Here is a 144,179-nt window from a genome sequence, read left to right on the forward strand (position 1 = left end):
TGTATTTTTAGTAGAGACGGGGTTTCACCATCTTGGCCAGGATGGTCTCGATTTCCTGACCTCGTGATCCACCTGCTTCGGCCTCTCAAAGTGCTGGGATTACAGACATGAGCCACCGCGCCCGGCCGACATACTGGCTTTCTTTGCCTTGATTTCTTTATCTATAACATGAAGAGTATGAACTAGAAGATATCTTAGACCCCTTCTAGGCATAAAATCCTGTGATTGACTCTATGTTTCTCCTGGAAGGTTTCTTATATTTTCACCAATTTTAAGTTATAAAAATACCATGTCTTCTTTTCTACCCTGGTGACAAAAAAAACATAAAAGCAACAACAATAACAACAAAACCCCAAATCCATGTCCTAAGAAAATTCTGCTCGAGTGGAATTATTAATAATTTACTTTGCATAACAGCTAATAAATCACCTTATTTACAGATACACATTTGACCCTGCCAGTCAGTAGAGCACAGGTATTCCTGCCTTTTATGGATGAGGGAACTGAGGCTCAGGGAGGTCAATTTAGCTTTCTAGGCCTTGTAGTTAATAACAAGGAAAGATAGAAAGTTGTGTATGAATTTTTTTTCTCTAAGACAGCTGTACACAGGTCTTAAAAATAACTTGACATAAAGATTAGTCTTCTGAGAGGACTGGATTCTTTTCTAAACATTTTGAAGTTTTTATTCCCTCTCATCAGGTCATGCCAAAACCATAAAGCACTGAACTAAGCTAGCTGGTATTGGAGATTAGAGGGAATGGTACACAAAAGAGGACCAGAAACCTTCCAGACAGGTGGTTGGGAAACCACTTTTCCATATAGGAGGAGCCATTAGATTTCATGATTTCTTTCACAAGGAATCAGTCCAACCCAAGCATCAGTAACGCAACACAAAATATCATGTTCTGTTTCAAAAGAATTATTATTATAGCTGGTATTCAATTTATGCAAACCAATATTAAAGAAAAAATTCAGCTACTGTCTTGATCACTTCAGCAAATCAAGCCTTTTATTTTCCTGTGATCTCTGCTAGTTCTTGTCTTTATAACACATGACTTTACTGGTTGTATTCATAATGTAGATATATATTTTTAAGTATCAGAAATCCAAATTTTCATAGGAGGAAATTTCAATTTTAATAACTATTTTTGGATTATTTTCTTCATCCTGAGTTTATTTCATCTGCTTATTTTCTCCTGAATTTACACCTTTTCATCAGAACAAAAATACAATCGGTTTTTCAGAAGTTTAAAAAATTTTTCACATACACAGCAGAGACGTCATCATTTTTATATACTCTACCACGACTCCTGGAACCAAACACTTAAGAAAAGTTATGTCTGGAGACTTTTTCAAAATCTATATGCATTTCAGTGGTGGAGAAATAGTTCTGTCTGGAAGCAGGAGGTTGAAATTATGACCCTGAAGATTTCTTCCAGCTTTTGAACTTCTTATTCTGTGACAACTCCTGGCAGATACAGGTTTCCTGGTAGGGATTGAGCAAGAAGCATGCACAATTACTTTATGAGTCTTGATAAAGCTGGAGTTTCAGGTTGACGGTAAGAAGGAGTTCGGCTGGGTTGTGAGAATGCTTGTTTTCCTGGTTACTGGATATGACATGGGCGTATATCTTGTGTTGTCCTCTAGTAACTGAAGCCACTGTTGCGCGGAAAATGATGGCAGTTTGAATGAGATAATTTGGAGTGACCTATGGAAATCTGAGGCTGTCTCCTTAATGTACAAGACCTTGTATGTGTGGCACTGGTGTATCTGAATGGCACACATCTCTTTAGCTCCCTTCAACTGAAATGACAAATAGGTGAGAAACTAAATCGTAATGTGACGGATTAATAGTAAAAAAATTAATCTGGCAAAAATGCTACATAGGGAACAATTCAGAAGAACTGCTGATCATTTCAAAAATATTATTTGAATAGCATTTATATGTAGCTAACGAAAGCACTGCGATCCCCAGAACTTTCCATCCAATTTCCAAAAACCAAACCTTGTATCTAATGTAAAATGACACCAAAAATTCTAAATCCAGTCTAATTCAGTAGTATATAGCTTATACCCAGTGATTTCTCACATTCGCAAGCCCCGTTACACGTTGGTTTTACCTGTCACCAAAACCTTTGTATCACTCTTATAAAACCACATCACTTTCTATAAAAAGTGACTGGAAGAATCTAATATTGTAAAACTGCACGTGCCTCGCGTGACCTAAGCAGAAAATTCCTGGTTTGGGATTTTCTCACAGGCGTGCCTAAACTGACCTCTGCTTCTAGCAGGTAAATTGCTAGAAGGAGAAGCAAGTGTCAGTCCAAAGAAAACCCCTGTTGTGTGATTTTTTTATTCTCTTTAATCGCTTTTTAGGTGGAGTTCCCGCTGCATTCTCTAAAGTCTTTGCCACCACCAGATTACCATCATTTTCACCAATTTGCCACCTCCCTACCCCTCTCCTTTCCAAAAGCCCTCATTGGAAAGAACTTTCTCTCGTGACCCCCCTATTCCATCCAGTTCCAATCACTCCCAGCGACCCCATCTCCATTGGCTTCCCCTCTCCCGCCCAGAATCCAGGTTCCCAAACCACTTAAGAGAAAATTCACACCCCTCGCCCCCTTCCCGGGCGTCCGGAGGAGGCGCTGGGGTGGGGGGGTGTGGGGGGGCACGGTTTCCTGGGGTCTCCTGGGTCTTCCTCGCGCAGCCCCAGGAGGTGTTGCAGGGGGAGGGGAGCGAGGGTGGGTGGGACCGGGCCGGGTGGGGGAGGGGTGAGGGCGAGGAGGAGGAGGAGGAGGTGGAGGCGGCGGCGGCGGCGGAGGAGTGGTGTGTGTGCGAGCGTGTGTGGCTGGGGGAAGCCATTGCCTGTTTAATAGTTGCTGTTGCTGCACTTCCGCTTCTCTCCCAGCCAGAGAGAGACACGAGTGGCCAGGCCCAGCCGCAGCCGCAGCAGCAGCCGCCGCGGCGGCACGGAGGAGCCAGACACAAAGAGAGGTACGGGGATCCCCCCAGCGGCCCGCCGCCCCCCGGCCGCGCCGCCGGGCCTCGGGGACACCCCTCGCCGCCTCCCCCGACTCGCGCCGCCGGGGCCGCCGGGCCGCCGGGCACGGGGCCGGAGGGGGGAGCGGAGAGGGACTGGGGAGCCTCAGGGGTCCGGGGCCCGCCCGCGGGGGATGGGCAGGGACCCCGGGCCGCTTGGGGTGCGGGGGCCGCCCGCATCGGGGGCGGGGGTCATTGTGGCTCGAACTGTCAGCGCTGCCCCAAGAGCCCCCCACTGGCCACCGAGGGGGCCGGGAGCGGGGGTGGGGGGGAGTTGGGGGAGCCCCGTTTTCCCCAGGGGCGGGGGCTCACGGGGATTAACCCCTCCGGGACGGAAGGGCTCATTGTTATTTCTTCGCTGCGGAGGCCGACCCCCCCCACTCCCCGCCGCAGCCCCTATCCCCCTCCAGGAGTGGCGATCGGGCGTGTGCTCCGGACCCCCTCCCGGCCGCGCAGCCGTGAGCGGGGCGGCCCAGAGGCAGGCAGGCCCGGAGGGGCGTCGGGGCGCGGCGCGGGGGGGCCTCGGGCCTCGTCGCCCCTGCCCCCCGCCGGCCTCTCCCTTCCCCCACCCGGGCACCCGCTCCCCGCCTCCGTCCCCCTGTTTCGGCTTCCTCTCTTACTCCTTCCCGCCCCTCCTCTCTTCCCGACCTCGCCAAACTCCTCTCGTGGCCCCACAGTCTCTCACCCGGGCCACCGGCCCCCCACCCCACGACCCCCGCAAAGCGGACAAAAACAGCCCCGAGGCCGGCCGGCTGCCGGGACCTTCCCTCCCTGCCCCGCCGTGGCGCCCCGCGCCCCCGCCCTGCCCTCCTTCGCCTCTCGGGCTACTCCCTCCCTGCCCAGCGGAGAGCCCCGGGGGGCGAGGGAGGGGCCGCTCTCCTAGCTTCAGACCGTTTTCCCACAGCGTTCCCCACTTGGGGCCAAAAATAAACAAGCCGCGTCCGATTTGCAAAAGCCTTAATGGGCCTGCAGACTTTGAAAAGCGAGTGGAGGGCGGTGGGCGGCCGCGTGCGCCCCTGGTCAATGCCCTCCTGACAGCACCCGAGTTCCTTATTTACACTGGCTGCATGGTTTGTGTGTTTCTGTTTTGTTTCCCTCCCCCTGCAGGGGCTGTTTGCGGGGTGGGGTGGGGGGTTCGCTATGTCGGATGACGATTCGAGGGCCAGCACCAGCTCCTCCTCATCTTCGTCTTCCAACCAGCAAACCGAGAAAGAAACAAACACCCCCAAGAAGAAGGAGAGTAAAGTCAGCATGAGCAAAAACTCCAAACTCCTCTCCACCAGCGCCAAGAGGTACCGTACTCTTTTTTTTTTTTTCCATAGGCTTCCTATTTTCCGAACTGCCTCTTGCTGCATTTGGTCTGCCTCCCAATGAGGATAGCTTAAACGCTCCTCATGGTTTATGTGTTCTTAAAAATGAAAGAAGGGCCTTGGAAGCCCTAATTATTTTCTCTATTGCTGCTTCTGTTTTTTTTTTTTTTAATCATTGCTCACATGCAGCTGTTGTGGCTTGCCTCTCGCATTTCTTGCTGAAGTTTGTAAGAATCTTCATTACTTTTATTAGTGACCCCCAAATCTGATTTCAGATTTCTTGTCCTACTAATGGTCGATCTGTGACCTTCCCCAAGGCCATCATCCCATTTCTTAATTACTAATACCAGCCCAGACAACTGCATCAAAATGAATTCTGTGACCATTTTACCTTCTCCTCACCTGTTGCATGGATGATCTTTTCCAAATAGAGCTTTCTTCACAAATTGCATAAGGAATAAGAAACTCGTATTAGCAGGTACAAAATTGAGTAGGTGAAGACATGTTTTATGGTGGAATTTAAAGAGATTTTTCTGAGAGTTGAGGCAAATGAATGAATCAGTAAGTGATTATAAAATAGTTATTCTAGGTTATTTTTGTGGTTCTCTTTTGTTCTCTTTAAAAACTTCAGTTTACCAAATTTCAGGGAAACTTGTCTTTTTTTCATGCTATTTGCTGTCCTCATGCTGTGAAAATGTTACGTTGCTTTATTTTTTCAATTTAAGCAGTCTCTCTTTTTCTTTATTCTTTTCCTCTTAAGGCTCTGGAGGTAGCTACTTGTTATTCCTGCCATCCTTCAGTAATATCCTCTGATCACCATGACCCTTAAAATAATCTTTAGTGGATTCCTAGGAGCCCTGAGACACCCTTTCATAAATCCTTCTGCTATCAGAGTTGGGCAGTTGTTAAAAAGGTGGCAAACCAGGAAGATAGTAAGAAGTCCAAATGATGGGTTAGATGGGGATACCCTTCTTAACAATGTTTAAAATAAAGTGGAACATGAGACTTTAGATCTCTCTACTGAGTAGTGAGCCTGAAAGTCAGGGTTTGAGTGTTCTGTCATTCTGCCTGACTTGTAATTTGAAAACTTGGCAGTGTTTTGGTGACCTAACCATGAGCTGATGAATGAGTGACTTTTTAAAAATAGTGTGGAGGTCTTAAGTGGCAAGGTGCCTCTGCAAGATTGTTCTCATTTTTATAGGTTTGGTTTGATTGTACAGCTTCTCAGGAGGCCTAACTGACCCTCACTGATTAGCCCTGTGCGGTTTTCCTGGAACCTGGCATCTACTCTGCCCACTTGGGACAGGCCCTTCCTTAACACTGCCCCCCACCTCAATCCTCTAGGCTCTTTGATCCTCATTCACTTTTTGGCCTCACGTGCTCAAGCCAGGATACTTGCTTTTGGTAATTTGCATTTTTATATTTTGCTAGATATCCCTGGTGTACATGAATATATTTGGGGGTAAAGACCCAGTTATCAACTAGAAAATACTCTGCTTTTATTGTGAGTGAATTACAGAGAGGGGGATTTTTTTCACTAGACGTACTTTGTCCTTTTATTTTAAACAAGTTAAAAATTTATCTGGAAGTTCTGGAAAAGAGATGGTAGGTGTAGAAAAATGAAAGGTGGGAAGCTACAAATAGTAATTTTACCTATAAATTAACATCAGTGCTTTTGTTTTGTTTTTGCAATGAATTTAGCTCCTTGATAATCTTGCTGAAAGAGTAGCTATTAGTGTTAAAGCAGACCTAAGGTTAATAGCAAAAGGTAAAGAAAAAAAAAAAAGGAGAGGGACAGTGTATCCAGCAAAGAGAATGGGGAAAATTGATGTTAGTGGGACCCTATAGAGGCTGTTCTGTGAAGTATATTGATTTGGAAGGTAGGTGTTGCCCATAGAATTGGAAGGGGCACATTCACCAGGAGAAGGAGTGAAAAAGAAGCCTGAATTGGCAGACTAACAGGCTGCTAACTGCATGTTGGAAAGTGGTTTCTAAACCGTGCGTAGAGGAAATCCCCCATTGCAAGTGGTCTGAACAAGAATGACTCTCTGGAAATAGGTATGAGTTAGTCCTGCAAATCTCTTGCCAGTTTTTTTGGAATTGCAAATGCTGTCTGTCAAGATGACGTTGATAAAGCTTTTTGGTATTAACACTTCTTAGGTATTAAAGAAACAACTACCTTTTTCGTGACTATTTTATAGTGGGAGTTGGGTTGGCAAGGAAGACAAGTCAATATGTATTTTTATATGCGTTGTGCTCCGGGGAGGAAATTTTTGCCTACGTGTGAAGGTCTTAAAATACAGTTATTCGAAAAGATGCAGGTAAAGAATCAGGAAACCAATGTTCCAAACTTTGTCTAATGTACAGTCATGAGTCAAACAGCAGGAGTATGAATGTCTGAGAAATGAAACGCTTTTTGGCAGCAGTAGAATTTAGCAGGACACAAATACGTGTCAATTGAGATTGTAAACAAACCCCTTTCTAAAGTTGACAGATTTGTAGGGACAGGAAATGTCCTCCAGTAGGAAGGTTTATAGAACCTCCCCCAGTCGTCGTCCTTAAAACCTATTCCTCATTACATATAGCTAGCCCGTCCTCCTACCCGCAGAAAACCTTTGGAAAGGGAAACGCATGATTTGTGAATTAGATTGCTCTGTTGTATGTGTGTGTGTTTAAAATTTTTTTAACTACAGTGCTGCCTCGGTGAGATTTTTAAGTTGTAACATAGCCCCACTGAGCTTTATATGATAGGAGGAGGAAAGGTTATAAAATTAGGCACCGTTTAGAAGGTGAAGAAGCTTAGAGGCCCCAGACTTTGTCGTATTAATTGATGCTCTAAGTGCCTAGGTAAGCAAAAGACAAAGGCCAGGGCTTGGTGTGAACTGCCTGCTGGCTTCGGCCTACGAGTGGGGGATGGGGCCCTTTGTGAAGTCGAGGGTTGGTGCGGAGGGAGAAAACTGCAGGTCCCCGGTCTGTGCCCAGTGTGAGCTAGAGAGCGGACCATGGAAAAGGAAGTGGGCAGACCCCGGGAAGTTAGAGGACGCCCTGGGAAAAGCAGGTCCGGGGAGGTGGGCCGAGAGTCCGGGCGAGCGTGCGGGGCGGAGGCAGGGTCCGGTGCACCTGTGCGGCCGCGGGCCGGCCACTGGGGGTCGGTGGTGCCCGAGGGGCAGGCGGGGGTGTTCGCGCCCTGCTTTCGCGCGCGGCCTCGGGCCGAGGTTCTGGGCGCCGGGAGAGGTGAGCTGGGGCGGCGTGGAACAGCCCCCGTGCGGGCACCCTGTTCCCCTCCCCCGCCCGCAACTTCACCGGCGAGGCGCGAGCCGTCGGGGGCGCGCGCGGGGTGGGGGTGGGGTGGCCGGGCGGTGGCAGCCCACCGCTAGGGAGCGACCTGCAGTCTGGGCCTCCCGGGCACCCCGCGACGGCTGGCAGGTCACTCGGGCCCGAGGGGCCTCGTGGGGAGCGGCCATGTTGGCGTCGTCACTGAGGACTCCGGGCGGGTCTGGTGTCGGGCGAGGCTTCGAACCTTTGACCTGTGGGGGGCGCCCTGCCGGGGTGGGCATGGGGGCATCTGAGGGGTGAAAGGGCCCCAAGGGGCAAGGAAGGCTGGAGGCTGGCGTCCTTCCCACGGACCGATGACTGTGATCTCTCCGGCCTGGGGAGAGGAGGTGCAGGGGAGGGACTGAGGAAACCGGTCCGCAAGTGAGAAACTTTAAAATTAGGTCCTAAATGGAAAACACCGAGGAATAGAACTGCCCTGGTTTGCGAGGCAAGGTTGGAAGTCAAACTTCGTAGAGGAGTCCAGGCCGCCTCACTGCCTCTGTGAAAAGTTTTTTCCTAAACTAGGGACCTGAAGCTCTTGATGTGTGTAGTTTCCTCTTTGCCCAGTAGAATCCAGTGATCGCGCTTAGGTTTCTTTGCAGACCTGCACGTTACAGGTGGGAGGCTTCCACGCCTTAATGTTTCTTGTGTTTGTCTTTCTCATTTCCCCTACTCCAGAATTCAGAAGGAGCTGGCGGACATCACTTTAGATCCTCCACCTAACTGCAGGTGAGTTGCTTTTCAGATTTTTTTCATTTTTAAATTCGTATAACCATTGTCTTGGGTTTTTCTTTTTATTATATACTTTTTCTTTTATTCTTTGGCTAATGCTTGTTATGGCACTAACATCACGTAACAGCTGAAATTTATTAATCTGAGTATAATGTTTTGATGAGCCTCTGACAAGCTCACTACTGTTGAGGAGAAGTAATGGATTTATTTGGAATGGAGTTTTACATATATGAAACAAAACTAAAGTAAATTTAAAGGTGTATCCTTGCCTAATCATGGGTCTTTGGTATGCCATTAAGGATGATGCAAAACCTTTTAGATGCGAAGGACATTTTGGTTTGGAAAACTGCTTTGCTATAGTAATCTCTTATTCAATCTCTGCTAAGCTAAGAGAACGTAGAGTTAAACACTGGATCTTCAAACACTCCGTAGCATATAGATTTTTTATTAGACTTTTGACAGAGCAATTCAGGAAACAATTTCTAGCTTTGGTAAAGGTTTTCTTTTACATTGTGAGTTTAAACTCTTTCATGGGGGTGTTTTTTTCACTTGCTTTATTCAGACTATGTACATATGTGTGTTTCAGTTTCAAAACAAATTGAAACCAGCTTTCTAAGGGTTTGTTGATCGCAACTTTATTTAGAGAAGCCATTTTGCTACTGTTGAGTCAAGCTGGAAGACTTGATGACTTTACTAGATCAACAGTGAAGTGAGGGGTGACTTACAACTATGTATTAGAATAGCGCCATTCATTTAATGGAGGTCCTGTAACTCCAATACTTTAAAAATTAAGTATAACATTTAACCTAGTTCTCAGGATCGGCGTTGGAAAGGAATGTGAGATTTCAGAAATATTCTAAACTTATTGGTAGGAGTAGAAGTTACTGACAACAAAGTATTAGTGGCTGTACACAATTTTTAAGATGAGTGTGTGGGAATAGGTTGAAAAGCTAAATGAAATATTTTGTTTATTAACAGTGAACTTTGTAAACTAATTAGTGGATTAAATACAAAACTATTGCCATTTTGGTTATATTCATTCTTAATGGTGATGAGGTGTGGGATGCTTTTCGGTGAAACTTTGTCCTGTTTTGTAAGGAAAGTCGTTTTGAGTTTGATATGGTCTTAAACTATAGTTTATAATTGAAGCACTTAATTATTCTGGGGAATTCTTTCATGGCCAATAATCTCTCAAGATGGTTGAGAAGTGGAGAAACAATAAGACTTAGACCTAACTCATTGTTTTGATTGTGGTGGTTCAAATGGAAGCCTGTAGCTTCCTTTGGTTGTTTGTGTGGAATCCGTGTACGTTCCCCAAGGTGGATCTGTGCTGTCTAGTTATTGCTCCTGCGGTATTGTGGTCTCCTATATGTGTGTTATTGATAACATTGATTAAAACATATAATGGCTTTCTTGTGAATAAGCACAATCAAATCTAAAATTATAAACCATTTGAAGATTTTCATGGGATTAATCATTTTAAAAAACAGGATAAGTACACTTAAGTTTCACATCATTTTAACTGAGTTTATGTGTGAGAGATTTATGCTCCTGAGGCATGTGGAACTTTTTTACCTTTGGGAAACCCTCCCAATTAGCCCTTTACGTGAAATGTTTGGGCATTACCTGTGGTCAGGGGATGCTCCAAACTGGGTGCCCGTTGGGTGATTGGTGTTAGGGAGACAAAGCTCAAAATACTAAATTTTTAGAAAAATCTCTGATTTCAGAGAAAATACGAGGCATCTTCATTTTGCAAGAGAATGTCTATGATATTGTCTTTTAACAATAAAGATGACTTTATTTTCCAGTGGGGCTGTTTGAGTAATGTGAATTAAAATTTTTACTTTTGGTTGGCTTACTAATGGTGCTGTCTTAATGTTATATAGTAGTCCCAGTATTTAGCTCTCTTAAATGAGTTTGGTTTTACGTTTTGTGCTGTTACCTTTTGGGATTTAATTATTTAATATTTTAATGTACTTTATTGGAGATAAAGATAGATTTTTTATTTATTTATTTATTTTCTTTTTGAGACGGAGTCTTGCTCTGTAGCCCAGGCTGGAGTGCAGTGGCGTGATCTCAGCTCACTGCAACCTCCTCCTCCCGGGTCCCGGTTCAAGCAATTCTCCTGCCTCAGCCTCCTGAGTAGCTAGGATTACAGGCACGTGCCACCATGTCCAGCCAGTTTTTGTATTTTGGGTAGAGACGCGGTTTCACCATGTTGGCCAGGCTGGTCTTGAACTCCCGACCTTGTCATCCACCTGCCTCTGCCTCCCAAAGTGCTGGAATTACAGGCGTGAGCCACCACGCCCGGCCTTGGTGATACTTTTTGAAGTCAGCATCCAATGAAAATCTATGTATTAAGCGATATATTAAGTGCATACATGTTTAAAATTACCCTCAGCATGAAAGCATGAGATTTGAATGAGTTAAATAATTGGTTTTCATTAGTCTGTCTTATATTTCTACCCTTTGCTATATTTCTTTCTTCAGTTAGCATTCAGTGTGTAGTTTTAAACATGTTATTAAAATATGGCACTTGGCACATAGTAACTTCTCAGTAAACAGTTGATTATTGCAAATCAGAAGAATTGCTCCTCTTGAAGGAAGGTGCACTGCTTGTGTCCACTAATTTTAGCACTTGGCAAAAATATTTGAAGTTACTGAGAATCAAAACTTATGTGAAATGCAGTTGCTCAATATATTATAATGTGTGAAAACATAAAATTAAATTCTTAATGTTGTATATTATGTTGGGTGGATATTTTTTAGAACACAGTACAGATTGTGTTCAATGACCCGGTCAAAAGTAATTTTAAGTAAGTATTTTCAAACTGCTTTATGTTGCCGTAGAAATCAAATTCTTAATTTTAGTATCTCTGAACTTAATTTAGTATCTCTGAACTATTTGTGTGTCTGTGTGTGCGCGCACACAAAATAGTTTCCCAACTCACTCTTCATTTTAGTTAGGCTTTTATTCCCCTATCATTTGGCTCTATTCTTTTAGGGGAAAAAATATGTTAACTTTGTAATGATTCCCTAAAGTGTGCCAGATCTTAGATTGTAAAATTATGCCTTTTAGATAGCTGATGAAGTCTGGGCCACTAGAGTCAGTTTTGCAGCCATTATTTATAACCCAGGGCTCAAACTTTGCTAAATTCACTAGTTATAACTAGCCTGTAGACATGAATGTCTGTAAACAGTATGTCTGTACAACTAAATGGCATAGTTTGCCTAAGTCCTTTAAACTTCAGATTTTATTTAATGAATACATTTGTATCATGAGTAAATGTCTCAGTGGTGACTTAACCTAAAAATTCAGATGGGGTGCTATTTTAGGATAAAATGCCTGAAAAGTCATTAAACACTTCAAGCACGGGCTCAAGCTATCCTCCTGCCTCAGGCCCCCAAGTAGCAGAAACTACAGGCGCTCGACACTACGCTTGGTTAATTCATTGTATTTTTTGTAGAGACTGGGTTTCACCTGTTGGCCAGGCTGATCTTAAACTCCTGGCCTCAAGCGGTCCACCCACTTTGCCCTTCCAAAGTGCTGGGATTACAGGCATGAGCCATGGTGCCTGGTCCTGATACTAGTTTTTCTGTATGTGACAGAATTTCCATTTAGCCTTCTTTTGATAGCTTTTTTTTTTTTTCTAACACTGCCTATATTTTAAATAGTTTTAAGCCATCATATTATGCAAGAATACGTGTTTTTGAAAAATTCAAATACAGAGGTTTGTGGAGTAAAAAGCAAAAGATAGTCCTGATGACCTCTTCTGATCCTGCTCATTGCACCCAGATGCTCCAAGTTAGCACTTTGTATACTTCCACCTAGTTTCTGTGAATTTATATTGTATTTTTCTGACATTCCACTACCTCCTCGAATTGGTGGTAATGGTAATGAGATGTCAGTTCAGAAGTCCCAAGGCTGCTCATCATGGTTCAGAATGAAAAGAGATCCTTTTCTTGCCACGGTGGAGTGTTACATACCTCGTCCAGGTTCAGCATGTTTTAAATGGTTGTTTGGGTATAAGAAATAGGTTCAGCAGAAGTCATCCTTGACAAAACCCTGTATCTTATGTGCTGAAAAGTATTCTTACTTTTAGTATCTTTCATTTATCTGATGTTACTAAATGCGTTAAGGATAGACGTGTGACTTAAACATCTGAATGATGTTTAGTTTCATCATTGCACTGTATACCTTTATGCATGTAGAGGCAGTGTTGAAAAATTGTGACAACCAGGAGGCTGGGGTTTCAGCACAATCAAAATAGCACCCATACTAGGGTCAGGCTGTTGGGAATTAGATCAACACCGGGGTCCTTTCCTATTAGAGAGGAAAGAAACCTATCTGGAAATGAATTGCCTTTCAAATGAGTAGGAAGTCTTGTGGTGGTTGTGTTTACCAAAAGACTGTATCTGGATTGTAAAACTATACTATTGTTATTCCTCAGAAAGCTAAACAGAATTACCGTATGACCCAATAATTTTACGCCTAGCTATGTACCCTGAATAATTAAAAACAGAGGCTCAAACTTGTATGTCAGTATTCATAGCATTATTCATAGTAGGCAAAAAGTGGAAAAAACCCAAGTGTCTGTCAATAGATGAGTGGGTAAACAAAATGTGGTTAATACATAAAATGGAATATTCGTTTATGAAAAGGAATGAAGTTCTGATGCATGGATACAACATGGCTGAACCTTAAAAATGTTATACTAAGTGGGCCGGGTGTGGTGACTCACGCCTGTAAGCCACCTCAGGTGGCCCGCCTGAGGCGGGCAGATCACAAGGTCAGGAGATCCAGACCATCCTGGCGAACACGGTGAAACCCCGTCTCTTAAAGAAACTCTGTATTCGTTAAGAAATAACTCCCCTGGCGGCGCGGTGGCTCACGCCTGTAATCCCAGCACTTTCCGAGGCGGGCGGATCACAAGGTCAGGAGATGGAGACCACGGTGAAACCCCGTCTCTACTAAAAATACAAAAAATTAGCCGGGCGCGGTGGCGGGCGCCTCTAGTCCCAGCTACTCAGGAGGCTGAGGCGGGAGAATGGCGTGATCCCGGGAGGCGGAGCTTGCAGTGAGCCGAGATGGCGCCACTGTACTCCAGCCTGAGCGACAGAGAGAGACTCCATCTCAAAAAAAAAAAAAAAGAAAGAAATAACTCCCCATTCTCCCCTCCCTTCAGTCCCTGAAAACCTCTAATCTACTGTCTGTCCTTACGAGTTTGCCTATTCTAGGTATTTCATATAAGTGGAATCATACACTATTTGTCTTTTTGGGTCTAGTTTATTTCACTTAGTATAACCTTTTTTTTTTTTTTTTTTTTTTAAGACGGGGTCTCACTCTCGCCCAGGCTGGAGTGCAGTGGCACGACCTCTGCTCACTGCAAGCTCCGCCTCCCGGGTTCACGCCATTCTTCCGCCTCAGCCTCCGGAGTAGCTGGGACTACAGGCGCCCGCCACCGCGCCCGGCTAATTTTTTGTAGTTTTAGTAGAGACGGGGTTTCACCGTGGTTTCAATTTCCTGACCTTGTGATCCGCCCGCCTCGGCCTCCCAAAGTGCTAGGATTACAGGTGTGAGCCACCGCGCCCGGCCAGGGGAGTTATTTCTTAATGAATACAGAGTTTCTTTCTGAGGTAGTAAAAATTTTGGAAATAATGGTGATGGTTGCACAATATTGTGAATGTAATTAATGACACTAAATTGTACACTTAAAATGGTTAAATGGTAAATTTCATGTTATATATATTTTATCACAATAAACAGCTATACCACTGTTAAAATATTAATCAGTATTTTGAGAAAAATGCTTACAGCTTAGAAGGCAGCACTCACAGTTTTTGGGGATTCTTGTTAAGAACACTGATGTTAAATTTCTGTCACAAACTTTGAGGGCCTGTTATAAATGAAAAGGCAGAAGCTGGGCATGGTGGCTCACGCCTGTAATCCCAGCACTTTGGGAGGCCGAGGTGGGTGGATCACCTGAGGTCAGGAGTTTGAGACCAGCCTGGCCAACATGGTGAAACCTCGTCTCTCCCAAAAATACAAAAATTAGCCGGGCGTGGTGATGCACACCTGTAATCCCAGCTACTCTCGAGGCTGAGGCGGGAGAATCACTTGAGCCCCGGAGGCAGAGGTTGCAGTGAGCCGAGATCACACCACTGCACTCCGGCCTGGGCGACGGAGTGAGACCCTGTCTCAAAAAATAAAAGAAAAAAGAAAAGGCACTACCTTCAAGGAGTTCATAATCTAGTCAGGATGATAAGACATGCACACTCAGATTTTGAGTGGTACTTGGAAATATAAATATTATTTGGCAAATAATAAAATGCAGATATCATGTTATAAAGTTTCAGAGGAGTGAGAGATTACTTTGACTTGAGTTTGAGGGATTGTGGCTGGAGAACTTAGTGATCTGGGAAAGCTTCATGGAGGAGGTGAGAAATGGGGTGGGGAAGAATAAGGGATATTCCTGATGGAGGAAACAATGTAAGCCAGGACAGCAGAAGGAAGACAGAAAAAGGACACTATTGGGCAGAACTGAGTAAAAGCTGTGTCTGGAGAGTAAGAAACTTAATGGGAGAATAAATAGTAGTAGATAAAGCTTGTGTTCTTCAGTGTCAGGCTAAGGCTTTAAATTTTATTTTGTAAATGCTGGAGAATCATTAAAACCCTTTTGAGTAGGGGCTGTCATTCAGATAGAGTTGGCTATCTGGGTAGAGACAGAGCAAGGATTGAGTGGAGCTCAGTAGGAACCAAGAGACTTGGAGATTGCTGTAGTAGTTCAGGTGGAAGGTCAAGATGGTCTGGGGTATAAGTGGTGGCTATCAAAGTGGAGAGGAAGGAGAGGTAGAAGACAATAGAATCCATAGGACTTAGCCACTGATTTCGATATGGAGGACTTGAAAAGGAGTCAGGTTCTTCTGGGTGTTGGGGAAGTTGGTGGTGCATTAACAGAAATAAATAAGGCAGGCGGATGAACTGGCTTGAGGGAGGCAGAGATGTATGGACCCTGTCCGCAGGGTTAAAAAAAGTTTTTATTATTTGCTTTGTTGATCACATGCAATGCTTAGCATGTTGCTGCCACTTAGTAGGTCTTCAGTAAATATTTGCAATTTGATTATATATTTGAGTTTATTATTAAATCAGTCATTGAACTCCCAGATCTACATGGCTTACTTTTAGATTAGATTAGACAAATTAAATAGATTATAAACTTCCTAAAAGGCAAGGACAATGATTTCTGTCTTTGATTCTGACCCTACATGTTTTTCCCAGCGCTTTAGTTTGACCATTTTCACAGCTACAGGAAAAGTTAAAAGAATGATACAGCAAGCACTCACCCTTCACCCTGATTCCTCAGCAAAATTTCACCATGTTTGCTCTGTCTGTCTCTTATCTCTATATGTTAATTTTGTGGAACCATTTGAAAGTGAGCTGTGGGCATTATGATTCTTCCGTGTGTTTAGCTTTGCGCACATGGAATCTGAGGTGGCCTGACAGTGGAACTGAGGCTGGAACTGATTTTAGTAGTCCACATTAGATTTGAAAGTTTGAGTGATGGTAAAGTGCACAAGATTGCCGAGATTGGAGGAGGAAAGAATTGTGCTCTGAGGGATGTCTACAGATGGAGGATGGGAAATGAAGAGGACTTGGAGAAAGGAATAGGAGGAAAGCCACAAGGTTGCAAAAGTCCCTAGAGGGAGATCAAGGAAATTTTCTCTTGGGGCTCTAAAGTATAAGAACTTAGGTGTATGTTTTGTAGGCTGAGAGGAAGAAGCAAGTATAGAAACGAAGAGAGTAAAAATTGCTAGAGAGGCCGGGCGCGGTGGCTCACGCCTGTAATCCCAGCACTTTGGGAGGAAGAGGTGGGCAGGATCACGAGGTTGGGAGACTGAGACCATCCTGGCTAACATGGTGAAACCCCATCTTTATTAAAAATACAAAAAATCAGCCAGGCGCAGTGGCATGGGCCTGTAGTCCCAGCTACTCAGGAGGCTGAGGCAGAAGAATCGCTTGAACCTGGGAGGCAGGGGTTGCCGTGAGCCAAGATCGTGCCACTGCGCTCCAGCCTGGGCGACAGAGCGAGACTCGGTCTCAAAAAATAAAATAAAATAAAATACATAAATAAATAAATAAATAAATAAAGTAAAATAAATTGCTAGAGAGGCAGATGTAATGTTTTATAACTAATTATAGAGAAAGTGATGGCCCTAGAGAATTTAGGCCATAAGTGAGAGAATGTATAGTTAGAAAGGCTGGTAGCTTGGAATTTTCTAGAGGACTGGAAGCATTTTTGGTGTTTGAATAGCACTCTAGGTACTTGTATAGAACTGAAAAGAAGCAGCATCTTTCTGGTGTTATTTGGTTTGTGTTCTTTCCCAGCAGATTTGAAGTTCCTTGAAAGCAGGGATTATTATGTCTTTATATCCCTACAGTGTCCAAGAAAGGGTAGATAAACAATACATATTTGTTAAAACACAAAACACAAAAACATAATTTGGTCTGATGGTTTAATAGAACATCTTCATTACCCTCTTCAGAAAATAATGGAAATTGCTGGGGAAATTGCTGTCACATTTTACAGCTGTCCATTGCTGGCAGTCTTTGTGAGTTGGCTCCCAAGCAGTTTTAGCAATTTTGACCTTCCTGCAATCACAGATAAGCTCTGGACGTCAGTGTGGCAAAAAAAAGACGTGATCTCTGCTGCAGGCTCGATTGAGAAAAGATGTATTGGAGAAAATGTAACACCTTTGAATTGCTTGTTTTGACTTTATGTAAGGTTTATCATTTATGTAATGTGACGTGGACTCTTAGTCTACAGAGGTACAAATGGTAACCTTATTGTAAAGTTACCATTTGCTAACAAGTGAGCAAGAGTCTAGGGCTGCTAAATACATTGGGTTCCTAGAGATGGTCCCCCAAGTCCTACAGTTATTCCAGATAGTTGGTTATGTTAGAGATGTTGGCACCCGCCTGAGACATCTGACACATTCCCTGTCACCAGTGAAGTGAAACTGAGTTTCATAATAAGCCCATTCTTATTCAGCCTCTTTTATGCAGCCATGCTCTAAAGTGAAACAAAAGACCTAGTAACTGGTGTCAGAATATGCTTCTAATCCTCTGGGAAACCTCCTCCTTTATAGGCTAAAAGCTCATCAAAGCCCCTGCTTGAGAACCGTAATCCAGGAACTCTGCTGTATGCTAGTGGCTCTTTTCTTGAAATATATATGCACTGATTATGGATTACTTTGTAGAGTCCATGCCACATTACATAGATGATCAGCCTTTGGAAGGCCAAGTTGATGTCCCATCCCACTCAGGAAATCTTACAAAGCCAAAGGTTTTCACATACAGAACATACTTAAGTTGTCACTGGGTTTTTGCTACAGTGACAGCAAACTGTTGGGGCAGTGTATTGTTCACTAATACTTTTAACAGAGTAGTTAAAAACTGAATTCTGTCTGCTTTCCAAAGTACTTGCTGACCCGAATATGACAAAGTGAATGCATAGCCCTCTTATATAGCATTCAAAGGCAGATTTGCCACAGGTGTCATGTCTGACTTGTCTGTAGTGATCTGAGTCATTATTAAATTTTAAATAGTAATACGACGGAGAAGTCTTAGTAGGGTCTACTAGCATTGAAATGATGATCATTATCCCTACTGCCAGTACATTGGCCATTTGTATTTATTTAAATTGATTGATGGAAAATTGATGTGGGATGGGCCTCTAGTAAACTCTACAGAAAAAGGCATTGAGGCACATTTTCAAACAGATGAGAGTAAATAGAGTAACTTGGGATGATCTTACTTGGAGAAAAGTTTCAGATGTGATGCAGCTCAAAAAGTCAGCATTATTATGAAGCTCTGTTATACATGTGATAGCAGCATGAGTAGATCAGATTGTAATCATTTAAAACATTAGCGTGTCTGCTGTGTGCTAGGCATTGTTCTGTAGGTGACTAAAACAGACCTGGCCTCTGGCTTGTGAAACCTGAATTTTAGTGGACAATATAAACAGCAACTAAGCAAAAGGATTAGTACAATTTGTAATGACTAGTAGGAAAGAAATTGACGGAGTGCAGTGATGGAGAATAATTGGGGAAGGTATGAGGGTTACCTAGAGAAGGCTTACAAAGACATGTAGTCAAAGACCTAAAAGATAGGAAAGGAAATGGCCTTGTGAAAAGTACCACAAGACATCTGGGACAGAGGGAAGGTAAAAACAGGCCCTGAGGCGGGGACAAGTCAGGTGATGCTGATTATGTAAACCATGGTAAGTAGAGAGTTTGGGTTTTTCTCAGTAATGCTTTAAAAGGCTTTTCCCACCCTCCCTGCTGCGTGGAAAATAGCTGGAAGGAAGACACTAGCGGAGGAGGGGAAACCAGAAAAGAGGGTATTGCTCTGTTTCAAGCTAGCTGGTGCACGTGGCTAGGATTAAGGTGGTGGCAGTGGAGATATGGTAGAACACAGGGACCTATTGCACGTGACAGATGAGGGACAGGAACAAGAATGACTCCAAGCTTCTGTGTTTTTTTGCAGTTGGCTAGATGATGGTGATGTTTTACTGAGAGGTAGACTCCTAGGCCTAGAGTAGGGCCGTAGGGTGCACATGTGGTGGGTGGCGGGGGAGATAAGGGCAGGGTGGAAATGACTCCTTTTTGGACTTGATAGATTTGAAATTATTCCCATGAGGCATCCAAATGAAGGTGTCAAAAATAAGTGAGACATAGGTAATTGGAGCTCTGAGGAATATTGTGAGCTTGAGATACATACACATTTGCAAAGGAGACCTTACCAAATAGAGGCTCTTGAGTGTCTTGGGAATGCCTTTATCTCTCCTAGAAAGGAAAGGCATCGTGAGAAGAGTGCCCAGGATGGAGACTCAGGCATCTGGCATTTACAAGTGTACAGTAGGAAAAGCCAGCAAAGAAGACAGAAGGAAACTTAAGAGAGCGTAGTACTAGAAAGCAGTGAGCAGAAAGTTTTGAGGTAGAGTGATCAAGTGGGAAATGGTGCAGTGCAGTAGAAAAAGATGAAGACCAGCAAGTGACCACTGGATTTTACCTCAGGTTTGTTGGTGACCTTCACATGTCAAACCTGGTTTAGAGGAGAGACAATGGAAAAGGAGGAACGATTTTCAAGAATGAGAATCTGTTTGTATTACTCTTCCTAGTTAAAATATTTCATTGTATTTATCCAGAAAAGTGATGTGGTATTATCTACTTTCTACACTTTTGGGCAGAATTGCTTAACACGGTATATATAATTTTGGGGGAAGGATGGGGAAAGGGCCTACTACCATTTTCAGTGGATTCTCAAAGGATTTTTTTTTCTGATCTCCCCTCTTTCCTCACCAAAAAAAGTTAATTTCTACTTTACGAGATTCGAGTCCTTTGTAATCTTTAGGTTAATGTTGTACCATGGATGTTACAAGTAAATAGTGTCAGGTTCATGTAGTACATCTTGATGAATCTCGTTTACAAGACTTGGTTTGAAACTACTGGATAAATTGGAAAATCAGTAAATTGCTGCTGCCGTCCTTAAAAATGTTTTACATGCTTTGATTTGCATTGACCTTTTGTATTCTGTTCAAGCTGGAGAATGCACTAGAATGAGTTGGGTGTATGTATATATTTTTAACACAGCATAAGTTATTCATCATATTTAATGTTTTTCATCCCGCCCCTGCCGTCACTGCCTCCCTTCCACAGACGAAGCCTTGCTCTGTCGCCCAGGCTGGAGTGCAGTAGTGCCTTGGCTCACTGTAACCTCTGCCTCCTGGGTTCTAGCGATTCTCCCGTCTCAGCCTCCTGAGTAACTGGGGTTACAGGCATGTGCCACCATGCCTGCTTAATTTTTGTATTTTTAGTGGAGATGAGGTTTCACCATGTTGGCCAGGCTGGTCTCAAACTCCTGACCTTGTGATCCACCTGCCTTGGCCTCCCAAAGTGCTGGGATTACAGGCATGAGCCTCTGCGCCCAGCCTGTTTCTCATCCTTTTAATATGGGCTGTTACGTTAATGCTTTACATTGGATAACCTAGAACTCTTAAAGCATCATATAAGCATTATCTTTTTAATTGTCCACTGACTGTGTCTTAATAATTTGTTTCAGATTATGCCAAATACTCTTGGTCCTGCTTAACTTGATAATTGAGGGTAGAATTAAGAAAGTTTTAGGATTAGGAATCATTCTTCTAATTCAGAGGGTAATTAGTTGGAATCACAAAAGCATTAGGTACTGTACTGCCAGAGAAAAGCAACAAATAATATGTGGAACCACAAATGTTTTGGCTACATAGGAATTTTGCTGCACAAGTAATTTAAATTGTTCCTACTACCACTTACAGCCTTTCCTCCTCTGTGGGAGTACATCTCAATTTTTAAGGTAATTTATTAGAATTGGTGTTATAAAAATTTATTTCTTAGCAGACTTTGCTACAACACATTTATCCTAAATAAAAGGAGATTGTTGACTTAGCAGAGAAAAAGACCCTAAAAGAAAACATTTGTTTTATTACAAGCACTCAGGAGGATTTTTTATAAACATGAAAGATACCTTTCCTCTAACCTAAGTAAATATTTCAGAACAAATGTATGTTAAGTGGTTATAGTAATGTGTGTGCAGAGACTGGCAGTAAAGTTAGCAGCATCATATACTACTTGCTAGTATATCACACTGCTTTGGCCTTTTTCTGAGTAACCCTCTCTCTCAAAGTCCTCAGAATGCCTAACTTCATCCTTCAGGGAGATTGGTAACCCCCGAAAAGACATTTATTTTTTGTAGCTTGGTGTTCTGAGATGTTCTCACATCCAAAGTAAACATTGTCAAGTGATTTGGACCATTCCTAAAGTAAATCATATATTGAGGACACAGTTCTTATTAAAACTGAAATTTGAAGTTGTTGCCATTCTCTGCATCCACACTACTGGATTCTATGTAGATGTGGGGATTTCTCCATCTACATTTTACTGTAACTATTCACATTTACCTGTATTGGGAGGAAATTATATGTTGTAGCAAGTTAAGACACATGATTTTGGTAAAAAGGTAAAAACTTGTTAAGATCTTGGAGCGCAAACTTATTTGTTATGGAGATTTGGACCTAGGAAGGACCGGATGCTCCCTTCTCTGTCCCTGTGTCCTGTTTATTGTGAGGTGTATATTGATAACGAATTTGTGAAGAAAGGCATTCTTTGATGACTTAGCAGAGAAAAAAGTGATAGTAATTTTATGCATCCTGTGTCCAGATGACTGGTACTATGTTTTACTTTCTCCTCTTTTCATTTCTCCAGAGCCACTCTTAAAATCTTTCTAGTTAATGGTTTGTTATAGTCCAATTTTTATTGCTTTCCAAGATTTGAACTTTCTATCTGAATGTAAGCCCCCCTCCAAAAGCAGTCATCTTTCAGTTCTGAAGCTTCTCTCATACCCTTCAAGCCCCTCAAGGAGCACTAGGTTTGAGGATGATAGCATTTGCTCATTGTCCTTTGACCTGAATATGCCTAGAAAGAAATGCTATGTTGGATCTCAGTATACCTAATAACAATCCTGCAGGCTGAATTTGCATTTTCCTTTCTGGTTGAAATCTTGTCAGTTTACTTGTGCATTTCTGACTTTGTCCCATTGAACCCTTCCTGCTCCCTTAAGAAAAAGAAAAAAACGGTTAGTCAGTTCGGGGAAGTTTTCTCAGAAATTTCTGTGGACAGTGCTAACTTAAGCCAGAAAACAGTTTGTGACACTTGACTTTTCAAGGAGGAGATAAGATTTTGTGTACCCAGACTGTATGTATCAGTTATTATGGGGCTGAACTTTGAAAGTATGACTAATTCCCCAACAAGTATATGCCGAACCTCGTAGGATGAGTGCTTATATTTCTTGAATTAATTTTAAAAATGTGTAACATACTACACACACATCATTTGCATCATGAGGATTGTCCATACTAATAAGAGATTTTTATTTGTTCCAGTTAAATCTTACTCCTAGTTTTGCAAGTGTATTCAGACCTGGCATGGTTGTCAGTGACTCAGCTGGGGTGGGCAGGGCAGCCTCCAACCTGCCCCACCTGTGTTTCTCTGCCTGTTTACTTGTGACCTAGGCTGAGCAGTGCAAATCGTTGACAACACTGGCAGTGCTTTGGTCTGTGCCTGCCCTGGCTTATTCCACTTTTTGGCCCTTTGATTTAAGATGCAGTTACAACCAGTGGCTCCTCACTATGTTCAGTCATTCGTTCTAATATTTATTGGGCGTTTACTGTTGTGCCAGGTACTGAAGATACAGCAGCAGAAAAGACAGTGTCTCTGCACTCATGGAAGTTTTATTCATATAGAGGGAGGTACAGTAAAAGAAACAAATGTGCAAAAGTAATTTCAGAAAACAATACCAAGAAATTAAAATAGAGTAAAATGGTTTAGTGAGTGACTGGGCAGGTTGGGACATTGGTTGATGCCACACTGGGGAAATGACCCTGAATGATGGCAAGGACCCAACCATGAGAAGGGCATTTTAGGCTGAAGGACAGCAGATAGAAAGGTGCTGAGTGGGATAGACCAGTGTGGCTGGACATAGTGAATGAGGATGAGAGTGGTAGGCAATGAGGTATGCAGGGGTCAGATTTTATTCAAATTTCAGTAGAAAGCCATGGGAGAGCTTTAAATGGAGGAATGAAATACCAGGTATTTGGAGAATACCTCACATAAAATTTCCTACTCATGAAAAGAGAGAAGGCGGGTGCAGTCGGGCATGCCTATGTTCCCAGCTGTTAGGAGACTGAGGCTGGAGATCACTCAAGGCTGGGAGTTTGAAGCTGTGGTGTGTACTGTGATTGCACCTGTGAGTAGCCACTGCACTCCAACCTGGGCAACATAGTGAGATCCTCATTTAAAAAAAAAATTAGGATTCTGTTCAGTGTTTTGAAAAAATTATATTAAAAAATAGAGGTTGGCCGAGCGCGGTGGCTCACGCCTGTAATCCCAGCACTTTGGGAGGCCGAGGCGGGCGGATCACGAGGTCAGGAGATCGAGACCATCCTGGCTAACACGGTGAAACCCTGTGTCTACTAAAAATACAAAAAAATTAGCCAGGCGTGGTGGCGGGCGCCTGTAGTCCCAGCTACTCGGGAGGCTGAGGCAGGAGAATGGCGTGAACCCAGGAGGCGGAGCTTGCAGTGAGCCGAGATCACACCACTGCACTCCAACCTGGGCGACAGAGCAAGACCCCGCCTCAAAAAAAAAAATAGAGGTTATGCAGATACTCTATAAAACTTTTTTTGGCATTATATGCAGTTTCACTGACCTTTATGTAACAGTTCTATTATATCTAGATATCTGTGTATTTAACAAATCTAGACATTTTGCAAAACCTGAAGACATGTTACCAAAAATTGGTGTCTCAACCAGTGAAAGGAAGTACAGCATTACTCAGCTGGTCTTGCCATAAAGGTTGGATGAAGTGTGAATGTGTGTAATGTATACGTAGTAGTTAAAGCTAACAGAAACAACTTAGTTGTCTTTGTAGCATACTTGCCTTGGTTCCTGGCTGTTCACCTGAAGTGAAGACGGCCTGAGTCTGGCAATAGGGAAGCATCGAGAGTTTGGCTTCCTCCTTCTTCAGACCAACAACAGCAAATGACACAGCAGGGAAGCTAGGAGAGTTGGGCACCTTGGAAACAGGGAACCTCAGCAGTCTGGGAGGCAGCTTGCCAGAACTCCTCCCAGCCCTCACTTGGTTATCTGTGATATCGAAAAGATTTATCTCTATGGTGTGAAGCCCCAAACCTGTGATATGACTATGGAGGGAGAATGCTTTCCAATTGTCTTGATTTGGCAGATACTTTTGTGGAGTTGTAATTTTTTCGTAGTTTTTGTTATGATAGCTGAAATATTTGTTCTGAAGGGGAGGTCTAAACACAGGTAATAAAGCTAGTGAAGAGACTGGAGTAGCAGTGTAATCATTCTTAGACATGTATTTTAAACTTTAGGTACTAAATCCCTTTTTGATATATATGCTATAAAAATGACTTATAAAATGAAATGTAATTCTAGCATATCTTAAACTGTTGCCAGGAGGTTTTTGGGTTGCACTGATAAGAAATTACATGATTTCTTGCAGAAGGGTCATTTGTCTTGCTAAAGGACCAGTTTCTCATGACTCCCCCCTCCCCGCTAATAAACAGCTAAGAAAAGGGCCCTTAGGAATTTTTTTTTCACTTATCCATTATAAAAAGTTATTCACAATTCTTAAAGGGACACAATTTCAGTGCAGACAAAACATGGCTATTTGCCCAAAGGGAAAAACCACCAAATAATAAAAAACAAACAAAACACACGCACACACACACAAATCGTGTATTTTGTATTTGGCTTTGGGGTGAATTTTGGTAATTCTAAAATGATATGAATGCATGAATATATCCAGTATTCTGGGTGTTCATTCACTTTATACAAAATCATGAAGGAACAGTAGAAAGCCTGATTTATGATATTCTGAATAGCTCTTCAGATTTACTATACAAATTTTAGCTTGGTTTCTTTTTGCTTCACACTGTGCTGTGGAGATTTTAAAAATAGGATAAAAGCTTTAATAATAACAGCTAACTTTATTAAGTATGTCAATATGATTGTTATTCTCATTTTATAAATGAGGAAAGAGCCTTAAAATACTTAAGTACCTTGCCCAAGGTCACTAGGCTCTTAAGTGGAGAAGCTGGTGTTTAGGCCCTAGCCTTCAAAGCCTAACTATTATGCTCTACTGCCTCTTACAGTGGCTTTATGAATTACAGACCTTCCTTTGAGTTGTTGATGTTAAATTTTACTTATATGCAGAGCTGTATTTAAATTTACAAAGAGGCTTATTTTATAACATTGCTGCTGATATTTTTCATTGGAATTGCCATCTACCTCTACTTGTTCTCCAGTGTAGATTTAATTATTATATTCTTTTGTTTAAAAATCTAAGGTCCCAACTGCCCTTAGACTTAAGTGCCCAAAATCTTTATGTAGTATTCAGATCCCTTACAACCTGATCCCAGCTTTTATATTCTCATCTTATTTCCTCTCTCTGTGACTTGCTGTTTTCAGTATGCCCCCTAGGAAGTTCTCTCTCCCGACTTCTTTCCTTTTTATTTTTCAAAGCTCAGATAAAAATGACTCACTCCACACAGCTCCTGTCTGTGTCTCAGGGCACTGTAAATACATACCTCTTTAAAAAAACATGTATCACATTCAGTTACGGTCATTTGTGTTTATCACTCAAGACCGAGGTTTTTAAAAATATGATTATTTTTGTTTCTTGTACCTAATGCCAGAATATGCCTAAAAAGTATGAATGCTTACTGAAGTAAAGTACAGCATTTAGTAGTAGTTGTATAAATGTTACCAGTTAATTCATGTAGATGTTACCATCAATCACAGAAATATGTAGGCTGAAGCAATGAAATCATGAATACAGTGTGTTTTAATCTTTCATTGTGTAAAAAGATGAATTTCTATATTGTATGTAAATGTAATATTCTTAAGATTTTAAATATAGGCTTAATATTTGAGAAGATACGCAGTATACACAGTGATTAAAAAGTAAGATATTTAAATCTATGAGAAAATGGGATCATTGTTTGAATATTTACCAGTGCTAGTTGAAGCAATTGCTGGTAAAGGCATTAGAGTTGATGCATATAGATAGAAGTTACTTTTGCAATAAAACCTTAGAGTCACCATCAAAATAGAAGACTTGAAACATTTTATTTGACTCAGTCTGGGCGTGGTGGCTCGTACCAGTAATCCCAGCACTTTGGGAGGCCAAGACGGGTGTATCACAAGGTCAAGAGATCGAGACCATCCTGGCCAACATGGTGAAACTCTGTCTCTATATACTATAAATACAAAAATTAGCTGGGCATGGTGGTGCGTGCCTGTAATCTCAGCTACTCAGGAGGCTGAGGCAGGAGAATCGCTTGAACCCGGGAGGTGGAGGTTGCGGTGAGCCAGGATTACACCACTGCACTTCAGCCTGGCAACAGAGTGAGATTTTGTTTTGAGTCAAATAAAATTTTTCAAGTCTTCTATTCTGGTGGTGACTCCAATATTTTATTGCAAAAGTAACTTCTGTCTGTATGTATTAACTCCAGTGCCTTTACCAGCAACTGCTTCAACTAGCACTGGTAAATATTCCAAAAATAAAGGAAGAATTTTATTTGACTCAGATTATAAGCTGAGCATTTATGTGTGTCTGTGGGTGCATAACACTGAATCAGATCATCTGGAGATACAAAAGTGTGATAGATGATGTCAACATAAACATTACATAGCTACTGAACAAGACATATGAAAGTTCGTTAATGACCTAAGATGTAAATTTGTTTATAATTTTTATCATAATTCCATTTCATCTAAACCTTATGTGATTTCAGTGTTTTCCTTAGATTTGTCTCACATTCTAGTCTGGTGATTTCCAGGCTTGTCCCTGTCCCAGCACACCTAAGGAAGAGGGAAAATGCCCATCAATAAGTAACAGGGGTTTACTTTCAGTAGACAGGGTGGATGGAAGGAGAGATTAGCAAATTTGGGGTGAAAAATAAAAGCCCTCCAGTGGTTCCGACAAGCTGTAGCTAGAGGGTGGCAGTTGCAGAAGGGGCAGTTTCTCTGTCTTACATGTTTTATTTTTTCTTTGATTCTTGAAAATAAGTTCTCTTATTTTTGATAAGGTGGAGGTGTTTTTTTTTTTTTTTCTTTCTTTCTTTCTTTTTTTTTTTTTTTTTTTTTTTAGACAGGGCCTCAAATAAAAAAGACAGGGCCTCGCTTTGTTGGCTAGACTGGAATGCAATGGCATGATCATAGCTCACTGCAGCCTTGAACTCCTAGGGTCAAGCAATCCTCCCACCTCAGCCTCCTAAGTAGCTGGAACAACAGGTACACTCCACAAAGTCCAGCTTTTTAAATTTCTTTAGAGACAGGATCTCACTATGTTGCCCAGACTGGTCAGGAACTCCTAAGCTCAAATGATCCTCCTGCCTCAGCCTTCCAAAGTGCTGGGATTACAGGTGTGAATCACCACACTCAGCCCCAGCTGTATTTCTCAATTTTTTGGAGAGGTGGGATCTTGCTGTGTTGCCTGGGCTGGTCTCAAACTCCTGGTCTCAAGCAGTCCTTCTTCCAAAGCACTGGGTTTACCAGTAGCCTGAGTCCCCATACCTACCCCTCTCCCAGAAAAGTGCTGAAGTGGGAAAGTTTACAGATTTAGGGAGTCCAAGGAAAAGGTTGAGGTCGAGCTACTAAGAGAAGGAGAAGGGAAAGAGGAACTGAGAAAGGAAAGGGGTCTAGAAGAGAGGTTAGACATGGGGGCTTTGGTTTTCCCCTCAGGCTTAGCTCGCTGTTTTCTATAAATAAGAGATGTCTGAAAGAGAAGCAGATAAAAGGAGAAAGCCTTCAGCACATTTGTGAGCTGATGAGCATGGATTGATTGACTCTGTTTGGCCTGGGTTCTTCAGGAGTTTGCTGCTATTTCAGAATTTCTATAGAGAAGCCCTGGCATTGTCAGGATATGGGTATGCCACATATTTCCCTTCCTCCCCCTTCCCTCCACTCCTTATTACCTAGCTAGCTACACCTGGAATTTTGGCTCTAGAATAATTTAAAAGATACTTTGTCAAGAAAATATCTTTGGAAAAATCATGCATATATTATTTTTCCTTTTTTTTTTTTTTTTTTTTTAACTACTTCCTGGTTCTTTAAGATCCTCTAATTCTTACCTGCATGTGTTTCATCTCTGGGCCATGCTTGCTTCTAGTTAAGTAGCCTTTCAGGATGGTGGTTAATTTATTCTGGCCCTTTATAATATCCCCCGACAAGACCATGGGGTAGATAGATGGAGTCTCAGTCATTATTATAAATAGATTCAGGGCTCACAAAGGTTAGCAGCCTTCATCTTTTGCCCTACCCCCATCACACACAAAAATAAAAATTACAAATAATAAAGGATTTGAAGAGTTATACCAGTCAGGAGTGGGTTTTTGGTTTTTTTTTTTTTTTTTTTTTTTTTTGAGAAGCTGAAGTCATCTGTTGGATCTAAAAATGCATAAAAATCCTTAGGCTTATAAAACCAACAGCATCAAAAGAAGAGCAGTGTGACTCAATATTGGGGTGGGGGAAGGTTTGGGGTTTTGGTTGTGTAGAAGCTCCTTACGAGAGAACAGTGTGATGCTTGGAGCTGTGGAGAATCCAGCACTACTTTTTGTCTCTCTCCCTTATTACTCTTTTTGATTCACCTGGATGTGGAACCTGTCCCTGTTTAAGAGTGGCCTTGTCGATGCTCTCTATGCAGTAGGGAATGTGTCAAGCCAGATGAGTGGTCTCTTTGAAACATCAGCAAATCAGTATATGGTAGAATATAGATCCCCCTTGGAGGTGGTGGTGATAGCTAACTTCTGTTGCGCTCTTAACTATGGGTCAGGCTTTGTTCTGAGGACTTTGAACATTAGAGACTCATTTAAAACTTAAACCATTCCTGTTGGTGGTCACGTATTCCCATTTCACAGATTATGAAATCAACGTTAAGGTTATATGCAGCTTAGTAATTGGAGAAGCCAGAAGAACCCACGTGGTCTGGTTTCAGGGCCTGTACTCAACCACTGTACTTTGGAAAGAATTAGTCATTCTGGTACCACTGTTTGTTATTAGCTAAGACTCTTTATGTTGCAGGTAATAGCAGTCTAATTAATTCATTTAAATAAAAAGATAATATTGTAGGGATATTTGAGTGTGTGTCTGATAATCCAAGAACTGAAATGTTCTGGATATTGGAAACAACAGAAACCAGGAATTCTTTCCAACTCACATCTCTGCTTCTCTCTGCAAGTTTGCTTTATTTTTTCTCACATTGCAGATTGCTGCTGGCTGCCCACAGCCTGCCTGAAGAGCATGACCACAGGCACCCAGAGAGAAACTTAACTTTTGGCCAGTTGTAAAACTCTTGGGTGAGGGACCGGTTAGTCAGACTTGATTGAGTTCTGGATCAGTCAGCTATTTTGTTAATCAAAGTGAAAGGTTCCAGATGACACTAATTGGGAGCTAGTTTAACAAAATATTTAACAAAATGAATACTTTTTTTTCTTTTCTTTTTTTCTTTTCTTTTTTTTTTTTTGAGACAGGGTCTCACTCTGTTGCCCAGGTTGCAGTGCAGTGGTGTGATCATGGCTCACTGCAGCCTTGATGTCCCAGACTCAGGTGATCCCCTCCCACCTTAGTCTCCTAAGTGGATAGGACTACAGGCGCATGCTACCACACCCAGCTAGGTTTTGTATTTCTATTTTTTCTTTTCTTTTTTATTTTTTTTCGTGAGACAGAGTCTTACTCTGTTGCCCAGGCTGGAATGCAGTGGTGCGATCTCAGCTCACTGCAACCTCTGCCTGCCAGGTTGAAGCCATTCTCTTGCCTCAGCCTCCCAAATGCTGAAATTACAGGCGCCCGCCACTATGCCTGGATAATTTTTGTATTTTTTTTGTAGAGACAGGGTTTCACTATGTTGGCCAGACTGGTCTCGAATGCCTGAGCTCAGGTGATCCACCTGCCTCAGCCTCCCAAAGTGCTGAGGTTATAGGCATGAGCCACCATGCCCAGCCAAATACTTTTTTCTAAAGGAAGAAAACTTAGTCATTTATTTAGCTTTAATAATTGGTTTTTTGAGTTTGTTCAATACTCTAAGCTCTGTGAGCATACGGATCGTGTCAGCCATCTAGCACAGGGCTTAGAAAACAGTAACTGCGCAAATGTTTTTTGCTGTGAATGAATGAAGGAGCAAATGAATAATTTTCCCAAAAGAGAAATAAAAATAGAATTCAGCTTCTGATCATTGTTCAGGGAATGGCTTGGATACAAATAGTTGACCTGTTGGAAGAGAATATACTTTTTTTTTTTTTTGAGATGGAATCTTGCTATGTCGCTCAGGTTGGAGTGCAGTGGCGCGATCTCAGCTCACTGCAAGCTCCACCTCCTGGGTTCACGCCATTCTCTTGCCTCAGCCTCCTGAGTAGCTGGGACTACAGGCGCCCGCCACCATGCCTGGCTACTTTTTTGTTTTTTTTTTTTTAGTAGAGACAGGGTTTCACCGTGCTAGCCAGGATGGTCTTGATCTCCTGACCTCGTGATCCGCCCACTTCGACCTCCCAAAGTGGTGGGATTACAGGCATGAGCCACCGCTCCCAGCCGATAAAATATGCATTTTTAATAAAGGAGAAGGGACTGTGTTTTTCCCAGAGGGAAGAGACCTGTAAAGAAAAATATAGAGGTGTTGGGGGCTGGGCACAGTGGCTCATGCCTGTAATCCCAGCACTTTGGGAGGCCGAGGTGGACAGATCACCTGAGCTCAGGAGTTCAAGACCAGCCTGGTCACCATGGCAAAACCCCATCTCCATCTTTACTAAAAGTACAAAAATTAGCCAAGCGTGGTGGTGGGCACCTGTAATCCTAGCTACTCAGGAGGCTGAGGCAGGAGAATCGCTTGAACCTGGGAGGCAGAGGTTGCAGTCGACCGAGAGTCAAACTCAGCGGGTGGAGGTTGTAGTAAGCCGAGAGAGAATCACTTGAACCCACGAGACGAAGGTTGCAGTGAGCCAAGATCTTGCCACTGTGCTCCAGCCTGGATAACAGAGTGAGACTTTGTCTCAAAAAAAGAAAAATACAGGGATGTGGTGACTCACACCTGTAATCTCAGCACTTTGGTAGGCTAAGGCGGGTGGATTGCTTGAGTCCAGGAGTTCGAGACCAACCTGAGCAACATGGTGAAACCCCATCTCCACAAAACAAATTTTAAAAAATAATCCAGGTGTGGTGGTGTGCCTATAATCCCACATACTTGGGAGGCTGAGGCAGGAAGATTGCTTGAGCCCAGGAGACTGAGGCTGCAGTGAGCTGTGTTTGTGCCATTGTACTCCAGCCTGGGCGACAGAGTGAGACCCTGTCTCAAAAAGAGGGAGAAAAAGAAAAACATAAAGTGTTCAAGTTAATTTTAACTATATAACACCACACCTTTTGGTCAATTTTTCAATTTTTGTCCCTTTTCTCCCATTTTTCCTCAGTCTCTTTATAGTTGTCTCTTAGCACTTCCTTTTATTTTCCATTAACTTACCTCTCAATAGAGTATAAAATGGAGATATTTTTTATTTTGCATTTTAAAAATACGAGTTTTGTGTTGCTTGTTCCTAACCTTAGAAAATGATTGGTATGTGGTATGTGCCTTTCTTGACAGTGAACTATTTGATAGTCATATATTTGAAAGTAAGAATTTAATAGACTTTCCCACTAGGGAAGCATTTGTTTCCTAGGCACCTTTGGAAGCCGCTACATTAATGAATTTGATTTGTTTTATTATTTTAGATAAATTGTTTTTCCCCATTTTTAGAATATTAATAGAGTCAGGTTGGAAGATACAAATAAACACTGATTCAGAAAGCCACATGAGGGTCTGAAAGCCATGTCATAGCAGTAGTTAAACAGAGTATTAAATGCAGATGAACAGGATGTTGGAAAGCAGTGGTAATGTTAGCAAAGCTAGAGAGAAGATCATTTCTTGTATTTTACAGCAAATTTTCTTGTCTATGTAAAGAAAATTATAAGCACGACTGTGAAGAAATGAGATTTATTTAAAACGCCAAAAGTGGCTGGACGTGATGGCTTATGCCTGTAATCCCAGCGCTTTGGGAGCCCAAGGCAGGAGGATTTCTTGGGGCTAGAAGTTCAGGATACACCTGAGCAACATAGCGAGACCCTGTCTCTACAGAAAATTTAGGAAATTAGCTGCGCATGGTGGCATGTGCCTGTAGTCCCAGCTACTCAAGAGGCTGAGGTGAGAGGATCACTTGAGCCCGACAAGTTGACACTGCAGTGAGCCATGTTTGCATCACTGCACTCCAGCCCTGTCTCAAAAATACAAATAAAAAGATGCCAGAAGTTTTGTATCAGAAAATTTCAACAGTGCAAAAAAGCCTTGTGGTAAAAAATAAATAAAATAAAATAAAACTTCAACAGGTTAACTCTTGGTCCATTATTTAAAACATTTTTTGAAGTGTCTTTGGAAAAGGCCTTTTACAGCTCATTTGTGATAGACACACAGTTTTCTTTGCTGTAATAAAAGCTTGGTTTTTAGTCTCACCAGTGTGAGTTCAAATCTTAACTCTGCCTCTTGATGGCACTATAATCTTGGGCAGATCACTTAACCTCTAGCAGCTTTATTTTCTCATCCATAAATCAGAGCTAATAAACCGCATCAAATTCTCCTTCAGAGGACAAATGTTTGTCACCATTTAGGATGATTTTTCTAAAATATGTCTAATTGTTCTACTTGCCCACTTAAAACTCCCCCATCTTCCTCACATACCTTTGTAGCATGTCTCATTACTCTATAGCTTTTCTGTGTTTGCCTCTAACCTCCCTTCCTCCTGTGCTTTTTCCAAGTTCTATTCCCTGAACAGCACCGTTAGATGCTCCTGGCAGCTTTTCATTTAAAAAATGAAAAAAAGGCCAGGTGCCATGGTTCAAGCCTGTAATCTTAGTGCTTTGGGGAGCTGAGATGGGAGCATTGCTTGACCCCAGGAGTTTGAGACTGCAGTGAGCTATGATTGCATCATTGCACTCCATCCTGGATGACAGAGCGAGACCCCATCTCTAAAAATAAAAAAGGAAAACAAAAAACTTATACTGCTCTCTTTAATAATAGGAAAGCTCTTTGAGATGAGAAATTGGCTAATGGTTTTTCTTACAGTTTTGTTCTATAAATTTTTTAACTTAAAATATTAAGGTAATGAGAGAAACTACTTTGGAGGAAATTTAAAACTAAAATGAATTCATTCTAAATTTTGTTTTAAGACTTGTAGTATTCCCTGCAATGCATAAAAAGCAATGTGAGGAACCACTGCTCAAATTGATAATGTTTAAAATAGAGAATTAAGAGCATAGAAAAAAAATACAGGACTAATTGTATAATATTTTAACATTTTAAGGTTTTACATATTGAGTTAACCTGAGCACCTACTTGAGGCAATCTAGCATTAACTGTTAAATGTTTAATGAAGTAGTTCTCAACCTTGGCTGCTCTCTTGAGTTACATGTAATACTAAAAAAAATGCAGGCCAGGTTGGGTAGGTCATGTTTGTAATCCCAGCACTTTGGGAGGTTGAGGCAGGAGGAATGCTTGAGCCCAGGAGCTTAAGGGCAGCCTGGGCAATATAGCAAGATCCTGTCTACAAAAAATTGGAAAATTAGCTAGATGTGCTGGTGCACACCTGTGGTCCTAGCTACTCAGGAGGCTGAGGTGGGAAGATCACTTGAGCCCAGGAGGTCGAGGCTGAGTGAGCTAGGATCATGCCAGTACACTCTAGCCTGAGCCACAGAGCAAGACCTGCCTCAAAATAAAAACCAAAACAAAAACCAGTCACACCAGGGCCCCATCCCATTGGAATCATCTCTAGGGGAGGTTCCCACACCTGCATTAAAACGAAACTCAGAAGTCAGAGGTAAGAACCAAGGAAGTAATGTATACTTTTAAATGTATACTTTTAAAGTAATGTATGCATTTTAAAATTTACATACAGTGTACCTCTGGTAATAATTTCTAAGCTTTTATGACATAAAATCATCAATTATTCAAAATAAAAAGTGGATCAATTTTAGAAACTCCCTTCCTCCCCCTTTTTTTAGACATTAGAAGTTAAACCTCAGGGGTTTACCTGTATCAATTTGTACATTATTGTTGGAAAAACTCTGGTGAATTGAGACTGCATTAGATTTCTCTGGATCTTCTTAATAAATAATCCTCAAAATGTTCATTTCAACGTGTAGTAGCTTTATATTTAAAGGCATTAGGAAAGGGGGAGGCAGGGAGGGAAAGTTAGCGTCTGTTTCCTGTGAGTTTTAAGCTATTTCTAATAACTTCTTCTCAGCTGCTGCTTTTATGATCTCGTTTATGGCACAGATAAGATATATGTTTCAGAAAAAATTTTTTGAGCTTTTGCTGTTGACGTTAAGATTACGATTTTTCTGTTAAATAGGACATTTGGAACAAGAACTGTTTAGGCTATAGATGAAATACATTGAAACAGCAAGAAGTTAAAGCATTTTAAAAAGCCTTGTGAATAAATCTTGATGAGAGTTTTTATAACTGAAGTTAATAGGAATATCTAAAATGAACATTCTGCTAGTAAAATTAGCTGTCCATTCATGAGTTTAGGAAATAACTGCTTTAGAATGCTGTATAAAAAAAGAGTTTCTCTTTTCACGTAGTGCTCACAAGTTTTCACCTATAATGTATTTACTCATTAAACGTCAGCTGTCTTCCACGTGCCATGTGCTGTATTGGGGAAGACGTAAACAGGAGAGACTAGGTTCAGACTCTGTTGGAGCCCTTAGTCTCCCTTAGAGTAAGGGATTTTAAGTAAGCAGTAGAAGAGGTGTGCATGTTCCTCTGAAAACTGCAAGGTATTTCAGTGAGGCAGCCCTTTTGTTCTTTTTCCAAAAGAGTGACATTGGCTTTCTTGGAAATTTTAGAGCTGAAAGGGAACTTAGATCTAGTTCAGTTCCTCATTTTACAAATGAACACACTCAGATCTAGGGAAGTGAGGTGACTTTCCTAAAATGGCTCAGCCGAGGACTGGTATGGTTGGTATAGAACATCGCTCTTCTGATTCTTAACCATTGTACGCTCTCTACTCTGTCCCTTAGGGGCATGTGAAAGTAAACGACATATGACAGAATCATGCCTAGGAATCTGTTCATTCAGCAGACTATGATTGATGTTTATGCTCTCTTTGCGCTAGATGGTGGGATCACTCATGATGAAGATAAAGCTCTTGTTAAGTAGTTTATGGTCTATCATGAAAAGATGGGCAATTTGGGAAATCTGTGGCTTGTTACTTGTTTGGCCTGTTGAGTAAGATGGCAGCTTCTGGAACCAGACTGAGTTAAAATCATAGCTCTCACATAATAGCTGTGTGATTTGGGGGAAGGAACATAAATCTCTACTCTGTTTCCTTATCTGTAAGATAGGGATAATAATGCCTACCTCATAGAGTTTTTAGGATTTAAAAATGTATATAAAGCACTTGGAACAGTGCCTGGCTCACAGTAAGCATTAATACTAACAAAAAAGTTATACTGTTATTTTTCCCTCAGTTATACAGGTGAGGAAGTTGAAACATAAAGAAGTTAAGTAACTTGCCTGTGATCATACAGCTAGAAAGTTTGAGAGCCAGAATTAAAACACAGGAGTTTGAGTGCTCTGTTTCGATTTAGGACCTAAGCCAGGGAGTGTGTTCCAAACCCACCACTAATACTTGAGAAGCTCTCAAAATTCTAGGTATCCCCAGGATAGTGGTGTCTCACAAAGATAGTAATGTGTTAACTGTAAGCTATTTAGTGATACATTTGGTTTCTTCTGCAGAGAGGAGGGACTGAATTTTGGAACTGTTGCCCGCACCATCCCAGTCCAACTTGCTGTGTGTTTTTATTTTTAGTCATTGGCTGATTCCAATTTGAAATTCAGAGGATTTGTGATGTATTATGTGACATGTTTTAAAAATTACTAGCTTCTTGCTGCATTTTATAAAGCGTTGGAGATAGGTTTTCTTTGGTTGGCTGATTGGTTTTGGTGTTTTGTTTTTTAGAGGACCAGCCTACATCTGGTTTGAGTAACAAAGTTTTGTTTGAGAAGCAGCATTTTTACCACCTTCAATCTTTTGAGGAACTTTTGGCATGTGGAAAATTAAATACTACAAACTTTTAATAGAAGGTAGACAGGTAATATGGAGAACTGAGAATGAGAAATCTTTACCATGCTGTTGGGAATTTCCCTTTCTTTCTGCTTGTCCACTAATCTGCGTTGCTTATTAAAACAAGTTGATACTTTTAAGGCTCTGCAAAGAAGTTCTTTTCATTGGTTAGTATCTAATAAGTGATAGCTGGTACAGGACTTTAAAAATATATAATAGGGGTTTCTTTTCTTCATTTTTATTATTTTTTCAAGACAAGGTCTTGTTCTGTTGCCCAGGCTAGAGTGCAGTGGCACAATTACAGCTCACTGCAGCCTCAACCTCCTGGGCTCAAGTAATCCTCCTACCTCAGCCTCCTAAGTAGCTGGGACTGTAAATGTGAGCCACCACACCTGGTTAATTTTTGAACTTTTTGTAGAGAATGTTTCGCCATGTTGCCCAAGCTAGTCTTGAACTCCTGGGCTCAAGTGATCCTCCCTCCTTGGCCTTCCAAAGTGCTGGGATTACAGGCATGAACCACCATGCCTGGACTGGCGGTTTCTTTTAAACAGCATATGATTGAGACTTGCTTGTTTTTCCAATCTGACAGTCTTTGCTTTTAAATTGGAATGGTTAGACCATTTACATTTAATGTTGTTGTTGATGACTGGATTTATTTATTTGTTTTTATTTTTTGAGATGGAGTTTTGCCCTGTCACCCAGGCTGGAGTGCAGTGGCCTGATCTCAGCTCACTGCAACCTCTGCCCTCCAGAGTTCAGGAGATTCTCCTGCCTCAGCCTCCCAAGTAGCTGGGATTACAGGCATGCACCAGCACTCCTGGCTACATTTTGTGTTTTTAGTAGAGACGGATTTTCGCCATGTTGGCCAGGCTGTTCTTAAACTCCTGAGCTCAAGGGATCTGCCCGCCTCGGCCTCCCAGCGTGCTGGGGTTACATGTGTGAGCCATCACCAGGCCAGGCCTGATATAATTAGATTTAAATTAATTTTCAATTTGTCCTATTTGTATTTCCTTTTTTCATGCTTGCTTTTGGGTTGAGTTTTTTTTTAATGATCTTATATTAATTAATTTCTCTGTTGGATTACTAGCTATAACTCTGTTTTTTTTGTTTTTTTGTTTTTTTTTTTTTAGTGGTTGCTTTAGTATACATCTATATAGAATACATCTTTAGCTTATCACAGACTGCCCTCACATGATAATCACACCCCTTCACCCACAGTGACCCCTCAACAATCCTTCTTCCAGCATTAGTGCTGTTACTGTGATATGTTTTATTCTGCATGTTATAAACCCCAAAATATATTGTTACTATTTTTGCTTTAAACATTATCTTTTAAAGAGATATAAAAAATAATGTAGCCGGGCGTGGTGGCTCATGCCTGTAATCCCAGCACTTTGGGAGGCCGAGGCGGGTGGATCACGAGGTCAGGAAATCGAGACCATCCTGGCTAACACAGTGAAACCCCGTGTCTACTAAAAATACAAAAAAATTAGCCGGGCATGGTGGCACACACCTGTAGTCTCAGCTACTTGGGAGACTGAGGCAGGAGAATCACTTGAACCCAGGAGGCAGAGGTTGCAGTGAGCCAAGATCGCGCCACTGTACTCCAGCCTTGGTGACAGAGCGAGAGTCTGTCTCAAAAAAATAAATAAATAATAATAGTAATAATAATTTAAAATTGTGTATTTCCCACATATTTATTACCATTTGTGGTATTCTTTTTTTCTTTGTATGGTTTCAGGTATTCACTCACTGTTATCTCCTCCTGCCTGAGACTTCCTTTAAAATTTCTTGCAGTCAGGTCTGCTAGTGACAAATCCTTTGTTTTATTATGTCTGAAAAAAATCTTTGTCTTTTTTTTTGGAAATGTTCTTGTTGGATACAGGATTTTAGGCTGACAGTTTTGTTTTTTACTTAAAGATGCTATGTAACTGTCTTCTGACTTGCATTGTTTCCAGTGAGAACTCTGTAATCCTTAGTTTGTTTCGCCATATAATGTGTCATCTTTTTGTCTGGCTACTTTTTTTTTTTTTTTTTGATGGAGTCTCGCTCTGTCGCCCGGGCTGGAGTGCAGTGGCATGATCTCGGCTCACTGCAACCTTTGCCTCCTGGGTTCAAGCAATACTCCAGCCTCAGCCTCCTGAGTAGCTGGGATTACAGGTGCCCACCACTGCGCCCAGCTAGTTTTTGTATTTTTTAGTAGAGACGGGGTTTCAGCAGGTTGGTCAGGCTGGTCTCGAACCCCTGACCTCATGATCCACCCACCTCGGACTCCCAAAGTGCTGGGATTACAGGCGTGAGCCACCGTGCCCAGCCCTTGTCTGGCTACTTTTAAGAATTACTCCTATTAGTGATTTTACACAGTTAGATTATGATACACCTTTTGATGTAGTTTTTTTATTTTTCATATTTCTTGTGCTTGGTGTTCGTTCAGCTCCTTGGATCTATGAGCTTATAGTTTCATCATATTTGGAAAGAAAGTTTGTTTTCTGTGTTTCATTTTGAGTAATTTTTATGGCCGACTTCAAGTTTATTATTTTTCCTTTGCATAGTCTAATATGCTGTTAATTTCAGTGTGTGTTTAATCTCAGATGTTGTGTTTCTTCATATCTAGAAGTTGGATTTGGATCTTTTTATAATTGCCGTGAGTCCACTTACCATGGTCAGGTATTTATCATTTTTAATTTATGGATATGGTTATAACAAGGGTTTACTGTCTTTTTGTCCACTAATTTCATTATCTGGGTCATTTCTGGATCAATTTCTATTGATTGGTTTTTCACCTTGTATTTTCAAGCTCATGTACATGCCTGATAATTTTTTGTTGGATACCAGACATGGTGAATTTTGCCTTTTTGAGTGCTGGATATTTTTGTATTCTTAAAAATATTCTTGAGCTTTGTCCTAAGGTGCAGTTAAGTGGGAACTTAGTCTGATCCTTTTGAGACCTGCTTTTAAGCTTTTAAGGCCTCCTTTTGAAGCCTGCTTTTGAGAATGACCAGAACAGCTATTAAGGCTAATTTTTACCATCCACTGAGGCAGCACCATTCTGGAGTATTCTGCTGGATGCCCCGTAAGTTACCAGGTTTTTTTCTTTCTGACTAGTTGGCAGTGCAGACCATTCTCAGCCCTGTGTGAGCTCTGGGGAGTGTTCTCCCTGTTCCTCTGGGTTATTCTTTCCCTGGCATTGCGTAGTGGCCTCTCGTGCATGTGCTAATTCGTACTTAGATAAATACTTGACGGGGACCCTCTGCAGATCTCCGGAGTTCTCTCTCTGTGCAGCTCTGGTACTTGTGCACTCTGACCACTTAGGTTATTCCTTTCTGCACCACAGGCAATTGTAGGTCTCAGTGTTTATTTTTCCTTTCTCAGAGATCACTGCCTTGCACTACCTGATGTCCAGTGTATGGAAACTGTTGTTTTACGTATTTTGTCAGTTTTTTTGTTGTTTAAGTGGTAGAGCAAATTTAGTACCTGTTACACCATCTTGGTTAGAAGCCGAAGTGACTTTATGGCCCATGATACTTTTTGTAAATAAAGATTAGTCGTTAGAAAACAATACTTTCATGCTGTTTCAGCTTTTATACATCTATAATGATACTATTTACTTCTAGAGATGCGGGTGAACTATTTGAAAAGATTGAAAAGATATAAAGAGTTATTGGATTCTTTCCATAATGAGTGAGGAAAAAAAATTAAGCTCATCTTAAATGGCTGTGTTTCAATTTTATCTGCTATAAATGGGTAAGAGTTAGATTTTATTTAAAATTCATCTTGGCATTTAGAGACTGATACTGTTTCTGGCCGTATCAGCTGAACTGTGTTATTAGAATTTTTAATTGTTTTAGACTTTTTTTTTTTTTTTAAAGAATAGATGATTGATTTTTTTTCTCTCTCTCTACTCTTATTCACTTAGGATTAGATGTGCTTTGAGCACATATTAATTCTAATACGATTACAGGTCAAGCCATACCACAAGAATATTTATATTGTATGTGTTGATTACAGTTGGACTTAGAATGGCCACATTGTTAGAGATTACATTTCTACTTTCCATGAATTCTGTTGGATTTGCAGGTAAAATGTCTTCCATCTAATAGGGAGAAAATGTAAATATCATACATTCATCTCTCACACTTTTTCATGTATCATGCCATTCACAGTTCTAGGATTCTGGAGCCATGTTTGTAGCCACCATTAACTAAAACAAAAACAATCCCACATGACTGTTACCTTTGAATTCAGTATTGTTCTGTATTATTCTGATGCAGAAATTTGAAATCCTATGGGTTGCTGAGTGAAAAAGTCACTGCAGCTGAGAGTCACAGTTTTTATATGACTGTCCTAGATCTTTTTGTTTTGTGGACGTATGTTTGGGAGTAGATGGTTTAGAGTTCTATTAGGAGAGAGGTGAAGGTATTCTAGGTGGCTGTTGAGTGGCTAACTGCTGTTAGAGGACAAAACGGAATAATCTTTTACAAAAAACTTGAGGTATATGATTTAGTACTTTGATTATTCTAGTGATTGTTACACTGGATCAGAAAATGCATTTACCTTAAAACCTTTCTTGTAACTAGGTGAAAGTAAATGTGGTGTAACTTTTGGTTTGACTGTAATGGGCAGTGGAATCTCAGATGTTAGGATTAGGTAAGAAGAAAGATTGAACTATTTCATGACCCACTAAGTGAGGGTATGTGTGTGTGTGTGGTGGTGTGGTTGGCTACAGGGTCTCAATTCGTCGCCTAGGCTGGCATGCAGTGGTGCAGTCACGACTCACTGCAGCCTCAGTGGGCTCAGGCAGTCCTCCCACCTTGCCTCCTGAGTAGCTGGGACAACAGGCATGTGCCACCATGCCCAGCTAATTTTTGTACTTTTTGTGGAGACGGAGTTGCGCCATATTGCCCAGCCTGTTGTTGTTCGTTTTTCTGTGAAGAATATACCTTTTTATTTTATTATCATTTGCTATAAATATCACTAAACTTTGTCATCCTAAGTGAGATAATAAGGCAAGATATTTCAGGGCCTCCTTTTGTTATGTAAGCTGAATTCATAGCTTGAGGAAATAAGTTGGAGTCTCATACACTTCTGTGTCAACACTGAACATGTTTTTTGTGACATAAAATCTCATTATCACAAATTACAAGTGCACTATTAGGTTTTTTAAAATTTTAATTTTGGTTCTTGGCATCACACATAAGATTTTATACTTTTTGGGGGAATAAAGATTTCTCATTATACAACAGTAAATGGAATAAACAATTATAACTTTGAGTCTTCTGGAATAGATGTTCAAAAGATCAAATTTTCCATATCTCTGTAATCTAACTGTAACCTCTGAGGGCAAGGGCTTATTTTATTTAAATAAAGAACCCTATAGTAGCATGATTATGGTAGTTATGGTATAACTTTATACCATAAAATATCCCATGTACTATTATATAGTAGCATATATACTATATAGTATACATACTATATTCTATTATACATAGCATATATACTATATATAATATATATTATGTATACATGCTATATATAATAGCATATATACTATGTATGTTATAGTTACATATAAAATATATATTATAGTAGTATATAGTATGATTATTTGGTTTAAAGCTGTTTTTTTTAGCAGGAGCATAGTTCAAGGGCAATTTTTTTCAGATTAAAATGGACTTTCTTTGGGAAGCCATCTGTCCTCCCAGACTAAGTTTTGTTGAGAGTAGTGAGAGGGACAGAGGCAAGGCCATTAGGTTACCATAATACCTGGACTTAGTTTGTATAATTATGAGGTTAATGCCAGTCTTGTTGACTGCAGGACACACAGTTCCTAGCATATTGCTTAGCATATAATATGTGTTAAATATTTGTTGACATTATGCACAATGTTTTATGAGTCAGGACCATTGAGTTGCACAACTGTGGCAGACCATTCACATAATGATAATATAGATTTTCTCAGTTCTGAGTTTGCTGCATAAATGTCTTAAGTCTTTGGTGCCTACTGCTATTAGAATATAATGGTATTTGAACACAAAATTATGTATTTAGCTTATATTACACATCATCAACTTTCAATAAATGAGATCTATAATAATTTACCTACTCCACTCTCACCTTCCACAGTCATTTCTCCCCTGCTTCCTATTGGTTATTTTTTTTTGAACCAGCACCCTTCCAGCTCCCCCAGAGCATCCCACATCATTAGCTTCACAAGCATCTTTCATACCGGCGTCATCTTTAATAACTGTATGGCAATTTGGACAATTGACAATCCAAATGACCTTCAGAGGTATTCTAGCTATTCTTGACTGCCTTCTGGAGTCAGTATTTTCAGCCAGACAGTGGAACTTAACAACAAACTGTGTCCAAAACTTAAAACTTAATTATTCTTTCACCCAAATGCTGTTCCTGTGTTTTTATATTTTTATCTCTTTAATGTATTTTTTTCTGGTTGCCCAAGTTATAGATATTGCCATCTTTATCCTGCAATTGTACTGACTTAAGGTATCTTCTTGATATTTCTTTCACCATATGTAATTTTTTATGCTCTTAGGGCCCCTTTAATGAAGGCAACTTATATGTAACATTGGAGTACGTAAAAATAATTTGTGGCAGAGCCATGTGGGTGGGGTTTGTGAGTAGTCTCTAAGGCACAGGCTACAGCTAGCTAGCCTGGTGTTAGTGAGCCCTCCCCTTTCCCCCAGTAAAGGTTGATTCCTTTTTCTCCTCTTTCCTACTTGTTTATTTTATTCCATTTTATCCTTATTTTCTACTTCTGCCCCAAAAGCACCCATTCTGATGCCTTTCACTACATTATTTGTGTTGTTGTAAAATGTATTTAGTGTGCTTGCATCTTTAACTTACATAAATGATGCCTAATTCTCTTTCTTATGTTTTTCTAAGCACAATGTTTTAAGCTTTCTCCCTGTTGCTATGCAAGCATCTAATGCATTGCTTTGAACAGCCACATAGTATTCCAAGGGGTATACTCGTTTTATCTTGCAGAAGCCCAGATTGCTTCCAGCTCTCCATCCCCACTAACAGTGAGCATTCTGGTCTATAATCTTTTTTGGACCTCTGTAAGAATTAAGCAGAACTGCAAGGGGATCATAAAGCTTACTTAAATTTGATTTGACTTAAGTTGTGCCAGATTGTTCCCCAGAATGGCTGTACTCATCTCCATGCCCACCAGTAGCAGAGCATGAGGATTCCTGTGTCCTCTTAGGTGCGTTCTGATTTTCTAATTTTTGCCAATTATAATCTACACTTATATATGGAGAATATATTCATGAACATCTAGGTCAGTTTTAGGTGTGATGTGTGGGTTGTTGCTCTACCAGATATGAAGACATGCTCCAATAATACTACACTGTATTTATTACCGTAGCCTTGTGGTAAGATAAACAGACCAATGAAGCTGACTTGGAGCACCCAGAGATGAACATGTGTATATGTAGGATTTTAATATATAATATATAATTTATGGTGACACCAAACACTGAGGACACGATGGGATTGTTCACAGATGGTATAGGGAAATTGACTCACCACAAGGAGGCAAATAAAACTGGATTCCTACTTAATACCATATATAAAGGTAGACTAGGTGGATTAAAGGCTTACATGTGAAATTTTAAAACTATGCAATGAAAAAAGAAAATGTGACCCAGAGGCCAGGAAGGATTTCCTAAGTGTAGCTTCAAAATTACAAATCTTGACAATAAACTAAAGCAAAATTTATATGAAATTAAAATTTTCTTCTTAATGGACAGGATATTTTCTTCTTTTTACCTCAAGATCTGAGTGTCTGGAGAAATGCATTGCCCACTTCAGGAGTGAGGAGCCTGAGTTGGCTATGCACATATATACTGTCTTGATAGAAGAAAGCAAGCCTCTGTTTACCAAGTTGCCCTCATTTTATTTAGCAATGAAATTTGTAAGCCACATGACAATTCCCTTTTTCTAAGCGTATAGAGGAGTAGAGTGTAGATCCGTGTTTTCTGAATATATTATCTATATCAGAATTACTTGAGGCAGTTGTTAAAAATGGAAATTCCTCTTTTTTCCATCTCCCCACTGTTTTGGTTCTCTCTCTGTCTCTCTCTCTGTCTCTCTCTGTCTCTCTCTCTCTCTGTGTGTGTGTGTGTGTGTAATTTTTTTTAAACAAAACCTCTCTAGAATGGAGGTTGGCAAAGTTATTTAGCAGAAGTCCAAGTGGTAAGTATTCTAGGCGTCATAGGCCATTTGATCTCTGTTAGAACCATTCAACTCTACCCATAGTAAAAAAGCAACCATATACAATTCATAAATGAAAAAAACGTGGTTGTGTTCCAATACAACTTTATTATGGACATGGATTTCAATTTAATAATTCAATATAAAATGTATTCTTAATAGTTTTCACGTGTCATAAAATACTAGTTTTCTTTAGATTTTTTAAATCACTTAAAAATGTAAAAACCATTCCTAGCTAGTAGACCAAATAGAAACAGGTTAAGGGCCTGATTTGGCCCAAGTGAGTCATAGTTTGTCAACTCTTGCTCCTTAGGCAACTAAGGTTTTCAAACCAGTGCCCTAGTTTAACTGATAGTTAACTGTCATTCTCTGTATTATTTGGGGAAAATTCTTATGTCAGTAACATGAATTTTCAGTACCTGTGAGAGAAAGAAACCGTAGTTCTTAATGGTCAGGAAGGGATAATTAAATGTCTAAGGTAAATCTAATGTTGAAACATTTGGTTTTTTAAATTGCTTTTAAGCCTATTCAAGAGTGGGTAATGGAGCTGGGTGCGGTGGCCCATTCCTGTAGTCCTAGCTACTTGGGAGGCTTGAGGTGAGAGGATCGCTTGAGGCTAGGAGTTTGAGTTCAGCCCGGGCAATATAGCAAGGCCACAGTCTCTTAAAAAAAAAAAAAAAGAATGGGGCCTGGTGCGGTGGCTTGCACCTGTAATCCCAGCACTTTGGGAGGCCGAGGCGGGCAGATCACCTGAGGTCAGGAGTCAGCTGGTCAACATGGTGAAACCCCGTCTCTACTAAAAATACAAAATTTATCTGGGCATGGTGGCGCATGCCTATGGTCCCAGCTACTTGGGAGGCTGAGGCCCAACAATCACTTGAACCCAGGGGGCAGAGGCTGCAGTGAGCTGAGATCGTGCCACTGCACTCCAGCCTGGGCGACAGAGCGAGACTCCATCTCATCAAAAAAAAAAAAAAAAAAAAAAAAAAGGGTAATAGAGATGGAAAATGGAATGTTTAAGCTGTATTTAATAAGTCTTGGAGTATACCATTTGAGATGGAATTGTTAAAGATGGGACCTAGAGAAACAGTCTTTTTTTAAACTGCTTGTAGTAGCAATAGCTAGGTGTTTAGCTACTTTTTTTTTCCTTTTTAAATCGATTTATCAAGATGAATAAATAGCTGCTATCTTGAAATATGTTAATCATGTTATTACACGTTTTAAGAAGATAATAAGCTAATTCTTGAAACTCACAAAAGAAGAATTCATTGTACAAAAGAATATACTTTATCCCTAAATTTGATGGAATGGTCTTTGATTGATTTTACAAGAATAGACTTCTTTTCCCTTTGGTTCATCAGTAGGGCAACTATATAATTACTAATATAATTAGTATAATATAATTACATCAGGGCAGTAGGCATAAACCAAGATTGTCTTGGGCTAACCAGGACTTGTAGTGGTCTTATAACCAGTCACATGTAGTACTTTTAATATAAAGGGTAGATCAGTCTTTTAACTTCCTAGATGAAAAGAAGACACCCACTAATGTCATGACATCAGTAGAACGTAGTGAAATGAGCATTTTCAAAGAAAAAAGGTGATAAGCATTAGTATGAAAACTATGACTGAAATGAAGCTTATTTTTACACCCTTAAAGGTAGAAATACCCTTTGATATTAATATTTTTAAAAATATATTTCATATCTGTGTGTGTACATGTACTTTTTAAATTTTATTTTTATTTTTTTTGAGATGGAGTCTCAGTCTGTCACCCAGGCTGGAGTACAGTGGTGAGATCTCGGCTCACTGCAAGCTCCGCCTCCCGGGTTCACATCATTCTCCTGCCTCAACCTCCCGAATAGCTGGGACTTCAGGCACCTGCCACCATACCTGGCTAATTTTTTCTATTTTGTAGTAGAGACAGGGTTTCACCGTGTTAGCCAGGATGGTCTTGATCTCCTGACCTCGTGGTCCGCCCGCCTCAGACTCCCAAAGTGCTGGGATTACAGGCGTGAACCACCGCGTCCGGCCTTAAAATTGTTGTTTGGAAATAATGCACATGATAGACAACTCAAACAGTAGAAAAGGGTATGTAGAAAAAGTAAACTTTCCCATTTCCAGCCCCAAAGGCAATAGCTGTTACCAGTTTCTTGTGCATCCTGTGTGAGTTACTTTAGGTATACTTAATCTATAATAGTACACGCATGCATCCATGCGCATGTGTGCACACACACACCCCTTTCCCCTACCTCCTTTTTTAAATAAACACAAGTGGTAGCTTGCTATAAACACTGTTCTGTACCTTGGTTTTTTAACTCTAGGTATCTTGGACTTTCCCCGCTGTTTTCACAATAAACCTGTGCAGTAATTTCCTTATTTACAAATGAAGAAAGTCAGACTGAGAGTTTAAAGTAACTTGCTTTAAGGAAAAACATACATTAAATATCTAGGCTGGGGGTGGTAGCTGATGCCTGTAATCCCAGCAGTTTGGGAGGCCAAGGTGGATGGATCACTTGAGGTCAGGAGTATGAGACCAGCCTGGTCACCATGATGAAACCTTGTCTCTACTAAAAATACAAAAATTAGCCCGGTGTGGTGGCCACGTGCCTGTAATCCCACCTTCTTGGGAGGCTGAGGCAAGAGAATCACCTGAACTCGGAAGATGGAGGTTGCAGTGAGCTGAGATCGTGCTCCTGCACTCCAGCCTGGGTAGCAGAGTGAGACTCTGTCTCAAAAAAAAAAAAAAAAAACAACTTTAAGCAGGAAGCAGGTACTTAGTAAATGTTAGTTTCCATAACGTTCTCTTGCCCAAATACACCTTATGCTTAATCAGCTTGAAGGAAGATAATCACAACTTTAGAAAAAAATGAGACAATATATTTAAATGCCCACATAATGTGATACAATCAGTAAGTACCTTGACAGTTCAGATATGGGAGAAATCAAGTGGTTTGGTTGGGGAAAACTTCATAGAAGAATATGAGAGATTAGGAAACAATTTAAACAGGAGGCCAAAAGGGAGGACATCTAAGAAAGGAAGAGGGGATAGCATTAGCAAGAAAGTCCTAACTGGAACCGAAGAGGGAGAGGTGTTGGTAAGCCAAGGGGGCCTAATAAGCAGTGAAGACCATGAGTTCGTGTGGTCTTTAGTGAGTGGCTTCTTTCACTTAGTACAGTGTTATCAAGGTTCATCTATATTGTGTCATGTATTGGTACTTAATTTCTTTTTATGGCTGAATAATATGTATTTAATTGTAGGGATGTACCACATTTTGTTTATCCAAATGGTGGACATTTGGTTGTTTCCACCTTTGGCTGTTAAAATAATGTTGTCATGAACATTCATGTGCAAGTTTTTTCATGGCTATATTTTATTTTATTTTTTTAGGAACCTGAAAGTGGTTTTGCTGGGTCAAATGATGATGATTGTGTTTAACATTTTGAGGAGCTGCAAACCTGTTTTCCTAAGTGCATTATTTTGCATTCCCATCTAGCCAGTTCCCATCTTGCTATTATCCATGTTTCTTATTGTAGTTAGCCTAGTGAGTATGAAGTGTTGTTTCATTGTGTCTTTGATTTTTCTTTCATTTTTAAAGTTTTTTTTTTATTTTTAAAAAATTTTTACTTTAAGTTCTGGGATACATGTGCAGAACGTGCAGGTTTGTTGCATAGGTATACATGTGCCATGGTGGTTTGCTCGCACCTATGAACCTGTCAACTAGGTTTTAAGCCCCACATACATTAGGTATTTGTCGTAATGCTCTCCCTCCCCTTACCCCTCACCCCCTGACAGGCCCTGGTGTGTGATGTTCCCCTCCCTGTGTCTGTGTGTTCTCATTGCTCATCTCCCACTTATTAGTGAGAACATGTGGTGTTTGGTTTTCTGTTCCTGTGTTAGTTTGCAGAGGATGATGGTTTCCAGCTTCATACATGTTCCTGCAAAGAACATGAACTGATTCTTTTTATGGCTGCATAGTATTCCATGGAGTATATGTGCTACGTTTTCCTTATCCAGTCTATCATTGATGGGAATTTGGGTTGGTTCCAAGCCTTTGGTATTGTAAATAGTGCTGCAGTAAACATGTGTGCAGTGTCTTTATAGTAGAATTATTTATAATCCTTTGAGTATATACCCAGTAATGGGATTGCTGGGTCAAATGGTATTTCTGGCTCTAGAACCTTGAGGAATTGTCACACTGTCTTCCACAATGGTGTGTCTTTGATTTTCATTTTAAAAAAATGACATTTGTATTTTTCTGATAGCAAATGATGTTGAGCATCTTTTTCATGTGATTATTGGGTATCTTCATTGGATCAAAATTGGCATATTCTCATTGGAAAAATGTCTATTTTAGATCCTTTGCCTGTTTTATTAATAACATTCAGGCTGTCTTTTGATGGCTGAACTTCAAAAGTCCTTATTTATCTATCTAATCAATCAATCTCTTAAGACAAGATTTCACTATATTGCGCAGGCTGGTATTGAACTCCTGGCCTCAAGTGATTCACCTGCCTCAGCCTCCCGAAGTGCTGGGATTACACATGTGAGCCACTGTGCCTGGCCGTTAAAAATTATTTTTATTCCAGATAAAAGTCTTTTATTAGATATATGATTTACAAGTGTTTTCTACCCAGTCTGTGGGTTGCCTTTTTATTTTCTTGATGGTATTGCTTGCAGTATAAAAGTTTGTGGTTTCAGTGAAGTCCAGTTTACCTATTTTTTCTTCTGTTGCATGTGTTTTTGGAATTGTATTTAAGAAACCATTATCTACTCCTCTTTTTTGTTTTTTGTTTTTTGAGCCAGGGTCTTGTTCAGTCACCGGAGCAGTGGTAAAATCCTAGCTCATTGCAGCCTCGACCAAGTAGCTGGGACTACAGGCATGCCCCACCACATCCAGCATACCTGATTGTTTTTTGGTTTGGGGTTTTTTGTTTTTGTTTTTGTTTTTGTTTTTTTTTGAGATAGAGTCTCTTTCTGTCACCCAGGTGGGAGCTGTGGCATGATCATGGGTCACTGCAGCCTCAGGCTCAAGCAATCCTCCCACCTCAACCTCTCCAGTAGCGGGGACTACAGATGTGTGCCACCACACCCAGTGAATTTTTTTTTTTTTTTTTTTTTTTTTGAGACAGGATTTTGCCATGTTGCCCAGATTGGTCTTGAATTCCTGGACCCAAGCAGTTTACCTGCCTCAGCCTGCCAAAGTGCTGGGATTACAGGCATGAGCCACCATGCCCAGCCTATTCCTATATTTTCTTCTAAGAGTTTTATACTTTTAGTTTTTCCATTTGGATCAGTAATCAATTTTGAGTTAATTTTTGTATGTGGTGTGAGGAAGGGTTCAGTTTCATTTTTTTGCTTGTGGCTATTCTTTTGTTCCCAACACCATTTGGTAAAAAGACTATTCTGTCTCCATTGAGCTGATTTGGCACTCTTATCAAAAATCAATTGACCTGTAAATGTAAGAGTTTATTTCTGGGCTCTTAATTAGTTTCCATTGATCTTTGTATCTATCCTTTAGCTGGTACTACAGTGTCTTAATTTCTGTGGCTTCATAGTAAGTTTTGAAATTGAGAAGGAAGTCCTCTAGCTTCATTCTTTTTAAAGATTGTTTGACTATTCTATGTTTCTTGCATTTCTGTATGAATTTTAGGATCTGCTTGTCAATTTCTTTCTTTCTTTCTTTTTTTTTTTTAAACAAACTGTCCAGCTGGGGTTTTTACAGGGTTTATGTTGAACCTGTATACCAGTTTGAGAAATATTCCCGTATTAATTTTAGGCTGGGTACAGTGGCTCATGCCTATTTTATTCCCAGCACTTTGAGAGGCCACGGTGGAAAGATCAGTTGAGGCCAGGAGTTTGAGACGAGCTTGATTAACAAAATGAGACCCTCTTCTCTATAAAAAATAAAATAAGCCAGCCATGGTGGTACACATCTGTACTGCCAGCCAGTCAAGAGGCTGAGATGGGAAGATGAGTTGATCCCAGGAGTTCGAGGCTGCAGTGATTGCACCACTGCACTTCAGCCTGGGTTACAGAGACCCTGTCTCTAAAAAATAAAAATAATTAAAATTCAGATCTGTACAGTTTGGATGTTGGTCCCTCCAAATCCTGTGTTGAAATGTGATCCCCAGCTTTTGGAGGTGCGGCCTGGTGGGAGGTGTTTGGGTCAAAGGGACAGACCCTTCATATATGGCTTGGTGCTGCTCTAACAGTAATGAGTGAGTTTTCACTTGCTTTGTTTGTGCAAGATCTCATTGTTTAAACAATGTCTGGGACCTCCCTGCTCTCTCATGCTCCCTCTCCTGTCATGTCACGTGCTTGCTCTCCCTTCATCTTCTGCCATGAGTGGAAGCTTCCTGAGGCCTCACCAAAAGCAGATGCTGAGAGTATGCTTCTTGTACAACCTGGAGAACTATGAGCTAAATAAACCTTTTTTCTTTACAAATTACCTAGCCTCAGATACTCCTTTATAGCAACACAAAATGGACTAACACATGATTCATGAACATTAAATGTCTTTTCAGTTATTTATGTTTCCCTTAATTTATTTCGATGGTTTTTAGTTTGCAGTGTACATATTTTACACTTCTTTTGTTACATTTATTCCTATGTATTTTACTCAGATACTATTGTAAACTGAATTTTTAAAAATTACATTTTCTGATTACTCACTGGTAGTATATAGAGATGGTTGGTTTTGTATATTAATTTTATATCCTACAGGTTTGTTCAGCTTGTTTATTGGTCCTAAGGGCTTTTTAGTGGATTTGAGTTTTCTCTCTACTAGATTATGTCATCTGCAAATACAGATCATGTTACTTCTTTTCCAGTCTGAATACTTTTTATTTCTCTTTTTTCTTTCTTGGAGACACGGTCTCACTTTGTCATCCAGGCTGGAGTGCAGTGGTGCAGTCTTGGCTCAGTGCAGCCATGACCTTCTGGGCTCAAGCGGTCCTCCCACTTCAGCCTCCCCAGTAGCTGGGACTTATAGGCACATGCCACTGCACCCAGCACACCCAGCTGGTTTTTTGTATTTTTGTAGAGCAGGGGTCTCGCTATGTTGCCCTGGCTGGTCAGGAACTCCTGGGTTCAAGTGATCCTTCCACCTTGGCCTCCCAGAGTGCTAGGATTATTAGGCATGAGCCACCATGCCCAACCTTATTTCATTTGTTTTGTTTTGTTGAGATGGAGTTTCGCTCTTGTTACCAGTGCAATGGCATGATCTCGGCTCACCACAGCCTCCGCCTCCTGAGTTCAAGTGATTCTCCTGCCTCAGCCTCCCAAGTAGCTGGGATTACAGGCATGCGGAACCACTCTGGCTAATTTTGTTTTTTTGTTTTTTTTTTAGTAGAAATGGGGTTTCTCCATGTTGGTCAGGCTGGTCTCGAACTCCCAACCTCAGGTGATCCGCCCACCTTGGCCTCCCAAAGTGGTGGGATTACAGGCGTGAGCCACCGCGCCCGGCTGCCTTATTTCTTTTTCTTGCTGTAATTCACCTGGCTACAACTTCCAGTAAAATATTGAATAGAAGTAGTAAGGATATCAAGTTCTTTTGCTCTGAAAAAATAAAATAAAATAAGTAGTAGTGAGGGTGGACATGTTTGTCTTGTTCCTCATCTTAGTCGTCGGAAAGCATTTTGTCATCACCATTAAGTATGGTGTTGGCTGTGCGTTTATCATTAGTGTCTGTTTAAGAGCCAACCATTTTAATTTTGATGAAGCCCAGTTATCAATTTTTTCTTGTGTGATTCATGCTTTTGTCTCCTCAGAAATCTCCCTACCCAAAGATTACAAAGATTTTTCTTCTGTGGTTTTTAAAATTTTTTTTAGAAGTTTTATGGTTTTAGCTGTTAAATTTAGGTCTCTTCATTTCTGTTCACAATTTAGTCTTTAAATGCATGTAGGAGAGTTGGAGGGGAGAGGAGGCACTTGTCCCTCTTAACCTGTTTCTTGGTAGTGAGTGAATTGGTGAAAATAACTCCATGTACACCTATAGTCTTGCTTTATACAGGTTTTGCATTTGGTAGTCTGCCAGTACTCAAAAATTCATCGTGGTGGTTTTTCAGGGATACCACCCAGCGACCATCTGTGGTGGTCATATGTTATTTGTTCACCTAACATCCCCCTGGGGTACTAACACTTCTCATTTTATAATAATTCATTTCATCCACGTGGTTCAAGTGGGTCTTCTTCTACCCTCCAGTTGTGATACATGACCCAAGCCCAGCCCATCAGAATGCTTTATCTTGGCCAGGCATGGTGACTCATGCCTGTAATCCCAGCACTTTGGGAGGCCAAGGTGGGTGGATCACCTGAGGTCATGAGTTTGAGACCAGTCTGGCCAACATGGTGAAACCCCGTGTCTACTAAAAATAGAAAAATTAGCCAGGTGTGGTAGCACATGCCTATAAGTCCTAGCTACTCGGGAGGTGGAGGCAAGAGAATCACTTGAACTGGAGAGGCAGAGGTTGCAGTGAGCCAAAATCACACCTGGGCAACAGAGAGAGACTCAATCTCAACAACAACAACAAAAATGCTTGTCCTTCTACCCACAGTGATTGGTTCAGAGAGGGTATTTGACCTAATCTGAACTGATAAGAGATATACCAAAGTATTCAGGAGGGATGTTTTTAAAGCTTACCTCTTTTCCTGAGGTGTATTATCTTTTCCAGGCTATCCTATGTGGATAGCCAGTCTCAAAATGAAGTCAACCCAAAATTGAGGGGTTAGTGAGAAACTGTTAATGACGCTGTCTATCCCTTTGGGTCCATCCTTGGCCTGAAGCTCTCTCATGGCCTTTTTGATTATGTGGGCCAATCAGTTTATCTTTTGGCCCAGGCTCTTTTGAGTTAGGTATCTACACTTATAACAGAAAAAGCCCTAACTAGTAAGCTATTAGTCTTCTTGAATAAATTTTTAGTATGTAGGAGTTACAGATACATTAGGCTCTGTCTTATTAATAGACAGTAAGAGGACAATAACTTTTGTTTGTGCTATTGGAAGTAGCAGCTCCTTGTGGCTTTTACAAAAGCTACAAAATTCTGTTAAGTACCTAGGATTATGATACTGCTTTGTGGAAGACTGAATTTAAGTCCTACGGTTACATGAGAATTCACTGAGAAGCATATCTTTAAATGTCTGCTTTTAATGAATATATAGATTAATTATTCACTTGACCAACTTGTTGATATTTTGTGGGAGAATTCAGTGCATATAGAGGCTTCAAAAGTTAGATTGTGAACGCAGATTGTCCACTGATAGGTTAGGATTTTCAAGTGTAATTTTTTATTACTTTAGAACTGTAATTATTTTGTGAGAGGCAGTATCTTTGAATTAAAATGAGAAATAATTTTCAACTTACAGATTCAACTCGTTTTAGGGATGTGTTTAATCCAAAAATGTAGAGTTCATTATGTAGTGGTGAAATTAAAACATATTAAAAGCCATCTTTGGGTTTAAATAGGTAGATCTCAAAAGTGTCTTCTTCTTATTTGGTTAACTAAGGGACACAAATATGCAACCTTCTCTAGTAAACACTTCCACTATTCTTACTAATTTATGTTTTAATTTTTCAATTTTATTAAATTAGTACATCTTGCTATGTTAATTTTCATATTGTTTCATTTCATTATAATACCTTCATTAGTTATATGGGATTTTACTATGTTAATTTTAACCTTTAAAGTGAAAAGACTGTTGATTATTGGAAAGCAAAAATATAGCTTTAGATTTTTGTGACAGCCGTTATTAATATGTAGTTAAGCAGTCATTATTTCTTTGGAAGAGTTAGTACTTGTTCCTTAAAATAATTATATGCATAGAAATAGTGCTTTAGACTGGGTGCGCTGGCTCACGCCTGTAATCCCAGCACTTTGGGAGGCTGAGGCAGGCGGATCACGAGGTCAGGAGATCAAGACCATCCTGGCTAACATGGTGAAACCCCGTCTCTACTAAAAATACAAAAAAATTAGCCGGGCGTGGTGGTTGGGTGCCTGTAGTACCAGCTACTCTGGAGGCTGAGGCAGGAGAATGGCGTGAACCTGGGAGGCAGAGCTTGCAGTGAGCCAAGATGGCACCACTGCACTCCAGCCTGGGGTGACAGAGCAAGACTCAGTCTTAAAAAAATAAAAATAAAAAATAAAAATAAAGAAATAGTGCTTTAGGGCTTAAAGGCACTTACATAGCTTACTTCCTTCAAGGTTCAGTTCAGTGAGGTGTGGTATGTAGGATAGCATTAGCTATATTTTCCAGATGAGGAAACTGAAGACTGAACTGGAATTTGCATGCTGTTCAGATTTTTTAAGTTCCCTTTGTGATTTTTCTTTTCTTTTTTTTTGAGACAGAGTCTCACTCTGTAGCCCAGGCTGGAGTGCAGTGGCGCGATCTAGGCTTACTGCAACCTCCACCTCCTGGGTTCAAGCAATTCTCCTGCCTCAGCCTCCCAAGTAGCTGGGATTACAGGCGGGTACCCCCAGGCTAATTTTTTTTGTATTTTTAGTAGAGATGGAGTTTCACCATATTGGCCAGACTGGTCTCAAACTCCTGACCTTGTGATCCACCCACCTCGGCCTCCCAGAGTGCTAGGATTACAGGCGTGAGCCCAGCCGTGGTTTCTTACGTCATAATGTTAAGTGTACTTTTAAAGCTTTAAAAAGCAGTGTTAACCCTTTCTCAAAACAGATTTCAGGGAAGACAGACATTTAAAACATTATGATTCTCTCCCCATCTGGAGTATGGTTTGGAAGTCATTGCTTTGTAGTAAGGCATTATTTTCCTAGTACATTGCCAAGGACCAACAACTGTTAAATCAACAAGCTAAGATTTTCTTCTAAATTCGCATCGGGTTGTGACTTTGCTTTCTCCCTTTCATCACCCATTGATGAAATAGTCCTTAGTAAAGCCATTCTGGACCTCACATATCTAAACCCTTCCCTGAAATGCATCTCTCTTTTCATACCACTCCAATGGGAACTGCTGTTGGATTTGTTTCTGGGCCCTGACAGATTAGCAGGAAAAGAAAGGGCTTTAGAAAAATGAGAGGGGAGTTCGGGGGTCAGAGGGGAATCAGAAAATTAATGTCGCGATTATCAAGAATGTTTCCAGAAGGCCGGGCTCATCAGTCCTTGACAAAAAGGCTGATGAAAAAAATGGAGTTGAGTGCAGCCGCTCACCTCTATAATCCTAGCACTTTGGCAGGCTGAGGCAGGAGGATCAGTTAAGTCCTGGATTTTGAGGTTGCAGTGCGCTATGATCACAACACTGCACTCCGGCCTGGGTAACAGAGCTAGACTCTCTCTTAAAAAAAAAAAAAAAAAAAAGAGGGAGAATGAGAAATGCCATTTATTTGAGCCTGGCAGGTCTTTGGTGACCTTTGAGACTAGTTTACTGTGGAATGTTGAGGTAAAGTAGGACTGAATCGCATGTAGAGGGGTTTGTGTCTATTTGGAAGCATCAGGAAATTGGCACTGAAGGGCAGGGGAAAGCTGGCCCAGCAGCCTGGAGGGGTAGAGGTGTTTAGGAGTATGTTTTAGAGTCTGGTGGGGTTTTTTTTTTCTTTCTTTCTGCTTGGGAAAGTTTGAACTTTTTGTAGCCAAGTGTTCTATTCACTGATAAAGTAAAAGAGGAATTAGGTAAAGACCACATGTTAATCTTAGAAAGAAGCACACATTTTTGTGAAATGAAAGGAGAAGAGAGGAGTGAAAATAGAAATTTTCATGTGGGGAGAACAGAAGTTGAGGGAGCAAGGAATATCAAGACAACTGAAAAGTCCTTATAAAGAACACATTCAGTACTTTAAGATGTTATTTTCCAAAACGTACACTTTTGGATTGCCTGTCAGACTGGAGATGTATGCCTGTCAAGTCATGTTACACTGAATTTATTTAGGAAATAGTTTGACACACAGAAGTTTCACTTCTCCTGCCACTTGTGAAGGATTTGTCTCACTGGTGTGGTGTCAGCCTGGTGAGATAGGACTCGCTTGTGGTTTGGAAGCTGTCTGTGGGCAGCTTCAAGAGCTGCACTCTTTGTGAACCCTTTGTGCTTATGGAAATGGTTCCCAGCGTGTGCTCCTCAGGAATGAGTCTGAGTGACAGAGGTGCCAGTAGGCTATAAAATGGTAGCAATGACCGTAGTTAGTCTTTTTTGTTTTGTTTTGTTTTTGTTTTGAGACAGAGTCTCGCTCTTGCCCAGGCTGGAGTACAGTGGCGCGATCTCGGCCCACTGCAGGCTCCGCCTCCCGGGTTCACGCCATTCTCCTGCCTCAGCCTCCCGAGTAGCTGGGACTACAGGCGCGCGCCGCTGCACCTGGCTCATGTTTGTATTTTTATTAGAGACGGGGTTTCACCATATTGGCCTGGCTGACCTTAGCTAGTCTTTCTAGCTAGGTACTAGAGGTACTGGGCTAGTTAAACCTCAGGCCCTTTCCCTGCGAAGGCTCTGTGGCAGATACCACTTGGGGCTATAGAAGCTGTTACCTACAGTGTAAATTCTGGATTTCAATGCAGAGGGCAAACATACGGCTACTAATTTTGTTTTGCAAGGACATTGAAAAAAAGTCATTGTTTACTGTCAGCATTTTATAAAAGGGAGGATACTTTTTAATCACAAAATATGAGGAAGTTTATTTTTATTATTATTATTTTTTGAGATGGAATCTCCCTGTCATCCAGGCTGGAGTGCAATGGCACGATCTCGGCCCACTGCAACCTCTGCCTCCTGAGTTCAAGCAGTTCTCCTGCCTCAGTCTCCCGAGTAGCTGGGATTACAGGCGTGCACCACCACGCCCAACTAATTTTTGTATTTTTTGTAGAGGTGGGATTTCACCATGTTGGTCAGTCTGGTCTTCAACTCCTGACCTCAGATGATCCGCCCACCTTGGCCTCCTAAAGTGCTAGGATTACAGGAATGACCCACTGCACCCGGCCAGGAATTTTATGAGAATGAAAGACAAACCTTTATATTGAATAAATTACAAGTTATGAAAAAAGTGTAATGCTTTCCCCTTATTCTTACCACTTGTGTGTAAGAACAACTGACCTGCAGCACTGAAGCTGTTCGTTTTTGAGAAACTTGTCCTAAATACTTGTCCTCTCTCCTCCCCACTTTCTCACAAGTAAAAGGGAGCTTGGAAGCTGGTGTGCTATCTGCATACATGTGAGGGGGAGGAAGGTTGCCCATAGGAAATTTTTATATTGGGCCCATTTCTAAGCCACCCTCACTTGAGCTCATCTGTAACAGTTTACCTCATATTAAATACCTCATATTTTAATCATTTATTGTTGGATACTCCCCCACCACCAATTTGGATGGTAGTTTTGTGAGAGAAGGCATTAATTTTTTTTTTAATTATCATTTTTGTGTATCTTAGTAGAATTTTGCCATATTCATTAAATGGAACTGATTGCTAGTCTAAACTTACTACCAGTTACCTCACTAAACACTCCTGGCCAAACAATATCTGGTGCCGGCTCTAGTTCAGCCTGCCTTTGCCTGAGGCCAGATCCTTCTGCTCTGCCCATGGAAGCTGGTTGAGAGGAAGTGATGTTTAATCCTTGACCTACTTTTCATCTTCCCAGAGAGTAATGTGCCTGCAGCTGTTCTTTCACTCTCGTTAAATTCTTGCTTTCTTTTACTCCTTAAGGGAGCTATGAGGCATGGAAATTTTCCTCCATCTCCAATGCTACTACTCCTCACTCTCCACCTGAACACATGCCTCGTGACTGTCCATATTATCTGCTCCCACCCTTGTGACTTTGATATCCTTGTGGATGACCCATATCTATCTCTTAACAGTGTCCACTTACCAGGTTCTTCATCCAGAAACATTAGCCCAAATGCAGCTTCACTCACCCGAACAGCATTTGGCCATGCCATAGCAAATGGAATGGCCTTTGTAATACAGAGATTTGAGTCCAGTCTTTGCCAGTTAGTAGCTGAATGACCTTAGGTTAAGGTTAATTACTTAAAGTCTCTGGGCCTTGGTTTCCTCTAATGCAAAACGGGAATGTTCTCTCCAAAATGGTATTGAGGAACCTGCTGTGACTTTGCCTTACCCAGTTCATCAAGGGTAAACTGTCTTTCCTGGTTTTTAAAGCCCTTAACGATTTGGCCTCAACCTGCCCATCCAGCAGGCAAAATTCTTTGGTACCTAGCCTAATGTTGAACAAATACTAAGTCTGAAGAGGTATTTTTATTGGTTTATTATATTATTATGAAGCACATTAGGATTAATTTTATTTCATACTCTCATTGTTTCATGCCTGACAGCCCCAGCTGCTGGGGCTACTGACATTTTCATCTACTTCGCTTTGAAGAAGCAGTTCAGAACCAGGGCCTGTGTGCAGGTTTTGCACACAGCAGATGTGTAAGGATGTCTTGAAGTAAGGGATGGTTCTTCTGACATTGCTGAAGGAGAAAACCATTTTGCTCTACCAGACTGAAATTCAGAGCTCGGCCCTTTGCTGCCAGCTTGCTGTCATAGCTGTCTGCCTTTGGCTTCTGGATGCTTTCACCTTGGCTAGATGAAGATGGACGTTCTGACCCACTCAGGCTTCTGTAGGGTTGAGACCCTGCTGCCACTACTGTTCCTTTGATGCTGGTGACTGCACCTCACTGAGTTAGCTGTTTGGCAAGACAGATCTGTAGCGCTCTGGTTTTACCTTCCAGCAATGTTTTTGCCGGTGTGCTTCCTTGTGGCTTTGTGTGGGACTCATTGTTAATGGAAGCACACATTAACAAAACACTGAAATGGCCAGACATTAACCATGACTTTAGTTAACAAAATTCTGGGAGAGGTACAATTAGTAGCCGGAAATGGACTGTATTCAAGTGGCCCTCCTATGAGTTTATCTTGATACTCATCTTACCTCATGCTTATGTGGTGTTAAATGTGCCTTGTGTCTAAAGCTGTGGGTCCTGGCTCTTACAAGAAGCACAACCCACGCAAGCTATCAAGTGAATTAAAAGTATTCATTTTGCTTAAATGTGTTTCTTTCCCATATACTTACCCCTTTATTTGCTATAAGCCATAAACATTGAAATGGTGTTGTTTAAAGAATGTGAAGCCTTATTTTTTAACTCCTTGAAATAAAACTAGGTAGTATCTAAAATAGCATGTACACTATATTTAAACTATTGCATAGAATAGTAAATGAATCCATTAAGCATGTAACTAATGGTGAACATTCTTTAAACTAAAATGAAGGTACATGATTTGATTGTTTTTTGAAATGTTAATATATAAACAGATGGGGATATATAGAGAGATATATGTAAAGTCACATTTTATTTATTTACTAAATGATGACTTCACCAAATGCTGCGCAGCCATGCTTGGAATAATGCTTGGGATGTCTGTTTAACAATACCGCGGGGAGTCTGCACAGGCCAGAAAGAGACAGTTTACATTCCCTTCTGCTCCTTAGAGTGCAGACATCTTATTTGTGTATGTGTTGATGCCTTCAGAGGATCTGTGGTTTATTGATAACTCTTTAGGATTGTTACTGTGAAGTAGTTATGATTTCCCCAGAGACAATTTTGTTTCCATTGCCAGTGCTCTTGTCCAGGTTGTTAGACCTCTATAGCCTCTTTAATTAGGCTCTCTGCTTCACTTACTGAAGGTTCTAAGTAGTTTCCTGTTTCTGAATTGTTTGATGATTTCAGTGTTTGGGGTTACCTATTTCTGAAGACAGTGACTGGTTTTCTGTTACCTCACTCCTGATATGGAAGGGAGACAGGGAAGTGCTTGGAGGAGAAGGGTTGGTCCCTGGCGAGGGCTCCATCCCCGGGCCTGTACCCACAGACCTAGGTGAAGACAAGAACTCCTGCCTTTCATGCCCAAATGTTGCATTTCCCAAGACCACCCTGGCCCGCTGTGCCCCCATTCTGTGCCTGTAAAAACCCCAAGACCCTAGCAGACAGACACACAAGCTGGACGCCAAGAGAAACACATGGGCGAAGGAACACACAGGTGGCTGGACGTCTAGAGGAATGTACTGGTGTGGGAGCACCCCGGGAGACGCCAGCAGGCCAGCGACCGGCAGAATGACGCAGAGTTTGGCTGGGGCAGTTGGAGAAGAGTTGGGCCACCAAGCAGCCAGACTCCAGGGGAAAACCATTTCCCTTCTGGCTGCCCCATCTGCTGAGAGCTACTTCCACTCGACAGAACCTTGCACTCATTCTCCAAGCCCACATGTGATCCTATTCTTCCGGTATGCCAAGGCGAGAACCCCAGGATACGGAAAGCCCTCTGTCCTTGCGATCAGGCAGGGGTCTAATTGAGCTGGTCAACAGAAGCCGCCGATAGACGGCTAAACTAAAAGAACATCCTGTAACACATGCCCATTGGGCTTCAGCTGTAAACATTCACCCCTAGACACTGCCGTGGGGTTGGAGCCTCACAGCCTGCCTGTCTATATGCTCCCCTAGAGGTTTGAGCAGCAGGACACTGAAGAAGTGAGCCACACCCCCATCGCACACCCTGCGAGGGGGACAAGGGAACCTTTCCCATTTCACTCCTATAGACGGTGCAAAGCTATTAAAATCTGAGTCACTTAGTAGGCACGTAAGGTCCTGTCTGATCTGGTCTCATTTAGTCTTTCGGGTTCCATCTTCACCTTCATTTCTGCAGGAGAAACACATCTCTGTACCAAAAGTTCTTTGGTTTGGTCACCGTTTCCCCTGAAAAATACTTGTTAAACTCTGTAAGCGTAACTCAGATACCATTACACTATGAAACCTTCTCAGTTTTCCATAGAATACATTTCTGTGTTCTGTCTGTTCCTTTGAAAAACATTTTTTAGTTTGTATTGTACTATATATGGTACAGTGTGCAGTGAACTATATGTCCCTGGTATATAGTTATCCCTGAACTATATGTGGTGCACCTATAATATTAAGCTAATAAGTTATGCTTGATTTCTGGAAACCAAGTAGATGATCATTTGGAAAAATATACCACCATTGTGCATGGCAGAGGAACTTGAATTGGTAAAGAGTTGTGTCCCATGGTTATAGGTTGTAAGATATTATCTTTTTCCTTTCCGTCTTATCTTTCTTATTTACTTATCATTTATTTTTTGAGACAGAGTCTTGCTCTGTCACCCAGGCTGGCATGCAGTGGTGCCATCACAGCTTACTGCAGCCTCAAACTCCTGGGCTCAGGCATTTCTCCCACCTCAGCCTTCCAAGTAGCTGGGGCTACAGGCATGCACCATCACACTCAGCTAATTTTTTAATTTTTTGTAGAGACAGCATCTCCCTATGTTGCCTAGGATGGTCTTGAACTTGTGACCTCAAGCGATCCTCCCACCTTGGCCTCCCAATAGTTTTCATTTTTATTGAAATTATACACGAACATAGTTTAAATACTTTAATATTTCTTTGTTAAAAAAAACTATTCCCAGTATTTTGCTCTCTAGTGGCAACTACTTGTACCTCGTTGAGCCAATTACTTTGTTTATATCCTGTTTTTGGATATATACTCATTACTTTATATTTCAATTTTTATCAATAACTATTGATTCATGACAATGGATGATGACAACTTAGTTCTTTCCTCCCCAGTCACACTCTTCTTTTATCCTGGTTTGCTTGGATCAATGTTGATAAAATGTTCACTGTTTATATTATGTGAGCATTATTCACATGTAGCAGACGGGTTATTTTTCCTTCCCTGCTTAACTACTCCCCTCCCCAAGTTAATTATTCTCTCACCTTTTCTCCTCTCCCTTTCTCAACCTTCTGCCACCTTCCCTACCCACTTCATATATATACTTGTCACAAATTCAACCCCAAATGCCTTCACAATTATCTGAATGTCCTCAAAAGACATTCAGATGCATTGAGTTTTATATAAATTTTATCTTTTTTTTTTTTTTTTTTTTTTTTTTTTGAGAGGGAGTTTTGCTCTTATTGCCCAGGCTGGAGTGCAGTGGCGCGATCTCAACTCACCGCAACCTCCACCTCCTGGGTTCAAGCGATTCTTCTGCCTCAGCCTCCCGAGTAGCTGAGATTACAGGCATGAGCCACCACGCCTGGCTAATTTTGTATTTTTAGTAGAGATGGGTTTTCTCCATGTTGGCTAGGCTGGTCTCAAACTCCCAACCTCAGGTCATCCGCTCACCTAGCCTCCCAAAGTGCTGGGATTACAGGCGTGAACCCCTGCACTCAGCCTGAATTTTATCTTTTTTGAAGAAATCTCTCCCCAGAGCCATCTGACCTGTTCTGGTTTTAACAGGCTACCTGCTAATTCTGTTTATAGCTGTCATACCGGATTCTCTTGTTACTGTCTTTAGGGGAATTCTCTTTACTATTCTATATAGAAGTTTTTTTTCCTTTATCTTTCTTTTTCTTGTTTATGCCCTTGTTTTGCAGAGTACATCCCTCAGTAACTTCCTGAAAAAGATTTCTTGGGAGATAATTTTTTAGAGACCTCAAGTATCTGAAAAGATCCCTATTCTTCCCTAGCACTTGACTGAGAGTTTGTCTGGTGTGGAATTTGTATTGGAAATCATTTTGAAGACATTGTTTCAGTGCCAGCTTACTCCCAGTATTGCTTTTGAAATCTGAAGCCAGCTGATTTGGGGTTTCTTACACATTACTTCTTTTTTTCTCCCTGGAACCTGGATGTGCCATCTTGTATAGGTCAGTTTTCCTCCAATGTACTGTGCTTTTTCAATGTGGAAACTCATGGCCTGGTGAGTTTTAAGGTATTTTGGACCTCCTCTCTGTTTACCTTTTCTGGATCACTCTCACTATTCAAATCTTTGACTTTCCTATGATCCTCTAATTGTTGTATCTTTTCTCTCCTATTTGCAGCCTATCTTCTACTTTCTTGGGAGATTTCAACTTTTATCTTTTATTGAGTTTTTGAAATCTTTTGTTTGCTTGCTTTTATTTTTAATTTCCAAAAGCTACTTTTTCTCCTCGGAAGGTGACTTTGTTTTGGCTTTATTCTTTTTTCATAAGTGCAATGCATTCGGTCTCCCTGGATATTAATAAGTTTATTTTGAAATTCTCCCATAATTTCTGTTTTCTATAGTTGGCTATCTTCTAGTTTGTTTTGATTTTTGATTTTTGTGTCAGATAAGAACCATGTTCCTCAGTTATCTGTTCCTCAGTTAGGAAAGTCTTTCCTCTGAGTTGCTCATATTCCCCAGAAGAGATTGCCTGGAAGGTGAAGGCCGGCCTGTGTTTTGGGAGCTGAGTGGAGGAAGAAAACTGGGGTCTTACTGTCCGGCATGCATGAGCTCATTTTCAGTACAGCACCTCTGCCCTCATCTGTGTTAATGACCTCTAGTGCAGAGACCCTCTGTTGTAACTTCTTCTGAAAATAAACTTCAGACTGTCAGGATTTCTCTTTCTTTGTAACAAATGACTGCAAATTTAGCAGCCCAAAACAATACACACATTTAGTATCTCACAGTTACTGTGGGTCAGGAATCCAGGCATACCTTAGCTGAGCCCTCTGCTCAGGGTCTCCCTTGGCTGTAGTCAAGGATTCAGCTGGCCTGTGTCCTCATCTGTAGCTCTTACAAGGTCATACAGTTGTTGATAAAATTCAGTTCCTTGCAGCTGTAGGACTGAGGCCCAGGCAACTTCTAGAGGCCACTCATAGTTCTCTAGCCCTCTTCTTAGGTATTTTATATCAGAGGAGCTTGCTTCTTCAAGGCTAGCAGGAGACTCTTCAGTCAGTTAAGACTTAGTCCTTTTTTTGAGATGGGGTCTCACTCTTGTCACTCACCCAGGCCGGAGTGCAGTGGTTCAGTCTTGGCTCACTGCAGCCTCAACTTCCCTGGGCTCAGGTGATCCTCCCGCCTCAGCCTCCCAAGTAACTGGTATGACAGGTGCGTGCCACCATGCCCGGCTGTGTTTTGTATTTTTTTTAGAGATGAGGTTTCACCATGTTGCCCATGCTGGTCCCTAACTCCTGGGCTCAAGCAGTCTGCCTGCCTTGGACTTCCAAAGTGCTGGGATTACAGGTGTGAGCCACTGCACTTGGGTGGAATGTTTGTTAGTCAGCACCCTTCTCTGTTTGGGGATAATGCTTTGCACTCCTTTGTATTAAATGACTATTCGAATCATTTTAGAAAGCAACTGATACCAACATAAGGTAGCATATGACTCTGCCATCTGTTAACTTACAAGCCAGTTTCGTGCCTGACTAGTGGCCACCAGTATTTGCTTACCAGTCATTCTAGGCTTGTTACATTTAGATAGCTGTGAAATGTCCCTCATCAGCCCTCCATCTGTGGGCCTCTTTAGCTGCTGCTGCTGCATCTAGCTTTTTGAAAGCTATTGTCTACTGCTCAGCTAGAAGGGGGTGTGTAGATAGCAGGACCAAGGATTCGCTTGGGTGAAAGAGTTGGCAGTGAGAAAGCAACCAGACCCTCCCCTCCAAGCCCAGCCCTGTATTTGACATGCAGGGCATAACCTCACTCATTCAGTCTCTCAGCCCTATGCAAATATAAACAGCCTTCCTCTTGTCTCTCCAGGCCAGCTGGGGCCAAGAAAGAAGCCAGTGATTCCCCCAAGTGCAGTAAATAGCTCTCCTCACCTCCTGACCCTGTTATTTCCTGGTAGTTCTGAGTTGTGGATCCTGCAGTGGAGAGGGAGGGAACAAAGAAGTTGCAGAGGCCTCAGCTTCACAGAGCATTGAGCAGTGGGTGATATTGTATCCTCAGGCAGGGGTTGACCTCACATTTCAGTGCAGGTCATTCTAATGACTGCTGGACCTCCCAGTGCCACTGTGAACTAGAATGGAATAGAGTGAAGTGGATCTGAATTCCTGGACTATGCCTGGGACCAACCTAACTTCTGAGCTGGAGAAAGGAGGTCTCATGTTCTATACCTGCTTTTTTTAGCTCTAGGGGGAAAGAAAGAATTGTGAATCTTTCTTGTTCTCTTTGCAGCTTAGGGGCGAAACATTTGGACTGTAATTGAACTGATGCTCGTTTCCCCAAAATGTCTTTGGTTTTCATTCAGGTGGGGGATTCTCTGCATTTTTGGAGTTGTCACATTATTATAGAAATCCCTGTCCTCCACACTAAGTACTCTGTGTGGTATGTGTTTATTTTCACCTAATTCATTTCTGCAAATAAAGTGATTTAATTTTTGGTATTAAGAAATTTTAATAACACCTTTTGGCAGATCACGAGATTTTCTTGTTCTTATTTAATCCCAGCTTCCATCCAAATGTGAAAGAGAAATGAAATAATAAGGTAGGAAAAGCAGACCAGTAAATGTGATTAAACAACTTTTGTGTTGAGTCCAAAGACATGTAACTTTATTTTAAGCTTCATGGGTGTAGTAAAAAAAATATCACCTTCAGAAAACCTGGATTGCCATTAGCCAGGACTGACTTCCAGGCTTACTGACTTTGTACAAACAAACCACTTAATCCTGAATCCTTCTCCTCATCTTTTTTTTTTTTTTTCCTCTTTTTTTAAATATATTTATTTTGTATTATTTTCTTACTGTCTTTTTAATATTTTATTTACTTTATTTTCCTCATCTTTAAAATGGATAAATGTTACCTTTCCTGCTCAAAGATTCTGGGCAAAGATCAAAAGAAGTCAAAGTTTACGAAGGAACTTTGAAAATTATATATTCCTCTGCAAGTGTTAGGGTACTTTTCTGTCTTTGATTTGTGTTGGTTCTTGGAGTGATATTTTAGATGTACAAATAGGAGGTCAGAACAAACCTGTATGTAATAAATTGTGGAGAATTGAGTTCAAACTTTATTTTGCTTATATTTGGATAAATTATCAACTTTGTTGAGATGTAATTTACACACAATTAAATTCACCCATTTCAAGTCTTCCATGTGTTTTGACTGTTCAGATAAATTGACAAACAGTTATCTTAGCTAACAGTTGGTATTTCTACATTAAAGAAGGGAGAAAGAGCACCCTCTTTTGGTAGAAGTTTCTCCTGTGTGGGCTCTCTGGTCCCCCTGTCTCATTTCGAAAGCCGATTTGCATCCTGCTGGTGGAGTAAACTTGAGCCCTTTCACTTATACTGGTGCAGGTTTTACTGTAGTCTCTTGGAGACTCAGTATCTCAGTCCCATGTCTGAGAGCATAGGAGAAGGAAGAGGGTAGGAAAGAGCACCTGAATTGAATAGAGGAGGGAGCAGAGAAGGCACAACAGTGAGATAGTGTCCAGTTAGTCTGAGTATTTCCAAATTTTCCAATAAAGTGTCAGTGGAAGCTTTTATCATAGGGCCAAAAATCTGTCCTTCAGTGTGACCACAGAGCCACAGGAGACCGGAACCCCTTGTAGTCCCTGATGATTTTCACTGGGCTATGGATGGGAATGGCAGCAGTCATAAATATTCCCTATGAATGAGTGTTCTAGGTATTTTTTACCCAAAGATGTGGCATATCAGTGGGTCACTATTGAAAACATGTTTGGAATGAAGCAGGAATGAGTCAAAAGATCTCCCCTCAGTTCCTGAGCCACTTTGTTGTAAAAATAACTGTGAAAACCGGGCTTCAATGAAACACAGGTTCCAATGGCTGGAGTCAGAATAGTGGTAGCCCAGACTCAGTATCCCCCCACCTCTCCAAGTCCGTAAAGCATTGGCCTTCTACTCAGAAACACTACTTACCCTAGGGTGCCCATAGTTACTTTTATTTTTTATTTTTATTTATTTAGTTTTTTGAGATGGAGTCTCCCTCTGTCACCCAGGCTGGAGTGCAGTGACACGATCTCGCTCACTGCAACCCCCGCCTCCCGGGTTCAAGCTATTCTCCTGCCTCAGCCTCCTGAGTAGCTGGAACTACAGGCGGCCGCTATCACACCCGGCTAATTTTTGTATTTTTATTAGAGACAGGGTTTCACCATATTGGCCAGGCCGGACTCAATCTCCTGACCTTGTGATCCGCCTGCCTCAGTCTACCAAAGTGCTGGGATTACAGCTGTGAGTCACCGCACCCGGCCACTTTTACTTTCTCTTACTACTTTCTATATTAATAGGCAGATTAGATTCCATCTCTTCTGCCTTTATTTTGTCCTTCAGAATAGAAATTGGGAAGTAAACACAGTGGTTTTTTTTGTTTTTTGTTTTTTATCTCAATAATTGGAATCTGTTTGAAGGAGAAAATCGCCTGCATCTCATCCTGCAGGTACAGCCACTATTAAGTTTGGGTATATTTATATCTTACAAAAATGTTTGTTTTGCATACTGTTGTGGAACTTGTTTCTTTCAATCCTTCTGGATTTCTTTCCTTGTTCAGTATGTATACCTCATCTTATTTAAGAGCTGCACAGTATACCATCGTATGGTTGTACTCCAGTGAACCTATCTCCTGTCAGTAAGTTAGCTCATTCCAAATTTTTTTCATCATATGTAAGTAAGAGTCTCCAAAATATTCTTATACTATAGTCACATGCACATGTCCAGTTATTTCCTTAGGGTAAGTTCCAAGAAGCAGAATTTCTATATCAAAGTGTTTACTGGAAATTTTTGCCATTCTGATAGGTAAAAGTATCAGAGTGTTTAACTTGTATTTCTTTGAGTCTAAGTAAGATTGTGAATCTGTTTATTTGCCATATGTTTATTTTCCACTTTTGAGAACTGCCTGTGTACTTTATCCATTGTTATTATTTAAATTAGTCAAGATATTAACCCTTAGTCATGAACTAAAAATGCCCCCCCACCTTTTTATAAATTTTATGGTATCTTTTTTTTTTTGAAAGGATTTTCAATTTTTATGTAGTCAGATCTGTTGGTCTTTTCCTTTGTGTGTGTGTGTTTTAACTTCAATGATGTCTCGGTTTTGGTCATTCCCACACTCCTGCCTGCCCCCTCACCCTTGTGTGACTCTTGAGATGAGAGTTCAAATACAAGTAGTTTATTTTCAGGTACAAAGAACAAAGGGAAGCTAAGGAAGAAAAGATAGTCAATAAAAGATGTCTCATCTGGGCTCAGTGGCTCATGCCTATAATCCCAGTACTTTGGGAGGCTGAGGCAGGCAGGGATCGCTTGAGCTCAGGAGTTCGAGACCTGCCCAGGCAATATAGTGAGACTGTCTCAAAACAAAACAAAACAAAACAAAACAAAAGATGTCTTATTAAGCTAGCCCCCACAGGGAAAATTGCCTCTGTGGAAACTGGGAAATTGGGCAGAACACTTGCCTGAGAATGATCCCACCCAAATTATCAGTTATTCGTTGAAGTCTGCTCTTGGGGGGAGTGTTCCAGTTATTTATTGCTACATAACGAAATAATCTAAACAACAACCACCGTTTATTATTATTATAATCTTTCATAGATACAGAGTTTGGGGCTGGTTCCTACTGAAGCTTTCTAATGCAGTTACAGGGGCTAGGACTGGAGTCATCTGAAGGCTTTCTCCCTCACATGTCTAGTCTTCCACCTGGGCTGGGAAGGCTCACATAGCTGAGGGCTGGAACACCTCGGGTTTCTTGGCTAATTCTCATTCTTGATGTGGTCTCTCCACATGGTCTCTGCAGTACTAGGCTGCTTATGTGATGTTTAGAGTTTCCAAGGCACATAGAAAGGGAGAGACAGACAGCTGCAGGATGAGTTGGGGAGCAGAAGGGACCATAGCTCTTTTTTTTAAAAAAAGGAGCCAGTTGTGAAGTCACACTTATATCACTTTAGACCTAAATATCACCAGCCCATATTCAGAGGGAGGGGAATTAGACTCTACCTCTTTGAGCAGTTTCAAACAATCTGTGGACAGTGTTGTAAAACTGCCACAGGGAGTTCATTTACCTGTCCTCCTGCCTATTGCTACGGGCAGAGCAGCTTTAAGCACAGAGGTGCAGATAGATAGGGGTAGCTAGAACTTGACCATAGCATACCAGAATCCTAAGGGATGTGTTGGTGACGCACTGACAGCTTCTGCTGTAGTTTTTGTCAGTGAGCTCAGGAGTTCAAGTGGCTTCTCTCATTTCCAAAACTATAAAACTGTTCACTATTTAAAATTCTTAGTTCCTATTTAAAATTATTAGTTTAAATTTTGTTTTTTAATGTCTGGGAGTAAGAATCAAGCACTTATTTTTATGGTTAGCCAGTTGCACCAAAATAATTTAAAAATAATCTGCCCAGTGGTTCTCAAACTCTTTGGTTTCAGGACCCCATTACACTCTTAAAATTTATTTCAGACCCCAGCAGCTTTTGATTATATGGTTAACAGTTAAGGATTTTTACCATATTCAAAATTAAAACAGAATTATGTAGAACATCTATGATTGATTTTAAAATAACAAAAATATTAATATAAATAACATTTTAAATGAAAACTGTTTTTCAAAATTAAACAGCCTAGTCTGGGCGCAGTGGCTCATGCCTGTAATCCCACCACTTTGGGAGGCCAAGGCAGGCGATCACGAGGTCAGGAGATCGAGACCATCCTGGCTAACACGGTGACACCCTGTCTCTACTAAAAATGCAAAAATTAGCCGGGTGTGGTGGTGCATGCCTATAGTCCCAGCTACTCAGGAGGCTGAGGCAGGAGAATCGCTTGAACCCGGGAGGCGGAGGTTGCAGTGAGCCGAGATCACACCACTGCACTCCAGCCTGGGCAGAGTGAGACTCTATCTCAAAAAACAAACAAACAAAAATTAACTAGAAGAGTGGTACTAGTTCACGTATTTGCAAATAACTTTAATGTGTGACTTATTAGCAGACAGGTAGATTTTCATATCTGCTTCTGCATTCAGTCTGTGGCCCTCTCACACCTGGTGTAGATTCAGGAAAATCTCACAGTACAAATGTGAGAAAATGGGAGTACAAATGGTAAGTCATGTTTTAGATTTATGAAAATAGTTTTGACTTCATGGGGCTTCCTTGAAAGGGTCTTGGGAGAACTGCCTAATTTTTCCCTGATGGTGTAAATGCTACCTTCAGCTGAAGGCATTTTTATCCTCCAAAGTCACATGAGCTCTGTACTGAGGGAAGGTACAGGGAGCTGGACCTAGGATGAGAAACCCATAGTCCTGGGAGGGTGCAGGTGGAGGCTGAAGCAGCAGCAAAATTGTCAGAATTAGGCAGTCGTGCGGTGGCTCACGCCTGTAATCCCAGCACTTTGGGGAGGGCTGAGGTGGGCAGATCATGAGGTCAGGAGTTCGAGACCCGCCTGACCAACATGGTGACACCCCATCTCTACTAAAAATACAAAAATTAGCCAAGCATGGTGGCGTGCGCCTGTAATCCCAGCTTCTCGGGAAGCTGAGGCAGGAGAATCGTTTGAACCTGGGAGGCGGAGGTTGCAGTGAGCTGACATGGCGCCACTGCACTCCAGCCTGGGCAACAGAGCGAGACTCTGTCTCAAAAAAAAAAGAGGCAGGAGAGTTTCAGGCTGATTGACCAGTGCAGGGAGGTGTTCTGATTCCTTCCTAAATAGGGTAACCATATAATATGCAAGTTAGAACACTTTTGAAAGCAAAAGTGGGCAATAAAAAACTGAAAATGATTATTACCAGATAAAGACTTATCCTGACAGGCCAGAAGGGAAAGTGCAGTTCCTTAGCTCACTGTACTAATAACTCCTCATCCAGCCATCCCTAGTTAAGACTGACCCCCTAATGTCCACATTGTTTTAGGTCTGCTCTTCTTTTGTCATCCCTACCGGAGTATCTTAACCCTTTACTTACAGGTTACTTGGAAGTAGTTTTCTTTTAAAACTAGTGTCCTTACTCTATGTGCATCTAATTTTTTTTCAATATTGGAATGTAAATTTCCAGATGTGCTAGACTGTCACTAGAGCAGCAACATGTACAGTAAAACCTATGACTGAATACCTGACTGGGCGAGATTGAGCTTTTGTGATGTTTTACTTATTTTACCTCATTTGGAAACACTGTTGTGTAATCCCAAACAGTAGTACATATTTGATCATCTAATTAAATATTGGTGACTGTCAGTGTGCCAAGCCCTGTAGTGTGTGGGAAATTACTACTCTCTAGAGACTTAAATTCTGATGTACAAAAGATTGTATCCAAATGACTGTAGCATTCTGTGTAAATAACCAGACAAATCTGTTCTGTTCCTGGTTTGGAACAGATTTTAAAAATGAACTCTATAGCTTCCATAGGCCACAAATCATCCTTGTGCGCCACAAAAAGTTACGTCAAAACTTCCTTTGAAAGTTTACCTACTTTATGCTGGAGGAAGACAGTAGGCACCATTTCCTCAGTGTTGGTGTGATAAGATTTTTGGAGGGCTTTGTTAGAACTAGGCCATTAAATGGCCACACTGTTTCAGATCTTAAGTGTCTGGGATAGTCTCCTTCTCATAGTTAGGAAGATACACCCCCTATTTAGCCCCACCGTGCCCCAGTATAACTTCCTAGATATAGTGGATACCACTAATGTGAATTCTTTTTTTTTTTTTTTTTTTTTTTTTTGAGATGGAGTCTCACTCTGTCGCCCAGGCCGGAGTGCAGTGGTATGATCTCATCTCACTGCAACCTCCGCCTCCTGGGTTCAAGCGATTCTCCTGCCTCAGCCTTCCGAGTAGCTGGGATTACAGGCGCCCGCCACCACGCCCGGCTAATTTTTGTATTTTTAGTAGAGATGGGGTTTCACTATGTTGGCCAGGATGGTCTCGACCTCTTGACCTCGTGATCTGCCCGCCTTGGCCTCCCAAAGTGCTGGGATTACAGGCGTGAGCCACTGTGCCCAGCCAAATTTGTGTATTCTTGTGTGTGGGTACTAGTTTTTTTCTGGGGAGCCCTTTAGGTTGGCTCTAGGTCTGCAAGTTCTTTCCAAGGGCTAGTTACCTGAATGGTACACTCCTCATAGTACCAGAGCCTCTTCCTTTCCTCTTCCCCTCACCTTATGTGAGGAGGCCTTCTAACTTCATTGTTGGGACTATGGCAGTGGTTGTCCTGCTTTTTAATAGCACTTACAAAATCGTGTCACTACTCTGTTACCCTTAGTAAGGTTTTCTCATTTTTCAAGTTCCTTCTGCCACTCACTTCTGGGTTACAAATGGTTAGTTTTATGAAGGGATGCTGAGGGTAAGCTTGTACCAGGTAGATCTCATGGAGAAGGCAGCTTTCACCCAGTATCTCTGGTAGAATCCTACCTTCATAGCGTATCTTCTTCTGTATGAATTTCTTAGCAATAGAAGATTAAATCGGGAATGGATTTTTAGTAGTGTGTTTGTCATAGGGAATATAGACGTAATTGGATGTTTTTTCATATAAGCATTTTGTAAATTCAGTTTTGGGTTTTTGGTTTTTGTTTTTTGTCTTAATAGAGCTAGGCATTACCAGGGTTGATGCATATTTGTTACTGCAAAGAGTTGTAGACAAGAAATAATATCAATGGTCATTTACATCTAGAAAATCAGAACTGTGGCTCACTACTGTAATGTCAGTGCTTTCAGAGGCCAAGCAGAAGCATTGCTTGAGCCCAGGAGTGCAAGACCAGTCTGGGTAACCTAGCAAGACCCTGTCTCTACAAAAAATTTAAAAATTAGCCAGGTTTGGTGATGCACGCCTGTAGTCCCAGCAACTCAGGAGGCTGAGATGGAAGGATCACTTGAGCCAGCTGTGATTGAGCCACTGCACTCCAGCTTGGGCAACAGCTGAAAAAAAAAAAAAGGAAACAGTTGGTATTCGTTGCTCTTAATAATCCTCTATATCTGGCTTCTCAAACTTTAATGTGCATAAGAATCATGTGTTAACATGCACATCGATTGGGTCTGAGGTAGAGTCTGATGTCTGCATTTCTAACAAACTCCCCGGGCATGGATGCCGATGTTGCTTGTCCAGAGGCAGCACTCTGAGTATCAGTCTATAGAACATTCAGGGTATATGCAAATCTAACTTTTAGTAATAATAACAACCATGTATATTGATCTTTTTTTTGGCGTACCAGGCACAAGAAAAATAAAATAAGTCTGGGCATTGGAGTCTAACAACTGGGATTCAGATTGATCTCTTCCCTTTACCAGCTTAACCTTGAGCAAATTTTCTCTAAGGCAGGGTTGCTCAACCTTGGCACTATTGACATTTTAGGCTGAGATCATTCTTTGTGGGGGCTGTCTGGTGCATTGTAGGATGTTTAGCAGCATCCCTAGTCTCTACCCACCAGATGCCATTAGCACCCTCCCTCCCATTTGTGACATTCAGAATGACTGCAGGCATTGCCAAATGTCAGGGGGTAGGGTAGGAGGCAAAATTACTTCCAGTCGAGAACCACTGCTCTAAGGCTGCTGTTGAAATATGGGTGTTTGGAGGGGTTTGTGATATGAATGATGTACTTTATATAAGTGACATAGAAGCTTATCATGAAGCTTCCACAGACAAAAGGAGAATAGGCGTGCAGTAGCTAATAAGCAGTCTGTGCCACATCTGGTTTTCTGAGGAGGATGATAAAGCTTACTCCAAGTGCCAGTTCTTTATTTTTACGAAACATTAGTCATTGTACTATGAGATAATATCAGGAGTTACTTGAGATTTTTAAATAGGTAGAACTGAGTTTCTAATTCAGTTGATCCGAAGCCTCTGCCCTTTTTTGAAATATGCTGGCACTGTTGCTACCCTGCGCCTGCCCCTTTCTTCATTCTTACTTCCTGCTGCTGTCCGCATGTCTCTTTTTTCCCCCCTACTCTTTAAAGTTTTATCTCACTGACTTCAGGTCAAATGTCACAACTGTGTTCTGGTCAATTTCCTATCCTTGCTTGGCTTCCCCAAATGCTAGTACCAAAAGATTTGTGGGATAGGGAGAAGAGACCACTTTAAGAAGCACTGCATTTACTCATCTTCCACAAGGCAACAGAGTTGGGCATCTGATTATTCAACAAAGCAAGGCTTCAGTAGCACGCAGGAGGGCAGACAGGCAAAGCAGGCTGTAGACACTCTGCATTTGTCAAAATCAGACCAGAGAAAACCTACCCCCCACAGATTAAGAGGTAGCGATAGTCACCATTTCTTTACTGTTGCCACAACATTTTTCTTCTTTTAATTATTACCATGTAGTTGTCTCAAGTCCTTCCTTTAGTCCAGGGTTCCCCAGCGCCTGGGCCACAGACACCGTACTGGTCCCTGGCCCATTAGGAACCATGCGCATAACAGATGAGCAGTGGGTGGGCAGGCCAGCCAGCTGATCAAAGCTCCATCTGTATTTACAGCCACTGCCCATTGCTTACATTACAGCCTGAGCTCCGCCTCCTGTCAGATCGGATCAGCAGCGGCATTAGATTCTCATAGGAGCGCAAACCCTATTGTGAACTGCTCATGTGAGGGATCTAGGCTGCGTGCTCCTTATGAGAATCTAATGCCTGATGATCTGTCACTGTCTCCCATCACCCCCACATGGGACTGTCTAGTTGCAGGAAAACAAGCTCAGGGGCTCTCCACTGATTCTACATTATGTGGTGAGTTGTATAATTATTTCATTCTATATCACAATGTAATAGCAACAGAAATAGAGTGCACAATAAATGCAATGCACTTGAATCATCCCAAACCGTCCCAGCCCCCATCCCCCATCTGTGGAAAAATTGTCTTCCACAAAAGCAGCCCCTGGTGCCAAAAAAAGTTGTGGACTGCTGCTTTCGTCCGTCTCCTGTGATTGCACAGGTCGGCTGCAGATGCCAAGGCCTTGATGAGCTCAGTTCACTCCTTGCCAACAATGAATCAATTCCTGAGAGAATGAGTTCCTGAAGTCTTGGTGTTAGCAACTGTAAGGACAGGGACTGCTTGATTTTCTACATCTTCGTTATTTTATGAAGTTTTAGTTTCTTCCATCCTTCCACATCTGCAGAGTCCACAACAAATACGATGCCATCTGTGCATCTGGCATAGAACTCCCACAGTGGCCTTCGTTTCTCCTGAACACCTACATCCCAGAAGTGAAAAGGGACTGTTTTAGAATTTCCCAAGGTTACCTTAATTTTCTCAGTGCTAAATCGTTTGGTAGGTACAGTATTTACAAATTCATCAACTGCCGCCTGTATAAGACAGTTGTCTTTCTAGCACAGTCCAAACCCAGAATAACAGTGTGGAAGGACTGAAATGAAGGCCGACTGGACAGGATAGAAGTCTGGTCTGATAGTCCTTTTCCCAATTTCCCACTGCAAATAAGTGTCCCAAATTGAAATGCTTTCTTCTTGCTTTAGAACTTCTCTTCATAGGTAATCCAGCTATAAGACTAATCATCCTTCCGTTCTCTTTACTCAGCGTCTCTCCTAGCATCTGGGGAGGTGCGCTGATACCTGTCTGTGGGCACCAGGGAGGCCTGGGCAGCAGCAGAGGACAGGGCACCAGGTGGGCACTGTGTGCCTGGCTGCTCTAACAGTGCTCGCCCAGCAGCCCACAATTCTGTTTCTAGCATGCTTATCTTCCTATCTTCCCAGCTTCTCATCCTCTCACTTCTTTCTAGGGTATGACTGCAGATAACTAAGTCTTCTGAAATTATGCCTAGAATAATATCCGAATTATGGTTTATGTGTTTGTAGGCAAGGGTCCTCTCTCCCAATAAGAAATGTAAAAATTCATTTGATAGAAAGATACCTTTAAAAAATTGATTCTGGCCAGGCACAGTGGCTCACGCCTGTGAATCTCAGCACTTTGGGAGGCCCAGGTGGGAGGATCACTTGAGCCCAAGAATTTGAGAACAGCCTGTGCAACCTGGTGAGAGCCTGTCTCTACAAAAAATTTACAAATTAGGCTGGGTGCGGTGGCTCACACCTGTAATCCCAGCACTTTGGGACACTGAGGCGGGCAGATCACCTGAGGTCAGGATTTCGAGACCAGCCTGGCCAACATGGTGAAACCCCATCTCTACTAAAAATACAAAAATTAGCCGGGTGTGGTGGCGGATGCTTGTAATCCCAGCTACTCAGGAGGCTGAGGCAGGAGAATTGCTTGAACCTGGGAGGCAGAGGTTGCAGTGAGCCAAGATGGCACCACTGCACTCCAGCCTGAGTGACACGAGTGAAACTCAGCGTCTCTCCTAGCATCTGGGGAGGTGCGCTGATACCTGTCTGTGGGCACCAGGGAGGCCTGGGCAGCGGCGGAGGACAGGGCACCAGGTGGGCGCCCTATTATTATTATCTTAAAATTATTATTATCTTAAAAATAATAATAATAAATAAAATTTTTTAAAAATTAGCTGGGCATGGTGGCATGTGCCTTTAGTCCCAGCTACCAGGGAGGCTGAGGTGGGAGGATCACTTGAGCCCAGGAAGTCAAGGCTACTGTGAGCCGAGATCACACACAGTGCTCCAGCCTGGGTGACACAGTGAGACTGTGACTCAAAAAATATTCTAAATTTCACTTTGCTTCAGGATGTTCTTTAAAAGAAATCAGTAATGTCATTTGACAATTGAAACGCAGATTTGGTTTCTGACCATTGAAATGGAAGAGCAGCAGAGTAGTCTGTAGTAAGTCTGTGCTGAGAATGGGAATGGGGAAAGACTCACAAAAACATGATTTTAAAACAAAAAGGAAACATAAATGTTACTTCGTGGAGTTATCCTGGAAGATTTTAAGTCAATCCAGGGAACACAACAGATTCTAGTAAGACTGTGCTAATGACAGGCTTTGACAGTTGGTTTAATACCTCCAATGATTTGTAGTATATTTTATACTGTGCAAATACTGTTTAAGACTGTATATGTGTAAAGCAAAAGTTACTAGCAGTTGATAGTTTTTTACTTTGTATACTTATCAATATAATATTGAGGCATAAGCTGTGTAGCCACGCTGTCCAGTGGTCATTAGAAAATGTCTCCAGGATTGTAGGAAAAGCTGTCAGAAGTGAGTCCTTGTTAATTGTGTTTATTCAATGGAGAGTTTCCTATCAGTTAACAGACACAGCTTCCTGTATGACAGAAGCGTTGTGGCTCATGGCCATCCCTGCTCCTAATGTTTGCATACCTGTATGAAGTCAGAGGCCTTTATAGAAAGAAGAAAATATGGTGTTAAAGTAGAAATGACTCATTTTTCTTAAAATCTGTATCAGAGTAATATTTATTTTGATTAGAAGAAAAAACTATATTTTTTCTTTTTGCCTTGTATGTATTCTACTTACATTTTGAAAAGTGTTTTTAGTTACAAATAAACCTTAAACCTCTGTGTAGGAACATGTGAAAAGTATAGGCATAGTCTCTTCACTTTCTCAGTTACATCCTCTCATGCAAAGGTTCTGATCACAGTTAAATTTCAATGTCTTCAAACAGGGATAAGCGGGTTTTTTAAAGGAGGCAAAGTCTTATAGTTATTTCTATAACCCCAGTGATAGTTTGGTTGGCTGGTTTTAAAAAATCTTATTACACAAAACTGAGATGACCCAGTTTCGAGAATCTCAATTAAAATAAGTGCCCAGGTGAAGACAGACGGGTAGACTTCATGCAAAATTACAAAATGTGCTTTTCTGCTCCTATCTTTAATATCTTTTCAACCCCTCTTTTCCCAATTCAGGATTTTCCCTACTCTCTAATCATTTGGATTAATAATTTAAATTATATACCATTCTAAGGTACACTTGAACCAGTGTTTAAAATGAAACTTGTATTTCTTGTTGTGGAACCAAAAGTATCTTCTGGAGGAGACAGGAGATTAGTAAAGGGCATACTTAGGTGACCTGAGGGCAAACCTGCTCAGTCATTTTATTGAGAAATAGGTGAGATGCTTGAACAGCCTCAAGTAAAGCTTCTCTTATTCCCTGTTCTCCTGACACTGGCCTTCTGAGAGTTGTTAACATTGTCCTCCACCCCTGGGGATGGGACTGCCTGCCCACTTTGTAGGCCAGCAGATCCTGACTTTCCCAATGAGAACTTAGTAAAAAAATAAAATTGTAGGCCCTCATATCAGAATTTTTCTGTTTTATTCTCTGATAAAGAAAGTACACATGACAAAAAGCTACCTGAATTCATCCAATAGCAGCTTTAAGTGACTATCTAAAGCTTGATATTCAGGGCCGAGCATGGTGGCTCACACCTGTAATCCCAGCACTTGTGGGAGGCTGAGGCGGGTGGGATCACAAGGTCAGGAGTTTGAGACCAGTCTAGCCAATATGGTGAAACTCCAGCTCTACTGAAATTACAGAAATTAACTGGGCACGGTGGCACACGCCTGTAGTCCCAGCTGCTTGGGAGCCTGAGGCAGGAGAATCGCTTGAACCCGCGAGGCGGAGGTTGCAGTGAGCCAAGATCACACCACTGTACTCCAACCTGGGTGACACAGCAAGACTCCATCTCAAAAAAAAAAAAGTTTGATATTCAGTAACAATGCTTGGTCTTTTCCAGTGGATTCTCAGACCATTCACAGTAATTCCTGAGGGCCCACAGGTTAGGGATCCCTCACTATTGAGTTTTCTTCAGGGTCAACTACATTTGATATTATTTCACTTAGCATTTAATTACTTTTCATATTGCACCTTTATTCTCCAGTTTTGAAGTTTAACACAAGTGTAATACGATTTTTGTCGTTATGTAATTGTTGTGTAGTTGATTCCTTAACTTTTCTCTGTTTTCTCTACTTTTTTCTGAACTTTCAAAAAAAAATTAACACCTAAACTGCAAGCAGATGAGAGAGAGATAACAATATTAATTGGATTTCTGGTCATATCACAGGTGATAAGCCGGCACAGGTGACAGACTGTGAAATGTTACAGCTTATGCTCCTGACTGGTTGTCCACTTGTAACCTGTAGCAGCAGCTCCCAAATGCAGACTCCTTGCTTCGAGGCCGTGCTTGTGGGTGGGGCACTGAAATATATAGATTCTTCGGTCCCCTCTAGATATTCTAGACTCACTGGGCCTGGGGTGGGGTCTAGAAACCTTGAAAGTTCCATCGGTTATTTTGATGCACAGTGAAATTTGGGAACCACCAACTTTCTGTACAACCCGTATGTCCGCATGTAGTTACATATTGATAAACCTTTATCTTTTTTGTACACTAAAGGACCAGCAGCATTGGGCCCATGCCAGCATGTCACCTCTAGGGTTAGACTGCCCTCATGTTCGTTTTTTTCTAGGTTGGTTTCTTAGCACTACCAAGTTGAACATGAATGGTGTGACTCCTGAGCTCTAGTGTCTTTTTAGGAGGCAGCTTGGAATATTATCAGTACTGGATTTTAGAGAGCCTGGCTCCTCTGAATGAACTCTTGGTCTTGGTTCCTCATCTGTAAAAAGATTTTAGAGTAGCCTTTTGCCTGTAAGTGTTTACCATAAACTAAATAAAAGAGCATTCCTCTTTATTTGCAACCCCTGTATTAGTGTTATTTCCATACATAGTCCACTTTTCATTAACTGCACTCCAGGTGTCATAGCTGTATCAGCCAGCGTCTCTAGACTTTCTTCCTTCAGTTTGCTATAACAAAGTACCATAAATTGGATGGCTTATAAACAACAGAAGTTTATGTCTCACAGTTCTGGAGGCTAGAAATATGAGATCAAGGTACTGGCAGCTTCACGTCTGGTGAGGATGCATTTCTTGGCTTCCAGACAACTGTCTTCTTGCTGTATCCTCACATGGTAGAGAAGAGAGCTTTTGAGGTTCTCTTTAAGGACACTAATCCTTTTCCTGAGGATTTCTACCCCCTAACCCAATACCTTCAAAGACTCCACCTCCTAATACCATCACACTGAGGGTTAGGATTTCAACATAAAAGTTTTGAGGGGATGCAAACATGTAGGCAGGTAGGCAAACTTATGATGACCAAGAACCGGTTCTAACCTCAGGAAATGAAGCAGTAACGGTAATATCATTTCACTGGAGAAGTTACTGCCTGTTTCTAGAGGGAGAGGGCTGATTAAGAGCTCTCCCTACATTCCACCTTGGGAAAATTGCCATCAGATATCATGTAGAAGTATGAAGTCATCTTTTTTAAACACAAAGTATGACTTCATGATGTAGACAATGTTAAAAAACCTCTGGCCAGGCGCGGTGGCTCATGCCTGTAATCCCAGCACTTTGGGAGGCTGACGCCGATGGATCACCTGAGATAGGGAGTTCAAGACCAGCCTGACAAACATGGTGAAACCCTGTGTCTACCAAAACACAAAATTAGCCAGGCATAATGGCGCATGCCTGTAATCCCAGTTACTCAGGAGGCTGAGGCAGGAGAATCGCTTGAACCCAGGAGGCGGAGGTTGCAGTGAGCCGAGATCGTGCCATTGCACTCTAGCCTGGGCAACAAGAGCAAAACTCCGCCTTTTAAAAAAAAAAAAAAGAAAATCTCTCTCTGTATCTAATCTAAAACAAATTTTTTGGTGGCTTACACTTATAATCCCAGCACTCTGGGAGGCTGAGGTAGGAGGATTGCTTGAGCCTAGGAGTTCAAGACCAGCCTGGGCAACATAGTGAGACCTCAGTCTATACAAATGAAACAGAAAACATTAGCCGGGTGTGGTGCTGTATGCCTGTAGTCCCAGCTACTCAGGTGGCTCAGGTGGGAGGATCACTGGAGCCTAGAAGTCAAGGCTACAGTGACCCGAGATCATGCCACTCACTGCATTCCAGCCTGGGTAGTGGATCAAGACTGTTTCAAAAATAAAAAGTAAAGCAAGTTTTTAATAGTTTTTGGTAATACCCATCACAAAGAGATATTAAAGGATTAATAATGGTGATCTCACTGCTGTTTAATGAGAGAATACCCGTGGGTGTGTGTTGCTCTATAGTTTCCTTCTTTCTCTCACTTAATTCTGAAAACATTCCTGTGAGGTAGACAGTGTCCGAGCTCTTTCTGCCTCTTGGCCAGTCTGGGCCCTGTTCTTCCCATTACCTGCTATTCGGTTGCCCATACTTTCTCCCACCTTTTTTGCCATGTCATGTTTTCTTCCTCAGCTTGTATTCTCCTCTGCTTTTCCTTTGTAATAGCTCATTCCCCTAACCTGTTGCATCTCTCACACCAAATTTCAGACCAAGAGAAAAACGTGATGGGTTTGGGGCAAGTACAGGCCCATGGGTAGGCTTTTTATTCCCTCCCTCTTCATCTCTTCTCTTAAATGGAGGCATCAAACTTCGTAACCAGTTAGCAGAGGGCATCTTGAAGGAGTTTGTCTTGTTCAGTATCAAAACTCCTGACATTTAACCCTCTGCCTAGTACATGGGCATTCAGTAAATGAGTGAATAAATCCAATTCACATCGTATATTTAGTTAAAAGAGTAGTTTTGCTGGGCGCGGTGGCACTCCAGAAGCCAACACAATGCTTTAGAATGGTGGCCAAATTATGGTGTACCCATGTAACAGTGATTTATAGTAACAGCTAACAGGGTTGGAGGAATGTCTTTAAGTATTAATATTTAGAGAACCCAATTATAGAATACATATTGAAATGAAAATTGAATAACCTGTAACTGGATACTTACCATTCTTCTCCCTCTCCCACCTAACATGGTTTATAATGTAAAAAGTATGGCCATCTATTAGATTCTTTTTAAGGTGAGATTATGGAGAAACAAGAGCAAGGAAGAACCAGTTAGTGGGTCAGAAAATGAAAGTTCTGTGCTTAAAATGGTCATAAATGATGTAGCTCTGAGCAGAAACTGCTGTCATTTGTCACTAATTTAGCTTCTAGGTGCTGAGATGTGTTTCTCATTTAAGTATTATTTACACTTTCCTGCGTGTCAAGGAGAGGTTTGAGAATTGAGGCAAGTTTCCTGCTTCTTCGTAGCTAGGTAGGCTTAGAATGGTTTTAACATTCTTTTATCATCCACTTTACTTACTTGACCAATGGCTATGGGTTTGTGGCAGTTCTGCATCCATTTCTATACTTGCTTTGTAAAGAGAATCCACACAGTAAACAAAAGAGAGGAGAGAGGTAATCTTTCCATCTTTTTTAGTACACTGTAAAAACGGGGATAGTGCCACCATCTGCTTATGTGTTCATGTGTTATTCACAGTGCTGGTCCCAAAGGTGATAACATCTATGAATGGAGATCAACCATTCTAGGGCCTCCAGGATCCGTGTATGAGGGTGGTGTATTCTTTCTCGATATCACTTTTACACCAGAATATCCCTTCAAGCCTCCAAAGGTAAGAAATCTCCCTGTATGCTCAAATTTACTAATTCCCACAAGAGAGCAACTGTTGAGGTTTTTCTAAATTTAATTTTTAATCACAAAACCTAGATTTATCTTATGTCCTAATAGAGCGGAGTATTTTAACATATACAAAACACTTCTTTAGGTTGATTTTGCCTTATCTGGCAGAGACCATTCTAGGAGTAAGTGCTTTGTTTTGATGGTGCCTAAAATTGTGCTATTTATATATTGTCATCAACCTAGAATTAATCCCCCATTTTCCAGCCCATAGAGAAGGGTTTTAAACAGTTAAAAATGGTGTCAAGCCAGGTGCAGTGGTGTGCACCTGTAGTCCGGCTACTTGGGAGGACTGTTTGAGCTCAAGAGTTTGAGTCCAGTCTGGGCAACAAAGCGAGACCCCAAAAAAAGGAGGCAGGACAGGTCAGGGGGTCAAACTACTAGAGAATCATAAACAGCTAGAGAATCAGAATCTCTTACCAAAGTTTTGGATTCTGTTCTGCTCCCTGTCATGTTTTGGTCTTGCTCAATTCCTTACCTCCAGGCCTCAGTTTTCTTTCTAGGACAGGTGGGGATTGCCTCAGTCACCCATCTCTTGTACTCAATCTATGAATCTCATTCAGTCAGAAATAAAACGCAGTCTTTGGGGATTAGGTAGACTGCCAGATAAAAGTACAGTTGCAGCAACAAGAAGTAATCGAAAGTCACTTTTTAAAAAAACTGGTAAAATTACAGGTAATTTTTACTTTGTGTTTTGGTATATTTCACAAATAAAAATGAAGAGACCCAAATAACACCTGCTCCTGTGGCTTGTGTTCTGCTGTGGTCCTTGCCCATTCCTGGCTCTGCATCCGTGGACACTCGATTACAAAGATAGTAAATTCTGTGATTTAGGTAGACAGGATGTCTGTGGGACCTGATGTAAAGGTCAGAAAAAAGCAGAAGTAGACTTCTCTTCAAATTTTGTTCAGCTTTTTGGGTGTAGTCATTGTTTGCTAAGTATGTTGTTTAATTATCTTTAGGTACCTATTATGTTGCACTTCAGTTTTTAAGAGATATTTATGAATCTCAGTATTTTAAAGCTTACTTTGAGGCAGTGTAGTACTACCAGCTAGCACAAGAGGTCAGCAAACAATTAGCTATTCAGACTTGGAAATGTTAATATTTAGAAGATTTAAAATTGCTAAAGATAAAATTAGGAAGTACTGAACTTACCATCAGTGGACGTAACATTTTAAATGAAATTGACACAGTCCCTGAGATGGTCAGTGAACACTTTCTAATCAAATTTATTAAACAAGTCTATCTTCTTGACAGCTTTAATTAAAACTGCTTTTATTCACCTTTTTAAAAACTATCTGGGAGGGTTTTTTTTTGTTTTTTGGGGTTTTTTTTCTAATTAGGGTCATTCGGTTGAGTATTTAGTAAAAAGTTTGTTTGCTGTTTAATTATTGTTTGACACTTCCTTGTTTTCCTTAGGTTACATTTCGGACAAGAATCTATCATTGTAATATTAACAGTCAAGGTGTTATTTGCTTGGACATATTGAAAGATAATTGGAGTCCAGCACTAACCATTTCTAAAGTCCTCCTTTCTATCTGCTCACTTCTTACAGACTGTAATCCTGGTAAGGTTAATCATTCTTTACCTTGTTTTATTCTTCCTCACCTGAAAAGTACTTGTTTCCAAAAGCTTTCAAAGGACAAAACTAATTTTTCTGCAAAACTTTATGAATATAAAAACTAATCTGCCTTTGCAAAGAAAGTTTTAATCGAGAAATTCAGTCTACTAGTTGAGACATACAACTTCATTAATCAGTATATTCTAGCAACAAGGTGTTTTAAACTGAAGACTAAGTTTGCCTTGGGCTTTTACAGTTCGTTATTCTTCCTCCTCTATTTTTTTTTTCCTGTTGCTTAATTTCCCATATAGTTCTTATAAAACAAATCACACACTTCTAAATGTCAAGTCAGCTGCCTGGCAAGCCTCACCTTGCCTGTGGGGTTCAGTGGGCACGTGCCCCATAGCTGGTCACTGAGATGGCACTCAATTTTGAAAATGGTATTTGTTAAATACTTAGTGACTATTGAATTGTGACTTTTTTGGGACTTCATTTCATTTAAGAAGTATTTTTCTGTAGTCCCAGCTACTAGGGTGGCTGAGGTGGCAGGATTGTTTGAACCCAGAAGGTCAAGGCTACAGTGAGCCATGAGCATGCCACTGCACAGAACTCCAGCCTGGGTGGCAAAGCGAGACCCTGTCTCAAAAAAATAATTATTATTTTTATATATATATATATAAATATGTGTGTGTGTGTGTGTGTGTGTGTGTCAATACTTAATTGGAGGTCTAGGTTTTGCCTGGCAACCTGGCTCTTTAACCAGTGTAAAGGTAAATAGTGTTGCATTGCAACAGCCCCGAAGACTTCACAGTATTCACAATGCTGTAACTGGTGACATTGAGGTAAGGGTCACATGAACACAATTGGATGTTCATTGTAGTCTGGACCCTTGACCGTTCCAGTCTCTATTGAACTCAGCCTAACACGTAAGAGTAAAGAAACTCCAATTGGGTGTTGTTTATTGGGAGAAAAATGGAATGAACTAAGATACAGACAGACCAGTACACTAAAGCCTGAGCATTCCCTCTTCCTCCCACGTTACGATTTTTAAATTTTTGATGGAAAAATATCCGGCATGGTGGAGTGGTGTTTGGAAGATGGGTTTGATCACACATACTTGGTTGTACATGTCTGCCCAAGCTGTCACTAATGTATTTGCTAAAGTGTAAAATGTTCTTTTCCTTTCTCCAAAGTAATCTCCATTCTTTTCTTCCAGCCGACCCCTTGGTGGGAAGTATTGCCACTCAGTATATGACCAACAGAGCAGAACATGACAGAATGGCCAGACAGTGGACCAAGAGATACGCTACATAAACTGGGTTTTCACAATTCTTACATTATTTGTCACAGAAGAGAGCTGCTTATGATTCTGAAGGGGTTAGGGAGGGTGGGAGTTGGTAAAGAGTAGGGTATTTCTATAACAGATATTATTCAGTCTTATTTCCTAAGATTTTGTTGTAACTTAAGGTATCTTGCTACAGTAGACAGAATTGGTAATAGCAACTTTTAAAATTGTCATTAGTTCTGCAATATTAGCTGAAATGTAGTACAGAAAAGAATGTACATTTAGACATTTGGGTTCAGTTGCTTGTAGTCTGTAAATTTAAAACAGCTTAATTTTGTACAGGTTACACATATGGCCATTTATGTAAAGTCCCTCTAAGACTACATACTTTTTGTTTAAAACAAAATTGGAATTTGTTTTCCCTTCTTGGAAGGGAACACTGATATTTAACAGAGTTTTGAGAGACTGTCATCTCATATATATAAAATGGACACGTGGCTGTAAAACACCATATAGGAGATGAGTAATGTGTTTTATTTTATATGCCAATCTACTTTGTTTAAAAAAGGTTTAAATCAGGACTTGTGAAAACCTGTAGTGAAATACCTTAAGCTGTTAACTGTAAGGCGTGGAATAGGAGTTGCTCAGTGGATTGGTTATATGTTGTGGACTACTTAAGTCTGCATTTGTTACTGTGCTAATAAACAATATTAAAAACCGCCTAATGCTGCTGTGTTCATTTACTTTTATTTTTGCCTTTTGGTTGCTGTTTGCAGATTCTTCTGAAATCGATAGGTATCTGCTTCTAAAACAAGCTAAAAATAATGCATATTTAGTAGGTATTATTTACCCATATTAGGATCTGTACTTTACACAGCTGTAGATGTTGAGGTATCCTAGATAAGGTTAAATAATCTACCCCATTTAGGCTTCAAAGACGAACCCTACTGCATTTTTTAAAGCGTTTTCTGACTTGCAGATGCTGTAGTAGCAAGTACAAGAGAGAGGGGTTCTGTCAGGGATAAACTGGTACACTGCCGTAGGGGGCATTTTGGCAGTACCTAAGTATACACAGGGCATGACCCAGCAGTGCTGTTGCGGTGTGTCTCTTTCAGAGAAACTTACATTCATTACAGAATTTAAAAAGAATTGGTAACTCTGTCTGTACTAATATAGACTAAGTTGCATTAGCAGGAAACAAAACAAACTGGAAGGTACTTATTTAAAAATCATTATGAAAGCATTTGTCCATCTACGTAACATGCATGGGGGGAAAAGCTAGATTAATATTCAATAACTGGAGGGAAAGGTAAGGGGTGAGTTAGTGTCTGAGTGGTAATTTTTTGACCAAAAAATGAATTTATGATGAGAAATTTTGAAGAATTCTACTATAGCAGCAATAGCTGATTTATAAGTATTGTCTTTTATATGTAGTAGTTCTTCACTTGAGCTCATGAAAAAAAGTATTCCATTTAAGATGTTACAAATTACTTGATGTTTTAATATGTTCTTTGCTGAATAGCTTATTTTACATTTCAATTAAAATAGTTATTTCACAGATGAAATCACTAGCTTACTTCCTTTTAAATTAATAAAGTTACAGTCAGCCACATCGCTCAAGTCTTGCCAAAATCTTTAGAGAAACAACACAAATTCAGACATCTAACTTAGACCATCTAGAGCCCAGTATTTTTCATACTTTTATTGTATATAACTAGTTTTCTAGAAAACTGTTCCAGAAGATACAGTCTTCCTTCCAGAAAATACAGCTTTACTGTCCTTAAGTGCCTAATCATTTTCAAGAGGAGCAAACAGTTTGCCCTCAAGTATCTGGTCTATCAACAGGGATCTGGCTGAAGAAAAAACGGCCTTAGAGTGTGATGAACCTACTTACACTACCTGGTACCTCAAATCATGCTAAACATTCTAATTTGACCCTAAATCATGGGTCTTAGTCTGTTTAGCAAAATCTCCACAAGATGAAATTTAGCTTACTACCCCCCAAACTATTGAATGTTTTGGGTCCAATTTAGACATAAAAAGTGTTGTTTTATAATCCTAGACATTAGATTAATAACCTTTTTAAAAACGAAGTCATGTTTGAGCTTAGAAGTTTGCATAATGTAACAATGATTTATGGTATCTTCTGAAACAGCTTGGGGATGGGGGGAAGTTACACATAGGTGCATTTGCATAACTGTCCAAACTTTATTTTACTGTTTTCACAAGTACAACATAAATAACAAAGGTGCTAATTTCAAAGACAGGTTTCAAACAATGAGAATAAGAATATATTATTTCATAACAGGCAATAATAACCTTAGCCCAAATACTTTTAACATCTAAAGTGCATTAAATGACTTCCTTGGGAATTTTCCTAAGGACCAAAGGTAGATACAAATGGCCTATTTTAAATAGTGATATTACTCCATGTTCACAGACACTTAAAGGCAGTCACTATTCAACATACAATTGTGAAATTACAGATTTTTAGTTCTCAGAACTAGAGTTCCCTTTGTTTTTCCTCCCAGGCAAAGGAAAGCTTGATTTGCTCTGGGGTTGAGAAAGTTTACTGGCTAATAAAGTGAATGGTTCAATCAGAGTTTTCCGATCTGTAACAGTCACCTCCCACAGTCTCACTTTCTCACTTTTTGCCCACTGCTGTGCCACTTCAGCGTCCACTTGTCTCTGCTCAGAAAGGTCGATTTTGTTTCCTAATACAACAATTGCTACCTGAAAGAAAACGGATTGAAAAGATCATACTAGTACTTTGCCAACATCAGTTCCTGGGCAAAACGGAGACACAGAGAAAACTGTTCCACTTAACAAACCTGCTTCATTAAACTCATTCTCAAGTGTGACTGGATATTAGGGTATCACCTTACTCCTTAATGCGTTTTTGTTAAAAATGCAGATGCTCGGCTGGGTGCAGTGACTCATGCCTGTATTCCCAGCATTTTGGGAGGCCGAGGCTCATGGATCTCTTGAGGTCAGGAGTTCGAGACCACCCTGACCAATAGGGTGAAACCCCATCTCTACTGAAAATAAGAAAATTAGCCGGGCATGGTGGCATGTGCCTGTAGTCCCCTCTACTTGGGAGGCTGACGCAGGAGAATCACTTGAACCTGGGAGGCAGAGGTTGCAGTAAGCCGAGATGGCACCACTGCACTCCAGCCTGGGCGACTGCACAAAACTCCCATCTCCAAAAAAAAAAAAGCAGATGCTCTGTAGTTTGCTAACTGTAAAAAGAAAAAAAAAAAAAAAATTTAGCTCAGGTATGAATGCAAGATAGACTTGGGCAATAGGCATCTAGGTATTACAGACTGGTTTCAATGAGTCTGCATTTCAGTTTGGCTATACTTGATATATGAGAGATTTGCAACATAGTACTTCAAAATAAGACAACTGAAGCTGTGGGAGTTCTGTATCCATGAGAACAGGAATTGTTATGTTCACATTATTCCCAATACTAAAAAGGTGACTGCTAAGGGTCTGTTAAATGTATGGGCCAAAAAAACAAGTATGTGCCAATAGGAACATTTTACACGAATGCTTACTATCCACCAGGCACTAAAGGTGACCAGAATACAGCAGTCAAAGCTTGGGGGGAGGAGAAGAGACCCCAAACCAGATTTTCAGATAGTACCCATAAAGATTACACAGGATGCTGTGATAGTAGAGGAGGGGCAGCAAGAACTGTCATAAGAAGGCCCCTCTGAGGAGCAGCAGTGAACTCATCAGACCTTGGAACCACTACCGTCTTCCTTCCTGTCTGTACGTTGAGCTTGAGCTCCCTGTGCTCCAGGTAGCTGGCAGGATGAAAGTGGGCCCAGAGCTCCGGTTTTCCAGGGGAATCGCATACTCTATCTCACCCTTCAAGCCCTCCTGTCATTCTTCATCACCCAGATTTTCATCTTTGTGTACATCCCCTACTGTGACTTCCATCTCCCTCTCCTCCCAACTGCAGAAACTCGTTCCCTTTACCCCTTAGAATTCAGCAAGACTCACCCCCACTGCATCCTCCACCTCTGCTTTGAATGTTCTCTTCACCTTCTTTCCTAGTGGCCTTGCAGTCCTGCTTCTCCTATCATTCCCCTCTTACCACTACCACGAGGTTCAGGTAAGATGTCCTCCTTGCCCCTCAATGCTACCTCCAATGGTGTCCTCTAAAACCCCTGCAGAAGGCTGATGCTATCAGTCTGTTGTACCTACTAACCCCGGGCTGGCCACCCAACTGCTCCTCATCACAGAGCTGGCTCATGGTCAACCCGCCCTCGCCGTTACTCTGGTCATAATTCTTAGTGATTTCACTAGCCATGCAGATGCTGCTTCCAGTAACCTGGTCTCTCATTCTTTGACTTCTCCAGTGGTCTCATCATCCTTACGTCAGCCATCCACCACTCCCGCAGTCATATCCTAGACCTTGTTCGTTTTTTTGTTTTAAAGAGACAGGGTCTCTCTCTCTCTCTCTCTGTCACAGATGGAGTGCAATGGCTTGATCATAGCTGGTTGCAGCCTTGGGCTTCTGGGCTCAAGCGATCCTGATCCTCCTCCTCAGCCTACCAAGCAGCTGTGACCACAGGCATGCGCCATCATGCCCAGCTATTTTTTTAATTTTTAGAGATAGGGTCTTACTTTGTTGCTGGAGCTGGTCTCAAACTCCTTGCTTCAAGCAATCCTCCTGCCTCAGCTCCACAAAGTGCTGGGATTACAGGCGTGAACCACCACCCCCAGCCTAGACCTTGACATTGTAACTGCTCTCTCTGATCTCAGCTCCAGGCATCCCACTCTGACTCCTGCCCTCCCCGTCGTGCCTAATGCCCCAGTGCAAGAATTCCAACCACCACAAGGACATACAACCTACTGGCTCTACTACCTTTATCACTGTCCTTCCACCCTACTCATGTCCTTAATTCCTCCCTACCCAGCTTAGATTATTTTTATTCACTCCCTCGCCCCCATTGTCCCACCATATTCACCTGGCAAAACCCCTCCCTTGTTAAATTTAACTGTTAACCAGACTGCCTACACCATTTAGCTGAATATGGCCGGAGAAAAACATACAACCCTGGTGGCCCAGATCACACCACAGACCTCAAACGAACTGGCGTTCTCCGGCAAATGTATTACATTTTCTCCATTTACTCTGTAATGAGACATCGCATACCTTGGTGCCCTTCTACAAGTTCCAGTATCTACTCTTCCCCACTTTCCTTTCACCGGATGACCATATTGTTTTACTCAGTAAGATACACAATTAGAAGAGAATTTCAGCCGGGCGTGGTGGCTCACGCCTGTAATCCCAGCACTTTGGGAGGCAGAGGCGGATGGATCATGAGGTCAGGAGATCGAGACCATCCTGGCTAACATGGTGAAACCCCATCTCTACTAAAAATACAAAAAAATTGGCCGGACGTGGTGGCGGGCGCCTGTAGTCCCAGCTACCCGGGAGGCTGAGGCTGGAGAACGGCGTGAACCCACAAGACGGAGCTTGCAGTGAGCTGAGATCGCGCCACTGCACTCCAGCCTGGGCCACAGAGTGAGACTCCATCTCAAAAAAAAAAAAAAAAAAGGAGTATTTCCACATCCTTCCGCCACCACATCTAACAACCTACCATCTTCCAAGCTCATTCGCTCTGCCCTAAAACCCATCCGCCTTTACCTGGACAAGGATGTCACTCCAGCACTTAGTCCCCTCACCATCAATTTTCTCCCATTAGCATACAAACACAATGTTATCTAAACAAAACAAATGGCCAGGCACAGTGGCTCATGCCTGTAATCCCAACACTTTGGGAGGCTGAGGTGGGTGGATCACCTGAGGTCAGTAGTTCAAGACCAGCCTGTCCAATATGGTGAAACCCCATTTCTACTAAAAATACAAAAATTAGCCAGCCGTGGTGGTGAAAACGCCTGTAATCCCAGCTACTCGGGAGGCTGAGACAGGAAAATCGCTTGAACCTGGGAGGCAGAGGTTGCGGTGGGCCAAGTTGATGCCACCGCACTCTAGCCTGGGCAACAGCGAGATTCCATCTCAAAAAAACAAAAAAACAAGTATGATACAACTATAGCCACAGGATGAATATTATTCATCAGTTACCAAGAAAAAAACGCAGGGGGCGGGTAGGTGTGGTAGCTCACACCTCTAATCCCAACAGTGTGAGAGGCTGAAGAAGGAGGACTGTTTGAGACCAGGAGTTTGAGACTAGCCTGAACAACATAACAAGAACTGTCTCTACAATTAAAAAAAAAAAAAAAAAAAAACAGAAAAAAGTCTGGGTACTGATATGGAAAGAACTCCAAGATATGCTACATGAAAAATAGAAGGCACAAGATAGTATGTACCTGGTGTAAGAAAGGGAAAAAAGGCAAGGCACACGGTGGCTCACACTTGTAATCCCAGCACTTTGGGAGGCCAAGGCAGGAGGATCACTTGAAGCCAGGAGTTGGAGACCAGCCTGGACCACATATCAAGACCTTGTCTTTACAAAAAAAATAAAATAAATATAAAAATTAGGCAAGCATGGTGATGCATGCCTGTAGTCCCAGCTACTTAGGAGACTGAGGCAGAAGGTCACTGGAGCCCAGACGTTTGAGGCTGCAATGAGCTATGATCATGCCATAGCTCCCCGCCACAGAGTAAGACCCTGTCTGAAATAAGGGGGGGAAAAAAAAAAAAGGGAGGAAAAATATTTTTTAATGTAGACTCCTATTTGCTTGTATTTATATAAAGAAACTTTGGACAACTGCCTCAAAACTGGTAAAAATATTTTAAAAAGCATGCTTAATGTATAGGATCTTGGTGGTTGAGGACACATGTGGGAACCAGACTGAACACAGTCCCCATTTCAGAACCATGTGCAAACATTACTTATTCAATTTTTTAAAACCAAACATGAAAATAAATAAATGCAACTTAAACCATATCATGTCATTCCTTTGCCCCGAACCAGTGCCTTCTGATCTCACTAAAAGTGAAAAGCAAAGTACCCTCATCACCTACAACATACCTGCTAGCCCACTCTGGCTTCACTGCTGATTCCTGAACGTGGCAAGCAAATTTTGACCTCAGATCCTTGGCACTAGCTATTCCCTCCACCTGGAGCACTCTTCCTTCCAGACATCAGCTTTGCTCCCTCCCTCCTTACTTCCTTCAAATATCTGCTACAGTCACCCTACAGAAAATAGCACCCTCATTCCCCATTCTGCTTTTCTACATAGCATCACTCTTTGTAATGTATTAAATATATTTATTTACTGTCTTTCGCACTCCAAACATAGAAGCTTTACTGAGATATGGGCTGTTTTGTTCTCTAACACATTCCCTGTACCTAGAACAATGCCTGGCACATAGTAGTTGCTCAATAAGCATTCACTGAATTAATATGATTATAGGGATTGAAGCAGCATATGAGGAAGGTACTATTATTCTCCTTTTACAGATAAGGAAACTGAAGCAGAAAAGCTGAGAACCGAAGCCAAGATTTAAGTATCTAGTACATGAGTGTTCATTGACCTTTCAACTTCTGTGGGGCAGAGAGCGGTCTCTGGAGGATACCCAATAAATAATTACAGCATTTGCCTGTTTCGGTGGGAAAGATGGAAAATACGGGGGAGAGGAGTTTTCATACCTTCTTACATCTTTTCAAAACCTTGTGAATATGTTATCTATTTACAAAGTAAATTAGTATTCTAAATAAAATATCAATAACCCAGATGTCTTACAACAGATAATGGTTAAAAAGAGTTTGGTACATACCATGGAATACTACTCACCAAGAAAAAGAAATGAACTACTGATACATGCAGTGACTTGGATGAATCTCCAGAGAATATGTGAGTGAAAAAAGCCAATCCCAAAAGATTACATATTGTATGATTTATTTTCTTTTTTTTTTTTTTTTTTGAGATGGAGTCTTGCTCTGTCACCCAGGCTGGTGTGATCTCAGCTCACTGCTGCAACCTCTGCCTCCCAGGTTTCAAGCGATTCTCCTGCCTCAGCCTCCTCAGTAGCTGGGATTACAGGTGCGCACCACCACACCAGGCTACTTTTTGTATTTTTTTAGTAGAAACAAAGTTTCACCATGTTGGTCAGGCTGGACTCAAACTCCTGACCTCATGATCCACCCACCTCGGCCTCCCAAAGTACTGGGATTACAGGTGTGAGCCACTGTGCCCGGCCTGTATGATATCTTTTATGTCAGGGGTCCCCAACCCCTAGGTCATGCACGGTACCAGTGCAGGGCCTGTTAGGAACCGGGCCACACAACAGGAGGTGAGCAGGGAGCGAGTAAGCATGACCACCTGAGCTCTGCCTCCTGTCAGATCAGTGCTGGCACGAGATTCTCACAGGAGCTCGAGAATCGAATTGTGAACTGCACACGTGAGGGATCTAGGTTGCACGCTCTTTCTGAGAATCCAATGGCTGATGATCTGAGGGGGAACAGCTTCATCCCCAAACCACCCCAAACTCCATCTGTGGAAAAACGGTCATCCACAAAACCAGTCCCTGATGCCAAAAAGATTGGGGACCACTGATTTATGTAACAATCTTGAAATGACACAATTATAGAAATAGAGACCAGATTAGTGGTTACCAAGGGTTAAGGTGGGGGTGAAGATGGGAAGGAAGTGGGCAGCTATAAAAGAGTAACATGAGGGATCTTTGTGGTGATGGAAATGTTCTGTGTCTTGACAATCAACACTAATACAGTAGTTATGATGTACTACAGTTTTGAAGATGGTACCACTGGGACAAACGGGTAAGGGACCTCTCTGTGTTACTTCTTAAAACTGCATGTGACTCAACAACTGTCTCAAAATAAAAGCTTAACAAAAAAACATATGAAAATATAAGTTAAGGCCGGGCGCGGTGGCTCAAACCTGTAATCCCAGCACTTTGGGAGGCTGAGACGGGCGGATCACGAGGTCAGGAGATCGAGACCATCCTGGCTAACATGGTGAAACCCCGTCTCTACTAAAAAGTACAAAAAAAACTAGCCAGGCGAGGTGGCGGGCGCCTGTAGTCCCAGCTACTCGGGAGGCTGAGGCAGGAGAATGGCTTAAACCCGAGAGGCGGAGCCTGCAGTGAGCTGAGATCTGGCCACTGCACTCCAGCCTGGGCGACAGAGCGAGACTCTGTCTCAAAAAAAAAAAAAAGAAAAGAAAAGAAAATATAAGTTAAGAACATCTAGCCAGTACTTTTTGTTGTTGCTGTTTGTTTTGGTTTTTGGTTTTCTTCTACCATCTAGCCAGTACTGTTAATCAGTATATTATCTGGTTCCCTAGACAATGAAGAGTCTGCCACGTGAAGATCTGGAGAAAGATTTGAGATAAGACAGTTTCAGGCCGGGAAACAAGCCACTGAGAAAGTTTAATAGGAGAACAAAACTATCATGTTGAAAAAACAAAGTAGACCAGTGTCACTGGAGTATAGTGAGAGACAAGCAGATGATAAAGATGAGATGAAAAGGATAGGCGTGGGCCAGGTAATCTAAATATTTACAGACCACTGTAAGGCATATGAATCTTATGTTTAAGTGGTATATGGGTAGAATCCAATAATTATTAGCTCTTTTTTTTTTTTTCTCGGTAAGCCTGAAGACAAGAATCCTATGTACCCAAGGAGATAATAAAAAGCCCAAGGAGGCTGGGCACAGTGGCTCACGTCTGTAATCTCAGCACTTTGGGAGGCTGAGGCAGGTGGATCACAATGTCAGGAGATTGAGACCATCCTGGCTAACATGGTGAAACCCTGTTTCTACCAAAAATACAAGAAATTAGTGGGCATGGTAGCACATGCCGGTAGTCCCAGCTACTCGGGAGGCTGAGGCAGGAGAATCGCTTGAACCTGGGAGGCAGGGGTTGCAGTGAGCCAAGATCGTGCCATTGCACTCCAGCCTGGGTGAAAGAGAGAGACTCTGTCTCAAAAACAAACAAATAAACAAATTTTAAAAACCCATGAAAACAGCAATACCAAAGAACATAAAATGAATTATGTAGTACTTGAGATAAGAAGTCATTAAAATTCAACTTGTACATAGTAACAAGCAAAAGGCAGAAAGTCAAATTCTGGTCCTGACTAAATTCAGTCAGTCCTGTATTTCTTGGGTTAAGAAAAAAATTCTAGGCCGGGCATGGTGGCTCACACCTGTAATCCCAGCACTTTGGAAGGCCAAGGCCAGCAGAGCATTTGAGGTTAGGAGTTCAAGACCAGCCTGGTCAACATGGTGATACCCTGTCTCCACTAAAAATATAAAAATTAACCGGGCATAGTGGCACACACCTGTAATCCCAGGTACTGGGGAGGCTGAAGCAGTAGCTCGTTCTCCTCTGGGGAGGAGAATCGCTTGTACCTGGGAGGCGGAGGTTGCAGAGAGCCAAGATCGTACTATTGCACTTTGCACTCCTGCCTGGGAGACAGAGCGAGACTCCGTCTCAAAAAACAAAACAAAAACAAAAACAAAAACAAAAAAGAAAAGAAAAGAAAAAAACTGTAAAGGGTTAAGGTTTTACAGATACTAAGAATACATTGTAATGATCTGAAAATAAACTACCCAAATGTCTGTGCTATAATTTAAATGGTATTATAATTCACATTTGGCATTTTTATCCACTTGCCTCTTTTTTGTCTTTGAACTTATCAATTTCTTTCTTCAGAAGCTCCACTCTTTGAAAGGATTCAAGGTTATTCACACTGTACACAAGAACAAAGCCATCAGCAAATGAAAAATAATGCTTTGGCAGCTCCACGCCTTCCTGTAGACCTCTGGTGTCATAAAGATGTAACTGTTCTTTTACTCCTCGGTCTGTTTCCACTGAAGCCATGTACACATCTTCCATTGTTTCGCAATCTTCCATTCCTGGGATTAAGAAAAGAAATTACTCTTTTTGGCTAAGCCAGTGAACTGCTCAGTATTTTCTTGTCCCTTAGACATTGGCTTTCTAGGTTTCCTATTTACCACATATAATAATCACATTTCTATTTTACTTTTTTTTCAAACAGGGTCCTGTTCTGTTGCCCAGGCTGAAGTGCAGTGGCTCGATCTCAGCTCACTGCAACCTCCGCCTCCTGGGCTCAAGGGATCCTCCCACCTCAGCCTCCCAAGTAGTCCCTCCCAGCTGGGACTACAGGTGACATCATGCCCAGCTACTTTTTGTAGAGACAGGCTTTCACTATGTGGCCCAGGCTGGTCTCGAACTCCTGGGCTCAAGCAATCTACCCACTTTGGCCTCTAAAAGTGCTGGGATTACAGGTGTGAGGCACTGCACCTGGCATAAACAAAATTCTTTTTTTTTTTTTTTTGAGACGGCGTCTCGCTCTGTCGCCCAGGCTGGAGTGCAGTGGCCGGATCTCTGCTCACTGCAAGCTCCGCCTCCCGGGTTTACGCCATTCTCCTGCCTCAGCCTCCCGAGTAGCTGGGACTACAGGCGCCCGCCACCTCGCCCGGCTAGTTTTTTGTATTTTTTTAGTAGAGACGGGGTTTCACCGGGTTAGCCAGGATGGTCTCGATCTCCTGACCTCGTGATCCGCCCATCTCGGCCTCCCAAAGTGCTGGGATTACAGGCTTGAGCCACCGCGTCCGGCCCAACAAAATTCTTTTAAAAAATACTTCTTCTGCATAAAAATAAAAATCCCCTTCTTGTTTATGATATTTTAAAAATGCATTTTACCACTTTGTTTCATTTGTGCAAGTTTTATCTCTTCAACTAGTCTCTAAGTTTACTGAGTGAAAGGAACCATTCTGTATACACAGCAAATATTCAATAAGCCCTTGTTGATAAAGGAATTAAAGGGAGAAGATTAGCACTCTGAATTTTAATAAGAGTAGTGGAGAGACATGTGATAAGACAGGTAAGGTATAGTCCCAGTAATCACCTCCATATTTAAATATGAGGCCAGGTGCGGTGGCTCACGCCTATAATCCCAGCACTTTGGGAGGCCGAGGTGGGCAGATCACCTGAGGTCAGGAGTTCAAGACCAGTCTGGCCAACATGGTCAAACCCCATCCCTACTAAAAATACAAAAATTCACTGGGTGTGGTGGTGGGCGCCTGTAATCCCAGCTACTCAGGAGGTTGAGGCAGGGAGAACTGCTTGAACCCGGGAGGCAGAGGTTGCAGTGAGCCGAGATCATGCCACTGCACTCCAGCCTGGGCAACAGAGCGAGACTCCATCTTAAAAAATAATTTAAAAAAATAAAAATAAATAAATGTGAGATACATCCAGAGGTAAAATCACATGGGTAACATCCTATACCCCCCCCAAGTCATACTATGTTATAGTTTTTTTTTAAACTCTAGTTACAGTTTTCCTAAACAACCTATATACTGTAGAATGATTTGTTCCAGATGCCTTACATGAAATGTCCGTAAGTATTAGATTACATAAAATCTCCATAAGTATTAGATTAAAAGGAATAATCACATGGTAATACATAGATTGCATCATGAGAAACCAAAAATTTACTTTCATCAACATAACTCATAAAGAATGTATTCAGTGTTTAGAAAGGTTAAATTATTCATAAATTTGATTATGTATATACATGTCTGTGTCATCCTGTCATAAATTAAGCCCTAAGGAAATTAAAGGTTATCTATTAAGACACAAACATACTGGGCTTTGATTACAAATTAATTTAAAAGCAAAAACTACCAAGTGTTTTGTCATGTGACGTTTTATCCACCAAAAGCCAGTCCTGTTAGCCCACCCCTACCTGCCTCTCCAAAAGGGGGTCTAAAGCTTAGACCTTTTGATATTTTGGTACTTTAAAGATCAAATGAAGTCAAGAGTCTTCCACTAGTTCTCTAGATCTCCTCTCCCACTCCATGCTGCTAGGCAACAACCCATCTCACACGCCAGGGGAAGGTTTAAGGGTGCGATCTCTGGGGAGCGTAAAACAGAGGCTGTCTGGCCTGTGGGATAAAGGGAATGAGTTCCACTATGAAAACCGGGCAATTAAGTGACATGCCTGCACACACACATACTGAATGTTGAAGTCCTCCAGCTCTCCCTTTCTGCTCCCAAAACACTGGCAGCCAGGACTTTATCCCCATCCAGAGGAATCTGGAGAATCTGGCCAATGGAAAAGGAGAAACTCCTAAATATACTGACATCTAGGCTTCCCCAGCAAATGCCCCTGCCAGATCACTTTAGTGAAGCTCAAAGTCATGAACCCTATCCATATGCCTAGAGCTTCCAATTGTTTTTTTTTGTTTGTTTTGAGATAGAGTCTCGCTCTGTCACCCAGGCTGGAGTGCAGTGGCTGGATCTCGGCTCACTGCAAGCTCCACCTCCCAGGTTTATGCCATTCTCCTGCCTCAGCCTCCCGAGTAGCTGGGATTACAGGCGCCCGCCACCTTGCCCAGCTAGTTTTTTTGTACTTTTTAGTAGAGACGGGGTTTCACCGTGTTAGCCAGGATGGTGTCGATCTCCTGACCTCGTGATCTGCCCGTCTCGGCCTCCCAAAGTGCTGGGATTACAGGCTTGAGCCACCGCACCCCGCCCCAATTGGCTTTTTAAGTCTTATTTATTTATTTATTTTTGAGACAGGGTCTCACTTTGTCATCTAGACTGGAGTTCATTGGGACAATCTCAGCTCATTGCAGCCTCGATCTCCTGGGCTCAGGCAATCCTCCCACCTCAGTCCTTCAAGTGGCTGGGACAATAGGTGCACACCACCAAGCCCCACTAATTCTTGTATTTTTTTGTACAGATGGGGTTTTACCATGTTGCCCAGGCTGGTCTCGAACTCCTGAGCTCAAGTTATCTGCCTGCCTCTGCCTCCCAAAGTGCTAGGATTACAGGCGTGAGCCAATGCACTGGGCCTAGGTGTCCATTTTTAATTATGAACAGACAACCAAGGTTTAGTAGACACCTGAAGAAAATAGAGACTAACAAGAAGAGACCACTACAGAGGAAACCTACTATATAAAGAAAAGAAAAACAAAACAAACAAACAAAAAACTACCTAATCTATCAAAAAAATAAGATAGTACATCCATGAAATAAGAACAGGATACTAAAAAACAAAAACTCAACAGAAGGGCTGAAAAACAAAGATGAGGATATCTCCCAAAAAGTGATACAAAAATATTGAGAGATGATAAACAGGAAAGGAGAAATAAGAAAATTCTAAGACTAGTTCAGAAGGTCCAGCATCCAAAAAGAAAGTTCCAGAAAAAAAGAACAGAGAACACAGAGGAAAGAAAGCAACAACAAAATAATTCAAAACTGAAGAACATGCATTTCCATCTAGAAGGGACCCTCTAACTGTCCACTACAGTAAATGGGACTGGCCAGGCGTGGGGGCTCACACCTGTAATCCCAGCACTTTGCGAGGCCAAGGTGGGCAGATCACCTGAGGTCAGGAGTTTGAGCCTGGCTAACATGGTGAAACCCTGTCTCCACTAAAAATACAAAAATTAGCCAGGCATGGTGGCGCGTGCCTGTAATCGCAGCCACTCAGGAGGCTGAGGTGGGAGAATTGCCTGAACTCAGGAGGTGGAGGCTGCAGTGAGCTGAGATCGTGCCACTGCACCCCAACCTGGGCAACAGAGCGAGATTCCATTAAAAAAAAAAAGAAAGAAAAAGAAAAGATCGATTCTATGATGCATCACTGAAATTTCAGAACACTGGTGTCTTAGTCCATTTGTGCTTCTATAACAAAATACCACAGACTGGGTAATTCATAAACAGAAAATTTATCTCTCACAGTTCTGGAGGCTGGGAAGTCCAAGATCAAGGTGCCAATAGGTTTGGTGTCTTGTTACAGCCCAGTCTCCACTGCAAGATGGAGCTTTGTTGCTGCATCCTTGGGAGGGGTCAAATGTTGTGTCCTCACATGGTGGGAGAGACACAAGGGCAAGAGAGCACTCCCTCCAACCTCAACCCTTTTATAAGGATGCTAATCTTTCATGAGGGATTAGTCCTCATGAAGGTGAAGGGTGGAGCCCTCATGACTTAATCATCTCTTATAGGCCACACTGCTTAATACTGTTGCATTGGAGATTAAGTTTCAACATGAATTTTGGAGGAGATCCTATCCTTCAAACTACAGCAACTGGGAACAAACAAGAGAGCCTAGAAAAGCTTCCACAGACAAAGCATCAAGAATCATAATGGTTCCCAGATTCTCAAAAGTAGCACTAGAAGCAAGAAGACAATAGAAGCTGGTAAAGTTCAAGAGACATACCTTCTATGAATCAGCAATTTCATTCCTAGATATGTATACCAGAATTTATCACATAATAGCCAGGATACATGTACAATAATATTCCAGAGTAGCATTATTTCCAATAGCTCTGAACTGGAAATAACCCAAATATTCATCAAGACAGAAGACAGGTAGTTTCATGCAATAAAATGTTACATCAATGAAAAGTAAAGAACCACAGCTACGGCAAAAATGGATGAATCTTTTATTTTTTTTTTTTTCTAAATAGAGATGGGGTCTCCCAATGTTGCCCAGGCTGATCTCAAACTCTTGGGATCAAGTGATCTTCCCACCTCGGCCTCCTAAAGTGTTGGGATTCCAGTGGTGAGCCACCGTGCCTGGCCTGATGTGTCTTATAAATACAATGTTGAATAAAAGAAGCCAGACATGGATTAATTCATATAAAATCCATAGGGCAAAAATAAACACTACCATTTAGTGATACACACATATGTGGCAATTAAAAATAAAAAGAATGATTAACCAAAAGTCAAGGGAAGGAATGAGTTGCAACTGGACAGAGGAATACAGACAGCCACTGGCCTGTCCTCAATGTTGTACTTTTTGATCCATGTGGAGAGTTTGTGAAGGTTTGTCTTATAATTATTGATTAAATCATATATGCAATGCTTTCAAAATTCTGAAAGGATATTATTTTTGACCTAGAGTTCTATACCCATCAAAATTACAATTCAAATGTTAGTGCAAAATAAAGACAGTTTCAAACATACAAAGCCTCAAAAAATGTATCACGTATATTTTCTCAGAAAACTATTTGAGAAGACCCTCCATAACAGTTAACATGTAATCATAGAAACAGAAAGAAACAGAACCTAACACAGATATGAAGCAAAGGAAATCACAAGCACAGTTAGTAAATATCTCAATTTGGAAGCCCCAGCTTCACAACTAGGTGCCAGGCAGAGGGCAGGTTGAAGGCCGCCATCACTGAACATTCTGTTCTACTGCACAACCTTTTCCACCCCAGAAAAGTACTGGAAACTGTGTTCCAAAAAAAAAAAAAAAAAAAAGGTATACGCCAAAAGAAGATGACAAGAGATCTAGGAAACAGGAAGTCAAAACCAGGGAGAGGCCGGCTGCAGTGGCTCACGCCTGTAATTCCAAATTTTGGGAGGCCAAGGCGGGCAGATTGCTTGAGGCCAGGAGTTCGACACCAGCCTGGGCAACATGGTGAAACCCTGTCTCTACTAAAAATAAAAAAATTAGCTACGCGTGGTGGTGCATGCCTGTAATCCCAGCTACTTGGGAGGCTGAGGCAGGAGAATCACTTGAAACTAGGAGGCGGAGGTTGCAGTGAGCCGAGATCGTGCCACTGCACTCCAGCCTGGGTGACAGAGCGAGACTCCATCTCAAAAAAAAAAAAAAAATTCACAGGGAGAAACAAAGAGGAAGTTCCATGATCATGGTGGCACAGTAGATAAAAGAACACAGAGCTCCTGGAAGGACACAGCCAAGAAAAAAACAGAATCTGATGGAGCTGACCTCCTGGAGAACTGAGAAACATCTGGACTACGTGGAAAGAACTAGCAAAAGGTATAAACAAAACTAAAGAAATGACAAATAAAGTAAATATTAGCTTCCATGAAAACAACAACAAAAGAATCACAGTATACTAAACTGCTTAACTGAGAATACAGCTGAGCCTTAAACAACACAGGTTTGACCTTCACATGTCTGACATGTGGATTTTCTTTCTCCTCTGCCACCCGACAGCAAGATCAAACCCTCCTCCTTCTCCTCAGTCTACTCCACATAAAAACAATGAGGATGAAGACCTTTACGATGCACCACTTCAAGTTACTAAATAGTAAATATATTTTTTCTTATGTTTTTTTTTTTTTTTTGAGATGGAGAATTGCTTGAATCCAGGAGGTAGAGGTTGCAGTGAGCCAAGATCACACCACCATACTCCAGCCTGGGAGACACTGATTTTATTTTATAGGCATTATCATCAAAGAGAGGGTCTTACATCCTTTGCAGTGGCTATTTTTCACTTACATTCTTCTTTTCAAATTTAAATAATGGTAACCTCTTATACATTTCAAAACAACCTTTATTTTTATTTTATTTTTTTTTTTTGAGACGGAGTCTGGCTCTGTCGCCCAGGCTGGAGTGCAGTGGCCGGATCTCTGCTCACCGCAAGCTCCTCCTCCCGGGTTTACGCCATTCTCCTGCCTCAGCCTCCGGAGTAGCTGGGACTACAGGCGCCCGCCACCTCGCCCGGCTAGTTTTTTTTTGTACTTTTTAGTAGAGACGGGGTTTCACCGTGTTAGCCAGGATGGTCTCGATCTCCTGACCTCGTGATCCGCCCGTCTCGGCCTCCCAAAGTGCTGGGATTACAGGCTTGAGCCACCGCGCCCGGCCACAACCTTTATTTTTTAAATCAGGTTTTTTGTTTTTTGTTTTTATTGAGAGTCTCGCTCTGCTGCCCAGGCTGGAGTGCAGTGGCGTGATCTCGGCTCACGATAAACTCTGCCTCCCGGGTTCAAGAGATTCTCATGACTCAGCCTCCCGGTTAGCTGAGATTACAAGCACATGCCACCGTGCCTGCCTAATTTTTATATTTTTAGTGGAGACGGGGTTTTGCCATGTTGGCCATGCTGGTCTTGAACTCCTGACTTCAAGTGATCTGCCTGCCTCAGCCTCCCAAAGTGCTGGGATTACAGGCATGAGCCACCATGCCCAGCTTCTTCCTTATGATTTTAATAACATTTTCTTATCTCTAGCTTATTTTATTGTTAAGAGTACAGTATATAATACAACATATAAAACATGGCAATCAACTGTTTATGTTATCAGGTTTAAGGCTTCTGGTCAACAGTAAGCTATTAGTAGTTAAGTTTCTGGGGAGTCAAAAGTTATATGCAGGTTTTCAACTGACTAGGGGGGCGGTGTTGGCACCCGTAACCCCCGCACTGTTGAAGGGTCAATTGTACTGTATTTATATATGCCAGCAGCTCCCCAATTGTGGTGTGCAGATCTCATGAGGTCTCCTTTCAGGGGATCCACATGGGCAAAACTATATTCATAATAATACTAAGACATTTGCATTTTCCACTGTGTTGACATCTGTACTGATGTAGAAAAGCAATGGTGGGTAAAACTGCCGGTACCTTAGTGCAAATCAAGTCAGTGGCATTAAATGTATAGTCGCTATTAGATCCTCTCTTCACCATCTTGTGCTTGCGGTTAAAAAATAAAAAAGCCAGTTTTACTTAAGAATGTCCTTAATGAAGCAATAAAAATCACTAATTTATTAAATCTCAAGCATTGAGTATATATCTTTTCGATATTCTATGGGATTAAATGGGAACGATGCATAAAGCATTTCGGTATACAATTACAGTAACTGTCTCGAGGAAAATCTCTTGTGTGTTTTGAATTGCAAGTTGAACTAGCTGTCATTTTTAAAAATAAGAAATGACAGAAAAACTATGTATATATGATATGTGACAAACATTTTCTCAAAAATTAATAAAGGAAGCCTAGCATTTCAAGGAAAGTAACTATGATAACAGTATTTGTTGTCAATAAAATTTGAGCTTTCTGGCAAAAATCAGAATTGTATCTATCATCATGAACTTGATAGATTCCCAATACTGATGAAATTGGTAGTGATATTAACAAAAGTGATATGGAAGATTTGCTTATCTTGGTGAACCAAAATTTCCCAAATGACCAATTCATGATGCTAAAAAACTGCTTGGGTGAAAGATCCATTTAAAATGCAGGACCAATCAATGAGATTTCAATTGAGTAGAGTAAAAAGGTTCACAAATATGATTTCAGATTCTACACTGCAATAACCTTTAAGTAACCATCACTCGTTGAGTTTTAGTGAAATACCAAAGAAAAATATCCATAATTACCTGAAAAGGCTATTAAAGTATTCCTCCTACCTTTTCCAACTACACATCTGTGTGCGGCTGGATTTTCTTCATATATTTCAACTAAAACACCTCAACACAACAGATTAATTACAAAGGCAAGTGTTAATAGATATGGTAATTGCCTTCTATTAAGTTGGACATCAGAAAAGATTTTCTAAAAAGTAAATCAATGCCAGCTTTCTATTTTGAAAATAAAATTTTTCATAAAGTTATTCTAGAATATAATGAGTTTATTAGTGTCATTTAGAAAAATTAAGTAGTTTACAAATGTCTTCAGTTTCCTTTTTTTTCCTTTTTTGAGACAGGGTCTCCTAAACTGGAATGCAGTGGTGTGTTCAAGGCTCACTGAGCCTCCACCTCCCATGTGATTCTCCCACCCCAGCATCTCAAGTAACTGGGACCACAGGCGCATGCCACCATGACCACCTGGCTAATTCCTTTCTTTTTTTTCTTTTTTCTCTCTTTCTGTTTTGTTTTTAGTGGAGATGAGGTCTCAGGCTAGTCTCAAACTCCTGAGACCAAGAGATCTTCCCACCTTGGCCTCCCAAAGTCCTGAGATTACCAAACTGAGCCATCACGCCTGGCCAGTTTTAATTTCTAATACAGTAAATGTTGAAAGATATACCCACATAAACAAAAGCTGTTTGGGCTCCTCAGTAAGTTTTCGCAGGACAAACGGAGTCTAAAACCAAAAAATTTGAGAACTACTGATATAAGTATTATAATAAACACTACATAATGAATTTAACCACAATTGTTAAACATTATTTTAGAAAAATAGAAGAGAAGCAGAGCACATCGAAATGGTTAATGAGAAATGGAAATGTGGGCCAGGTGTGGTGGGCCAGGTGCAGTGGCTCACGCCTGTAATCCCAGCACTTTGGGAGGCTGAGGTGGGCGGATCACTTGAGGTCAGGGGTTCGAGACCAGCCTGGCCAACATGGTGAAACCCCGTCTCCTCTAAAAAAAAAAAAAAGAATACAAAAATTAGCCAGACGTGGTGGCACGCACCTGTAGTCCCAGCTACTCGGGAGGCTGAGACAGGAGAATTGGTTGAACCTGGGAGGCAGAAGTTGCAGTGAGCCAAGATTGTACCACTGCACTCAAGCCTGGGAGACAGAGTGAGACTCCATCTCAGAAAAAGGGAAATGTGCTTAAGTTACTTGCCAGAAATAAATGCTTTGATGATCTCTATTTACTTATCTAACACAAACATCACTTCACTCTAACCTGTAATATCTATCTTCCTTACTAAGCATGACCTCCAGAGATGGTATCTTCACCTCTGTAACCCAAGGCCTGATTACATGTATCATACAGCAAATACTAATAAAGAATTATTTGACTCAATAAATGAATAAATGAATGAGGTAGTCCAATTAACAAAATGAAGTCATACTCACCAAACGGCTGTTTCTTCCATTTTTAAAAATCTATATACAGCAGCTCTGGGAAGTCGTGTGTTTTTTTTTTTTTTTCTTTGAGATGGAGTCTCGCTCTGTCGCCAGGCTGGAGTGCAGTGGTGCGATCTCGGCTCACTGCAACCTCTGCCTCTTGTGTTCAAGTGATTCTCCTATCTCAGCCTCCTAAGTAACTGGGACTACAGGCATGCACCACTACACTCAGCAATTTTTGTATTTTTAGTAGAGACAGGGTTTCACCATGTTGGCCAGGATGGTCTTGATCTCTTGACCTCATGATCCGCCTGCCTCAGCCTCCCAAAGTGCCTGGATTACAGGCGTAAGCCATCGAGCTCGGCTTTTTTTTTTTTTTTTTTTTTTTTTTTTTTGAGACAGTCTCGCTCTGTAGCCCAGGCTGGAGTGCAGTAACACCATCTTGGCTCACTGCAACCTTGTCCTCCCAGGTTCAAGAGATCCTCCTGCCTCAGCCCCACAAGTAGCAGGATTACAGGCATCTGCTACTATGTCTGGCTAATGTTGTATTTTTACTAGAGATGAGTTTCACCATGTTAGCCAGGCTGGTCTTGAACTCCTGACCTCAGGTGATCCACCTGCCTCAGCTTCCCAAAGTGCTGGGATTACAGGCCTGAGCCACCATGCCCAGTGGAAAGTCATGTTTTCTTAAATCAGGGTTTGTATGAGTTGTAGACCACCATTCATTATGTAAATACACAGGAAATCACATATATACAAAATATATCCATATTGATCTGTCTATATTGGCCATTTCTTTCCTTACCTGTGATAACTTACAGCAGGCACTCTTGAATTTCAACAACATCAAGACTTTTTTCCCTCCTCTCTTCCTCCCTCTTAATCTCTTTTGGTCCCTCTGGATTATATCTCCCCTTTACGTACCATCAACCATCTTTAATTTAGCATGACCAACAAAAGACCCCTGACAGCTCCCAGAACCTAGAGACAAACTAGAGAAAAACAATCTTACCAATAGTATGATTTCCGTAAAGGAGCTGCTCCAAAATTGCAGTTTTCCCCACAGATAGCAATCCACAAACCACAACCTTGCAGCCCTTTCCCATCTTCTCTCAGGATATCACTGTGGAGAGAACAGAAGGTCTTTTAAATTGTATACTGCTGAAACTAACCATTTCTTTTTATTTCAGTATTTCAATTTAATATGTAACACATGCACAGGGGAAATTTTCAAATACAGTAAAGGAGATACAGAATAAGGTATAGCCTTCCAAACCCCATTCCCCAGTCTCCCATTTGCTCCCTTAGAGCAATAAGCATTATCAGTTTCTTATATATCTGACAGAGACAATGTAGATAAACATGAGACTTCAGGCCGGGCACAGTGGCTCACGCCTGTAATCCTACCACTTTGGGAGGCTGAGGCGGGCGGATCACCTGAGGTCAAGAATTCGGGACCAGCCTGGCCAACATGGTGAAACCCCGTCTCTACTAAAAATACAAAAATTAGCCAGGCATGGTGGCACATGCCTGTAGTCCCAGCTACTCAGTAGGCTGAGGCAGGAGAATCGCTTGAACCCGGGGTCGGAGGTTGCAGTGAGCCGAGATTGCGCCACTTCACTCCAGCCTGGGTGAAAGAGCCAGACTCCGTCTCAACAACAAAAAATAAATAAATAAATAAAATACATGGATAGATGTGAATACATCTTTGTTTTCAAAAAGAATAAATATATTTTATATGAAGAATATTTCAATACCGATTAAGTCTATAGGAATCCAACAGACTCTTAAATCCTTGAACGAGACTGCCTACTCATTAATATTTACCTGGAAAAATAAACATTTAAGTAAAAATTTAAGGAGGCATGAGGATAAAATTTTTAGAAAATGGACATGATTTTTCAAAGAAACATGAATGTTTATGTCAGTCTTTTCTCAGGAAGAGAAGAAACTGGATTTTGGTAGTCACGTGGTTTTTTTTTTGTTTTTTTTTTTGAGATGGAGTCTAGTTCTGTCACTCAGGCTGGAGTGCAGTGGAGAGATCTCAGTACACTGCAACCTCTGCTTCCTGAGGGCAAGCGATTCTCCTGCCTCAATCTCTCGAGTAGCTGGGATTACAGGCACCTGCCACCATGCCTGGTGAAATTTTTGTATTTTTAGTAGAGACGGGGTTTCACTGTGTTGGCCAGGATGGTCTCAAACTCCTGATCTCAAATGATCCGCCTGCCTCGGCCTCCCAAAGTGCTGTGATTACAGGCGTGAGCTACTGCGCCTGTCATGTGGGCCTTCTTCGTCATATTTCTTTTTGAGGAAGAATAGACAACGCTAGCAAAATTGCCCATGCACAGGACTTCATGACTAAAACACCAAAAGCAATGGCAATAAAAGCCAAAATAGACAAATGGGATCTAATTAAACTAAAGAGCTTCTGCACAGCAAAAGAAACTACCATCAGAGTGAACAGGCAACATACAGAATGGGAGAAAATGTTTGCAATCTACCCATCTGACAAAGGGCTAATATCTAGGACCTACAAAGAACTCAAACAAATTTACAAGAAAAAAACCAAACCCATCAAAAAGTGGGTGAAGGATATGAACAGACACTTCTCAAAAGAAGACATTTATGCAGCCAACAGACACATGAAAAAATGCTCATCATCACTGGCCATCAGAGAAATGTAAATCAAAACCACAATGAGATACCATCTCACACCAGTTAGAATGGCAATCATTAAAAAGTCAGGAAACAACAGGTGTTGGAGAGGATGTGGAGAAATAGGAACACTTTTACACTGTTGGTGGGACTGTAAACTAGTTCAGCCATTGTGGAAGACAGTGTGGCGATTCCTCAAGGATCTAGAACTAGAAATACCATTTGACCCAGCCATCCCATTACTGGGTATATACCCAAAGGATTATAAATCATGCTGCTATAAAGATAGATGCACACGTATGTTTATTTACAGCAGTATTCACAAGAGGAAAGACTTGGAACCAACCCAAATGTCCATCAATGACAGACTAGATTAAGAAAATGTGGCACACATACACCATGGAATTCTATGCAGCCATAACAATGAGTTCATGTCCTTTGTAGGGACATGGATGAAGCTAGAAACCATCATTCTGAGCTAACTATCGCAAAGAGAGAAAACCAAACACCGCATGTTCTCACTCATAGGTGAGAACTGAATAATGAAATCACTTGGACACAGGGTGGGGAACATCACACACCGAGGCCTGTTGTGGGGTCGGGGGAGCGGGGAGGGATAGCATTAGGAGATACACCTAATGTAAATGATGAGTTAATGGGTGCAGCACACCAACATGGCCCATGTATACATATGTAACAAACCTGCACGTTGTGCACGTGTACCCTAGAACTTAAAGTATAATTTTAAAATTTAAAAAAAGAGAAAAATTGCCCATGCACTTAAAACTGGAAAGAAAAGGAAAATTAACCTCTCCTAGCTTCTCAACTTATATCTAAGTAAGAACAAGGTAAGGTGATATTTCCTTCAATTTTCCTCAAGGCTTTTCTTTCCAGAAGGCAAGGTACCAGAAGTCAAGGCAGAAAGTTAAAAGGGGTCATTAAATACCACAGACAAAGAATTCAAATTTCTACATTGCTGTTTGTCATCTCCCACTACCTCCTTCTTTCCTCTAATTCTCTGCTCACCTATAAGTGACCATGCTATAAACCTGGCTAAAAGGGACACTATAATTCCTTGCAGTCAAAAACAACTGTAACGCCAGTCATGGTGGCTCACGCCTGTAATCCCAGCACTTTGGGAGGTCGAGGTGGGTGGATCACCTGAGGTCAGGAGTTGGAGACCATCCTGGCCAACATGATGAAACCCCATCTCTATTAAAAATACAAAAAATAGCTGAATGTGGTGGTGGGTGCCTGTAATCCCAGCTACTGGAGAGGCTGAGGCAGGAGAATCACTTGAACTCAGGAGGCAGAGATTTCAGTGAGCCGAAATCACGCCACTACACTCCAACTTGGGCAGCAAGAGTGAAACTCTGTCTCAAAAAAAAATAAAAATAAAAACAAACAAAAAGAGCTCTAACAATGAACTTCACGGCCAGGTGCAGTGGCTCACGCCTATAATCCCAGCACTTTGGGAGGCCACGTTGGGTGGATCATTTGAGGTGAAGAGTTCAAGACCAGCCTGGACAACATCGTGAAAACCTGTCTCTACTAAAAATACAAAAAATTAGCCAGTGTGGTGGTGGGCACCTGTAATCCCAGCTACTTGGGAGGTTGAGGTAGGAGAATTGCTTGAACCTGGGAGGCGGAGGTTGCAGTGAGCCGGGATGGCACCACTGTGCTCCAGCCTGGGCGACAGAGACTCTGTCTCAAAAAAACAAAAAAAGAAAAGAAAGTTCAAATAAGCATTCTGACAAAAGGGATGCTAGGTATCTATCTGCACTCACGTGCTCACTGGATTGTGACAGTAAAAACCCAACACGGAACGCACATGTTTTTTAGAGACCAGATCTTGCTACGCGGCCCAGGCTGGAGTGCAGTGGCTATTCACAGGTATAATCACAGTACACTACCGCCTAGAACACCTGGATTCAAGGGATCCTCCTCTGTTCACCACATCAACTACAGAATATATCTGTGTGTGTGTGTGTGTGTGTGTGTGTGTGTGTGTGTGTCACCTAGGCTGAAGTGCAGTGGCACAGTCTCGGCTCACTGCAACCTCCGCCTCCTGACTTCAAGCGATTCTCCTGCCTCAACCTCCCAAGTAGCTGGGATTACAGGCACATGCCACCACACCTGGCTAATTTTTGTATTTTTAGTAGATTTCACCATGTTGGCCAAGCTGGTCTTGAACTCCTGACCTCAAGTGATCCGCTGGCCTCAGCCTCCCAAAGTGCAGAATATATCTTAATGGTGGCAGTATAGTAGTTGTATTTGCACACATGTGTGCTGCACAGCAATACTGTCTTCTACTAACACTGGAAACATTATGCCACAAATAAATTTCAAGTCTTCTCTACTGTATCTTCTCAATCTGTAATTTTTTTATGACCCAAATCACCCACAACACTAATCTCATATAAAAAATTTTAATGCTGCCATTTTTGTAGCATAGTAATAACGCAGTATTTCTTTTCAGAGTAGTACACTGCATTTTACCAATAGACAACCAGCCATCAGTTACATAATACAACCATTATTTCCTTGGTGGCACGCTTCAGATTCTAAATCTTCTGAGAATATTAACCACTGGCTTCCATGAGAACCACTTTTTTTAGGGGACTTTCTTTTCTTTATATATTTTCAACCTAACTGTAATAGAAAACTTCTCAGCCTTTATTTATAAGGGCAGAGCATTATGTAACACTGATCATCTACGGTATGTATGGTATTTCCGTCATCCGCAACAACAGCCTATTTTAAAAGGTTTTCTACAGATACCTCTGAATTTATGATAAATTTAATGTCACTTCATTGATCAAAGGACTCTCCTCTCTGCCTATTGTGATTTCTTTACAAGTTATGATACCACTGTATCTTTCTTTAGGAAGATTTTTTTTTAAATAATAGCTAAATTTTAAAAGAAACTGCCATGTAGGCACATGAGAAGAGTTTGAAAAAGAAAGAAACTCCTAGAGGATGGGACAAATGATGACAGACAGCATAATTCTGTCAGAAAAGGCTGCTGTTGGAATTTAAATCCAAATTTCTCTATTGTTATTTCTATTTCTCTGAAAATCTCTTACCCTCAGTGGAATTTCTAAGTATCAATTTTTACTACTCTCCCTTTCCTGTTCAACTGAAAAAATACGCCTTTATCCACACATTATGCCAATCTTCAAAAACACTCAAAAGAGGCCGGGTGCAGTGGCTCACGTCTGTAATCTCTATGCTTTGGAAGGCCAAGGTGGGTGGACTGCTTGAGCCAGGAGTTCGAGACTGGCCTGGGCCCCACATCGGGACCCTGTCTCTTTGAGTTTATATACGCATAAACTCAAAAGGGCAGGCATACACTGTAGCTGAGTGAAGCGGGCAGCTTTAAGGAAAAAAACACCCAATGATTAACAGCAACAGGCCCTCTGTAAAAAAGAGGCAAATATGAGTGCTAGGGACTACAGCAAACTGGAAAAATCTGACACCAACAGAAACCTGAGACATTCAGATATCAAGCTTTCCAAGTACCTTTGGAAGTAATGTTACTATATCTGCTTTAAAAGTAGCACACTGCAGGCCGCGCGCGGTGGCTCACGCCTGTTATCCCAGCACTTTGGGAGGCTGAGGCAGGTGGATCACGAGGTCAGGAGATCGAGACCATCCTAGCTAACATGGTGAAACCCTGTCTTTACCAAAAATACAAAAAATTAGGCGGGGCCTGCAGTGAGCCGAGATCACGTCACTGCAGTCCAGCCTGGGAGACAGAGCACGACTCCGTCTCAAAAAAAAAAAAGTAGTACACTACAAATGTACTTTGATCACTCATTGATGATTATCAGGATAATATAATTATCAGGATAACAGGATAAACAGACAACGTTTGCTAAAAATTATACATTGTTTTGTATTGTGTGTGTATATTAATAAATTGGGGAGTTCACTTTGACATCACCAAAGAAGTCTTCATCATGGGCAAACAGTAAAAGTAACTGAATAAAGGTAGCTCAGAACACTAGCTAAGGATTTTAAGCATTTTTTGGAAGGAAAGCAAAGAGATAGAACAGACCTTATTAAATATTTTACACTATCAAAAAGAAAACAAAGACGAAAAGATAAGTGTGATTAATCAAAGCATGGGTGAATATTGTAGGTTCCTGGTTGCCTTCTAAATAGGAAACAATACTACTACATAAAGCAAATGAGTGCCTTGCTACCATCAATTACAAAGCTAAGAATTCTTTAAAAAATAATTAACATTTTGAATAAATAGCACATAAACAAAAATATTTTCTATATATGATCACTATGGCAGGAACTCACATTACAAATAACTGGTTCTCATGCTTAGATATTTTCAGATTTACAAACAAAAACTACTAAAAGTTTGGTTCTTAAAGCACTTATAATTAAATAATTCCTAAACACAATAAATGCACACCACTTCCTGTGAAATATACAAAGGTGGTCATCTGCAGTACCCTGAATGGGCACTGAATCCCATGAACCGATCCTGGGGTAACCAAGCCTCTTACTTAAATCTAGGTTTCAAGAATTTGAAAGGCTCTGTACTACATGGATCACCTTTAGGTTCCTTTCAACACTGTGATGCTATGATATTAGAAGTTGCTTATCCAGAGAACACACCAACACTAAGGTGAACACAAAAAACAGTAGTTACAGCTACTTGTCATATCCCTACCCTAAGAAACTGGGCAATAAAATTCAATCTGTGACCTATTATACCTCATCTGATGTAAATTACTAAGAGAACGTGCTTAATAGGCAAGATCCAGGGCAGTCTTAAATACTTATTGCTTTATTTTCCAGGCTAATCAATAATGTTGCTAGAGAATAAATACAACTTCCTCTCTCCAACTTGAGGCTAAAAAAAAAAAAAAACAGAATAAATATGTGACCTGGTCCATTCCTGTGAAATGCTTTGTCAACATTCTCTTTGAAAAGCCATCAGAAAAAGCTCCCCAAAACTGTTGGTGCTTCTGTTTTTCTATGTAAGTGGGTCATTCTACTGTTATAAGTAAAACACAACTTTCTGACACAACCAGAAAAACAATACCAAAACACTGTTAACATCATAGGAGAGATGTCATAAATCTCTAAAAATACTGTCATGTGGGGAAACCACCCACACTGTGTATTTACTTATGTCAACATTATGCATGGTGTGGGATACTTTCCCTTATCCATATATGAATACATTTACATACATAAAAATATATTCAACAGGTTTTGCACACAATATTGCACAAAATAAAATGTAATAAGCAGATTCTAGCTTACCATTCTTTTATTCATTTACCAAACATTTAGTGAGGGCCTACCATCACGCCAGCTATCAGGGACAAACTAGGGGGCAAAAACAGAAATCATCCCTTGTCTTCAGGAATCTCAAAATCAACTGGAAACACAAATCCGAATCTTGTAAAACTGTTAACTGAGAAACTACAAATTGAGAAACAAAACTGCAAACCTGATTGATAAATTAGCAGTGATTATTCACACTACTAGAATCTTTTTTCCAAATGATTCATCTAACTTTTTAAATTTTATTTTTACTGCTCCTTACGGAGCTGGACTACGCCCCTAGGCAGTGCGCCTAGAGTAGCGCATTCAACTTTTTAGTCAGTCATTCTCACTGTTGAAATACATACAGGGCTGCACTGCTTACCATTTTCATCACTACTGAAGTGGTCTGGGTGAGGCACCGCGTTCTCTCACCTGGTCTCTCAAAGACATTGTAATCCCCCAAACCTGTGAATATGTTACTTTACATACTCATACAAGAATTTTGCGGGTGTGATTAAGAACTTCCATATGAAGATATTGTCCTGAATTATCTAGGTGGGCCCAATGTAATCACAAGTGTCTTTATAAGAAAGACACAGGAGTGCTGGAGAGGGCAGAGGGTGTGACTGGAAGACGCTCTTTTGCTGGCTGTGAAGATGAAGGAAGAAGTCAGGAACCAAGGAACTCAGGCAGGCTTCATTAGGTGGAAAAGCCAAGGAATAAATGTATGTTCCCCTAGTACCTCCAGAAAGAACACAACCCTACTGACACTTTGGTTTTAGCCTAGTGAGATTTACAGATTTACAGACCTAGTCTGATCTACAGACTAAAAGACAGCAAATTTGCATTGTTAGTAACCAAAAAAGTTGCTGAAATTTGTTACAGGAGCAATGGAAGACTAATACAATTTCCTAAGTAGTCTCTCTGCTTCCATTTTTGCTCTCCCTTTAGCCTCAAAAGGAGCAATCCAAATTATCTTTTTAAAATTTTAGCACGCCATATGAAGTCATCCTTCTGTTCAAAACCTTACAATGAAATCCAAAGTCCATGTAAGACCCTCACCTCTCTGACATCATTTCCCACTTTCTCCTACTGTGAAGTTCAGCCACACTGCTTCCCTGCTGCTCCTCTACTAACCTTGCATGCTCCAGTCTTGGCACTCTTCCCTCTGCCTGAATCAGACCCCTACTCTTACTCCCAGACTCCTATCCTTGAGGTCCTTTCTTAAATGGTACCTTCTCTAAAAGACAACCTGGACATTCCATCCCACATTGCAAGCCCCACCTCCTAACACTCCCTCATCACTTCCCTCCCCTTACCGTTTTTCCTTAGCATTTACCACCAAACCCAATACAAAGCTTACTTCTGCTTACTGCTCGTTTCCAAGAAGGCCAAAATTTCTGCATTGTTTGCTGCTGCATCCCTAGCAACTACGCCTGGCACATATTAGACACTTAATAAATATTTGTTGACTCAATCAATGTACCAGATGGAGACACTTAAAAACGTAAAGCTGTGATTTAAAAAGAAAGAAAAATATGAGGTAGGAAAAAAGATAATCAAAACCGCTACGATTAAGAGATAACGATTCTTTTAAGCCTTTGCCACATTCGAACGCAGAATCTGGAAGGAAATTAAAACCACATGACTATATCAAAAATGAAAATATTCGGGAGAAGCAAAATAAGCCAGTAACCTATTTCTTAATTTAAAAACAACAACAAAAACAAAAAACAAAAAACAAAAAACCGCAACGCAAAATGCCAGCATTTTCTCGGCATTTCTTCCCTAAAACATTCACACCTGCCAAACAGGTCTTGGCAAATAAACATTTGCTTTTCTGAAAAACTGTGGTTCTGATGGTAGCAATTTTGGGACGAAATCCGTATGCAGAAAAAGCGCCGAGCCGCCCGCAATCCACCCAGTCCGCGACCCTTTTTTAGGACAAAATCCCTGGGAGCTAGGGCCTGCGGGAGCTTCACGCAGTCTAGAGCTGAAGGGACACAGCGAGCGCCCCCACCTGCGACGCCCCTACTCCGTGAAGGCCTCCCTGGGGGGCTGGCGAAGCGTCGCGGGGTCTCTCAGCGCAGCGCTGGGACCCAGATTTCTGCGCCCGTCGTGCGGGGGCCAGAGAGCGACAGCGCAGCGCGGAGACGCAGAGACTCCGCGGGAAGAGAGCCCGCGGTGCGTGAAATAAACCTGTTCTCTCCTCTGACCTCAAAGACAGCGGCTCACCGGGGTACGCGGTCACCGGCTTTGGAACCTGGACCCCAATTTGCCTCTTCTCGTGGCGGGACAGTCAACGACGCTCGCTTACCGACGCCTCGCCGCCAACTCTCTCACCCCTGGCCGCTCAGGCTGGAATCCTGCGGGGCAGGGGGCGGGACAATAGGGGCGGCTGCGCCCCACTCGGCAGAACTCCGCCCACCAGGCGCGATGCTGGAACTACATGTCCCATGAGGCTCTGGGAGGCCGCAGTTTTCCACCGGAAAGAGGTTGGCTGAGGTGGGGGAGGAGCCCAAAAGGGATTGTGGGAGTACAGCTCTTTCCTTTCCGTCTGGCGGCAGCCATCAGGTAGGCTGCGTTGGAGATCTTTGCTCTTCCATCCGCCGTTGATCGTCTTCCTCTTCAGCCATCCAGGCCCGGGGACCCTGCGTCCTCCGAGATAGGTCTCCCTCCTGTGCGGCCAGAGTTTGGTCAGGATGCGGGACAGCGAGGGGGTGGAGAGGCGGCCCCCGGGGCGGGTTGAACGAAGATGTGATGGCGGCGCGAATTCGAGCTGGGCCGGGATCCTGGAGGAGGCGTGGGGCTGACGAATGGGGCGCCCGGGACAAGGCAGCCTAAAGAGAGGCTGCTGGTTGGGTGGGGTAGATGCATTTTCCTCGAGAGTTAATCCTCGGCGGCCGCAGCAGTACGTTGCCCTGTTGTGTCAGAGGCATCTCCTTGCAGGTTCCCCTTGGGGACGCCGCCTGCCGCAGCCACCCGCCCCCTTGGTGCTCACCTCTGGCTCTGTTCATTCACCCCACCAAAACGTGCCGAGCTCCCCCCCGGGGTTGCGGAGGTGACTGAACGCGGCTCCGTGGGCGCATTGGTGGGGGTTGGGCTAGCTGTCCCCGGCAGTTGGTGCAGAGCCATTTTCATTCCCGGCGGTTTCCTTGTGCTTGTTGGGGAACTAAGATGGACGAGTAGGGTCGTCTTATTGTACTTCAAACGGATGATATTTAATACCCGGTTTGATTTCATAGGTAAGCCAAGATGGGTGCATACAAGTACATCCAGGAGCTATGGAGAAAGAAGCAGTCTGATGTCATGCGCTTTCTTCTGAGGGTCCGCTGCTGGCAGTACCGCCAGCTCTCTGCTCTCCACAGGGCTCCCCGCCCCACCCGGCCTGATAAAGCGCGCCGACTGGGCTACAAGGCCAAGCAAGGTACGTGATCGACTGCCTGGATGCTAGGATAAAATTATATTCCAGGAAAGTTGGAAACCAGCTGGTAGGAAAACACTGCTGCCCCAGTGTCTGTCTTCTCGTAGGGCTTTGGCAGAATAGAGCTAGCAACACTGGTCAGTTACTTTATGGACTTGTTGTCTAAAGTGGCAAGTGCGTCAAAGGTTGCAAATCTGGATGAGTTCAGACTAAAGCAAACAGTGTGTCTCCCTGTGTGAGTAACCTAAAGTACATTGACAGACTGGGATGTGTTTTATTTTTTTCCATTATATAGCATTAACTTACTATTGAAGTATTTTTGGTGGAGTGTTAATGACAAGCCATTGAGTCTTAAGCCTGATGGGCTTCCTATAAAATCACTAATTTTGTGTGTGTGTGTGTGTGTAGGTTACGTTATATATAGGATTCGTGTTCGCCGTGGTGGCCGAAAACGCCCAGTTCCTAAGGGTGCAACTTACGGCAAGCCTGTCCATCATGGTGTTAACCAGCTAAAGTTTGCTCGGAGCCTTCAGTCCGTTGCAGAGGTAAATGGTTTTGAGTAGCAGTTATATTGAATGCTGCCTGGGGACGGTGGGAGAGACATTTAAGCAACTTTTCTGATTGTACTTAACGTGAATTGTCTCGTGTATAAAATAGGGTTTGTGATTTTTACTAATCTTGGTAAAGAGTAATTGCTTGAAAGACTTGTAATTCTATTATAAATGCGTGTGTATATACTGGAAGTACTTGTGGAACCTAAGCTTTAAAGGCAAGAATATGCAGAAGAGACCAAATGTGGCCTGCACAGCCTAAAATATATACTAGATATTTGTAAAGCTAAACGTTGCTGAGCTCTCAGTTGTATTGGAAAAAGATAAGGTCCTCAAACCCTAAATGTTGTTACCCAGATATTAGTAAGGACTGGAGTATTAAGAGGGAATGATGTGTTTCAGTCTATATGTGTGTGTTGTTTTAGCAAGTTTACTTTATCTCATTATACTTGTGATAGTCTAGGGAGAAATGCTTCGTAAATACTTGAGTAGTAAAAGACTCCTGTCTGGTGGTGAACTAGAGTTGAGAATTAAAATTCTTTCTGACTCGCTGCTATAGGCAATGTGGGAGACTGACATTGACCTTTTTTCCTATTCTAGGAGCGAGCTGGACGCCACTGTGGGGCTCTGAGAGTCCTGAATTCTTACTGGGTTGGAGAAGATTCCACATACAAATTTTTTGAGGTTATCCTCATTGATCCATTCCATAAAGCTATCAGAAGAAATCCTGACACCCAATGGATCACCAAACCAGTCCACAAGCACAGGGAGATGCGTGGGCTGACATCTGCAGGCCGAAAGAGCCGTGGCCTTGGAAAGGGCCATAAATTCCACCACACTATTGGTGGTTCTCGCCGGGCAGCTTGGAGAAGGCGCAATACTCTCCAGCTCCACCGTTACCGCTAATATAAGTAAAGTTTGTAAAATTCATACCTAATAAACAATTTAGGACAGTCATGTCTGCTTACAGGTGTTATTTGTCTGTTAAAACTAGTCTGCAGATTGTTTCTTGAATGCTTTGTCAAATTAAGAAAGTTAAAGTGCAATAATGTTTGAAGACAATAAGTGGTGGTGTATCTTGTTTCTAATAAGATAAACTTTTTTGTCTTTATCTTATTAGGGAGTTGTATGTCAGTGTATAAAACATACTGTGGTATAATAGGTTTAAAATAAATTCTTTAAGAGAACTGAAACTAGCCCTGTAGATTTGTCTGGTGCATGTGATGAAACCTGCAGCTTTGTTGGTGATGGCAATGCTCTGCTGGTTTACTTTCAAGTGGCTGGGTTTTTTTAGTTTGACAGGTACAGACTTTTTTAACTGGGCTTTAGAAAATCTGGGTTAGCCTGAAGAAAATTGCTTCCGCCTCCATAGTACCATTTTAAATTCACATAAAAAAGGTGAAAGCTCCTGGTTCAGTGCTGTGGCTTCATGTAATTCAATGATTAGTGGTAGTGGTATTAACACTGGTGTGTGTTGAAATTGAATGTGAGATAAAATTAGCCTTAAGATTGGTAAGCTAGCAATGAATGCTAGGGTGGGAAGCTGGTAAGCCAGTGGCCATTAGATAAATACCTTTCAAGTGTGAGAAGTCAATCCTAAAATATTTAACTGTAATGCTAATTGTGATCATTATGAACCCCTTCAGTCACCTTAGAGGGAAAAGTAGTTGGCTATAAGTACCTCATTCTTAGTCCAGTCAGTCTTAAAAACATCTTGGGTTACCCATTCTGTGCACTCCCATAGGCTACAGAAAAGGTCATAAGCGCATGGTTTGCAACCGTATGTGTTTTGTGCAGTTCTCTTGTTCCTGGCCAAACTACCCTAAAAATCCTTACCATTCCACAAAGTTGGGCCATCATTTGTGCTCCCACTTTGAGTATACCACCACATTGCATTTCCGTTTCAGTCATGTCTTCCAGGAGACTAGACTGTTTCCCAGGGTGGACTTGAGTATAAAGAAAAGGTAGACAAGGAATTGCCCAATTCTAAATTCTGACTTTACTGACTTAAATCTAAATGCTCGCTTCTCTGAACCAATTTTCTCCGATCTTCTCTAGGGGTCTCAAAAGGCTCAGTTAGTTGAATTCCAGGAAGTACTCCTAGCAAGTTCATAGAAGTTCTTGAGACCTAAATTTCTTCACACACACAAAAAAAGATCTTAAGTCATACATTTTTATTGTGTAGAAGTTGTTCAACTAAAGGAATAAATGTCTATTAAACTAAAAGAAATGGACTTTCTGTTATTTTTTGTCTTCTAGTGCTAATGTACTTTAAAGCAAACCAAATACCCTAGCCAGCAAAAAGGCATCAAAATGTGATTATAGAAATAGCATAATTTGAGGTAGCATAAAATGTACTTACTCTCTCAGTTCTTTGATCATTGCATGAATTAAGTTTTTATCTAAAACTGTTCAGCTGGGTGCGGTGGCTCAGGCTTGTAATCCCAGCACTTTGGGAGACAGGCTGGAGGATTTGTTGAGGCCAGCCTGGGCAGCATAGTGAGACCTCTACTTAAAAACAAAAACAACTTACACATGGCTAATTTGGGAAAGAGAAAGGGTTCGGGCCAAAGGTCAGCATTGTCTGTCTACAAGAAAACCTTGTTCCTGTCCTTGCTACCCTACAGTTTAATCTCCACACAGTAGCCCAAGGGATTCTATTAAATTGATCACGGCACTCCTGTGCAAAAAAATCAAAAGTCCTCATAATAGCTTTCATGATCTTCCCACTTTCTATGTGTGACCTTATGTCCTATTGCTGTCCTCACCCCAGGCTCCTTGCTGTTCTTCAAATACACCAAACACTTCTAATACCTTTATGATGGGAAAACGTTATTCCAATATTAAGGATCACTTTATTAGCTATGCCCTGACCACCCCACAATGTGTTCCCATTTGCTTTACTATTTCTGTAATGGCATGTAATTCACACAGCAACATTGATTATTCAGTTTTTTTGTTTTTTTTTTTTTCAGATGGAGTCTCACTCTCACCCAGCTGTGAGTGCAGTGGGGCAATCACGGCTCACTGCAACCTCTGTCTCCTGGGTTTGAGCGATTCTCCTGCCTCAGCCTTCCAAATAGCCAGGACTACAGGCACACACCGCCACGCCCAGCTAACTTTTGTATTTTTAGTAGAGACGGGGTTTCACCATGTTGGCCAAACTGGTCTTGAACTCCTGACCTCAAGTGATCCACCTGCCTTGGCCTCCCAAAGTGCTGGAATTACAGGCATGAGCCACCACACCGGGCCCAAATTTTCTTTAGTAATAACAACAATTGGCTGGGCGTGGTAGCTCACACCTGTAATCCCAACACTTTTGGAAACCAAGGTGGGCTTGAGCTCATGAGTTAGAGACCAGCCTGAGCAACGTGGTGAGAGCCCATCTCACAGAAAATAAATAAATTAGCCGGGCATGGTGTTGCACACCTGTAGCCTCCGAAATCACACCACTGCACTCCATCCTGGGTGACAGAGCCAGAACTTGTCTCAAAAAAAATAACAATTGGTTTTTTATAATCCCAAAAGGTGCAGTTACTAGTATAAATCCTTTTTTGCCAATGAGGAAACACAAAGATGAAGCAACTTGCTTAAAGTCATACAGTGACAGACTGAATTCAAATCCTATACACTTAAAGTTTATTTTCTTTTTCTTTTTTTTGAGATGGAGTCTCACTCTGTCGCAAGGCTGGAGTACAGTGGCACGATCTCAGCTCACTGCAACCTGCGCCTCCCGGGTTCAAGTGATTCTCCTGCCTCCGTCTCCTGAGTAGCTGGGACTACAGGCGCACACCACCACACCCAGCTAATTTTTGTATTTTTAGTAGAGACGGGGTTTCACCATGTTGGCCATGTTGGCCAGGATGGTCTCGAACTCCTGACCTCAGGTGATCCTCCCACCTCGGCCTCCCAAAGTGCCAGGATTACAGTTGGCCACTGTGCCCAGCCAACTCAAAGTTTTTGTTAGATAATATATTAATGTTAAAAATTCAAAAGATAAGTATAGGCACTACGGTACAAACTCTTCTGCCTCCTAGTTCCCGTCCTTGGAGGCAATGTGATCAGTTTAACAACATTTTTTTATTTTGAGACAGGGTCTCACTGTTGCCCAGGCTGGAGTGTAGTCGTGCGTTCACAGCTTACTGTAGCCTCAACCTCCTAGGCTCAAGTGATCCTCCCACCTCAGCCTCTCGAGTAGCTGGGACCACAGGTGCACACCACCATGCCAGGCTAATTTTTGTATTTTTTGTAGAAACAGGGTTTCACCATGTTGCTCAGGCTGATCTCAAAGTACTGGGCTCAAGCAATCTTCACATCTCTGCTTCCCAAAGTGCTGGGATTACAGGTGTGAGCCACCGTGCCCGGCCTACATATGTATTTTTTTCCTTTTTTCCCCCAAGTTGTAGGATATGATACACATTGTTGATTTTTTTTTTGTTTAGTTATGTATCTCAGAGCTTATTCTTTATCAGCTCATGAGGAACTTTTTTTTTTTTTTTTTTTTGAGATGTAGTTTTGTTTTTGTAGCCCAGGTTGGAGTACAATAACGCGATCATGGCTCGCAGCAACCTCTGCTTCCCAGGTTCAAGCAATTCTCCTGCCTCAGCCTCCTGAGTAGCTGGGATTACAGGTGTCTGCCACTACATCCAGCTATTTTTGCATTTTCAGTGGAGATGGGGTTTCACCATTTTGGCCAGGCTGGTCTCGAACTCCTGACCTCAGGTGATCCGCCCATCTCAGCCTCCCAAAGTACTGGGATTACAGGTGTGAGCCACCATGCCCGGCTGGAACTTCATTCTTTTGGTATAACTGCATGGTATCCCATCAGGTGGATGTACCATGATTCATTGGATATGGACCCTACTGATGGATATTTAAATTTCTTCCAATCTGTTGCTATTACAAAAAGAAAAATGTATGCATACATCTTTATTCATCTGTAGAATAAATTCTAAGAAGTAGAATGGCAGAGATAAAAATCATACGTATGTAATTTTTTATAGATATTGACAAATTATCTTCCATAAAAGTTGAACCAATTTACACTACCACCAGCAAAGTAGGAGAGGTCTTGTTTATCCACACCCTCTTTAATGCATGAAATCAAATTTTGGGATACTGCCAGTCTGTTAGGGGGAAATGATATTGTTCTCCACTTTTATTTTGCATTCTGAGTATGGCAGAGGCAAAGCTACGTGCATAGCATAGCTTTTTCTCCCGCCTGAAAACACAACTAAACTATGTTGTTTTCCTGGCCTCTCATTCATTTGCGTTGGGGTCATATTACTTCCCTCCAAGACAAACAACAGTTGGTATGCCTCCTCCACACTTCCCACAACTGTGGAAGCCAGTGATCCAGATAGCATAGCTATTAATACAAGATGGAAGAAAGCCGCTCAACCCCATCAGACAGCATGAGTGGTTAAGATTTTATTGTGTCAAACGACTGCATTAGTTGTGTTTTGTTATTATGGCAGCATAGCCTAGCTTGGCCCTAACTAATTCAATAAATAAAGTTGAGCATCATTTGTACATTTAAGAGCGTTGATATTTGCTTTACAGTGACTTTCTGCTTTTCTATCAGAGAATCCCCCCTCCCTTATGTACCATGCTATATTAATAAATTGGAAGGTAGTTGCTAGCTCATTTCTGCTATGCTTCATTATTTTTCTGCTCATTAGATTCTTATTTTTTGAGACAAGTCTCTGTCGCCCAGGCTGGAGTGCAGTAGCACGATCTCAGCTCACTGCAACCTCCACCTCCCGGGTCCAAGTGATTTTCATGCCTCAGCCTCCCGAGTAGCTGGGATTACAGGTGCGCGCCACTACTAATTTCTTTGTATTTTTAGTAGAGGCGGGGTTTCACCATGTTTGCCAGGTTGGTCTATTACCTCTGACCTCAGATGATCTGCACCTGTCTTGGCCTCCCAAAGTGCTGGAATTACAGGAATAAGCCACCAAGCCTAGCCCTGCTCATGAGATTCTTGAAGGTAACTTTATGTAGAATAAATTCTTCAAATTTCAACTGTTCATTTTCGCCTTTCAATTCTAAGTTCTGAGTTCATCTTTAAGTTCTGAAATTTCTAAACCACATTAGTGGGTCTATTGTATCAGGCAGACTAAATGAGGCAACAGTGACAACCTCCAAATTTTAGTGGCTTAAAATAATAAAGATTTGTTTCTTGATCATACTTCATGTTTTCTAGAGATCGTTCTCACTCTAGAATCCAGACTGTTAGAACAGACACTATCTGGAACACTGCGAGGTGTCCATGACAGAGGGCAAAGAGCATGGTATAGAACACCCTAACTTGCAGAGCTTCTGCTCAGGCTGTCCGAAGCAAGTCCCGTGGCTATGCCTGGGTACAAAGGGTGGGGAAGTGAAATCTTCCAGTGCTTGGAAAGAGAGAGAGAATCAAATATTTGTGAACAACTCTAATGTCTACCACGCACACTAATCCACTTGGTTTCTCTTTAGTCTTTGGTCTTTGTACACATTTGAAGTATTATGGAGAACAGCTGGTATACCAAGGTGGAAGTAGGAACCAGCGCAGTTCACACTGATGGAGAGAATATTTTGTCACTGACATTGCTAGTATTGCCAGAGTATGATGATGATAAAAAAGAATATACTGAGAGTGGGCTTGGTGGCTCACACCTGTAATCCTAGCACTTTGGAAGGTCAAGGCAGGTGGATCGCTTGAGCTCAGGAGTTTGAGACCAGCCTGGGCAAGATGGCGAAACCCATCTCTACTAAAAATACAAAAAATTAGCTGGGCACAGTGGCATGTGCCTGTGGTTCCAGCTCCTCGGGAGGCTAAGGTGGGAGAATCACCTGAGCTTGGGAAGCTGAAGCTGCAGTGAGCCAAGATTACGCCACTGCACTCCAGCCTGGGTGACAGAGTAAGACCCTGTTTCAAAAAAGAAAAAAAAAGTAACAAACAAAAAAATATATATACTTTTACCCAGTTTTTGTTGTTTTACAATTCTCCTACAGACAATGCATTCCCTTATTGAGTTGATTGACTTGGTAAAATATGGTTATCTGCACACAACTCTGCAAACAATTCATTTGACACTTTATTATGTAATAGCATCTTTGCTGTATATCCACAAATGTTCACTGAAGAATACTTTAGCTGTATGCTGTTCAATATGATAGCCACTAGCCATCTGTGACTTTTAAAATCTAAATAGGATTTAAAAGTCAGTTCTCCAATCATATTAGCTACACTTCAAATGCTCAATGGGCACATTGGCTACCATAATGGACAGCACAGAAAACATTTTGACAGTCACAGAAATTTCTGTTGTATAGTGCTGATTTATGTATTTATTTTTATTTTTTATTGATATTATTATTTTTCAAGATGGCATCTTGCTCTGTCGCCCAGGCTGGAGGGCAGTGGCGCAATCTTGGCTCACTGTAACCTCTGTCTCCCGGGTTCAAGCAATTCTCCCTGCCTCAGCCTCCCGAGTAGCTGGGACTATAGGCACCTGCCACCACGCCTGACTAATTTTTGTGTTTTTAGTAGAGACAGGGTTTCACCATGTTGGCCAGGCTGGTCTCAAACTCCTGACCTTAGGTGATCACCTGCCTTGGACTCCCAAAGTTCTGGGATTATAGGTATGAGCCGTGGCGCTCGGCCAGAGTTTTATTTCTTCTTCTTTCTTCTTCCTCCTGCTCCTTCCTCCTCCTCCTTCTCTTGCTCCTTCTTCTCCTGCTCCTCCTCCTCCTCTTCCTCTTCTTCTTTCTCTTCTTTTTTCTCTTCTTCCTCTTCCTCGCCTTCTCCTCTTTCCTCTTCCTCTTTTTCCTCCTCTTCTTTTTTTTTGTGTGTCATTCTCTAGTAGATGAAGATGAGGCATATGAAATATAGTTTTACCATAAAAAGTTTTATGTATAGATTTCATATAAGAATAGTATTTGTTGCTATAGATATTTTAATTGTATAATTACCACTTCCTTTGTCAGGGCAATTTTAGGTTTTAAGAAGTTTTTGATAAGAATTTTATCCCCATGGTACTAACTGTAAAAGAATGAATTGCTACAACACCTTTTCTAAGAGAAAAGGTTTTGGTCTAAAAAGACCTTTAGTTTTCCATTGGCTGCAATTTGGCTGCATCTTTTGCCAAACTGTTGGATCTTTGAAATCAGTTTTATAAATATTCATCATTCAGAGAAGAAACAATTCTTTGGCTTTGTCCTAAAAGGATCAAGCTGGCCTGAGATACCAATAGGGGGTGACATGCACCAACAAGCTACACTTTGACCATCAGCTGCCTCAAACAGGATGAAGTCCATGTTGCAGTTTTTAACCCAGCAACACTCTCCACAGCCCCAACACCATTTCAGTTCAGCCTTGGGAAGGTTGGCTAGACAATTAGCTTGTCCATTGATTTTATTCTTATTAATGATGTAGTGAACATCTTCACTATACATACAGTTTTCAACCTATTTTTATATAGGAAAAATAAACTGAAAATAAAGCCTTTTAGTATAAAATGCCACTCAAATTTTCTTTAGAAAAAGAAAAATCTGCTGCAAGGCAGGGAGCAGTGGCTCACGCCTGCAATCCCAGCACCTTGGGAGGCCAAGGTATGAGGATCACTTGAGGCCAGGAGTTCGAGACCAGTCCAGTCAACATAGGGAGGCCCCCATCTCTATATTTTTTAATTGAGGAAAGAAAAAAAATCTACTGCAAAGGGGCTATAGTTGGCCTGTGCCCGTGCCATTAAACCTCATAATCACAGCATTCACACTTAACGAAATGCTGTAGCTGGAACACACACTTCAGCTCACTCTGAAATCCTGGCAAAGGGCAACTCCTCCAAAATTGACGAAATCATTTGATTTAATTGGCATGCTGTGAACATCTGAAGTCATTTGTTGGCAATTCTCATTGTCATTTAGAGAGAAGTTCATTATTTGGCAGTCCTAGTTAGAGACACTAACTGATGGATGATGTCATTATCAGTCATCAAATCACGAAACTTCTTTCTATGAGAGTGTAAACATACTACTTAGCTTCCAGAGGTTCATTATTAACTAAGCTAGGGTGCTTTGCTTATCAAAAGAAAGATTCAAAAAATGATCATCCAAGGCTGAGCATGGTGACTCGCACCTGTAATCCTAGAAATCTGGGAGGCCGAACTGGGAGGACTGCTTGAGCACAGGAGTTCCAGACCAGCCTGGGCAACATGGTGAGACCCTGTCTCTACAAAAGATTAAAAAATTAGACTGGTCTGGTGGTGCGTGCTAGTAGTACCAGATATGCGGGAGGCTGAGGTGGGAGAATTGCTTGAGCCTGGGAGGTGGAAGCTACAGTGAGCCATGTTGGTGCCACTGCACTCCAGCCTAGGCAACAAAGCAAGACACACTCTCTCCTCTCTCTCTCTCTCTCTCTCTCTCTCTCTCTCTCTCTCTCTCTCTCTCTCTCTGTCTGTCTTTCTCTACACACACACACACACACACACACACAGAGAGAGAGAGAGAGAGAGATCATCTGAGCCAGGAATCGTAGCCCACACCTGTAGTCTCAGTTACTCAAGAGGCTGAGGCAGGAGAATCGCTTGAACCTGGGAGGCAGAGGTTGCAGTGAGGCAAGATTGCACCACTGCACTCCAGCCTGGGCAACAGAGCAAGACTCTGTCTCAAAAATAAACAAATAAATGTTACATTTGAATACAATTAGTGCTCAGTAACCCTCCAATCCCCCATAACTCCTTGGTGAACTGACATTAAGTTTCCAAATATATAAAATATAATTTACATTCTTAATGTAATTAAGAATGTGTGTCATGTTTAACTTGTACAGAAAAATAAAGATCCTGTTGCATCTTGAATATGATCTAGAAAAAAATGTTTATACTAATTTTTTTCCTAGAAACACTGTAATTTGAGATAATACCATATGTGGAAGCCAACTCCAAGTCAAGATTTATGCGCTAGTTTTTTATTACTGAAGTGCTTTTAGGGGAAACTGACAAGGGTGTGAGAAAGTCGGACCAAAAAAACAGAAGCCTCAAAGTATGATTTAGGCTTTAAAAAAAGAAGAGAGAGAGAGAGAGAGACAGAGAGAAGCCAAATCAGATTGTGATTTCAGTCAAAGTCCTACATGGAGTTGTTTCTTCCTGACCCCACAGTAGAACTCTGGAGTGAAGTTATGCCTCAGAGTTTATACCAACTCATGGCAAGAATACTGTTTTTTGTGGATCACTTGAGGTCAGTAGTTCGAGACCAGCCCAGCCAACATGGTAAAACCTTGTCTCTACTAAAAATACAAAAAAAATTAGCAGGATGTGGTGGCAGGCACCTGTAATCCCAGCTACTCAGGAGCCTGAGGCAGGAGAATGACTTGAACCCAGAAGGCGGAGGTTGCAGTGAGCCGAGATCGGGCCACTGCACTCCAGCCTGGGTGACAGAGCGAGACTCCGTCTCAAAACACACACACACACACACACAAACACACACACACCCCAAACAGACAAAAAGAATATTGTTTTTTATATTCTTGCACCTGTCAGTCATGGGCGAGGGGCTACCCGAGGAGAATGTAAACTCCCAGGCATTTTGCTCCAGTAGTGGCTTCAACAGCTCAAGGGCAAGCCTCCCAGGAGAGGTGCAAGTAAGAGGCCAGTAGAAACAGAAGCACAGAAGCTGAGGAGGGCAACATAGAAACAGTAGAAAGATCCAAAGGGATCTGGGTGAGCATTAACACTGTTTGTCTCACAAAAACACGGTGATTTCCTTATCCTCACCTTAGTTGGGATTTTTTTCTAAAAGCATTTTTATCATCAATAAACCACCATTTCAAGTATGACAAAACCAGTGAACAATTCTGCATTATTTATCTCACTGGATGTTTTAGAACTGTCATTAAAACTTAACCAGTTTTAGGTAAATATTTAAATTTGGTGTTTCAAAATACATTTGTGCCTATACCAGAGGCATAATTATTTAATCACATATAGTCTGTCTTACATACAATGATTTTCTAATAAGCAAATAAATATTATAAATTCTAGGCCAAGGATGTTCCAAAAAATCTTCTCACATATCTTAAAATACATGAGAATGTTTTTGACAAAGCTTGCCCTAAATCAGTTTTAATTTTGAAAAAGTAGTAAACATATGTTTGGCTCACTTCCTAATGAAGTATGAAGAGTATTCCAAGGAATAGTAACTTGCTTTAAATTTTTCATAACATTATTATTATTATTGTTATTGTTATTATTTATCGAGACAGAGTCTTGCTCTGTCACCCAGGCTGGAGTGCAACGGCACAATCTCGGGTCACTGCAACCTCCGCCTCCTGGGTTCAAGCAATTCTCCTGCCTCAGTCTCCCAAGCAGCTGGGATTACAGGCACCTGCCACCACGCCCAGCTAATTTCTTGTATTTTTAGTAGAGACAGTGTTTCGCCATGTTGGCCAGGCTGGTCTCAAACTTCTGACCAGGTGATCCACCCGCCTTGGCCTCCCAAATTGCTGGCATTACAGGTGGAAGCCACGGTGCCCGGCCCACAACATTATTTAAGATAATATTCAGGCTGGGTGAAGTAGCTCATTCCTATAAATCCAATACTTTGGGAGGTTGAGGGAGGAGGATCACTTGAGCCCAGGAGTTCAAGACCAGCCTGGGCAACACGGCATGACGCTCTCTCTTGAAAAAACTGAAAAAAATGAGCTGGGCTTGGTAGTGTGCACCTGTAGTCCCAGCTACTCAGGGGGCTGAAGTGCAAGGCTCGCTTGAGCCCAGGAGGTTGAGGATGCAACGAGCTGTGATAGTACCACTGCATTCCAGCCTGGGCAACAGAGTGGAGTCTGTCTCAAAAAAAAAAAAAAAAAAAAAAAAAAAAAAGAAAGAAAGAAAGAAAGAAAGAAAGAAAGAAAGAAAGAAAGAAAGAAAAGCCAGGCATGGTGGCTCAAGCCTGCAATCCCAGCACTTTGGGAGGCCTAGGTGGGCAGATTACAAGATCAGGAGATTGAGACCATCCTAGTTAACACAGTGAAACCCTGTCTCTACTAAAAATACAAAAAATTAGCCAGGTGTGGCGGCACGTGCCTGTAGTTTCAGCTACTCAGGAGGCTGAGGCAGGAGAATCACTTGAACCCCAGAGGCGGAGGTTGCAGTAAGTGGAGGTTGCAGTGAGCGGAGATCGCACTACCACCACTGCACTCTGGCCTGGGGGACAGAGCAAGACTCTGTCTCAAAAAAAAAAAAAAAAAAAAAGGCCAGGTGCCGTGGCTCACACCTGTAATCTTAGCACTTTGGGAGGCTGAGAAGGGTGGATTGCCTGGGCTCAGGAGTACAAGACCAGCCTGGGCAACACGGTGAAGCCCCATTTCTAATGAAATACAAAAAATTAGCCAGGCCTGGTGGTGTATGCTGAGCCTGTAGTCCCAGCCACTTGGGAAGCTGAGGCAGGAGAATTGCTAGAACCCAGGAGGCAGAGGTTGCAGTGAGCCGATATCGTGCCACTGCACTCCGCCTGGGTGACAGAGCAAGACTCCATCTCTAAAAAATAAAAAAATAAATAAATAAAAAAAAGAAAGAAAAAAAGAAAATATATTTAAAACAAAAATTAAAATTAACTGTAAAAACCATGTTTTGTGCCGGGTGTGTTGGCTCATGCCTGTAATCCCATCACTTTGGAAGGCTGAGATGGGCAGACCACTTGAGGTCAGGAGTTCGAGACCAGCCTGGTCAACATGGTGAAACCTCGTCTCTACTAAAAATACAAAAAAATTAGCAGGGCGTGGTGGCAGGCGCCTGTAATCTCAGCTACTCGGGAGGCCAAGGTAGAAGAATGGCTTGAACCCAGGAGGCAGGGGTTGCAGTGAGCCGAGATCACGCCATTGCATTCCAGCTTTGGGCCACAGAGCAGGATTCCATCTCAAAAAAATAAATAAGTAAAATAAAAATAAAAACCATGTTTTGAACTACCTGAAAAAATTTGCTTATTTATTTATTTATTTATTTATTTATTTTTGAGACAGAGTCTCGCTTTGTCACCCAGGCTGGAGAGCTTGGTGTGATCTTGGTGTTTGGGTGAGGGAGAAAGGACAAGATGGAGGAAGGAGAACAAAAAGGCACAATCCATGTTACTTCCGGGTTCTTCCTCACCAACATTCCCGCGCGCGGGAAAATGCAGCCCACCCCGGGAAGATGCAGATCAACAGAGCATGCGCCAGGTGATGTCAATCCGAAGAGATCGAAACTTACCCAGCCACGCGTACGGAGTCACCCCTATCACGCCCTTATCCCGCCCACTGCCCTCCCCCTTCCAGTACCAATGCATAAAAGTCTGCTGCCGGCAGGAGCCGGTGTGACTTCTTCGGCCCCCGCATTCGTGGACCAGAGAACCTCACCCGAGAGCGCCGGCGTGACTTCCCTGGACCCCCACACCTGAGGACCAGAGAACCTCGCCCGAGGGTGTGTGCATATTTGCAATAAAAGATTGCCACTTTCAGGCCGGGCGCGGTGGCTCAAGCCTGTAATCCCAGCACTTTGGGAGGCCGAGACGGGCGGATCACGAGGTCAGAAGATCGAGACCATCCTGGCTAACACGGTGAAACCCCGTTTCTACTAAAACTACAAAAAAACTAGCCGGGCGAGGTGGCGGGCGCCTGTAGTCCCAGCTACTCGGGAGGCTGAGGCAGGAGAATGGCATGAACTCGGGAGGCGGAGCTTGCAGTGAGCTGAGATCCGGCCACTGCACTCCAGCCTGGGCGACAGAGCGAGACTCCGTCTCAAAAAAAAAAAAAAAAAAAAAAAAAAAAAAAAAAAAAAAAAAAAAAGATTGCCACTTTCTTATGTACTTTGGCCTCATGTTTAATTATTTAGCTCTCCTAAATTAAATTAAATTAAACAAAACAGTTGGTGCTGAAACCTGACCCAGGAGGAGACCCTTCCTCAACATCCCCTAGGGTTCTAATGAACCTCCTCCACAGCAAACCGGCTCCCAACCCAACCAGCCACGAACACCGAACAAGTGTTCCGGCTTTCCACTAGTGCCGCTCTGAGAATTTCTTCTTCGGTGAGTACTCCCCTTTGTTAACCATCTCCGTCCGTTTCCATGTCCTTGGCCTAGAGTCATACTACGCCCAAGGACGTAGCCACCCTGTGGTGCAGTGAGGTCTTCAACTCGGAGACGTCCATCTTAAAGTTCCTCAATTCTCCGTTAGTGGCTCCAGGAGTCCCCGGTCTCCAGCAGCGGCAAAGGACGCTTTGCCACTGCATGAGGTCAGTTTCCATTTCTGGTGGTTAAACAATCGGAACCTCACAATCGAAAATCCCTACGAACACCCCTTTGGGGTGTCTCCTCCAAAACTTGGAAGCCTTACATTTAGCTCAAGATTTAAAACGAAAGTGGCTAATTTTCCTCTCCACTGTGGCATGCCAAAAACCCGGGAGGAGACCCCTCCTCAGGGCCCCCTAAGGTCCGAGGAGCCTCCTCCTTCCACGCCACGGAGGGACCAGGACCTAGACATCGCTTTCCACACCTCCAAGTCTCCTAGGGGTGAGTATCTCTTGCCTCCCTCTCATACTCCTTGGCCAGAAGTCCTGCACAGGCCCAAGGTTTTTTGGTCACCAGGTGACCCTCAGGAGAGTTCCCAAAGGTAGAGACGTCTGCCCAAAGGAACTCCATTCCAGTCCGTGTGAGACCCGTCGAGGACGGAGACGTCCACCTGGAGGTAATCTCCATTCCGGCTCCAGGAGCCTCCCGGTCTCTAGTGGCTCCAAAGGACGCTTTGTAGCCAGGTAGAGTTCGGTTTCCGCCTATAGGCGAGAGAAAGGCAATGGGAAATCCCCAATCCAAAATACCTAGAGACACCCCTTTAGGGTGTCTTCTAACTAATCTCAAAACTTTACAATTAGAGCAAGATCTTAAACAAAAGCGACTGATGTTACTCTCCACTGTGGCCTGGCCACAATATAAATTAGACAACCAGTCTCAACGGCCGCCTGAAGGCACCTTAGACCGTAACATTTTAATTAGATCTCTCTAATTTCTGCCAGAGGCTCAGAAAGTGGTCAGAAATTATCTATGTTCAAAGCTTTTAGGACTTGCACTCTCGCCCAGACCTGTGCGCCCGGTGTTAAATGGCCCAGGTCTTGTTAGCCTAAACCCCTAAACCCGGCCCTTGGCCCCCACCTCAGCAACTGAGGAGGACTCCACCTCCATTTCAGATGGGGCCGACGGCAGGCGACCTCCCTCCCGGCTTTCCAACCCCGCTCCCTATGGACTTCCTACCGCCCCTCCCGACGCTCCTCCTTCAGCCACTCCTCTCACCCCTCCCTATGGAGCTCCCACCGCCCTGCCCGACAGTCCTCCCTCAGCCACTCCTCTTACCTCTCCCATTTGCATCCACACTCGCTCCAAGACCGCGGTAGCGGCCCCCATTAGTCAGCCCTCTACCAGTCAGCCTGCCCCAACCCCCTCTACCAGTCAGCCTGTCTTAACCTACCCTACTGGTCAGTCTGTTCCAACCTCCCCTGCTAGTTTGTTGGCCCCCCCGCCGAGAAGTTGCCGGAGCCAAAGGCGTGGTTGGAGTCCACGTCCCCTTTTCCCTGGCTGACCTTTCCAAAACTGAAGAATGACTTGGCGACTTCTCAGCCAACCCCACCTAATATTCCAAAGAGTTTCGATACCTAGGCCAGGCATATAACCTTACCTGGCATGACTTACATGTCATTCTTACTTCCACTTTTAACCCAGAGGAAAGAGAGTGTATTCTCGCAGCCGCCAGGCAACATGCAGATCAATAGCATTTAACCGACGCCACCGTCCTGTTAGGAGAGATGGCTGTCCCGTCCATAGAACCAGATTGGGATTACCAACCGCAGCAACCTAGCCGCTGTAGGAAGGACATTATGATTCAATGTCTCTTAGCCGGTATGCAGGCAGCCTCTAACAAAGTGGTCAATTTTGATAAATTAAAGGAAATTATCCAACACCCAGATGAGAACCCGGCTTCCTTCCTAAATCGCCTTACAGAGGCACTGGCCCAATTTACCTGGCTAGACCCCACTTCCCCAGCCGGGACAGCTGTCCTAGCCTCCTATTTTATTTCCCAGTCAGCCTCAGATATTCGAAAAAGCTAAAAAAGGTTGAAGATGGGCCTCAGACTCCCATACAGGAAAATTGACCTTCAAAGTTTTTAACTCCAGAGAGGAAGCAGCTGAGGCCGAAGAGCTAGACAAGGAGAAAAGAAGGGCTGTGCTTCAGGCGCAAGCTCTAGTGGCTGCCCTCCAACCCGTGTTGCCCACTTTGCCAGCAGGGAAAACCAAAGATAAGTCTCTTTAGGGCTCCTGCTATAAATGCGGAAACCCAGGACACTGGGCAAACCAATGTCCCCAGGCCAAGCCGGCCACTCCATCTGGTCCATGCTTTAAGTGTGGCACAACTGGGCATTGGGCAAAAAGGTGTCCAAATCCTCGCCCACCTACCACACCGTGCCCAACCTGCCAACAGGAGAAACATTGAAGTCTGATTGCCCCGTCAGCAGGGCAGGCATTGCGCCTCAACATGGTGCCTCTCCTCAAAGGCTAGAAGGCTCCTTCCAGCTCCTACACCTGGACGACGACTGACGGTGCCCACACTCAGAGACCCCTGTCACCCTCGCTGAGCCTAGGGTAACTCTACAGGTAGCGGGTAAGCCAATTTCTTTTCTCGTCAATACGGAGGCTACCTATTCTGTTTTGTCAACCTATGGAGGTCCTAGCCAGTCATCCACTATCTCAGTAGTTGGGGTAGATGGTAAACCGTCTAACCCTCGCCAGACCCCAATGTTAAGTTACTGCCCAGACTATGCATGCTTTGCCCACTCTTTCCTCATCATGCCCTCTTGTCCCACCCCCCTCTTGGGAGGAGACATCTTAACCTAACTCAATACATCTATTCCCCTTCCCTTTCTCCAGGTGACCAGGTTCTACTCAAGGATCAACACCCTTCTCAAATTTTCCCGCTTCCTCACCATTCTTCATCTTAACTTAACTGACTTTTCCCTCATAAACCCCATAGACACCCTCCTTCCCAACCCATCCCCCAACCAGTAGGTTTCCCAACTTTTTACTCTCATGGAAGACCTAGCTTGGCAAGGTGCCCTTTGTGATTTCCTAATTCCCATACTAATCCTCTGCCTTATGTTATGTCTTGCTCCCATTTTAATAAAATTTCTCCAAGCCAAGGTCCAAGAGATCACCCGAGTCACCTTCAACCAAATGCTGCTGCATCCCTACACCCAACTGCCAACCTCAGACCCTAACTACGCCCCCTAACAGCAGGAAGCAGCCAGACAGACAACGGCGACCCAAATTCTTACAATCAATAAGAGGTTGGACTGTTTGGGTGAGGGAGAAAGGACAAGATGGAGGAAGGTGAACAAGAAGGCACAATCCATGTTGCTTCCGGGTTCTTCCTCACCAACATTCCCATGTGCGGGAAAATGCAGCCCGCCCCGGGAAGATGCAGATCAACCGAGCATGCGCCAGGTAATGTCAGTCCGAAGAGATCGAAACTTACCTGGCCACGCCTACAGAGACGCCCCTATCACGCCCTTATCCCACCCACTGCCCTCCACCTTCCAGTACCAATGCATAAAAGTCCGCTGCCGGCAGGAGCCGGTGTGACTTCTTCGGCTCCCACATTCGTGGACCAGAGAACCTCACCCGAGAGCACCAGTGCGACTTCCCCGGCCCCCCACACCTGAGGACCAGAGAACCTTGCCCGAGAGTGTGTGCATATTTGCAATAAAAGATTGCCACTTTCTTACGTACTTTGGCCTCATGTTTAATTATTTAGCTCTCCTAAATTAAATTAAATTAAACAAAACACTTAGTTCACTGCAACCTCTGCCTCTCGGGCTCAAGCAATCCTCCCACCTCAGCCTCCTGAGTAGCAGGGACTAGAGATGTGTGCCACCAGACCAGGCTAACTTTTTTGTTTTTTTTTTTTTTTTAGAGAAAGGGTCTTCCCATGTTGCCTAGGCTGCTATCAAACTCCTGGGCTCAAGTGATCCTCCTACCTCAGCCTCTCAAAGTGCTGGGATTACAGACATGAACCTCTGCACCCAACCTCTATGTTTCAATGTACTTAAAATTTGTGGAATGCTCAGACTTCTTAAACATACTAGCACATAAGAGATCTTTTATTTTTGAATTACAGGAAATTTGGAAAATCTAGACAAAAAAAAATTACCTGAATCCCATTACTCAGAGAGAACCATATTATCATTTCGGTTTATTTTCTTCCAGTCTTTCTTTTTTTTAATTGGAAAAAACTGATAAGATTTCTAGTTTTCATAATGATGGAATAAGTCATTGTGGAATGGATAATCTGAACAAACACTCCAAGCACAACTAGAAAGGCAGGTCGAATTATAAGTATATAGAATATGTCATATATATTGAGTCTACTTAAAGGCATTGGAGAGCTAATAAGCAATGAAGAATTACAGAACCCAGAGCTGGAAGAACATGGGAAATCCAGAGAGAGTATCACATTCAGAGCTGCTTCATCCTGGAGGGTATTTGCTGATTCTAGAAGGGGTAGCTGAGTGTGTGAGAGGCTGAGCAACACCCTGACAGCCTTGGTGGGTTAAAGGGATAAAAATGTAGTGGAATAAGCAGTGCAGGGGGAAGGTCCTGCTGAGCCCTCTACACTTTGGGTTGGATTCCCTGCAATTTGTTCTCCCAAAGGCAGCAAGGGTGATGTTTCTGAAGCTAGTTAGATCATGGCAGTCTTTTGCTTGAAACCCTCCATTGATTTTGAACCTCAGAATAAAAGATAAATAAGACCCCCAAAAAAGGCCAAAAAGTCTACACTATACAAACAGTTTTCAATCTTATTTGGGGTTCAAATGACCCAACATTCCCTTTTCATAATAGAAATTTACAATGACCTCTTTACTGTTATGAAATTAAATTTATAGACAATAACTAATCTATAAATATAATTTTGTAATTATAATGATCATAAAAGTCAATAAGATGCCCAAATTGTAATGTGAAGAAAAAAATAAAAGTAATCTCTTTAATTTTTTTATTTTTTGAGACAGGGTCTTACTCTGTCACCCAGGCACAATTGTGCAGTGACACAATCATGGCTCATTGCAACCTCCACCTCCTGGGCTTAGGTGATCCTCCCACCTTTGCCTCCTGAGTATCTGGGACTACAGGCGCATGCCACCATGTCCAGCTATTTTTTTTTTTTTTTTTTCTTTTTTGTAGAGACAGAATTTTGACATGTTGCCCAGCTGATCCTCCTACCTTGGCGTTCCAAAGTGCTGGGATTATAGGCGTGAGCCACCACACCCAGCCAAAATAAAGGTAACCTGTGATAAAACAGTATGTATTTAAATATGTAAATATCTGGATACAATTCGATCACAGCATATAATAAAGTTGTAAGATGGTGTTTATACCTGTATTCATAATCTTTGTGTATGCAGCCTGATACAGTTGTTTACAGTTGTGTATGCTATCAGTGGCTCTAATACCATAAACAGTGTTTCCATCATTGACCTGGTTTCTGAAGTGGTTTGAAACTCTTGGTAAAGTTTCAAACAAAACAACCAATCTTCCCTTCAATCATAAGATTATGTCTCTGATTTCATTTCCTACTGCATTTCTTTTTTTTTTTTTTTTTTGAGACAGAGCCTCGTTCTGTCGTCCAGGCTGGAGTGCAGTGGCGCGATCTCGGCTCACTGCAGCCTCCACCTCCCAGGTCCATGCCATTCTCCTGCCTCAGCCTCCCAAGTAGCTGGGACTACAGGCCCCCGCCACCACGCCCTGCTAATTTTTTGTATTTTTAGTAGAGACGGGGTTTCACTGTGTTCACCAGGATGGTCTCAATCTCCTGACCTTGTGATCCGCCTGCCTCAGCCTCCCAAAGTGCTGGGATTACAGGCGTGAGCCACCGCGCCCGGCCTCCTACTACATTTCTCTTTACTTTTGCCTCTGTAGCCATCCTGGCCTCCTCTCTCTCAAATTTGATTAAGTATGTTCAGCTTTAGGCTCTTTCAATGCCTGTTCTACCTGGAACATTGTTCTCCCAAATATAGTCGTGGCTCACTCCCTCACTTAGTTTGGGTCTTTCCTCAAACATCCATTTCTCAGTAAAATATTCCTGGATTCTTTAAATTTTAAAATTCCTCGTCCTCGCTCTTGGCACTTCCTTGTCTCTCTTCCCTGCTTTATTTGCCACCTTAGCATCACCATCTGACATGCTTTTGTGTTTTCTTACTGTTTATCTAGCCACCTTCCCACCCCCAGAGGTTTTAAGTTTAATGCATCCCTTTTCTTGTTTGTTTTGTCCACCAATACGCTCAATAGGTATTAGTGGAAGGGAGGAAAAAGAAATGGAAAGGAAGGAGAGAGAGAGAGAGAGAAAAGAAAGATGGAGAAGAAGGGCGGGTTTCAGGAAGTAGCAAAGGGTCATGAGACCCAAATTTGGTTTCTTGCCTTCAACCACCGAGTGACTTCAGAAACTTGGCATTGGTTGTCGGCTCCTTGCCCCAAGGGCTGTCCCCTTTCTATGGGCACTGGGCAGAGACAGGGTGTTCTATCGAGTCTCTGGAGCAATGATGCTTATTCTTAGTCAGCAGGGCCTGCTGCTGGTTTTTAAAATGGAGAGGTTAATTTTGAGGGGAGAGATGGGGAAGAACTTCTGTAAGCTATACTACCCCAAAGCCAACTGACTACAGGTGATTAAAAAGGAGTGTGGCTTGAAGTGTTTGATTCTTTTTCCAATAAGATGTGTATAATTATGGAACTGAAAACTCACAACTAAATGGAAGTCAGAAGTGATTATAGATGTGACAGAGTTTGCCAGGGGTGTTTAGAGTTAATCCCAGGAGGCAACCTTTAAACATCTGTTATTGCAAGAGTGCCTAGAAAACAGGGTTCAATCAAAGGAGACTCAACAAGGAAAGAAATCACATAATGAAATTCCAGTTATTTGCATAAATTGCTATACTAAATGATATGCAGAGGTCCCTTACTTAACCTGTGATGTAATGACCTGAAGTGTACCTCTGTAACAAATTAATCTTGCATAAGGACTATTTATTATTGTTTGCTACAAAATAACTTCTAGGCTGGGCTCTGTGGCTGAGGCCTGTAGTCCCAGCACTTTGGGAGGCTGACGCGGGCAGATCACCTGAGGTCGGGAGTTCAAGACCAGCCTGACCAACATGGAGAAACCCTGTCTCTAATAAAAATACAAAATTAGCTGGGTGTGGTGGCGCATGCCTGTAATCCCAGCTACTAGACAGGCTGAGGCAGCAGAATTGCTTGAACCCGGGAGGTGGAGGTTGTGGTGAGCCAAGATGGCACCATTGCACTCCAGCCTGGGCAATAAGAGCGAAATTCCATCTCAAAAAACAAATAACAAAAACAAAAACAAAAAATTAACTTCTATAGTTTCAGAAAGAAAACTGGCAGAGATCGCTGGTGCCTCTCATAGGAAAGAGCAGAAACTAGCAGTGTGCTCCACTTTTACTTCTTCCTCTTCCTCCAAAATCTGGGTGATTTCTCTATGCTGGGAGTCAACAATGTTAACATTAATAGAATCACTCCATATGTATTTGTGGGATGCAGAATAATGGCCCCTCCGATGATGTCCACTCCTAATACTGGAAATCTGTCAATATGTTACATTATAAAACAAAGAAGAATTAAGGTTGCAAATCAGCTGACTTTGAGATGAGGAGACTTCAGGCCCAATGTAATCACAAGGCTCCTTGAGATATGCAAGAGGGAGGCAGAAGAACATGAGAGCCAGAGAGAGATGACTTTACTGACATTACTTTCAAGATGAGAGGCAAATACAAGCCAAGAAATGTGGGCAGCCTCTAGATGCTCCAAAGAGTATGAAAACAGCTTCTCCCCTAGAGCCTCAAGAAAGAAATGTAGCCCTGCTCATACCTTGATTTTAGTTTGTTAGACTCTGACCTATGGGAACTGTTAAGATCATACTCTGTATTGTGTTAAGTGCCAAGTTTGTGGTAATTTGTTAGAGCAGTAATAGAAAACAAATACAATATTGTTTTGCTGTCTGCATTTGTCATTTAATCTCACACACAGAAGTTATTTTCTCTTCTGCCTCCTGCCTCCAGAATTCTTCCTCACTGTTGCTGGTTTCCTGTAAATTACTCTATCCTATCCCAGTGGTTCTCAATGGTGTAGGGGAACAATTTTGTCCCCTAGGGACATTTGATAATGTCCAGAGACATTTTTGGTTATCACAACTGGGAAGTAGGTGGTATTGCTACTGGCATCCAGTGAATAGAGGCCAGGATGCTGCTAAACATCCTACAATGCACAGGACAGCAAAGAATTGTCCAGCCCCAAATGTCAATAGCACCACTGTTGAGAAAACCCTGTTGTATGCATATATCAGCTTATATAACATATGGAGTTTGGGTGTCTACATGAAAAGAATTTCTGGCCTATCTCCCCAACTCCCACTCCCCCGCCTTTTTTTTTTTTTTTTTTGGTCCTGCTTTTTAATACATGCATTCTCAAGGGGGTAACATCACCCCTTAGGGGTAAAAATTGGTTTTTGAGGGATGTCTTCGTCACTTTGTGCTGCAATAACAAATTACTGTAGACCAGGTGGCTTAAAGAACATTTATTTAGGCCGGGCGCGGAGGCTCACGGCTGTAATCCCAGCACTTTGGGAGGCTGAGGCGGGCGGATCACGAGGTCAGGAGATCGAGACCACCCTGGCTAACATGGTGAAACCCCGTCTCTACTGAAAATACAAAAAATTAGCCGGGCGTGGTGGCAGGCGCCTGTTGTCCCAGCTACTCGGTAGGCCGAGGCAGGAAAGTGGTGTGAACCTGGGAGGTGGAGCTTGCACTGAGCCGAGATCACACCAATGCACTCCAGCCTGGGCGACAGAGTGAGACTCCGCCTCTAAATAAATAAATAAATAAAATTTAAAAAATAACATTTATTTATCACACTTTTGGAGCTGGACAGTTCAAGACACCAGCAAGTTGGGTGTCTGGTGAGGGGCCCGGTCTCTGCTTCCAATATGGCGCCTTGATCACTGCATTCTCACGTGGCAGAAGAGCGAAAAGCACCAGGACACTTCAACATCTTTTACAAATATATCATTCATGACTTAATCAACTCCTAACGACCCACCTCTTAATACTATCACATAGTGATTAACTTTCAACATATTAATTTGGAGGAACACATTCAAACCATAGCAAGAGGTTTCTAAATTTAGCTCAAAGAATGGCAAAGTAATGAACTGAACTTTGCATTAGTTCAAAAGAAATAGGGGAAGGTTTGTCTGTACGTGTTTATCATTCATCCCTCCCTTCCTTTTTTCCTTCACATGTATGTGGAAACTTTTTTTCCATAAAGAAAAACTAAACGTCATCTCACCTTTCCTCACCCCGAAACAAACCACTCCAATAAACCAAAACCAAAAGCCAAAAATAATTGTATCCTTATGCTTTGCCATGGGTATAAAGTAAGAAAGCATACATTTTAGGCAGCTGTGGGCCATGCTGTCATAATGATATGTCTCTTGTGATATTGGGAATTTGAATGATTAAACTGATTATTCAGTTATTTGAATGATGTCATTCTGTTGCAGTTCCTCTGGCTATTTTGCTTTCATACTGCAAATGTGTTAAAAATTTAAGTCCCAGCTTGAACTTTTCTTTATGCTGAGATCAGCCTTGTGGACTGTCTCATTATACAGTGCCTGCCGGGGTGGCACTTCTGGGCATGCTGGCAGCACTCTCGGGTCAGCAGGAACTATTTCAACTCAATTAATAAAGCAAAAGAAAGGGATCTGTTGGCCTACAAGGTCCAACTCTGCAAGAATTAACTCTAACTACAATGGTGATTATTCACAACTTGCCCATCTTCTGAGAAAGTAAAGCCTTTTTCAGAGGTATTTTTCCCTCCTTTAAATGAAAGCATCCATTCTTGCTCTCTTGAAAAAAAAAAACTTTCAGAGAATATCAGAAGACATTACCTCTGAGTCTTTTTTTTAATCTATAGAAGATTGCCTAAGAGATCCATGCAATAAATGATTTCTAAATCCCGAAAGAATGGCAAAATAAGGCTGTGAGGTTTGCTCAGCAGGACCCGCTCCAATCCAATCGACCCTCTATTTCCCTTTGTACCTTAAAGGTAATCTTAATGCTTTTTCAGTTTTTATTTTTATTTTTGAGACAGAGCCTTGCTATGCTGCCCAGGCTGGTCTCAAACTCCTGGGCTCAGTGGATCCTCCCACTTCATGAATTAGATAAAAAAGCAGCAGAAACCATCAGGCTTTAAACGAATATCAAATTCATAATGAATATTATTGTTTAAAAAAACTCTGACAATGGCTAAAACTAAACATGGTAAGATTTATTGCCAACTCAAAACTAATAAATTAAATCTTAGCACAAGGGAAAATCTGCAAAATTTGATAAGGCAGATGGAAGAAATTAGTTCATGAAAGAAAGGTGTTAATGGCTGAGGCTCTGATTAGCAAAAAAAAAAAAAAAAAAAAAAAATCAGTGAATCAACTCTTTTTTTTCTTTTTCTTTTTTTATTGAGATGGGGCCTTGTTCTGTCTCCCAGGCCAGAGTGCAGTGGTGTGATTAGGGCTCACTGGAGCCTCTACCACTAACACCTAGGCTCAAGTAATCCTCCAACCCCAGGCTCCCAAGTACCTGGCACTATAGGGACGTGTCACCATGTCCAGCTAATTTTTTAAACATTATTTGCAGAGATGAGGTCTCTCTAATGTTACCCAGACTGGTCTGGAACTTCTGGGCTCCAGTGATCCTCTCCCACCTCGGCTTCCCAAAGTGCTGGGATTACAGGTGTGAGCCATCACACCTAGCAAGAAGTAAATTTGTTTTCTAGAATGTAGATAAATACATCTATAGATAGATAATTAGTAAAGGCTTATGGTCAGGCACAATGGCTCATGCCTGTAATCCCAGCACTTTGGGAGGCCAAGGCAGGAGGATCGCTTGAGCTCGGGAGTTCAAGACAAGCCCAGGCAACACAGCAAAACCTCATATCTACAAATAATTTTTTAAAAATTAGCCTGGTATGGTGGTATACACCTGTAGTTCCAGCTTTTTGAGAGGTTCAAGTGGGAGAACTGCTTGAGCCCAGGAATTTGAGGCCGCAGTGAGCTATCATCACGCCACTGCACTCTAGCCTGGGCAACAGAGAGACCCTGTCTCAAAAAACAAAAAAACAAAAAACGTGGGGTTGGGGAACATAATAGGAGCATTTATTATGAGACTAGCAGGTTTGTCCTAGAGTCTATAGGCAGAAATCCATCCAGGCCTGGAAGAAGATCTGGAATCACAAACCCAAGCAAAGTGCTCTTTGCATTCAAAATTCTATCCTGTCATTACGGGACAGAAATACCAGTTGCTTGAATGTGTGGCGCAGAAATTCTGAAGGGAGGCAGCCACTAACCTTATATACTTAGTCACATTGGCCTGTAAGCCCTGGAATACAGGGCTGATCAATTTTCTGGCTACTGGCTTTCTAAGCTGGTGCTCTCCCAAGCTTGACAGTGCCTCAGAATCACCTGGAGGGCTTGTTAAATACCAATTGCTGGCCTCGCCCTTAGAGTTTCTGATTCATTAAATCTAAGGTAGAGCTCGAAAAATGGTGGGTTTTTTTGTTTTGTTTTGTTTTGTTTTTTTGAGACAGAGTATCACTCTGTCGCCCAGGCTGGAGTGCAGTGGCACGATCTTGGCTCACTGCAACCTCTGCCTCCCGGGTTCAAGTGATGCTCCTGCCTCAGCCTCCTGAGTAGCTGGGACCACAGGTGCGTGCCACCACACCCAGCTAATTTTCTGTATTTTTAGTAGAGACGGGGTTTCACCATGTTAGCCAGGATGGTCTGGATCTCCTGACCTTGTGATCCGCCCGCCTTGGCCTCCCAAAGTGCTGGGATTACAGGCGTGAGCCACCGCGCCTGGCTGAAAAATTGCATTTCTAACAAGTTTTCAGGTGATGCTAATGGTGCTGATCCAGTGACCACACTTTGAGAATTTTTGGTCTAGGTGACTTTCCCAGTGAGGGAAGAATGCACTTGGAGAATTCACCAGTGGAGGGGAGTTGCTGATAAACTGAAGCTGAGTGAAGAGTTGATAGTTGAAAAGGGAACCACCTGGGTCTCTAAGTCTCCTCTGAGTATTGGTGACAAGGTAGGATAGAAAATTTAGGAGACGCCTGGGGCGGTGTAATCCCAGCACTTTGGGAGGCTGAGGTGGACAGATCACTTGAGGCTAGAGTTTGAGACCAGCCTGGCCAACGTGGCAAAAACCTGTCTCTACAAAAAATACAAAAATTTGCCGGGCGTGTGCCTGTAGTCCCAGCTACCTGGGAGGCTGAGGCACGAGAGTCGCCTAAACCCGGGAGGAGGAGGTTGCAGTGAATGGAGGGCCATAGACTCTGTCTG

At 42.0% G+C, this 144,179-nt stretch overlaps 3 protein-coding genes and 1 pseudogene across 10 annotated transcripts; 2 read left to right on the forward strand and 2 right to left on the reverse strand.

The window, feature by feature from the left end:
* The first annotated feature begins 2,820 nt into the window (after positions 1-2,820).
* UBE2E1 (ubiquitin conjugating enzyme E2 E1) lies at positions 2,821-86,000 on the forward strand. Of its 3 annotated transcripts, XM_008009280.3 has the most exons (6): positions 2,821-2,994; positions 4,147-4,331; positions 8,343-8,393; positions 82,232-82,364; positions 83,849-83,996; positions 85,207-86,000. In XM_008009280.3, the coding sequence occupies exons 2-6, from the start codon at positions 4,180-4,182 to the stop codon at positions 85,302-85,304; spliced, it is 582 nt and encodes a 193-aa protein (XP_008007471.1). In that variant the 5' UTR covers positions 2,821-2,994; positions 4,147-4,179; the 3' UTR covers positions 85,305-86,000. The 3 variants fall into 3 exon arrangements, with proteins under 3 accessions (XP_008007471.1, XP_072879743.1, XP_072879744.1); XM_073023643.1 differs by lacking the exons at positions 2,821-2,994; positions 4,147-4,331 and adding an exon at positions 7,329-7,407; XM_073023642.1 differs by lacking the exons at positions 2,821-2,994; positions 4,147-4,331; positions 85,207-86,000 and adding an exon at positions 7,318-7,407 and having other exon boundaries at positions 83,849-84,185.
* Positions 74,680-75,714, reverse strand: LOC103242032 (ADP-ribosylation factor-like protein 4A; annotated as a pseudogene).
* Positions 85,707-116,176, reverse strand: NKIRAS1 (NFKB inhibitor interacting Ras like 1). Of its 3 annotated transcripts, none has more exons than XM_008009286.3 (4): positions 116,068-116,176; positions 106,810-106,920; positions 95,896-96,137; positions 85,707-88,008 (listed from the first exon to the last, which is right to left on the reverse strand). In XM_008009286.3, the coding sequence occupies exons 2-4, from the start codon at positions 106,901-106,903 to the stop codon at positions 87,766-87,768; spliced, it is 579 nt and encodes a 192-aa protein (XP_008007477.1). In that variant the 5' UTR covers positions 106,904-106,920; positions 116,068-116,176; the 3' UTR covers positions 85,707-87,765. The 3 variants fall into 3 exon arrangements, with proteins under 3 accessions (XP_008007477.1, XP_008007475.1, XP_008007476.1); XM_008009284.3 differs by having other exon boundaries at positions 115,967-116,115; XM_008009285.3 differs by having other exon boundaries at positions 115,986-116,093.
* Positions 116,177-116,239: 63 nt separating this feature from the next.
* RPL15 (ribosomal protein L15) lies at positions 116,240-118,918 on the forward strand. 4 transcript variants are annotated; one of them, XM_008009289.3, is made up of 4 exons: positions 116,240-116,324; positions 116,996-117,177; positions 117,583-117,719; positions 118,326-118,918. In XM_008009289.3, the coding sequence occupies exons 2-4, from the start codon at positions 117,006-117,008 to the stop codon at positions 118,629-118,631; spliced, it is 615 nt and encodes a 204-aa protein (XP_008007480.1). In that variant the 5' UTR covers positions 116,240-116,324; positions 116,996-117,005; the 3' UTR covers positions 118,632-118,918. The 4 variants fall into 4 exon arrangements, with proteins under 4 accessions (XP_008007480.1, XP_008007479.1, XP_072879742.1 ...); XM_008009288.3 differs by having other exon boundaries at positions 116,249-116,446; XM_073023641.1 differs by having other exon boundaries at positions 116,299-116,419.
* The last annotated feature ends 25,261 nt before the right edge of the window (positions 118,919-144,179 follow it).

Source organism: Chlorocebus sabaeus, chromosome 15, assembly GCF_047675955.1.
Source record: "Chlorocebus sabaeus isolate Y175 chromosome 15, mChlSab1.0.hap1, whole genome shotgun sequence".
Taxonomy (NCBI): Eukaryota; Metazoa; Chordata; class Mammalia; order Primates; family Cercopithecidae; genus Chlorocebus; species Chlorocebus sabaeus.

Coding starts and splice junctions, on each gene's coding strand:
- RPL15 (XM_008009289.3), top strand. CDS start 117,006: ATGGGTGCATACAAGTACATCCAGGAGCTATGGAGAAAGAAGCAGTCT. Junction 117,178..117,582: donor GGGCTACAAGGCCAAGCAAG/GTACGTGATCGA, acceptor GTGTGTGTGTAG/GTTACGTTATATATAGGATT. Junction 117,720..118,325: donor GCCTTCAGTCCGTTGCAGAG/GTAAATGGTTTT, acceptor TTCCTATTCTAG/GAGCGAGCTGGACGCCACTG.
- NKIRAS1 (XM_008009286.3), bottom strand. CDS start 106,903: ATGGGAAAGGGCTGCAAGGTTGTGGTTTGTGGATTGCTATCTGTGGGG. Junction 96,138..106,809: donor TTACGGAAATCATACTATTG/GTAAGATTGTTT, acceptor TCTTAATCCCAG/GAATGGAAGATTGCGAAACA. Junction 88,009..95,895: donor AGTTCAAAGACAAAAAAGAG/GCAAGTGGATAA, acceptor GTTTTCTTTCAG/GTAGCAATTGTTGTATTAGG.
- UBE2E1 (XM_008009280.3), top strand. CDS start 4,180: ATGTCGGATGACGATTCGAGGGCCAGCACCAGCTCCTCCTCATCTTCG. Junction 4,332..8,342: donor CTCTCCACCAGCGCCAAGAG/GTACCGTACTCT, acceptor CCCCTACTCCAG/AATTCAGAAGGAGCTGGCGG. Junction 8,394..82,231: donor GATCCTCCACCTAACTGCAG/GTGAGTTGCTTT, acceptor TGTTATTCACAG/TGCTGGTCCCAAAGGTGATA.